Source organism: Mustelus asterias, chromosome 21 (genome assembly GCF_964213995.1).
Source record: "Mustelus asterias chromosome 21, sMusAst1.hap1.1, whole genome shotgun sequence".
NCBI lineage: Eukaryota > Metazoa > Chordata > Chondrichthyes > Carcharhiniformes > Triakidae > Mustelus > Mustelus asterias.
The window spans coordinates 16,612-160,790 of NC_135821.1; the positions used below are offsets into that span (position 1 = coordinate 16,612).

General features: G+C 48.0%; 1 protein-coding gene across 1 annotated transcript; it reads right to left on the reverse strand.

Moving 5' to 3' along the window:
* Window positions 1-1,339: 1,339 nt before the first annotated feature.
* On the reverse strand, window positions 1,340-79,037 carry LOC144509479 (uncharacterized). Its single transcript, XM_078238387.1, has 6 exons — window positions 78,955-79,037; window positions 56,907-57,001; window positions 16,922-16,999; window positions 6,309-6,405; window positions 5,068-5,244; window positions 1,340-2,592 (listed from the first exon to the last, which is right to left on the reverse strand). The coding sequence occupies exons 1-6, from the start codon at window positions 79,035-79,037 to the stop codon at window positions 2,316-2,318; spliced, it is 807 nt and encodes a 268-aa protein (XP_078094513.1). The 3' UTR covers window positions 1,340-2,315.
* Window positions 79,038-144,179: the final 65,142 nt, after the last annotated feature.

Genomic DNA, 144,179 nt, shown 5'->3' on the forward strand with positions numbered 1-144,179 from the left:
CATATATATTAATATCACATATAAATATACATACAAGCATTTTTCTGTTCCAGTAGTTTTGGATTAGTTTCCCCCACACACCTCTCTGGGAAAGAACGTTGCTGGTGTGGGTTCCACTGCTGTTGTTTGTCGCTGGCAAAAGTAAAGTCATCGTCATAGTCCCAGATGACCAGAGGCTGCTTTCCCCTTTGAGGGGGGAGGGCTGACTGGTGGTGATTTAACCCGAGGACGCCTCAGGTGAGGGGCAAGGTTGAGAAGGTGGGAGGGAGTCTTGAGGAGTAACCTCAGTCGGTACGGGAATTGAACCCACGCTGTTGGCACCGCTCTGCATCACTAACCAGTCATCCTTTTTTTAATTTGTTCCTGGGACATGGGCATCGCTGGCTGGCCAGCGTTTATTGCCCATCCCCAGTGGCTCTTGTTCATTGCCCATCCCTAGTTGCCTTTGTTCAGAGGGCAGTCGAGAGTCAACCACATTGCCGTGGTTCTGGAGTCACGTGCAGGCCAGACCGGGTAAGGACAGCAGATTTCTTTCCCGAAAGAGCATGAATGAACGAGGTGGATTTTTCCGATAATGGTCCCATGGTCATCAGTAGATTCTTAATTCCAGATTTATTTTAATTCAAATTCCACCATCTGCCGAGGCGGGATTCGAACCTGGGTCCCCCAGAACATTAGATGACTCTCTGGATTAATAATCTAGCAATAATACCACGAGGCCATCACCTCACCGAATGTAGGCCAGACCAGGTAAGGACAGCAGATTTCCTTCCCTAAAGGACGTTAGTGAACCAGATGGGTTTTTCCGACAATGGTTTCATGGTCATCAGTAGATTCTTAATTCCAGATTTTTTAAAATTGAATTCAAATTCCACCATCTGCCGTGGCGGGATTCGAACCCGGGTCCCCTTAGCTGAGCTTCTGGATTAATAGTCTAGCGATTGCCATTGCCTCCCTTAACTGACCTGGTAACAGTACACACACTAGGGCTGAATTTTACTGTCCTGTCTGCCACGGAAATCATAGGTCCTGGGAGAATGTGCAAACTCCACGCAGACAATCACCCGAGGCCGGAGTCGAACCAGGGTCCCCGGCGCAGCAAGGCAGCAGTGCTAACCACAGTGCCACCGTGGCACCCAACTTGTTGCACAGCGTCAGATGTCTTTGTCCTTGAACTGGGATGTCTTTGTCCTTGAACCCCGCCCGCCATGAGAATCGGAGCAGGTGAGGGGCGGACCATGGAAAGATCCATTAACCCCTGGGCGGGATTTTACAGTTTCGGGACAAGCGAGGGCGTAAGTTCCCGCCTGTAGAGTGGAGAATTTCCTGCACACCGTCAGTTCATTCACAAGGGACCACGACCGTGTGTTCACGAGATGGTGGGGGGGGGGGGGCGGAGGCTGACTTTACACCCAGGTGAGGCAACAGAACATTTACAGCGCCAGGGAGCCAGGTTCGATTCCCGGCTCGGGTCACTATCTATGGGGAGTCTGCACGTTCTCCCCGTGTCTGCGTGGGTTTCCTCCGGGTGCTCCGGTTTCCTCCTACACTCCAAAGATGTGAGGGTTAGGTGGATTGGCCGTGCTAAATTGCCCCCCTTAATGTCAGGGGGGACTAGCTGGGGGTAAATGCATGGGATTACGGGGATAGGGCCTGGGTGGGATTGTGGTCGGGGCAGGCCCGATGGGCCTCCTTCTGCACTGTAGGGATTCTATCTATGATTTGCGGATTGCACCCCCGCCTCAGCTTCCTGCTGCAGGTTGGGGGTCTATAAATAGGTGACCAACACCTTTTGTAGTTTTTCTTTGGAGAGCAGGGTCCTTTAATCCTTAGTAGCTCTGCTGGAAAATCTGACCCCTTTGCCAAACCAGACAACTTGCCATCAGAAAGTGAGCATGCAACAAATAAATATCTCATAAATATAAATATTAACCTATAGGTGGGTAACTTCCTTGGATACTTTTGTTTCAGAATGATCTCTTTTGTGTTTTGCAATCTGTTTAAGGGGGGGATAATCTATTCAATTATTTTGACTGCCTTGCCTTTGAAGGGAAGGTTGGGTGTTGCGGGGGGGGGGGGGGGGGGGGGGGGGGGGCGGAGTGCGTCTGAAGTGACAGTGAGGCAAACACAAGTGTTCAACAGCATGGTCTATGTGAAATCGGGTTTCTCACACCACCCCGGGGAGTTTCTGGCAAGGGGGTGCAGAGTGCGTATTGTCAGCACCTGTCCAGATTGTGTGGCACAGCTGGGTAGAAAGCAACAGGGGAGCAGCGGAGGGGGAGGGCGGGGGGAAGGCGTTTGTCCCCCACCGTCTCTCACTGTTCCTTTGCCGATCCGACCTCGTCGAGCCCGGTGGCCATGCCCAGGAGGAAGAGCAGGCTCCTGCGTCTCCTCTTGCCGAAGCTGTGGGGGTCGTCCGTGCTCTTGGGGGCCCTTGCGTCCTTCCCTTTGTTGTTGTTCAATCGATACATGGAGTGGGCCAGGCTGAGGGTCCGACAGATGCCCAGGACACAACGCGGGGGCGAGGACTGGCGGCCGAAGTGACGTCTCGCCGTGTGCTGGTACCGTTTGACTCGGCCTTTCAGCTCAGTGCTGTGGATGAAACCCAAACAAAGGGAAAAGTCCATCAGCGACAGATCACATCGAATCCCGACAGCGCAGAAGGAGGCCATTCGGCCCACCGAGTCTGCACCGACCACAATCCCTGAACAAGCCACTCAGTTCAGGGGCAATAAATTTGGCCCAACCCGTGATGCCCACATCTTGTAAATGAGTTAAAAAAGGAGGGACTGGCTCTGATTGGTTGAGGCGTTGCCATAGAGAATGTACGAGGAGCTATAGACTCCCCCAGGCCTATAGGAGCAAGGCTTCAGCAGACTCCTTATGATCCCTGTGTATGAATTCATTCACAGATAAAAATAACTAGTTCAAACATTACACCTTGTTTGAACTACCTGGGAGGTTGAGGAGCCTATAGATCCCTGTTACTTTCTCCAAGGTGACACTTTGGCCAATCAGAGTCGACTTATCAACCAAGGGGGCACATTGGCACAGTGGTTAACATGTTTCCTCAGAGCATCAGTAACCCCAGGTTCGATTCCGGCCTCGGGTCACTGTCTGTGTGGAGTCTGCACGTTCTCCCCGTGTCTGCGTGGGTTTCCTCCGGGTGCTCCGGTTTCCTCCCATGCTCCAAAGATGTGCAGGTTAGGGGGATTAGCCATGCTAAATTGCCCCTTAGTGTTCAAAGATGTGCAGGTTAGGTGGATTGGCCATAGGAGACAGAGGGTAGTGGTCGAAGGGTCTTTTTCCGGCTGGAGGTCTGTGACCAGTGGTGTTCCGCAGAGCTCTGTACTGGGACCTCTGCTATTTGTGATATATATAAATGATTTGGAAGAAGGTGTAACTGGTGTAATCAGCAAGTTTGCGGATGACACGAAGATGGCTGGACTTGCGGATAGCGAAGAGCATTGTCGGGCAATACAGCAGGATATAGATAGGCTGGAAAATTGGGCGGAGAGGTGGCAGATGGAGTTTAATCCGGATAAATGCGAAGTGATGCATTTTGGAAGAAATAATGTAGGGAGGAGTTATACAATAAATGGCAGAGTCATCAGGAGTATAGAAACACAGAGGGACCTAGGTGTGCAAGTCCACAAATCCTTGAAGGTGGCAACACAGGTGGAGAAGGTGGTGAAGAAGGCATATGGTATGCTTGCCTTTATAGGACGGGGTATAGAGTATAAAAGCTGGAGTCTGATGATGCAGCTGTATAGAACGCTGGTTAGGCCACATTTGGAGTACTGCGTCCAGTTCTGGTTGCCGCACTACCAGAAGGATGTAGAGGCATTAGACAGAGTGCAGAGAAGGTTTACCAGGATGTTGCCTGGTATGGAAGGTCTTAGCTATGAGGAGAGATTGGGTAAACTGGGGTTGTTCTCCCTGGAAAGACGGAGAATGAGGGGAGATCTAATAGAGGTGTACAAGATTATGAAGGGTATAGATAGGGTTAACAGTGGGAAGCTTTTTCCCAGGTCGGAGGTGACGATCACGAGGGGTCACGGGCTCAAGGTGAGAGGGGCGAAGTATAACTCAGACATCAGAGGGACGTTTTTTTACACAGAGGGTGGTGGGGGCCTGGAATGCGCTGCCAAGTAGGGTGGTGGAGGCAGGCACGCTGACATCGTTTAAGACTTACCTGGATAGTCACATGAGCAGCCTGGGAATGGAGGGATACAAACGATTGGTCTAGTTGGACCAAGGAGCGGCACAGGCTTGGAGGGCCGAAGGGCCTGTTTCCTGTGCTGTACTGTTCTTTGTTCTTTGATTGGCCATGCTAAATTGCCCCTTAGTGTTCAAAGATGTGCAGGTTAGGTGGATTGGCCATGCTAAATTGGCCCTAGTGTCCAAAGATGTGCAGGTTAGGTGGATTGGCCATGCTAAATTGGCCCTAGTGTCCAAAGATGTGCAGGTTAGGTGGATTAGTCATGGGGTTACAGGGATTATTTTAAAAATTCACTCGTGGGACATGTGCGTCACTGACCCTTAGAGTGGGATTTTCCGGATGGACTCACCACAATGCCAGAAATTCCCACCCATGATCAATGGACATTTGCTTGGTCTGTGTCCCGCCCACTATGATTCCCACGGCGGGTGGGATGGGAAAATTCCACCCTCAGTGTCTAAAGATGAGTTGGTTATGTAGATTGGCCATGCTAAATTGCCCCTTATTGTCCCAAGATGTCTAGGTTAGAGGCAATAGTGGCGTAAATATGTGGGATTATGGGAATAGGATTGGAGGTAGGTCTAAGTAAAATGCTCTGTCAGAGTTGGTACAGACTTGATGGGCCGTATGGCCTCCTCCTGCACCGTAGGGATTCTATGATTCAATCAACCCCCTATTCTGCTGTAGTACAAATTGTTGTGATTGTTTGAAATTTTGTATTCTTGCATTTGTCCTGATGTGTGCAAGATGAAAAACTTCGGCAACCTGTGTCTTTCCTACACCCACTGAGCCAAGAGAGGAGTTATATTGCGCAGCTTCCCTGCATATTAACACCCACTGAATACCTGTCATTGATGCTTCCCTCGGCATCCACTGCTTTAACATCCGGGGAATCTCCAGCAGAGACGGATGCGGACATGGGGGATTTTGGGACATTCTTTACCTCTCTGTCCATCGCCGCCATATTGGCACTTTTCAGCTTTTGAAGATATGACAGGAAAGCGGGAGATGGAGATGGTTTCCTGCGAAAGGGACGGAGAAACACAGAAGTGGGAAAAATTAAAACTGCCCGTCAGGCTCAACAACTATTTATACTTATATTGGCACCGTGGTTCGCACTGCTGCCTCACAGCGCCAAGGACCCAGGTTCCGGCCTCGGGTCACTGTCTGTGCGGAATCTGCATGTTCCCCCCGTGTCTGCGTGGGTTTCCTCCGGGTGCTCCGGTTTCCTCCCACAATCCAAAGATGTGCAGGTTAGAGAGATTGGCCGTGCTAAATTGCCCCTTAGTGTCCAAAGATGTGCAGGTTAGGTGGATTGGCCATGCTAAATTGCCCCTTAGTGTCTAAAGATGTGCAGGTTAGGTGGATTGGCCATGCTAAATTGTGAGGTTACCTCTCTTTTGTAAAGCCTTCCTCATTGAGCAAAGCTTTGGTCAATGGTATTAATATTTCCTTATTAGAACCAGTGCCACTTTAACATGTTAACAAGGACCATAGAAAGCATCCTTTCTGGTTGTATCACAGCTTGGTATGGCTCCTACTCTGCCCAAGACTGCAAGGAACTACAAAAGGTCATGAATGTAGCCTAATCCATCATGCAGGCCAGCCTCCCATCCATTAACTGTGTCTACACTTCCCACTGCCTCAACAAAGCAGCCAGCATAAACAAGGACCCCGGACATTCTCTCTTCCACTTTCTCCCATCGGGAAAAAGATACAAAAGTCTGAGGTCACGTACCAACCGACTCAAGAACAGCTTCTTCCCTGCTGCCATCAGACTTTTGAATGAATGTTCCTCGCATTAAGTTGATCTTTCTCTACACCCTAGGTATGACTGTAACACTACATTCTGCACTCTCTCCTTCCCTTCTCCCCTAAGTGCTCTGTGAACAGTATGCTTTTTCTGTATAGCGTGCAAGAAACAATACTTTTCGCTCTATCCCAGCGCACATGTGACAATAATAAATCAAATCAAATTATGCTGTGGTGTGCCGTGGAATGTTTTTAATGCACTGAAGGCTCTCCACATTTGCAAGTCGTTGGGTGAAAACCCTCACATAAAATATTCAGTGTAGCGATTTCTCACCTGTCCACGCTCGCCAGCTCCTGCCATTCACCAAGAACCCCCGTGTGAAAATAAAACATCACAATGAGCACTAACGTCACCGCCATGGTCTCCCGATCTGAAATTTCACACATTACAAAATTAATCAAAGTGCGCTTTGCTGCCGTTACGTATCCCCAGCAACCCATTCCATCCCTCACCCTGGCAACAGGCTAAACCAGCCTGTTCGCAACCTCGGTATCTTACTTCTTTTTAAAGTTTATTTATTAGTCAAAAGTAAGGCTTACATTAACACTGCAATGAAGTTACTGTGAAATTCCCCTAGTTGCCACACTTCAGCACCTGTTTGGATCAACACACCCTAACCAGCATGTCTTTCAGACTGAGGGAGGAAACCAGGGCACCCGGAGGAAACCCACACAGACACGGGGAGAACATACAAACTCCACACAGACAGTGACCTAAGCCGGGAGTCGAACCTGGGTCCCTGGCGCTGTGAGACAGCAGTGCTAACCACTGTGCCACCATGCCGTACATGTGACAATAATAAATCAAATCAGATCAGATCTTAAACCGAGGCCACGGATGTCTTTTTACATAAACATAAAAGATCTCTATAAAGAGTAGTGGGCATTCTCTCCTTTGTTCCGGACAATATTTATGTGGGAACTTGCCGGGTGCATATTGCAAGGTTACCATAGTGATCACGCTTCAAAAAAGTGCCTCGTTGCCTGTAAAGCGAATTGAAAAGTCCCGAAGGCTGCTATATAAACATAAGTCTTTCATTCCTCCTGTCCTCCAGTGTTGAAGGCAATGCTTCAACCTACAAGGACTGAGGCAGCTGCCACATTGTCTTTACCTCAGAGGCACTTACCAGCAGAGGACACCAGAGGGCAGACAGGAGCAAAAGAACATTGCAACTCAGAGCTTTGCCTCAAACAAGAAAGCAGACAATGAAATAGATCATGATTAGGCAGCCTGAAAGAGTTGCATTGATATAGCGCCTTTCGTGGCCACTGTTTGTCCCAAAGTGCTACACAGCCGTTGAAGTACTTTTGCAATGCAGCGGTCAGTTCGTCACACAGCAAGATCCCACAATAGCAACCAGATTACATGAAGTTGGGTGAGGTCTTGTTTTTACCAGGACACTGGGGATTAACAGATTAATTGAAAAAGACCCCTTTATCCTCACTCTCTGTCTTCTGCCACTCCACCAATCCTCTATCCATGCCAGGATCTTACCCTTAACACCATGGGCTCTTAACTTATTTAACAGTCTGCTTTGCGGGACCTTGTCAAAAGCCTTCTGGAAATCGAAATAAATCACGTCCACTGGTTCTCCTTTATCTAACTTCCTTGTTACATCCTCAAAGAAGTCTAACAGATTTGTCAGACATGACCTCCCCTTGACAAAGCCGTGCCCTACCTTATCATGCACTTCCAAGTATGGTCTAAAAGTCTTCTGGTCTTATGATTGGCCATGCTAAATTGCCCCTAAGGGCCCCAAGATGTGCAGGTTAGGTGAATTGGCCATGATAAATTGACCCTCAGTGTCCTAAGATGTGCAGGTTAGGTGGATTGGCCACGCTAAATCGCCCCTTAGTGTCCAAAGATGTGTAGTCAGGGGAATTAGCAGGGGAAATACATGGGGTTACAGGGATAGGGCCTGGGTAGCATGCTCTGCCAGAGAGTCAGAACAGACTTGATGGGTTAAAAGGCCTTCTTCTGCACTGCAGGGATTCTTTGATTCTGTAATAGGCAGACAGAAATAAGCTATGCAGTTAGATAATACGAACAAATGGCAGATAGACTTTATCCTGTCTGATTGGGGCTAAATGCCCAGAAACCTTTCTTATTCAAGGGAAATTATCCTCTGAGCCACAATGCTACTCTGTAACTGGCCATTGGAGGGCGGCGCTGAGCTGCCTAGGATGACCTTCTCTCCAGCCTGACATTAACCTTCAAAAATCCTTAATCCCCCATCAGTGACTACTGTGTGATAGCTGCTTAATGCTTGCTAAACATCAACAACATTCAACTCCAATCTCAGTAACAATTCGCTGGAAACTGTGACCGACCACAGCACAAAATCCATGACTAAATTCTCACTCATATCTGCTGAAGCCTCACGTAACCAGCACGAGAAATGGAAATGTTTAAAATGCCAAAGTAAGCAGCTCTCGGCAGAGGCTGGAGTTAACCCACATCAATGGGACACTAGAGGCAGCTTTACTCTGTATCTAACCCCGTGCTGTACCTGTCCTGGGAGTGTTTGATGGGGACAGTGTAGAGGGAGCTTTACTCTGTATCTAACCCCGTTAGATCCCCGTTGGCTATCTCTGGCTATGATAGCCAAGTTCCGCACACATGAGGACGGCCTCAACAGGGATCTTGGGTTCATGTCACACTATCTGTAACCCCCATGACTTGCCTGGGCTTGCAAAATCTCACTAACTGTCCCGGCTGGAGACAATACACATCTCTTTAACCTGTGCTTAACCCTCTCTCCACTCACATTGTCTGTACCTTTAAGACTTGATTACCTGTGAAGACTCGCATTCCAACCATTATTTTGTAAATTGAGTTTCTGTCTTTATATGCCCTGTTTGTGAACTGAAATCCCACTCACCTGATGGAGGGGCAGCGCTCCGAAAGCTAGTGGCTTGTGCTACCAAATAAACCTGTTGGACCTTAACCTGGTGTTGTGAGACCTCTTACTGTGTTTACCCCAGTCCAACGCCGTCATCTCCACATCAATTCACATTAAAACATGGGATGTATTAAACTCAACCCAAGTCATCAAAATTAATGTTGTTGTTTGTCTCTGTGGTTCAGTTGGTCAGAATCACGTATTAACTTGTATTTACATCTAATAGTCTCCTGGGGACAGTGTGCATCACTAAAGTGAAATTTGAACTTTGTCCGTTTGTTTATCCGTTTCTGCTGAATCTTGCTGTCAGCGTTCAAGTGTCAGACGTCATTTGTGAGTTTGGATCATTCCCAGCTCTCTCTTGTTTTTGTACATAGGGTCAGCCTCTGTACTCTGAGAGAACCGGTTCAATACAGAGTAAAGCTTCCTCTGCACTGTCCCCATCAAACACTCCCAGGACAGGTACAGCACGGGGTTAGATACAGAGTTAAGCTCCCTCTACACTGTTCCCCATCAAACACTCCGAGGACAGGTACAGCACGGGGTTAGATACAGAGTAAAGCTCCCTCTACACTGTTCCCCATCAAACACTCCCAGGACAAGTACAGCACAGGGTTCGATACAGAGTAAAGCTCCCTCTACACTGTTCCCCATCAAACACTCCCAGGACAGGTACAGCACGGGGTTAGATACAGAGTAAAGCTCCCTCTACACTGTCCCCATCAAACACTCCCAGGACAGGTACAGCACGGGGTTAGATACAGAGTAAAGCTCCCTCTACACTGTCCCCATTAAGCACTCCCAGGACAGGTACAGCATGGGGTTAGATACAGAGTAAAGCTCCCTCTACACTGTCCCCATCAAACACTTCCAGGACAGGTACAGCACGGGGTTAGATACAGAGTAAAGCTCTCTCTGCTCTGCCCTAACAAACACTGTTGTCACTCCCTGAGTGACCAGTCAGATTGGAATCACTGATTTGCTGATGCTAAGAGACATAACACAAATCCAGAGATTGCAAGGTGGGTGGGTGTAATTCCTCTCCTGGCTTCTCTCCCATTATCCCTTCCCCACTGGATTAAGACTGCATTAAATCCTTTCCTCACAGCATACTGGAGCATTGCAGAAAAAAGCCCTTATCCCACTTGGGCCAGATGTGCAGGTCTGCAGCACACTGGCTCTGGAGGGCCGGACAAGCAAGCTTCCAGAAAGCTGCTTTGAAAACACAGACTGATGAATATTTACTGAGACCTGTGGTATTCCTGCCACCCTGTGCTTCAGAGGAAGGGGAGGGCAGGTCAGCGTTTAACTGTCCGTCAATTGCTTCCTTTCAGCTTTGCTCTCACTCAAAACAGCCGATACCTGGATGTTTTACCCCCCGCTGGATCTCTCAATACGAAGGCTTGTTGTAATGACTCAAGTAACTATTGACCGTATGTGGCATGTGGCAGCGGGATTATTCAGCTACGGAAGGCAAGAACTTCATAGCTGCTTCCAATCCATTACCTAATTGATAAGATACACCCCAAGAGGTGGGCATCACTGGATGGTGATCAGGAACTGGAACCCCTGCCACCTCGCCCGATGAATATCCTAACCAGGCCAATGGACCCTCCAGCGGTGCCCTTGCCAACATCGGTTAGTTATCGCTGAAAAGAGACAGGTTGCCAAAGCTTTGCACCTTGCACTCATCAGGACAAATACAAGAATGCCAAATTTCAAATAATTACAATCATTTATACTACAGGAGGAAAGGGTGATGATTGGTTGGCAAGCTATCTCTAATTGGTCGAGGCATTGCTATGGACAAATAAGAGGGCACTGTAGGCTCTCCAAGCTCCCAATTCAATGACACTTGGCCAATTAGACTCGAATTGCAAGCCAATCAGCAGCCTGTAGTATAAATGGTTACGATTGTTTGAAATTTGGCATTTTTGCATTTGTCCTGATGAGTGCAAGGTGCAAAGCTTTGGCAACCTGTCTCCCTTTGCAGCAATATTTTTAAAATAATTTGTGGGACATGGGCGTCACTGGCTGGGCCAGCATTTATTGCCCATCCCTGGAGTCACATGTAGGCCAGACCGGGTAAGGACGGCAGATTTCCTTCCCTAAACAACATTAGTGAACCAGGTGGGTTTTTCTGACAATGGTTTCATGGTCATCAGTAGATTCTTAATTCCAGATTTTTATTGAATTCAAATTTCACCATCTGCCGTGGCGGGATTCGAACCTGGGTCCCAAAACATGAGCTGAGTTTCCGGATTAATAGTCCAGCGATAATACCACTAGGACTAGGGTGGCACGGTGGTTAACACTGCTGCCTCACAGCACCAGGGACCCGGGTTTGATTCCTGGCTTGGGTCACTGTCTGTGCAGAGTCTGCACGTTCTCCCCGTGTGTGCATGGGTTTCCTCCGGGTGCTCCGGTTTCCTCCCACACTTCAAAGATGTGCGGGTTAGGTGGATTGGCCATGCTAAATTGCCCCTTGGTCATGAAGATAGGGCCTGGGTGGGATTGTTGTCGGTGCAGGCTTGATGGGCCGAATAGCCTCCTTTTGCACTGTAGGATTCTATACATCACCTCCCGCTTTGTGGTTCATAGCTCAGTGACTATCCAGAAATCCGGTTGGGAAGCGATGATGTGTAGCCTATCAGTTGAAGACAGAATCAGTTGCAGTGCAGCCCCATCCAGTTAAATAGCTCCCCTGCCTTTGTTACCTCTCGGCCCAACTATTCCAATGCATTCCCACCTCATAAATCTTGGAACTTCTTCAAATCTCTGTAGCCCGATCCTAATTCGCACCATGTCTCAACCTCACATCACCTCCCGTCCGCACCGACCTCCATTAACTCCTCTTCCAATAACAACTCAATATTAAAATCCTCATCCTTGTTTTGAAATGCCTTCATGCCCTAGGGGCAGCACGGTGGCACAGTGGTTAGCACTGCTGCCTCACAGCGCAGGGACCCGGGTTCGATTCCCGGCTTGGGTCACTGTCTGTGCAGAGTTTGCACATTCTCCCCGTGTCTGCGTGGGTTTTCTCCGGGTGCTCCGGATTCCTCCCACAGTCTGAAAGACGTGCTGGTTATGTGTATTGGCTATGCTAAATTCTCCCTCAGTGTACCTGAACAGGCACCGGAGGGTGGCGACTGGGGGATTTTCACAGTAACTTCATTGCAATGTTAATGTAAGCCTATTTGTGACTAATAAATAAATTTTAACCCTCTTCTCTCTCTCTTTCTCTCTCCTCCTTTAAGATTCTCTTGAAAGATAACTGAGTCTTTGGTTCCCCATCGAGTCTGCACCGAACACAATCTCACCCAGGCCCTATCCCCATAACCCCATGCATTTAGCATAGCTAATACCCCTGACACCAAGGGGCAATTTAGCACGGCCAATCCACCTAACCAGCACATCTTTGGACTGTGGGAGGAAACCGGAGCACCCGAAGGAAACCCTCGCAGACACGGGGGACGACGTGCAAACTCCACACCGACAGTGACCCAAGCCGGGAATCGAACCCAGGTCCCTCATGCTGTGAGGCAGCTGTGATAACTGCTGTGTCATCGCGCTGCTTGCGTTCTGGGTCCTGAATTGGCCAATAACAGCTTGGGTGACTGTCTGTGCGGAGTCTGCACGTTCTCCCCGTGTCTGCGTGGGTTTCCTCCGGGTGCTCCGGTTTCCTCCCACAGTCCGAAAGACGTGCTGGTTAGGGTGCATTGGCCGTGCTAAATTCTCCCTCAGTCTACCCGAACAGGAGTGTGGCAACTGGGGGATTTTTCACAGTAACTTCATCGCAGTGTGAATGCAAACCTACTTGTGACACCAATAAATAAGCTTTAAACTGTCAGAGAGTTGACGCAGACTCGATGGGCCGAATAGTCTCTTCTGCACTGTAGGGATTGCATGATGATTCTATGATTCATAGCTCTAGACAACAACATACATGTAAAAGTGCATGTTACCACAACACGTGCACTCTGAGTGAAGTGTAACATGCCACCACGTTGGGTTGGTAGGATATGATTTGTGGCACCTTGCAGGTGCCCGAACGGGCGCCGGAGTGTGGCGACTAGGAGGATTTTCACAGTACTTCATTGCAGGGTTAATGTAAGCCTACTTGGCCTTGGAGGGAGTGCAGAGAAGGTTCACCAGGTTGATACCAGAGATGAGGGGTGTTGATTATGAGGAGAGACTGAGCAGATTGGGTTTGTATTCGTTGGAATTTAGAAGGCTGAGGGGGGATCTTATGGAGACCTATAAGATAATGAAGGGGCTGGATAGGGTAGAGATGGAGAGACTCTTTCCACTTAGAAAGGAAACTAGAACGAGAGGGCACAGCCTCAAAATAAAGGGGGGTTGGTTAAGGACAGAGTTGAGGTGGAACTTCTTCTCTCAGAGGGTGGTGAATCTCTGGAATTCTCTGCCCACTGAAGTGGTGGAGGCTACCTCGTTGAATATGTTTAAATCACGGATAGATGGATTCCTGATCGGTAAGTGAATTAGGGGTTATAGGGATCAGGCGGGTAAGTGGAACTGATCCACTTCAGATCAGCCATGATCTTATTGAATGGCGGGGCAGGCTCGAGGGGCTAGATGGCCTACTCCTGCTCCTATTTCTTATGTTCTTATGACACTAATAAATAAACTTTAACTGATTTATTTCTATATTTCATTCATTACGTGACACCGCATCAATTGAATACACCAAATAAAGACAGAACAGTTTGAATACACACTGGCTCATTATTGATGACTCATTAAGCTGCAAATGCCCCAGTTTGCACGTCGCAAGATATTCTGAGTTTCAGGCACCTGGGCTATGTTGACTCTCTTGCTGAGACAGTGCACAGTTCCGTGCTGCCACTGTGCTCAATGCCCCTGAGCTAGGGATGGGTTAACAAACTCAGCGTGGTGGCTTCAGATTGCAAAGCTGTGACTCACTCCCGCGTGCATGTCTGCTCAGGCCGGGCCTCAGCTGCGAGGCCCTCCCCTCGGTTCAATAGCTCGTCTGGAAAATCACAGCTCGACTCCATCACACCGGCACTGACACCCATCACGTTTCAGTTCGAGCGACTGGAAAAAGAGATCTGGGGACATAACCCTGGCGACTGCCCACCCTGGCCACGTCCACCAGCCCCTTGCAGGCTGGCACAGGGGCAAATTCTACCCTCAACCCAACTCCAGTTCAAACCGGGCGAGGCGGGAGGTGAGGGGGGATGGGGAAGCTTCGTGGTAATGTCATTGGACCAGTTGTAATCCAGACCCAAGCAAACTGTCCAGAGAACATGAGTTCAAATCCCACCAAGGCAGTTAATTGAATTCAAATTCAGTGAATGTAGCCCAAATAGAAAGATCGTCATGGTTATGGACTCCATGACAACCACTGATTGTTGATAAACATCCACCTGGTTCACTAATGTCCCTTTAGAGAAGGAAATCTGCCGTCCTTACCCGGTCTGGCTTACATGTGACTCCAGAGCCATAGCAATGTGGTTGACTCTTAACAAGGCTGGATCATAGAATCCCTACAATGCAGAAGGAGGCCATTCGGCCCATTGAGTCTGCACCAGCCACAATCCCACCCAGGCCCTATCCCCATAACCCCACCTCTTTACCCTAGCTAGTCCCCCTGACACAAAGTGGCAATTTAGCACGGCCAATCCACCTAACCCACGCATCTTTGGACTGCGGGAGGAAACCGGAGCACCCAGAGGAAACCCATGCAGACACGAGGAGAACGTACAAACACAGATAGGTTGAATCTTTGTTCCCTGGTGCAAGGAAAATGAGAGAGTGACCTTATGGAGGTTTATGAAATCATGGGGGGGCATAGATAAGGTGAATAGCAAAAGGTCTTTTCCTCAGGGTAGGCGAGTCTTAAACTAGAGGGCACAGGTTTAAGGTGAGAGAGGAAAGATTTAAAAGGGACCTGAGGGGGGGGTGACTTTTTCACACAGAGGGTGGTGCGTGTATGGAATGAGCTGCCAGAGGAGGTGGTAGAGGCGGGTATAATTACAACATTTGAAATACATTTGGACAGGTACATGGATGGGAAAGGTTTAGAGGGATATGGGCCAAATGGGGACCAGTTCAGATTAGGAAACCAGCATGGACGAGTTGGGCCGAAGGGCCTGTTTCTGTGCTGTACATCTCCATGACTCCGTATGGTTTAGAAAGCCACTCAAGTTCAAGGACAATTAGGCACGGGTAACAAATGCCAGCCTTGCCCTTGCCCCAGGAACGAATAAATTTTAAAAAGGTAACTCAGCCTGGATTGGAGATTAAATCTGGGACACTCAATGCTGAGTAATCGCCCTTCAGCTGTCCGTCAATAGCTGAATCCATCTTGTTAACTGACAGTCACATTGAGAAGCATCTTACTAAGGATCGCCCCATGCGTGCAGTAACGCCTGATAAATATTTGTCATCAATTTGTTTTCAGATTGCATCACCTTTACGGTTGTAGGTAATACATCCCCATCAAACGAGAAGCAAAGCCATCTCGATCCTGAGGGACTGCCTGACAAGAATACTTGAGTGCTGGGAATGACAGGTGGGAATTCTGTCAGGCAAAATTGTGGAGATTTTCCCCTAGTATCTCTGTCCCCTTAAAGTTTTAAACACTGATTGGAATCGCTGCTGTGCTGGGACAACTGACCTCTGACAGAAAAGTTTCAACTTCATTTAGTAGTGTCACAAGTAGGCTTACATTAACACTACAATGAAGTTACACAATGGTTAGCACTGCTGCCTCACATCGCCAGGGATCCGGGTTCGATTCCCGGCTTGGATCACTGTCTGTGTGGAGTCTGCACGTTCTCCCCGTGTCTGCGTGGGTTTCCTCCAGATGCTCTGGTTTCCTCCCACGCTCCAAAGATGTGCAGGTTCGGGGCATTGGCCATGCTAAATTCTCCCTCAGTGTACCCGAACAGGCGCTGGAGTGTGGCGACTAGGGGATTTTCACAGTAACTTCATTGCAGTGTTAATGTAAGCCTACTTGTGACTAATAAACTTTACTATTTTTTAACTGTGAAAATCCCCGAGTCGCCACACTCTGCCGCCTGTTCAGGTACACTGAGGGAGAATTTATCCAATGCACCTAACCAGCACGTCTTTCAGACTGTGGGAGGAAACTGGAGCACCCAGAGGAAACCCACGCAGACACTGGGGGAACTCCGCACAGACAGTGACCCAAGCTGGGAATCGAGCCTGGGTCCCTGGCGCTGTGAGGCAGCAGTGCTAACCACTGTCCCACTGTGCCATCCCCTTTGATTTTAGCACACAGATCATGGAGTGGGAATTGAACCAAGAACCTTGCGTCTCTGAGGTGAGGGAGCTACCAACTGAACCATAGCTGAGACATACTGGGTAATGCACTGATAATTGACTGATGTAGCCCAGTTACAATTGTCACCCTCAGAAGAATCAGAAGTTACAATGTCAACGTTATTCTTTTAAGTCCTTTAAAGGTGGCACGGTGGCACAGTGGTTAGCACTGCTGCCTCACAGCGCTAGGAACCCAGGTTCGATTCCTGCCTCGGGTCGCTGTCTGTGCAGAGTTTGCACATTCTCCCCGTGTCTGCGTGGGTTTCCTCCGGGTGCTCCAGTTTCCTCCCACATTCCAACAATGCGCAGGTTAGGTGGATTGGCCATGCATAATTGCCCCTGAGAGTCACGGGTATTAGCAGGGTAAATACGTGGGGTTACAGGGATAAGGCTTGGGTGGGATTGTTGTCAGTCCAGGCTCGATGGGCCAAATGGCCCTCTTCCTGCACTGTAGGGACTCTATGGTTCTATGAATTTCCCTGACTGATGCAATCACTTGTCAAGGCAATCCATTCAAGCATTTCAGTAAACACAGATGTTAACTGTGAAATAAAAAGTTATATCCTAACAGTTCTAACCCTGTTTAAAATTAAATTAAAAGTAAAGCAGGGACTTCAGACTCTGAACTATCTGGCTGTGTAATAATAGCACTTACTTCTCAATCGCCAATCCTGGTACTTGTCCAGCTGCTGAGTGTTGCTCAGTCTCCTGCTCTGCTGACTTGTGCTGTGGTCTGAGAGTTTTTTATATCTTTGAAAGAGGGCGGGGCCTGAGAATCGCACACACACACACACACACACACACAGAGAAACACAGATGGACGTTTTTCATCAGTTCTTCCTTTTCAAGGAATTTCAATGTATCCTGTTCCCTTTGGTAAGGGGGGGGGAAAGATTATTTGAAGACGCACTGACTTGTGGCATGAGACTGCTCCTCGTAACATTTCTGTCCTCCAGACCTCCTCACGAGTTACTTTAGGAGGACGTGACCGGTTCGTTCAGTATTAGAATGGAATAGAACAGAACAGCATAGAATCCCTGCGGTGCAGAAGCAGGCCATTTGGCCCATCGGGTCTGCACTGACTCTCCGACAGAGTATCCAACCTAGACCCCATCCTCACACATTTACCCTGCTAATTCCCCGCCCTAAACAACTTGGGACATTAACAGGCAATTTAGCATGGCTAATCCTCTCAACCTACACATCTTTATACACCATGGGGCAATTCAGCATGTCTAATCCCCCTAATCTATACATCTTTGGACACCAAGGGACAATTTAGCATGGCTAATCCCCCTAACCCACACATCTTTGGATACTAAGGGGCAATTTAGCATGGCTAATCCCCTACCCTACACATCTTTGGACACTAAGGAGCAATTTAGCATGGCTAATCTCCTACCCCACACACCTTCCCCTAACCTACACATCTTTGGACACTAAGGGGCAATTTAGCATGGCCAATCCTGTGTCGGGGGACTAGCTAGGGTAAATGTATGGGGTTATGGGAATAGGGCCAAGGTGGGATTGTGGTCAGTGCAGACTCGATGGGCCGAATGGCCTCCTTTTGCAGTGTAGGGTTTCTATGATTCTATGATTCTATGAATAAGGGGCAATTTTAGCATGGCCAATCCACCTAAACGACACATCTTTGGATTGTGGGAGGAAACCGGAGCACCCGGGGGAAACCCACACAGACACGGGGGGAATGTGCAAACTCAGCACAGACAGTGTCCCAAGCTGGGAATCGAACCCAGATCGCTGACGCTGTGAGGCAGCAGTGCTAACCACTGTGCCACCATGCCGCCCTGTGTTTGACCGAGTCATGAAAGAATTTGTATTTATACAGCGCCGTTTGCCAAATCTCAAAACGTTTCACTACCGATGAACCACGTTTCAAGCATAGTCCCTGACGCAGGAAATTCAGAGCCAATTTGTGCATAGAAATCTCCCACAAACAGCAATGTGATCATCACCAGCTCAGTGCATTTTTGGCCACTTTGGCTGAGGGAGAAAAGTTGCTCAGAACTCCCTTCCCCTGCTCTTCTTTGAGTAAGTACCTTTCCCGTGTGAGAGTTCAGAAAGTTTCTCAGCTTAACGTCTCACTGAAAGAAGGCACCACCGGCAGTGCAGCACTCCCTCAGTGCTGCACTGGGAGTGCTCAGGCAGCTGGAGCAGGGCTTGGAATTACCCAGTTTCTGACTCAGAGTGAGATGTGGTCTCCGGGTTCTGGCTGTGTGGTATTGAGCCATGAGGAATTGTAAATGGCAAGCGTAGGGGAGATCATGGTCTCATGGTATTATGGTGAGACTATTAATCCAGAAACTCAGCTAATGTTCTGGGGACCCGGGTTCGAATCCCACCACGGCAGATGGTGGAATTTGAATTCAATAAAAAATATCTGGAATTAAGAATCTGATAACCATGAAACCATTGTCGGAAAAACCCGTCTGGTTCACTAATGTCCCTTTAGGGAAGGAAATCTGCCGTCCTTACCCGGTCTGGCCTACATGTGACTCTAGAGCCACAGCAATGTGGTTGACTCTCAACTGCTCTCCAAGGGCAACTAGGGATGGGCAATAAATGCTGGCCCAGCCAGCGACGCCCATGTCCCACAAATGAATAAAAATAAATTTCCCGCTCTGTGTTCAGATAGCTGTTCCTAACATCCAGGGTGGTTTTGGGATATTTCACAGGATCTCAATGTCTCTGAGCTCGGGAGAAGGGTTTCTGCTCAGAATTGATGAATGAATTTAACTACAACAGTTGAATGGCTTGTGGATATGTCCAGGCCTGCACACATCCATCTGGGTGAGACAGCGGGGTTTGACAGGCAAAACACTACCTCACCCAACAGGCACCTTCACACTGAGAAAACACACATGCCCCTTTAATATGTGCTGTGCCAAATATGGCCAACAGAGGTCAGCACTTATCATAGAATCCCTACAGTGCAGAATGAGGCCATTCAGCCCATCGAGCCTGCAACAAGAACTATACCCTCCAGGCCCTATTCCCGTAACCCCATGTATTTTTTGATTTGATTTGATTTATTGTTGTCACATGTATTTGTACACAGTGAAAAATATTGTTTCTTGTGCGCTACACAGACAAAGCATACTGTTCATAGAGAAGGAAAGGAGAGAGTGCAGAATGAAGTGTTACAGTCACAGCTAGGGTGTAGAGAAAATCAACATCGTGCGAGGTAGGTCCATTCAAAAATCTGATGGCAACAGGGAAGAAGCTGTTCTTGAGTCAGTTAGTACGTGACCTCAGACATTTTGTATCTTTTTCCCCATGGAAAAAGGTAGAAGAGAGAATGTCCGGGGTGCGTGGGGTCCTTTATTATGCTGGCTGCTTTGCCGAGGCAGCGGGAAGTGTAGACAGAGTCAATGGATGGGAGGCTGGTTTGCGTGATGGATTGGGCTTCGTTCACGACCCTTTGTAGTTTCTTGCGGTCTTGGGCAGAGCAGGAGCCATACCAAGCTGTGATACAACCAGAAAGAATGCTTTCTATGGTGCAGCTGTAAAAATTGGTGAGAGTCGTAGCTGACATGCCGAATTTCCTTAGTCTTCTGAGATAGTAGAGGCGTTGGTGGGGCTTTCTTAACTATAGTGTCGGCATGGGGGAACCAGGACAGGCTATTGGTGATCTGGACCCCTAAGAACTTGTAGCCTATTATTTACCCTGCTAACCCCCCGACACTGAGGGATAATTTGCCATGGCCAATACACCCAACCTGCACATCCATTCATAGAATACCCACTGTGCAGAAGGAAACCATTCGGCCCATTGAGTCCGCACCGACTTTCGTACCCAATATCCCACCCAGGCCCTATCCCTGATACCTACGTATTTGCCCCATTAATCCCCCTAACCTACACATTTTGGGACACTAAGGGGCAATTTAGCCATGGCCAATCCACCCTAATCGTCACATGTTTGGAATGGGGGAGGAAACCGGAGCACCCAGAGAAAACCCATGCTGACACGGGGAGAACGTGCAAACTCCATGCAGTCACCCGAGGCCGGACCTGAACCCGGGTCCCTGGCACTGGGAGGCAGCAGTGCTAACCATTGTGCCACCATGCCACACTTGGATTAGGTGGGGATTCACTATGAAACTCTTCTTTCCATATAGCAGTAATATCAAGTGTGATAATGTTGGTTCACCAATGTCCTTTAGGGAAGGAAATCTGCCGTCCTTACCCGGTCTGGCCTACATGTGACTCCAGAGCCACAGCAATGTGGTTGACTCTCAACTGTCCTCGGGCAACTAGGGATGGGCAATAAATGCTGATGTGGAGATGCCGGCGTTGGATTGGGGTAAACACAGTAAGAGTTTTAACAACACCAGGTTAAAGTCCAACAGGTTTATTTGGTAGCTAATGGCATTTGCTACCAAATAAACCTGCTGGACTTTAACCTGGTGTTGTTAAAACTCTTACAATAAATGCTGGCTAGCCAGCGACACCCATGTCCCATGAATGAATAAAAAGGATACCTAATCTCCAAGGGTTAAGTTACAAGGAAAAGTTCATGCATTCGAATCCCTAAAACTCTGATAGTTGAAGAGTAATTAAGCCGATGTTTTCTGGATATGAAAAGAAACACATGGGATGGATTGGGTGAAAATATTCCCACGAGTTTAGATGTCTCAAACAAGAGGGAACAGTTAAAAATTTACAGCCAGATCTTTCAAGAATGAAATTAGAACATACTTCTTTGAATCAATCGCAGAATGGTTATAGCACGGAAGGAGGCCATTCGACCCGTCATTCTGTGCTGTCTCTCCAATAGAGTTTTTTTTCCCTGTGCCTCTGCTGTCCTTCATCCCATAACCCAACACATTCGCTTTTCAGATATTAGTCCAATTCCCTTGTGAACATCTTGACTGATCCTGCCTCCAGCACACTCAGGCAGCACAGTCCAGATTACTGTCTGAGGAAAAGTTAAAGTTAAAGTTTATTTATTAGTCACAAGTAAGCTTACATTAACACTGCAATGAAGTTACTGTGAAAATCCCCAAGCCGCTGCCCTCTGGCGCCTGTTTGGGTACACTGAGGGAGAATTTAGCCTGGCCAATGCACCCTAACCAGCACGTATTTTGGACTGTGGGAGGAAACCGAGGCACCTGGAGGAAACCCACGCAGACACGGGGAGAACATGAAAGAACGAGAAATAGGGTATTCCAGAGCTTTAGCACCTATCCGGCTGCCGATGGTGGACTGGTCGAAATTGGGAATGTTGAAAGTTGGGAACGCCAATGAAAATGAGGCCAGAATTAAAGGAACACAGAGATCTCCAACAGTTGTGGGGTACACTGAGGGAGAATTCGGGAATGTTCGAAGTCGGGAATACTGGATGTCGGGAATGCTGGAAGTCGGGAATGCCAATGCAAAGGAGGCCAGAATTAAAGGAAGGCAGGGATCTCCGAGAGTTGTCAGGGCTGAAGGAGATTACAGGGAAAGAGGGAAAGGGTGAGGCCATGCAGGAATCTGAAAACAAGGATGAGAATTTTAATCTTCTGGCCTTTCCAGGAAGAGCCAACATGGGCTGCTGGCAAGAGGGACTTGCTGCAAGACAGGATACAGGCGGCAGAGTTTGGGACAAGCTGAGGAAATTGCAAACCAGTTATGCTGAAGGGAAAGTGAAATAATTTTGAGGGATCCAGTGGGTGGAGAGTCACAACTTGCTAACTAATAATTGGGATGCATTCAGGAAAAGGACTTCACGCCTAATTTAACAGGCTGGGGATTTTCCCACTGATGTTACTGGAATGATAACTGATGTAATGCTGATGGAATGTACCTGGCTTATCAGAAATTCTCTGACACTTCTACTCAATGACAAAGGGATTTGATTTGATTTATTGTTGTCACATGTATTAGCATACAGTGAAAAGTATTGTTTCTTGCGCGCTATACAGACAAAGCATACTGTTCATAGAGAAGGAAAGGAGAGAATGCAGAATGTAGTGTTACAGTCATAGCTAGGATGTAGAGAAAGATCAACTTAATGCAAGGTAGGTCCATTCAAAAGTCTGATGGCAGCAGGGAAGAAGCTGTTCTTGAGTCGGTTGGTACGTGACCTCAGACTTTTGTATCACTGTCCCAGCGGAAGAAGGTGGAAGAGAGAATATCACAACACCGCAATGAGGTTACTGTGAAAATCCCCCAGTCGCCACACTCCGGTGCCTGTTCGGGTACACTGAGGGAGAATTTAGCATGGTCAATGCACCCTAACCAGCACGTCTTTCGGACTGTGGGAGGAAACCGGAGCACCCGGAGGAAACCCACGCAGACATGGGAAGAACGTGCAGACTCTGCACAGACAGTGACCCAAGCCGGGAATCGAACCCGAGTCCCTGGCGCTGTGAGGCAGCAGCGCTAACCACTGTGCCACCATTCTGCCCTCTGTGCCACTCAAAGTTAGCATCCGGGAGTTTCCTGTGGTGAGCCCCACCTTTGGCGGCACCAGTAAATCCCACAGGCAGGCGGGAATGGAAAATCCCACTGATCGCCTCCAGACTGACTTGATTCTTCAACGTGACTGAGATTTTCCAGCAATTTCTGCATTTATTTCAGAATTCCAGCATCCGCTAATCACTGTGCCACCCAGAAAGAGGGTATTCCAGAGCTTTAACACCTAGCCAGGTGATGGAGCGGCTGCCGATGGTGGACTGGTTGAAACTGGGAATGCTAAAAGTTGGGAATGCCAATGAAAATGAGGCCAGAATTAGAGGAACAGAGATCTCCAACAATTGTGGGGTACACTGAGGGAGAATTCAGGAATGCAGGAAGTCGGGAGTACTGGACGTCGGGAATGCTGGAAGTCAGGAATGCCAATGAAAATGAGGCCAGAATTAGAGGAACACAGAGATCTCCAACAGTTGTGGGGTACACTGAGGGAGAATTCGGGAATGCTCGAAGTTGGGAATACTGGTTGTCGGGAAAGCTGGAAGTCAGGAATGCCAATGCAAAGGAGGCCAAAATTAAAGGAAGGCAGGGATCTCCGAGAGTTGTCGGGGCTGAAGGAGATTACAGGGAAAGAGGGAAAGGGCGAGGCCACGCCAGAATCTGAAAACAAGGATGAGAATTTTAACCTTCTGGTCTTTCCAGGAAGAACCAACATGGGCTGCTGGCAAGAGGGACTTGCTGCAAGACAGGATACAGGCGGCAGAGTTTGGGACAAGCTGAGGAAATTGCAAACCAGTTATGCTGCAGGGAAAGTGAAAAGGTTTTGAGGGATCCAGTGGGTGGAGAGTCACAACTTGCTAACTAATGATCGGAATGCATTCAGGAAAAGGACTTCGCGCCTAATTAACAGGCTGGGGATTTTCCCACTGATGTTACTGGAATGATAACTGATGTAATGCTGATGGAATATACCGTAATAAGTAGCCAACACCAGGTTAAAGTCCAACAGGTTTAGTTGGTACCTGGTTTATCAGAAATGTACCTGGTTTATCCTCTGACACCTCTGCTCAATGGCAAAGGGATTTGATTTGATTTGATTTATTATTATCACATGTATTGGTATACAGTGAAAAGTATTGTTTCTTGCACGCTGTACAGACACAGCATACCGTGCGTAGAGAAAGAAAGGAGAGAGTGCAGAATGTAGTGTTACAGTCATAGCTAGGGTGTAGAGAAAGATCAACTTAATGCACGGTTGGTCCATTCAAATGTCTGACAGCAGCAGAGAATTTGGCCCATGGAGTCTGCACCGACCACAATCCCACCCAGGGCCCTATCCCCATAACCCCATGCATTTACCCTAGTTAGTCCACCTGACACTAAGGGGCAATTTAGCTTGGCCAATCCACCTAACCCGCATATCTTTGGAATGTGGGAGGAAACCGGAGCACCCGGAGGAAACCCATGCAGACACGGGGAGAACGTGCAAACTCCACACAGACAGTGACCCAAGCCGGGAATCAAACCCGGGTCCCTGGCGCTGTGAGGCAGCTGTGCTAACCACTGTGCCAACCACTGTGCCACCGTGCCACCCCATGTGCCACCATAGCGCCCTTGTGAGGTAGGTCCATTTAAAAGTCTGATGGCAGCAGGGAAGAAGCTGTTCTTGAGTCGGTTGGTACGTGACCTCAGACTTTTGTATCTTTTTCCCGACAGAAGAAGGTGGAAGAGAGAATGTTCGGGGTGTGTGGGATCCTTGATTATGCTGGCTGCTTTGCCGAGACAGTGGAAGTGTAGACGGAGTCAATGGATGGGAGGCTGGTTTGTGTGGTGGACTGGGCTTCAATAACAAAGCACAGGAACAGGCCCTTCGGCCCACCAAGCCTGCGCCGATCACATCGTTCTATCTAGACCAACTGCCTATATCCCTCTCTACCCCACCTGTTCATGTGTCCATCCAGATAAATCTTAAATGTGGCTCATGTATCTGCCTCAACCATCTCGCTTGGCAGTGCATTCCAGACCCCCACCCTCTGTGTAAATGGCTTCCCCTTTCACTACCCTTTGTAGTTTCTTGCGGTCTTGGACAGAGCAGGAGCCATACCAAGCTGTGATACATCTGGAAAGGATGTTTCTTTCTATGGTGCATCTTTAAAAGTTGGTGAGAGTTGTAGCGGACATGTTGAATTTCCTTAGCCTCCTGAGAAAGTAGAGGCGTTGGTGGGCTTTCTTAACTATAGCGTCAGTGTGGAGGGACCATGACAGGTTGTTGGCGATCTGGCCCTAAAAACATGAGTTAAGAAATAATCTATCCCAGCACTGTAGCGTTGGTCTACTTGAAAACAGGAGGGAGAAAGTAGGCCGGATTCTCCCTTCCTGTTGGGAGCAGTGGCGGACATGTTCAGCCAGAGAATTCCAGACAGTATCATTGAAAAGAGACAGGTTGCCAAAACTTTTCATCTTGCACTCATCAGGACAAATCCAAAAACGCCAAATTTCAATTGTTATGCGACACTCCTTTTAAAATAATCAGTTGAGGTCATAACATGGCTCAATTCCAATAGCTTGAAGCGATAAATATTTAATCCTCGGGACCCATTCCCTGCAAACAAAAGGAATATGATCAAGCCATGCACTTTGTGGGTGGCGCAGTGGTTAGTGCTGCTGCCTCACAGCGCCAGGGACCCGGGTTCGATTCCCGGCTTGGGTGATTGTCTGTGTGGAGTCTGCATGTTCTCCCCGTGTCTGCGTGGGTTTCCTCCGGGTGCTCCGGTTTCCTCCCACAGTCCGAAAGACGTGCTGGTTAGGTGCATTGGCCATGCTAAATTCTCCCTCAGTGTACCCGAACAGGCGCCGGAGTGTGGCGACAAGGGGATTTCCACAGTAACTTCATTGCAGTGTTAATGTAAGCCTACTTGTGACACTAATAAATAAACTTTTAACCTTTTTGAATTACCCAAAAGTTTGATGAGCAAGATGGCACAGTGGTTGGAACCGCTGTCTCCCAGAACCAGGGACCCGGGTTCAATTCCTGACTTGGGTCACTGTCTGTGCACGTTCTCCCCATGTCTGCATGGGTTTCCTCCAAAGATGTGCAGGTTAGATGGATTGACCATGCTAAGTTGCCCCTTCGTGTGTAAAGATGTGCAGGTTATGTTGATTGGCCATGCTAAATTGCCCCTTAGTGTCAGGGGGATTAGGAGGGTAAATATGTGGGGTTATGGGCGATTGTTGTCGGGGAGGGCTTGATGGGCCAAATGGCCTCTTTCTGCACTGTAGGGATTCCATGATTCTACACCATTGCTATCTCCATTGCAAAGCCTCTGTCAGTTTTCTCTCCTGTAGTATAAATAGTTGTGAATTTGATGTTCTTGCGTTTGTCCTGATGAGTGCAAAATGAAAAGCTTCAGCAATATGTCTCCTTTCAATGATATTCAAGTCCTGTACCAACAAGCAGCTGAAAAAGAGTATTTAATTGAAATATTTTGGATTATGAGTGACATAACCTGGAGGGTCGATCCTTAAAGATATGAATTAAGTATTACGGAAAAATCTCTAAATCTGTCTGGCCCCTAAGATCTCTAATTTCCTCCCGAAACCCTTTCTCTCCCCTCTCTCACTTGTTATTTAAGACATTCCTTAATATCTCCTTATGACCAAGGGCATCTGTCCTAATGTCTCCATCTTTGTTTCAATGTCAAATTTTGTCCAATAATCTTCCCCCATGAAGCAGCATGTCATTGACTTCAGGAGGCATAGAGAAGAACATGCCCCTGTCTACATCAACAGGGATGAAGTAGAATGGGTCGAGAGCTGGCAAAGCAGCCAGTGTAATTAAGGACCCCACGCATCCCGGATATTTTCTCTTCTACCTTCTTCCGTCGGGAAAAAGGTACAAAAGTCTGAGGTCACGTACCAACGGACTCAAGAACAGTTTCTTCCCTGCTGCCATCAGACATTTGAATCGACCTACCTTGCATTAAGTTGATCTTTCTCTACACCCTAGCTATGACTGTAACACTACATTCTGCATTCTCTCCTTTCCTTCTCTATGAACGGTATGCTTTGTCTGTATAGTGCGCAAGAAACAATACTTTTCACTGTATTCTAATACATGTGACAATAATAAATCAAATCAAAACAAATCAGCTTTTAATTTGATTTGATTTGATTTTTTATTCTCTCATGTATTGAGATCCACTGAGAAGTATTGTTTCTTGCACACTGTACAGACAAAGCATACCGTTGCTCCTTAGTGTCCAAAAATGTGCAATTTAGGTGGATTGGCCTTAGTAAATTGTCCCTTAGTATCCCAAGCTGTGCAGGTTAGGGGATTGGCCATGCTAAATTGTCCCTTAGTGTCCAAAGATGTGCAACTTAGGGTAGGTTGGCCATGCTAAACTGCCCCTTAGTGTCCAGAGGTGTGCAGCGTAGGTGGATTGGCCATGCTAAATTGCCCCTTGATGGCCAAAGATGTGCAGGTTAGGGCGGATTGGCCATGCTAAACTGTCCCTTACTGTCCAAAGATGTGCAGGTTGGGTGGATTGGCCATGCTAAACAGTCCCTTACTGTCCAAAGATGTGAAGGTTGGGTGGATTGGTCATGCTAAATTGCCCCTTAATGTCCAAAGATGTGCAGGTTGGGTGGATTGGTCATGCTAAATTGCCCCTTAGTGTCCAAAGATGTATAGGTTAGGTGGATTGGCCATGCTAAATTGTCCCTTAGTGTCCAAAGATGTACAGGTTGGGTGGATTGGCCATGCTAAATTGCGCCTTAGTGTCCAAAGATGTATAGGTTAGGTGGATTGGCAGGGTAAATACATGGGGTTATGTGGATAGGGCCTGGATAAGTTGCTCTGTTGGAGAGTCGGTGCAGACCCGATGGGCCAAATGGCCTCCTTCTGCACTGTAGGGATCCTCTGATTCTATGAAAACTGATTATCTGGTCATCATCACATTGCTGTTTGTGGGAGTTTGCTGTGTGCAAATGCCCTGCAGTGTCTCCTACATTAGAACGATGACTGTATTTTAAAAGTATTTAGTTGTTCTGTGAAGCACTTTGAGATGGAACAGTACAGCACAGGAACGGGCCCTTCGGCCCACGATGTTGTGGTCACGAGAAGCTTTATGAATGCAAGTTCTTGTTGTCCAACCAGCAATGGATAAATCATAGAAACCCTACAGTGCGGAAGGAGGCCATTCGGCCCATCGAGTCTGCACCAACCACAATCCCACCCAGGCCCTACCCCCACATATTTACTTGCTAATCCCTCTAACCTACGCATCTCGGTACTCTAAGGGGCAATTTTTAACCTGGCCAATCAACCTAACCCGCACATCTTTGGACTGTGGGAGGAAACCGGAGCACCCGGAGGAAACCCACGCAGACACGAGGAGAATGTGCAAACTCCACACAGACAGTGACCCGAGCCGGGAATCGAACCTGGGACCCTGGAGCTGTGAAGCAGCAGTGCTAACCACTGTGCTACCGTGCCGCCCTATTATTACAGATTCTTCAGTCTCACCTCATAACTGACGTCCCGATGTCCGTCTGGCCCATGCTGAATTTCTCCTTAGTGTCCAAAGATGTGCAGGCTAGGGCGGCACGGTAGGACAGTGGTTAGCACTGCTGCTTCACAGCTCCAGGGACCTGGGTTTGATTCCCGGCTTGGGTCACTGCCTGTGTGGAGTTTGCACATTCTCCTCGTGTCTGCGTGGGTTTTCTCCGGGGGCTCCGGTTTCCTCCCACAGTCCAAAGATGTGCAGGTTAGGTTGATTGGCCGTGCTAAAATTGCCCCTTAGTTTCCTGAGATGCGTAGGTTAGAGGAATTAGTTGGTAAATATGTAGGGATATGGAGGTAGGGCTGGGTGGGATTGTGGTCGGTGCAGACTCGATGACCTCTTTCTGCACTGTAGGGTTTCTATGATTCTATGATTGGCCATGCTAAATTGCCCCTTAGTGTCTGGGGGGCTTAGCACGATAAATATATGGTGTTACGGGGATAGAGCCTGGTTATCGGTGCAGACCCGATGGGCTAAATGGGGTGTTGGGGCGGAACTAGGATCAGGCAGAGGTAACGAGGGCGAGTCCGTTGAACTGGGTGTGTGCTGGTGCCTGCGATGGTGGTTTGCCTAATCTAGGGTGGAGTTAAAGATCAGGATAGCCAATGAGTTTAAACCGAGGCTTTACGTGATGCAATTTTTCATAGTCACCTCGGACTGTTGGCTCAGATAAAGCGTTGGATCAAACCGGGAGCGGGTGCGATGCCTCATCCTGTCAGGTTGGACCTTGCTTGGTTGAGGCCAAGATGGGATGCAATGATATCTCGTCTTGTCAGCCTGGGTCTGGTTTGTCACTCATGTGGGGACCATGATTGGCCTTAACTTGAATTGGCTTTTTTGATTAGAAATAAAGTACCGAAAGATACCAAAAAAAATCAACCAATAGGAAATAGAACATAGAACATAGAACATTACAGCGCAGTACAGGCCCTTCGGCCCTCGATGTTGCGCCGACCAGTGGAACCAATCTAAAGCCCCTCTAACCTACACTATTCCAATATCATCCATATGTTTATCCAATAACCATTTGAATGCTCTTAATGTTGACGAGTCCACTACTGCTGCAGGCAGGGCATTCCACGCCCTTACTACTCTCTGAGTAAAGAACCTACCTCTAACATCTGTCCTATATCTCTCACCCCTCAATTTAAAGCTATGTCCCCTCGTGCTAGCCAACACCATGGTTGGCTCTCTTTACCTTTTGGATGCAATTTTCAGAATTAGGGAGCCATTTTGGATGCAGGAACATTTCACTTATATTCTCTGTATTCACTTATATTTTCTGTAGCTCTGGGGGCTAAAGGGATCAAGGGGATATGGAGGGATCAGGATATAGAATTTGATGATTAGCTACGATCGTGATGAATGGTGGAGCAGGCTCCAAGGGCCGAATGGCCTCCTCTCCCTTCTGTTTTCTATGTTTTTACATTCCTTGTGTTATAAAGCAGAGCCCCGCTGAGAACAAACACCGAAACACCCAAAGAGGAGTACCTCGCCTTATAATCTGTAAGAAGTGTGTGTGAAGTGGTGTGACCCGCCCTTCAGCAACCCCGAGTGGTTAAATACAAAATAAATCCCTGACGCTCTCTCTAAAATCAACAGGTAACAATTTATCTAACTAATAGTGAATAAATTAACTGAACTAATAACAAACCGAATAATCCCCTTCTAACTATTAACTATTCCCAAATAAATCAAGATTCTAATGAAATGCTGTCCCAATAAATACAATTCCCACTCATTAACAAAAATAGAATTTAGTCACTCTCTAAATTACAACCAGGTTTTGTGTCCTCCGGAATACTCTGGACCTCCTCCACTGATTCTTCTGTCTGGAACTTCTTTCTTCTTTGGTACCTTTGCCATCTAGATGGTGCCCTCTCTAAGACATAGCTGAAGCTATGAGAGCCAGCGATTCTCTCTCTCTTGAGAGCTGTTACCTCTGGCAGGTGGCAGTTGCTCTGTTTGTCCCACTGCCCCCCTCTTTTATACCTGTGACGACATATCAATATTTCCCACAATAGGACTGGTCCTAGGTTGTCAAAAGCATCAGACTTAAATTTAATAGGTTCTTGGTATCTAAGGGCCTGATTCAAATTGATTGGTTAAATTCAAACGCTTGTTGTCTTGGTAAAACTGCTGCTTGGCCTCTCGATACAAATGTTTCAGTTTGGGCTCTCTGTGGACTTGCGTTTTTTTAAATCTCTGTGCACGGAAAAAGCACCACCTTTTAAAGGAACTATGCAAATGCTTTCCTGCTTAGAATTTACAATTTTACCATTCTTACAAACACCAAATTCTAATTTCCTGCCTCCCAATCTTCAATTACTCTATCCAACTTTGCAACACTTGCCTATAGAAAGGTAATCTAATTGAGGTGTTTCAGATGATTATAGTCTTTCATTGGGATGTTAGAGTGCAACTATTCCCTCTGGTGGGCTTGTATGCAGGGACCGACTCCCTCCATATTGGCGGCACGGTGGCACAGTGGTTATCTCTGCTGCCTCACAACGTCAGAGACCCAGGTTCAATTCTGGCCTCGGGTCACTGTCTGTGTGGAGTCTGCACGTTCTCCCCGTGTCTGCGTGGGTTTCCTCCGGATGCTCCGGTTTCCTCCCACACTCTAAAGATGTGCGGGTTAGGTTGATTGACCATGCTAAATTAACCCTTAGTGTCAGGGGATTAGTAAGGTAAGTACATGGGGTCGTTTCTCCCCCAGTGGCTCTGTCTTCCTTCATTATATATGTTCAAGAGGGAACTGGACGTGACCCTTGTGGCTAATGGGATCAACAGGTATGGAGAGAAAGTGGGAGCGGGATACTGAAAGTGCATGATCGGCCATGCTCATATGGAATGGGGGAGCAGGCTTGAAGGGCCGAATGGCCTACCCCTGCACCTACTTTCCATGTTTCTGTGTACTCCTGTCTGGTCTGGTCAGGGTCTCCTCAAACTGGACCGCCAGTTGTTCATCCACTTCGAGTCTTCCCTCCCTGTCCCTCATCCCTTTACATCTCAGCCCTGTCCCCTCACCACCCCTCTTCCCTCCTCGGACTGCCTCACACATTGGAAGACTTTAGAACCATAGAATCCTACAGCGCAGGAAAGAGGCCATTCGGCCCATCAAGCCTGCACCGACCACAATCCCACCCAGGCCCTACCCCCATATCCCTACATATTTACCCTCTAATCTCTCTAACTCACGCATCTCAGGACACTAAGGGGCAACTTTAGCATGGCCAATCAACCTAACCCGCACATCTTTGGTCTGTGGGAGGAAACCGGAGCACCCGGAGGAAACCCACGCAGACACGAGGAGAATGTGCAAACTCCACACAGACAGTGACCCAAGCCGGGAATCGAACCCAGGTCCCTGGAGCTGTGAAGCAGCAGTGCTAACCACTGTGCTACCTTATTAGGCACAGTGCCGCCCCTAATAATACATGTAATAGTATACAGTGAAAAGTGTTATTTCTTGTGTGCTATACAAACAAGGCATACCGTTCATAGAGAAGAAAAGGAGAAGGTGCAGAATGTAGTGTTACAATCATAGCTAGGGTGTAGAGAAAGATCAGCTTAGTGCGAGGTAGGTGCATTCAAAAGTCTGATGGCAGCAGGGAAGAAGCTGTTCTTGAGTCGGTTGGTACGTGACCTCTAACTTTTGTATCTTTTTCCCGATGTAAGAAGGTGGAAGAGAGAATGTCCGGGGTGCGTGGGGTACTTAATTATGCTGGCTGCTTTCCCGAGGCAGCGGGAAGTGTAGACAGAGCCAATGGATGGGGGGGCTGGTTTGAGGATGGACTGGGCTTTGTTCAACTACAAATCACCAAAAATTAGCATGCAAGTATTGAATACAATCCCTACGTGCAGATAGAGGCCATTCGGCCTATCAAGCCTGCGTAATGGACTGGGCTTCATTCATGAAGCCATAATATTTTCTTAGCTCCCAATTAAAACCCACAAGAGCCAAAGTGATGACACATAAAATAAGCAAAGAAGGGAAACTTAAATACCTATATATGGATTTTAAAGACAGAACTTGGAGATTAATGTATTTGTATTAAATCCTTCTCTACATCTCAGCTGTTCATCTATTTCTGGTTACCAAATACATTAAACTAGCATCGTCATGAAGTTTAAATCCCCTGGAGCCCCGGTGTGGAAATTTTCAGACGAAATCTGGTAAAAAAAAGCCTAGACTTTTCACTTCTAAATCAGACAGATGGTTCGAAAATAAAGACCCGATTGGTGGGTTTGGAAATTGGAGTTCGCTATCTTGGCCCTGCTGCTGAGTTAGAGGTTTTCACTCTCCCCATGGTCAATGAGGTAGAGCTCCCCCTACAGTCGGGGAGCTGGCTTCTTCGTACAGTCGGGGAGGTGGAGATCAGAATTTTCTGACCCTCCTCGCCAGCGGGATCTGCCAGTCCCACCAGGGGTGAACCCCGCCACGGCTTTCCTGGCCACGGGGTGTGCATAGAACCCACCGCTGGCCAATGGCGAACACCCTCCGCCGCCGCGGAATATGCCACGGAGGGCATGCGGAAAATCCCACCCTATAATTTCTCCGTACATCCGGGGAGATCGAGAGGGTGATTTTCCAACCTTGCCAACCTCCCAGCGCCAGAGACCCGTTTCGAATTACGGTTTGGGTCACTGTCTGTGCGGAGTCTGCACGTTCTCCCTGTGTCTGCGTGGGTTTCCTCCGGGTGCTCCGGTTTCCTCCGAAAGACGTGCTGGTTAGGGTGCAATGGCCGTGCTAAATTCTCCCTCAGCGTACCCGAACAGGTGCCGGAGTGTGGCAACTAGGGGATTTTCACAGTAACTTCATTGCAGTGTTAATGTAAGCTACTTGTCACACTAATAAATAAACTTTAAAACTAATAAAAACTTGCAGGCAACAGCCAATAAATGAAACTCTGAAATGACTTTTCTACAATTCCTGTGACGGGAGGGATGGGAAAACCACATCCCACCACCCCGCCGCCACCCCCCCCCCCCCCCCCCCACCCCCCCCACCCCCCCCCTCCATTGTTATTCAGACCTAAGTGTTGAAATGATAACAGCACTTTGGAATGTTTTATACTTTTAAAGACGCTATATAGTTTCAAGCTATTTTGATGGCAGCATGGTGGCACAGTGGTTAGCACAGCTGCCTCACAGCACCAGGGACCCGGGTTCGATTCCTGGCTTGGGTCACTGTCTGTGCGGAGTCTGCACGTTCTCCCCGTGTCTGTGTGGGTTTCCTCCGGGTGCTCCGGTTTCCTCCCACAGTCTGAAAGACGTGCTGGTGAGGGTGCATTGGCCGTGCTAAATTCTCCCTCAGTGTACCCGAACAGGCAACTAGGGGAGTGTGGCGACTAGGGGATTTTTACAGTAACTTCATTGCAGTGTTAATGTAAGCCTGTTTGTGACGCTAATAAATAAACTTTATGTCCTGTGCCAACTGCTTGCAATGGTCCCGGTCAGTTCCTAATGGTGCAAACCGGATTGTGCCCAGATTCTCCCAGCTCCCGGAATCTTCCGACCTTCGGGCACAGCAACAGGCCAGCGATGATCACTACTGATCTCCACGCGCAGAGACTGGGCGTGATGGCCGCACCCCAGGGTGTTCAGAGGCCATTGAAGCCCTCGGGTGATCAAGGACAAGTCTGGGCAGTGCCCATCTGGCACACCGGCAGTGTCCACCTGGGAGTGCCAACTGGGTACTGCCAGTGTGCCAGGTGGGCACAGTGCCAGGGTGGGGCCTGAGCAGGACTATGTTGGGGGGGTGGTCTATGACGGAGGGGGGGGCCGCTATGCAGGGCAGAGTCGTGGATGAGTGGAGCATGATGTGGGGGCATGTCGTGGGTCATGAAGGAGGTTCCACTGGACAGGCCCCCAGTGCTCCGATACCGGCGATCTGTGTCAGGAAGGGTTTGGGGAAACATGCGAGGACGGTGGGGTGTCCCTATGTCCGTGGGGGAAGAAGGGGGTCTCCCAGTGCGCTATGAGATCGGAGCACCTCTCCAACACGGCGCCCAATCGCTTTGCAGGCCCACTGGCATGTTTAGGTCCTACCAGAACTGGCGCGCACCTCACCGCTCTCCCAAAACATGACGATGGGCAGGGTGTTACAGCCCCACTCGTCCCAAAATCGTAAAATCCCGCCTGAGGTCAACAGACCTTTCCACAGTCCGCCCCTCGCCCCAGCTCCGATTCCCGTGGCAGGCGGGGCGGTAAAATTATGGCCTAAGACGTGGGACGACTGCCATCTGGACCGCACCTGATAGACCGGCGCGGATCGCTCGGGTTTTCTCGCCATTTGGCCGGAATTTTCCGGCCGTTCACACCCCTCTGCTGCTGCAATTTGGCGCTCAGCTCTGTCCACTGCAGCGGGACTGGAGAATCTCGCTAGCATGAAGGCCCGGAAAATTCCGGCCTTAGTTCTTTTTTAGGAAACTCGTGGCCGGAGTTCCCCTCTACAGTTGGGGAGGTAGAGCTCCCCCTGCAGTCAGGGAGGTCGAGTGTCTCCTCTCATGAAGGGGTTCGAAGTCCCCTCTATAGATGGGGAGGTCGCACTCCCATGCAGATGGATAGTTGGGAGGCTCCTTTGTGACTCAGCCATAAGTATCTTGCAGTCACGGAATTGAAGAGTTAACTCGGGTCAAATCAAGCCTTGGATGGCTGAGTCATCGAAACCAAATGTCAAATATCTGAAAGAATGATTGCAGCAGAGTGTTGAAGCTGAGGGAGTGTGACAGACATCAGGTCAAGTGAATTCCAATCCCCCCCACACACACACAGAATTGTGTATCAGAACCTTCTTCATCTGCTAACTGGGAGGGGATAGACTGGGGAGGGAGTGCCACACAAAGGCATGTCGCAAATAAAGGATATTACAGTCAGACGGGACACTGACTTGGCAGTTTGATCGAGGCCGAGCACTGAGAAAGGAGAGCTACTGAGCACATTATTGAGCAAAGGGCGGCACGGTGGCACACTGCTGCCTCACAGCGCCAGGGGCCCGGGTTCAATTCTGGCCTCAGGTCACTGTCTGTGTGGAATTTGCACGTTCTCCCCGTGTCTGCGTAGGTTTCCTCCGGGTGCTCAGGTTTCCTCCCACAGTCCTGAGATGTGCAGGTTAGGTGGATTGGCCATGCTAAATTGCCCCTTAGTGTCCAAAGATGTGCAGGTTAGGTGGATTGGCCATGTTAAATTGTCCCTTAATGTCCAAAGATGTGCAGGTTAGGAGGATTGGCCATGCTAAATTGCCCCTTAGTGTCTAAAGATGTACAGGCTAGGTGGATTGGCCATGCTAAATTGCCCCTTAGTGTCCAAAGATGTGCAGGTTAGGTGGATTGGCCATGCTAAATTGCCCCTTAGTGTCCAAAGATGTGCAGGTTAGGTGGATTCGCAATGCTAAATTTCCCCTTAGTGTCCAAAGATGTAGAGGTTAGGGTGGATTAGCCACGCTAAATTGCCCCTTAGTGTCATGGGGATTAGCAGGGTAATACATGGGGTTACGGGAATAGGGCCTGGGTGGGATTGTGCTCAGTACAGACTTGATGGGCCAAATTGCCTGCTCCTGTACTGTAGGGAATCTATGATTATTTGACCATTAACAAAATACCAATGCAAATACAAATGGAGTGTTGAAGCTGAGGGAGTGTGACAGACATCAGGTCAAGTGAATTCCAATCCCCCCCCACACACACACAGAATTGTGTATCAGAACCTTCTTCATCTGCTAACTGGGAGGGGATAGACTGGGGAGGGAGTGCCACACAAAGGCATGTCGTTTTCGGGTGCGAAATCTCAGTAAAGTTGGGCGTCAGGCCTTTAACGCGATCTGCACCCGAATCCAAGCAGATCGCGGCTTTACCGACACCCGATTCGGGCGCGGGTCTGGTCCGCACCCGAATCGGGCGGCCCGACGATTTAAATGCATTAGCATGCATTCAAATCGACTTAATGAACCGCGCGCCCAACTCTGCCGCCAAATCCCACTTTACCGTCTTCTGGTCTGTTCCGGATCCGCGCTTTTAGTGACCTGCTAAATAGAAATCCGAAGTGGATTTCTATTCTGCAGGGGAACCTCCGAAGCCTTCTCTGCCCTTGTGAAGTCACCATCCTCCTCGACCATCCTTCGAAGACCCCCCCGCTAACCACCCCGGCAGACCCCCCCCTTCCCCAGGATCAGACCCCCCTGGGAGGCAGGCCCCCCTCGGCAGAGCACACCCTCAACCTACCTCGATCGCTGGTCTCCCTCCACCATCCTTCCGACCTACAGTCCTTCGAGAGCCTGCAGCACCTTCCAGGCCTTCCGCTGGCGTCTGCCGGAGGAGGGGGGCGGGCTCAGATGGATCTCTGGTTGTGGGGGGGAGGATGGACTTGGGAGAATCTTGCAAACTGAAAATAATGTAGCATCTTCTTTGTGCTGCCTAATCATCTATGGGAAAGGTAATTAAACAACAGTGGCCTAGTGAGCAATTAGTGACCTGTATAATACATTAGTGATCTGTAGCTGGATTGCTGATGTCCCTGTAGCCATGAGCCAGGTGCTCAAATGTTCAGAGTCATGTGGTGAACTTGGAAGAATTGTCCCTGTGGTGGAACGTGGTTGGAAATAAGATTCAAGGAGATTACTAAATCTGGGAAATCAACCATGGTGAAAAGAAGTTTGTATTGGCAACTCTTCTCTCACATTCCATGGCAGATGTGCCCCTACTTATGAATGTGATTTGCATGGGCAACATTGGGTGCAGCTAATCTGCCTCTGGAGCAGCCTTGGGTCCTTTCTTTCATCTTGTTTTCATCTGAACATTGCACAGAATTAGAGGAATTCCCTTTGGAAGATAATGTCAAAATTATAATCGCAGGAACTAAAAACCTGAGTCAAATATTTGGGAAAATATTTCAAAATATGGATGGGGGGGATATATATTTTGAAATATTTTCCCAAATTTGTCGTGGGTTTAGAAGGTGCTGTCTAAGGATCTTTGGTGAATTGCTGCAGTGCATCTTGTAGATGGTACACACTGCTGCTACTGAGCGTCGGTGGTGGAGGGAGTGGATGTTTGTGGATGTGGTGCCAATCAAGCGGGGCTGCTTTGTCCTGGATGGTGTCAAGTTTCCAGAGTGTTGTTGGAGCTGCACCCATCCAGGCACTCAATGTCAACAAAATTAAGGAGATTGTCCTCGACTTCAGGAAGTGTAATGGAGAACATGCCCCTGTCTACATCAAAGGGAACAAAGTAGAAATGGTCGCGAGCTTCTTGTTTTTAGGTGTCCAGATCACCAACAACCTGTCCTGGTCCCTCCACATCGATGCTATAGCTAAGAAAACCCACCAACGCCTCTACTTTCTCTGGAGGTTAAGGGAATTCGGCATGTCTGCTATGACTCTCACCAACTTTTACAGATGCACCTTAGAAAGCATTCTTTCTGGTTGTATCACAGCTCGGTATGGCTCCTGCTCTGCCCAAGACCGAAAGAAACTACAAAAGGTCGTGAATGTAGCCCAATCCATTACGCAAACCAACCTCCCATCCATTGACTCTATCTACACTTCCCTCTGCCTTGGAAAAGCAGCCAGCATAATCAAGGATCCCACATACCCCGGACATTCTCTCTCACACTTTCTTCCATTGGGAAAAAGATACAAAAGTCTGAGGTCACGTACCAACCGACTCAAGAACAACTTCTTCTCTGCTGCTGTCAAACCTTTGAATGGACCTACCTCGCATTAAGTTGATCTTGCTCTATACCCTAGCTATGACTGTAACACTACATTCTGCACTCTCTCCTTTCCTTCTCTATGAACGGTATGCTTTGTCTGTGCAAGGAACAATGCTTATCACTATATACTAATACATCTGACAATAATAAATCAAATCAGATCAAATCAAATCAAATCAAATCATCCAGGTAAATGGGGAATATTCCATCACACACCAACATTTTCGACATTATCTCATTTACTGTGGAGGGATTAGGAATGTTATGAGATCATAAAAGGTGCTATATCAATGCAAATGTTTCCTTTTTCTATTTAGCTTCCAGTAACCAACAGCACACGGGGCTAACAATCCCTGAGTAGATGCTTGAGTAGACGGCAAATTTTAAGTAATGATATTGAATCTTTTCAGGGCCTAGTTCAGGCCAAACTTGGGGTAGATGGTATAGTTCACTTTACCATACTGCTGTAGAAAGAGACATCTAGGCATCGGAAATGGCGCAGAAAAGGACAACTAAATTTGAGGGCATAGGACCCCACACCCAAGCCATCCAATCAAACATAGTGAACGTGAATCAGTTACCAGACTCACGAAACCAAACATGGAACAAGTGAACACAGCAGGGCAGAGGTTGAAGAGCCTGCTTATTCTGGGAAAGAGAAGCCTCAGGGGAGACATTACTCACAGATTTTTTTGATGTGTTATTCACTCATGAGATTTGAGCATTGAGGGCAAGGTCAGCATTCATTGCCCATCCCAAATTTCTCTTGAGAAAGTAGGGATGAGCCGTCTTCTTGAACTGCAATCCATGTGGTGTAGGTAGACCCAAATTCCAGGCTTTTCCCGAGTAAAGGAATGGCAATACTGTTTGAAGTTCAGGGTGATATGTGATTTGGAGAGGAACTTGAAGATAGTTATATTTGGATGCACACTCTAAGAAAAGGAATAGAATAAATTGAAAGCAAGGAATAATATTTAGACCCCTATAAGGACCTGTAACCAGTTAAAGTTTATTTATTAGTGTCACAACTAGGCTTACATTAACATTGCAATGAAGTTGCTGTGAAAATCTCCTAGTCGCCACACTCCGGGGCCTGTTCGGGTACACTGAGGGAGAATTTAGCATGGCCAATGCACCTAACCAGCACATCTTTCGGGCTGTGGGAGGAAACCGGGGCATGCGGAGGAAACCCATGCAGACACGGGGAGAATGTGCAAACTCCGCACAGACAGTCACCCAAGCCAGGAATCGAACTCAGGTCCCTGACGCTGTGAGGCAGCAGTGCTAACCACTGTGCCACCGTGCCACCCAGAAAGAGGGTATTCCAGGGCTTTGGGACCTACCCAGTTGATGGTGCAGCTGCCGCTGGTGGACTGCTGGAAATCGGGAATGCTGGAAGTTGGGAATGCCAATGCAAATCAGACCAGAATTAGAGGAACACAGAGATGTCTGAGAGTTGTAGGGTACACTGAGGGAGAATTTAGTGAGGATGGCATGACAGCACAGTGGTTAGCACAGTGGGGGGGGGGGATGGGGGGGAATAGGGGGGATGGGGGGTGGGGGGGGGTGGGGGGATTGGGGGGTGGGGGGGATGGGGGTGGGTGGGGGGGATGGGGGGAATGGGGGGATGGAGGGGTGAACAAGGAATTTGGGCTAGCACAGAGACAGGAATGGCATTCCAGGTACATACAGAACTGGGCGGGAAAGCTACCTCAAGAACAGGAGCCTCTTAAGCCACTTTGTCACGGTGGATGTGTTATGTGGTTTCCCAAGGTTTTGTGGTAACCAAGGCAACCCTGAAGGGTGTTAATGAGGTTTGAGTAAGTAAGAGCGATCACACCCTGCTGTTCCTTTCAAGAACTGAAACAAGAAGGTTTAGAGGGGCCAGTCTGTAATCTGCTTAAAACCGTACTTCGGAATTTTGTGCTTGGTCGGACAAAGGGAGATTTATTTTCTAAGCGGCGCACTCCAGCATTTTTCCCCCCCCCCGAACAGTTTTATTTTTGTTCAGAGCTCCAGGTTGAAAGAGGCAGCCATTAACGATGGCATTCAGCACACTGTGCATTCATCTGTGTGAAGGTTCGATGATGAGGTTTCTCCATAAAATCCCTACAGAATCCCGACAGTGCAGGAGGAGACCATTCGGCCCATCGAGCCTGCACCAACATCAATCCTTTCCCCATAACCTCATGTATTTAAGCAAATTACTATAGGTGCTGGAATCTGAAACCAAAAGAGAAAATGCTGGAAAGATCTCAGCAAGTCTGGCATTTCCGCCTCATGTATTTACCCTGATAATCCACACAAAGAACAAAGAGCAAAGAAATTACAGCACAGGAACAGGCCCTTCGGCCCTCCAAGCCTGCACCAACCATGCTATCCGACTTAACTAAAAACCCCAACACTTCCAGGGACCATATCCCTCTATTCCCATACTATTCATGTATTTGTCAAGACGCCCCTTGTCACTACCATATCCGCTTCCACTACCTCCCCCGGCAACGGGTTCCAGGCACCCACCACCCTCTGTGTAAGATGTCTGCCTTGTAAATCTCCTTTAAACCTTGCCCCTCGCACCTAGGATGTCCCCTAGTAATTGACTCTTCCACCCTGGGAAAAAGCTTCTGACTATCCAAAGATGTGCGGGTTAGGTTGATTGGCCAAGCTAAAATTGCCCTTAGTGTCCTGGGATGCGTAGGTTAGAGGGATTAGTGGGTAAATATGTGGGGATGTGGGGGTAAGGCCTGGGTGGGATTGTGGTCGGTGCAGACTCGATGGGCCGAATGGCCTCTTTCTGTGCTGTAGGGATTCTAAGATTCTAAGATTCTAAGATCCACTCTGTCCATACCCCTCATAATCTTGTAGACTTCCATCAGGTCGCCCTTCAACCTCCGTCGTTCTAGTGAGAACAAACCAAGTTTCTCCAACCTCTGCTCACAGCTAATGCCCTCCATACCAGGCAAAATTCTGGTAAATATTTTCTGTACCCTCTCCAAAGCCTCCACATCATTCTGGCAGTGTGGCGACCAGAATTGAACACTATATTCCAAGTGCGGCCTAACTAAGGTTCTATAAAACAACAACATGACTTGCCAATTTTTAAACTCAATGCCCCGGCCGATGAAGGCAAGCATGCCATATGCCTTCTTGACTACATTCTCCACCTGCATTGCCACTTTCAGTAACCTCTGTACCTGCATTTACCTTAATAATCCCCCTGACACTGAGGGTCAATTTAGCATGGTCAATCCACCTAAGCCGCACGTTTTTGGAGTGTTGGAGGAAACCGGAGCACCTGGAGGAAACCCACGCAGACACGGGGAGAATGTGCAAACTCCACACAGTGACCCAAGCCGGGAATCGAACTCGGGTCCCTGGCACTGTGAGGCAGCAGTGCTAACCACTGTGCCACCGTGCCGCCCACTGCGACCCATTAGTAATAGGAAGGATGTTGTTAGAACATAGAACATAGAACATAGAAAGCCAGTTGTTAAACTGGAATGGGTGCAATAAAGATTTACAAGGATGTTACCGGAACTGGAAGGTTAGAATTATAAGGAAAAGGCTGGATAGGCTGGGGCATTTTTCCCTGGAGCATAGGAGGATGAGGGGTAAGCTTATTTTTGATTTATTATTGTCACATGTATTAGTATACAGTGGAAAGTATTGTTTCTTGCGCGCTATACAAAGCATACCGTTCATAGAGAAGGAAACAAGAGAGTGCAGAATGTAATGTTACAGTCATAACTAGGGTGCAGAGAAAGATCAGCTATTTGATTCGATTTGATTTATTATTATCACATGTATTAGTATACAGTGAAAAGTATTGTTTCTTGCGCGCTATACAGACAAAGCATACCGTTCATAGAGAAGGAAAGGAGAGGGTGCAGAATGTAGTGTTACAGTCATAGCTAGGGTGTCGAGAAAGATCAACTTAATGCGAGGTAGGTCCATTCAAAAGTCTGATGGCAGCAGGGAAGAAGCTGTTCTTGAGTCGGTTGGTACGTGACCTCAGACTTTTGTATCTTTTTCCCAACGGAAGAAGGTGGAAGAGAGAATGTCCGGGGTGCGTTGGGTCCTTAATTATGCTGGCTGCTTTGTTTAGGCAGCGGGAAGTGTAGGCAGAATCAATGGATGGGAGGCTGGTTTGCGTGATGGATTGGGCTACATTCACAACCCTTTGTAGTTTCTTGCTGTCTTGGGCAGAGCAGGAGCCATACCAAGCTGTGATACAACCAGAAAGAATCATAGAATCATAGAAACCCTACAGTACAGAAAGAGGCCATTTGGCCCATCGAGTCTGCACCGACCACAATCCCACCCAGGCCCTACCCCCATATGCCTACATATTTTACCCGCTAATCCACGCATCCCAGGACACTAAGGGGCAATTTTAGCATGGCCAATCAACCTAACCCGCACATCCTTGGACGAATGCTTTCTGTGGTGCATCTGTAAAAATTGGTGAGAGGTTTATAAAATCATGAGGGGCATATATAAGTTGAATAGCCAAGGTCTTTTCGCCCCGGAATAGAGGAGACCAAAACCAGAGGGCATTCATTTATTCATTCATGGGCCATGGGCATTGCCGGCTGGCTGGCATTATTGCCCGTCCCTAGTTGCCCTTGGTGGCCAGTTGAGAGTCAACCACATGTAGGCCAGACCGGGTAAGGATGGCAGATTTCCCTTCCTAAAGAGACATTAGTGAACCAGATGGGTTTTTCTGACAATCGACAATGGTTTCATGGTCATCAGTAGGTTCTTAATTACAGTTTTTAAAATTGAATTCAAATTCCACCATCTGCCGTGGTGGGATTCAAACCCAGGTCTGCAGGACATTAACTGAGTTTCTGGATTAATAGTCTAGCAATAACACCACTAGGCCATTGACCCCCCCCCCCCCTTCCCCCCCGCCCCCCGAGGGGAAAGATTTAAAAGGGGCCCGAGGGGCAACTTTTTCACACAGAGAGTGGCGCGTGTATGGAATGAGTTGCCCGAGGAGGTGGTAGAGGCGGGTACAATTACAACGTTTGGACAGGTACATGGATGTTTTAATGTTTATTTATCAATGTCACAAGTAGGCTTACATTAACACTGCAATGAAGTTACTGTGAAAATCCCCTAGTCGTCACACTCCGCCCTGTTCGGATACATTGAGGGAGAATTTAGCACGGTCAATGCACCCCAACCAGCACATCTTTCGGACTGTGGGAGGAAACTGGAGCACCCGGAGGAAACCCACGCAGACACGGGGGAGAACGTCAGACTCTGCGCAGACAGTGACCCAAGCCGGGAATCGAACCTAGGTCTGTGAGACAGCAGCGCTAACCGCTGTGCCACCGGGAAAGGTTTGCAGGGATGTGGGCCAAATGCAGGTAAATGGGATTAGTTCAGTTTGGGTCGGTAAAACCTAGTCAGCATGGACGAGTTGGGCCGAAGGGCCTGTTTCGCTGTTGTATATCTCTATGACTCTATGGCTTTAATGAATAGGCACCCTCTCTCCCTCAGCCAACGGGACAGGTCAGAGTGTTGGAGAGACTGTGTATTCTCTGTGAGGGAAGCCATCACGTCTGCTTAAAAGCCAAAACTATTATTTTTTTTGGCCAGCAAGAATTTATCAACGTTGAAGGAAAGTTTGAAATTAAATCCACAAATATATTTGTTCCCAGCCATGTTTCCCGCCCCAGTTGCCATGGGAAACTGGCGGTGGGCCTCCTTCTTGGATCAGGCCAGCCTCCTCCCATCATATCCCCCTCCACAAGCTCATCGAAAATTCGCCTGTCACACCTTAACTCACACCAGATTCCACCCACCTAACACCCCATTCTCACTGATCTATATTGTCCCTCTGTATACAAATGCTTCATATTTAAAAATCTAATTCCTCGGTCCAAATTGCTCATTAACCTTTACAGGATTATGCAGGATGTAGGGGAGGTGATGGCCTAGTGGTATTATCGCTGGACTATTAATCCGGAAACTCTGCTAATGTTCTGGGGACCCGGTTTTGAATCCCGCCACGGCAGATGGTGGAACTTGAATTCAATAATAAAATATCTGGGTAGGATTTTCCGGTTAAAATCGGAAAATCCCACCCGAGGTCAACAGACCTTTGTATGGTGCGTCCCCTGCCCGCTACAATTCCAGTGGCAGACAAGATGGGAAAACTCCCCCCCCCCCCGCCCCCAGAATTAAGAATCTACTGATGACCATGAAGCAATTGTCAATTGTTGGAAAAATCTATCTGGTTCACTAATATCCCTTAGGGAAGGAAATCTGCCGTCCTTACTCGGTCTGGCCTACATGTGACTCCAGAGCCACAGCAATGTGATTGACCCTCAACTGCCCTCCAAGGACAACTGGCGATGGGCAATAAATGCTGACTAGCCAGCGACGCCCGTGTCCCACGAATGAATAAAAAATGAGAGATGGGTAATTGCCTCGCCAGCGATGCCCACATCCCATGAGCAAGTAGGGAAGGAATTGTTATTGAAAGAATTGTGTTTGTTGTAGAAAGTGAGGAGAATGATGATTATCGTTAATCCTGTTAATTTCCCGGTCGAGGGCGGGTTATTGCTGGTGGAGGACTCAGTGACAATGGTAGCATTGAAGGTTAGGCCTTGTCATCCGGTTTGATGTGTTCTTGGCCACTTGGAACATTTGGGAGAGTTTTTTTTTAAAGATTTTAATCTGTTCCCCTGAGGTCCCAGTTGTTTATGGGAACTTGTGGCCTGTCTCAACCACTCCGTGCACAGAGAGAAATGCCAAGGAGTGTCAGCAAGGGTCAACAAGAGAAGTTGGGGGTGGGGAATTGTTGACGTCTCCAGAGACCTCAAGCGCTCACGTTCACTGAAGCAGATCTTCAGGACTACTTCACAAGGGAACATTAGGAACAGAAGTCAGTTATTTGGCCCCTCGGGCCTGTTCCGTAATAGGAGTGTGTGTGCGCGCATGTGTGTGCGTACATGTGTGTGCATGTGAGTGTGTGCGTGTGTGTACATGTGTGTGTGCGTGTGTATGTGTGTGTGCTTGTGTGTGTATGTGTGTGCATGTGTGTGTGTGCGCGTATGTGTGTGTATGTGTGTGTGTGTGTGCGTGTGTGTGTGTATGTGTGTGTGTGCATGTGCGTGAGTGTGTGTGCATGTGTGCATGCGCATGTGTGTGTGTGTACATGCGTGTGTGTGTGTCTGCATGTGTGTGTGCGTACATGTGTGTTTGTGTGTGCATGTGCATGCATGTGTGTGTGAGTGTGTGTGCGTATGTGTGTGTGTGTGTGTGTGTGAATGAGTGTGTGCGGGTGTGTGCACATGTGTGCATGTGCGTGTGTGCATGTACGTGTGTAAATGTGTGCATGTGTGTGCATGTGAGAGTGTGTGTGAGTGTGTGTGTATATGTACATCTGGTCACTGAAACCACCCTGGGTCATACTCCAATGGAGTACTGAAGGAGTGCTGCACTGTCAGAGGTACCGTTTTTCAGGGGAGGTGCTAAATCAGGCACTGCCCCATGATCCCATGGCATTGTTTTGAAGAACGTTCTGAAGAGTTCTCCCTGGCGGCCTGGCTGCACCAGTATTGCAAAAGCAGATTCTCTGTACAAACATTTCTGATTATGAATTGAATGGTAACCGAGGGGCTTGCTGGGCCATTTCAGACTGCGGTAAGCATCAACCATGTTACTGGAGCTAACATGGGGCCTGAGGCCCCATCTATTTATAATCTATATTAATGATTTAGATTCAGGGATAGTAGGCTTCAAAGCCAAATTTGTAGATGACACAAAAGTAGGCGGGACAGTAAGCAAGGAAATAAGAACCTTACAAATGGATATAGATAGCTTAGGAGAGTGGGCCAAAATGTGGCAGATGGAGTTTAACGTGGATAAGCGTGAGGTCAAAATGGGTCGCAAAAATGGGAAGGCAACTTATTATCTAAATGGGGGGAGACTTCAGAGTACTCCGGTGCAGAGGGATCTGGGTGTCCTTGTTCATGAGTCACAGAAAACTAGCACGCAGGTACAGAAGATAATAAAGAAAGGGAATGGAATGTTGGCATTTACAGCTAAAGGAATCGAATATAAAGATAAGGAGGCAGTGTTGCAACTATACAAGGCATTGGTGAGGCCGCACCTGGAGTATTGTGCAGAGTTTTGGTCCCCTTATTTGAGGAAGATGCAGTGACATTGGAGGCAGTTCAGAGGAGGTTCACTAGATTGATTCCAGAGATGAGGGGTTTTTCGTATGAAGAGAGATTGAACAGTTTAGGCCGATACTCTCTGGGATTGAGAAGAATGAGGGGAGACCAAAGTGAGGTCTACAAGATGATAAAAGGTATGGATAAAGTAGACGTGGAGCGGATGCTTCCTCTTGTGGGACATTCTAGGACGAGAGGTCATAGTCTTAGGATAAGGGGGAGCAAATTTAAAACAGAGTTGAGGAGAAACTACTTCTCCCAAAGTGTTGTGAATCTGTGGAATTCGCTACCCCAAAGTGCGGTGGATGCTGGGACAGTGAGTAAATTTAAGGAGGAGTTAGACTGATTTTTAATTGGGAATGGGTTGAAGAGTTACGGGGAGAAGGCAGGAAAATGGGGATGAGGGGCATATCAGCCATGATCGAATGGCGGAGCGGATGGTCCGAATGGCCTAATTCTGCTCCTATATCTTATGAACTTATGGAGGTGTGGGTAGGTGGACTGGAGTCACATGGACTGGGAACGAGTTTCAAATTTCCTTCCCCGAAGGACATTCACCAACCCGTTAAGTTATTTTTTCCCACAATCCAGAAGCTCCCCTGGCTGTTTTTTTTCCTCTATCCAATTCAAACTACTGTTCTAACCAAGTAATTACCATTCAATTCTGTCACTTGGCCAGGGAGGGGTAGTCTTGAACCAATGACCTCTGGCTCAGGCCCATAACCACGAAGTTAATGCGCACGTTCAGGGGGAAATTGTAGGTTGGAATCAACCAAAACGGGGGGGTCAGGCTAACTCTGAAACATGTCTTTGTTCTCGATATGATGTTTTAAAGAGCGTTTGCAATGATTAAGGCAAGCTCCCTCACAATCTTACCAGCTGTTCACGCCATGTTCCGACCGGCGGAGAGTTTGGCATCCAGGCAAATCTCCGTTCACCGCAGCGGGATGGGGAAAATCCCACCGGGAGAGGGTGAGATTGAGGAGTGGGCCAAAATCTATTATCAATGAATATTCGCAATTGAGAGGACGATGCCGTTCGGTTCGTTTGCATGGTCCGGTACAAAAGGGAAACAAAAGGCAAACTCACTGTTATGAAGACTTTGTGCTGAAAAGACCATTGGTCAAATTATTCTTGATCCGTTTCATAAGAATATAAGAAATAGGAGCAGGAGTAGGCCATCTAGCCCCTCGAGCCTGCCCCGCCATTCAACAAGATCATGGCTGATCTGAAGTGGATCAGTTCCACTTACCCGCCTGATCCCCATAACCCCTAATTCCCTTACCGATCAGGAATCCATCTATCCGTGATTTAAACATATTCAACGAGGTAGCCTCCACCACTTCAGTGGGCAGAGAATTCCAGAGATTCACCACCCTCTGAGAGAAAAAGTTCCTCCTCAACTCTGTCCTAAACTGACCCCCCCTTTATTTTGAGGCTGTGCCCTCTAGTTCTAGCTTCCTTTCTAAGTGGAAAGAATCTCTCCACCTCTACCCTATCCAGCCCCTTCATTATCTTATAGGTCTCTATAAGATCCCCCCTCAGCCTTCTAAATTTCAACGAGTACAAACACAATCTGCTCAGTCTCTCCTCATAATCAACACCCCTCATCTCCGGTATCAACCTGGTGAACCTTCTCTGCACTCCCTCCAAGGCCAATATATCCTTCCGCAAATAAGGGGACCAATACTGCACACAGTATTCCAGCTGCGGCCTCACCAATGCCCTGTACAGATGCAGCAAGACATCTCTGCTTTTATATTCTATCCCCCTTGCGATATAGGCCAACATCCCATTTGCCTTCTTGATCACCTGTTGCACCTGCAGACTGGGTTTTTGCGTCTCATGCACAAGGACCCCCAGGTCCCTTTGCACAGTAGCATGTTGCAATTTTTTTCCATTTAGATAATAATCCAATTTGCTATTATTTCCTCCAAAGTGAATAACCTCAAGAGATGCTGGATAAATCCGGGAGGGAAAAGTAGTAGAAAGGTGAACTGATAGAGTGAAACAAAGGGGTGTGGGAGAAGACATGTGGAGACCATCCAAGCGCAAACACCAGCACAGGCCAGATGGGCAGAATGGCCTGTTTCTCTGCCCCATAGATTCTGTGCCCTTTCTCACTTTTTAGATTGATATCTCTGCCCTTAAGTAAAGTTCCCGGTATATTGAAGTGTGCTGTGAGCAGATTCCACATTTCCAATGTTCAAAGTACGATTGGACAAGTACTTACAATTAGCACTGCTGCCTCACAGCACCGGGGACCCGAGTTTGATTCCCGGCTTGGGTCACAGTCTGTGCGGAGTCTGCTCGTTCGCCCCGTGTCTGCGTGGGTTTCCTCCGGGTGCTCCGGTTTCCTCCCACAGTCCAAAAGACTTGCTGGTTAAGATGCATTGGCCGTGCTGAATTCTCCCTCAGTGTACCCAAACAGGCACCAGAGTGTGGCAACTAGGGGATTTTCACAGTAACTTCATTGCAGTGTTAATGTAAGCCGACTTGTGACGCCAATAAATAAACTTTAACCTGCAGGGTTATGGGGAAAGCGCAATGGTATCTAGAATCATAGAATCATAGAATCCGTACAGTACAGAAGGAGGCCATTTGGCCCATCAAGTCTGTACCGATCACAATCCCATCTCGGCCCTATTCCCGTAACCCATATTTAACCTGCTAATCCCCCTGACACAAGGGTCAATTTAGTATCGCCAATTCACCTAACCTGCACATCTTTGGACACCTATCTAAATGAGAACAAGAGCCAGTAGAGACACAGTGGACCAAATGGCCTCTTTCCATGCTGTAAGACCGTGCTTGGTGCAATGCCAGGTATGTCGGCTATATTCCTCAGCAATTGGCTGATTGAATCTTACAGCATGTTTCTTTAGTTGGTACTAAATAGCACATCGACCGTACTCAACCAGCCTGCAAAACTCCAAGCAAAATACTTACTGTTAGATGTGATTCCGTGATTGGGCAGCATTTGATGAACAATCCTGATTGTGCTACTAGCTACAGTGATAACCAGTTTAAGATAATCAGTCAAACTAGTAGCGTGGCTCATTTACGCTCGCTCGAAATGCCATACATTCATCCATATTCATTAAAGTCTGAGGTCATGTACCAACCGACTCAAGAACAGCTTCTTCCCTGCTGCCATCGGACTTTTGAATGGACCTACCTCGCATTAAGTTGATCTTTCTCTACACCCTAGCTATGCCTGTAACATTACATTCTGCACTCTCTCCTTTCCTTCTCTATGAATGGTATGCTTTGTCTGTATAGCGCGCAAGAAACAATACTTTTCACTGTATACTAATACATGTGACAAAAAAATTAAACCAAATCAAATGTGGGAGAGGCCAGAATTTGAGTGGCCCAGATATCGCAGAGGATTGTGGGGCTGGAGGAAATTATGGAGATAGGGAGGGGTGAGGCTGCGGAGAGATTTGGAAACAAATAATGTGGTATTCCTGGAGAAAGAGAGAGCAACGTCCACCAAGATCACACTGCCGGTAGTCACATAATGTCCTAAAGCAGTTAGCAATCACAGCAATCAACCTCGATTAATGAGTCTTCAATTAACATAGACATGAGATAAGGAAAATCTCCATTGGTGGACAGCTCTGGGAACCTTCACCTGTTCTTCCCAAACATGGCCAATCCACCTAACCTACACATCCTGGGACACTTAGGGGCAATTTAGCATGGCCGGTCCCCCTAACCTGCACACCTTGGGACACTAAGGGGCAATTTAACATGGCCAATCTGCCTAACTACACACCCTGGGACACTAAGGGGCAATTTAGCATGGCCAATCCACCGAACTTGCACATCTTGGGACACTAAGCGGCAACTTAGCATGGCCAATTTACCTAACCTTCACATCTTGGGACACTAATGGACAATTTAGCATGGTGAATCCATCCTAACCTGCACATCTTAGGACACTAAGGGGCAATTTAGCATGGCCAATCCACCTAACCTGCACATCTTTGGACACTAAGGGGCAATTTAGCATGGCCAATTCTCCTAACCTGCACATCTTTGGACACTAAGGGGCAATTTAGCATGGTGAATCCATCCTAACCTGCACATCTTAGAACACTAAGGGACAATTTAGCATGGTCAATTAACCTAATCTGCACATCTTTGGACACTAAGGGACAATTTAGCATGGCCAATCCACCAAACGTGCACCTCTTTGGACACTAAGGAGCAATTTAGCATGGCCAATCAGGATAGCAGGCAGAGGTTCCCAGCCCCTCTTCAATATAGTCCCATGGGATCTTTCATGTCCACCAGTGATTGCAGACAAGGCCTCAAGTTTTACATTTCATCAACAGGGGGCATGCCTGACATTGCAGCACTCCCACAGGACTGCGCTGAAGTGTGAATATAGATTCCTCTTGAAGTGTCTGCATGAAGGCAGGTCCAAACCTCAGCCCCACAACCACCCCCTCTGGGCAGGGCAAGGAGGCATGGCACAGAGCCACCCCAGCCGGAATGGGGATGGAGCGCCATGATGTTGGCACCAATTTGACCACTGGCTTTTCAGCTAACTGCGGCACCCCACCCCCTCAGCGTCCATTCCTGTTGCAGTCCGGAGCTCTAAATAGTGATGGCCGAGAGTCCAGTTTCCTTTCCATCACATGACTGCCCAGAAATTTCTCCCTATCTTACCACCCGCCATTGGCGTGTTTTGGAAGAATTTCCAGATTGATACATTACAGAAACGTGGCTGAAAGGTGACCAGGACTGGGAGATGAATATCCAGGGGTATCAGGCGTTTAGGAAGAATAGACAGGAAGGAAAAGGTGGTGGGGTCGCGCTATTAATAAGAGATAATATCAGGGTAGTACTGAGGGATGACATAGGCTCTGAGGAACAAAACGTGGAATCATTATGGGTAGAGATGAGGAGTAGTAGAGGGAGAAAGACACTAGTAGGTGTGGTATATAGGCCCCCAAATAATAATGTTGAGGTAGGGAGGGCTATAAACAAGCAGATAAGGGATGCGTGTAAAAACGGAACGGCAATAATCATGGGGGACTTCAACATGCACATTGACTGGCAGACTCAAGTCGGTAAGGGTGGAATGGAGGAAGAGTTCTTAGAATGCTGTCGGGATAGTTTCCTTGAACAGCATGTTACGGAACCGACGAGGGAACGAGCTATTTTGGATCTGGTATTGTGTAACGAGGTAGGTAGAATTAAGGATCTTATTGTGAAGGACCCTCTTGGGTCTAGTGACCACAATATGGTCGAATTTCTGATTCAGATGGAAGAGGAGAAAGTTTGGTCCCAAACCAGTGTCCTCTGTTTGAACAGAGGGAAATATGATAGGATGAGGGATGAATTGGCTAAGGTAGACTGGGAGAGCAGGCTGGCAGGTAGGATAGCTGAGGAACAGTGGAGGATTTTTAAGGAGATCCTTTTCAGTTCGCAGCAAAAATATATTCCAGCAAAAAACAAGGATTGTAAGAAAAGGGAGAACCAGCCGTGGATAACGAAGGAAATAAAGGAGAGTATTAAAATAAAAACAGCTGCGTACAGAGTGGCCAAAAATAGTGGAGAAACAAGTGATTGGGAAAAATTTAAGAAACAACAAAGAGAGACTAAGAAAGCGATAAAGAAAGGAAGGATAGACTATGAAGCTAGGCTAGCAATTAATATAAAAAATGATAGTAAAAGTTTTTATAAATATATAAAAAGGAATAGAGTGGCTAGAGTGAATGTTGGACCCTTGGAGGACGAGAGGGGGGAGTTAATAGTGGGAAATGAGGATATGGCTGAGTCTTTAAATAAGTTTTTTGTGTCGGTCTTCACGGTGGAGGACACAAATAGTTTGCCAAATATTAACGATAGAGGGTTGGCAGCAGGAGAAATACTTAATACGATTAATGTTACCAGAGAGGCAGTGCTGGGTAGACTAATGGGACTGAAGGTGGACAAGTCCCCGGGTCCGGATGGAATGCACCGCAGGGTATTGAAAGAAATGTCAGAGGTAATAGTGGATGCGTTAGTGATTATTTATCAAAACTCGTTGCATTCTGGGGTAGTGCCGGTTGATTGGAAAACGGCTAATGTTACGCCGCTGTTTAAAAAAGGAAAGAGACAAAAGGCGGGTAACTATAGGCCGGTCAGCTTAACGTCTGTAGTAGGGAAAATGCTGGAATCCATTATTAAAGAGGAGATAGCAGGGCATCTGGATAGAAATGGTTCGATCAATCAGACGCAGCATGGATTCATGAGGGGAAAGTCGTGCTTGACGAACATGTTGGATTTTTATGAGGATGTGACGAGGGCGGTTGATGGAGGAGAACCGGTGGATGCGGTGTTTTTGGATTTCCAAAAGGCGTTTGATAAGGTGCCCCATAAAAGGCTGCTGAAGAAGATTAGGGCACACGGAGTTGGGGGTAGTGTGTTAAAGTGGATTGGGGACTGGCTATCTGACAGGAAGCAAAGAGTCGGAATAAATGGGTGTTTTTCCGGTTGGAGGAAGGTAACTAGTGGCGTGCCGCAGGGATCGGTACTCGGGCCGCAACTGTTTACCATTTATATAGATGATCTGGAGGAGGGGACGGAGTGTAGGGTAACGAAGTTTGCAGACGACACAAAGATAAGTGGAAAAGTGAATCGTGTGGAGGACGGAGAAGATCTGCAGAGAGATTTGGACAGGCTGAGTGAGTGGGCGAGGATATGGCAAATGGAGTATAACGTTGAGAAATGCGAGGTTATACACTTTGGAGGAAATAATAACAAATGGGATTACGATCTCAATGGAAACAAATTAAAACATGCTACCGTGCAAAGGGACCTGGGGGTCCTTGTGCATGAGACGCAAAAGCCCAGTCTGCAGGTACAACAGGTGATCAAGAAGGCAAATGGGATGTTGGCCTATATTGCGAGGGGGATAGAATATAAAAGCAGGGATGTCTTGATGCACCTGCACAAGGCATTGGTGAGGCCGCAGCTGGAATACTGTGTGCAGTATTGGTCCCCTTATATGAGGAAGGATATATTGGCATTGGAGAGAGTGCAGAGAAGGTTCACCAGGTTGATACCGGAGATGAGGGGTTTGGATTATGAGGAGAGGCTGAGGAGATTGGGTTTGTACTCGTTGGAGTTTAGAAGGATGAGGGGGGATCTTATGGAGACTTATAAGATAATGCGGGGGCTGGATAGGGTGGAGGCGGAGAGATTCTTTCCACTTATAGAACATAGAACATAGAAAGCCACAGCACAAACAGGCCCTTTGGCTAGATGGCCTACTCCTGCTCCTATGCGCTGATCATATCCCTACCTCTAGGCCTATCTATAGCCCTCAATCCCATTAAATCCCATGTACTCATCCAGAAGTCTCTTAAAAGACCCCAACGAGTTTGCCTCCACCACCACCGACGTCAGCCGATTCCACTCACCCACCACCCTCTGAGTGAAAAACTTACCCCTGACATCTCCTCTGTACCTACCCCCCAGCACCTTAAACCTGTGTCCTCTCGTAGCAACCATTTCAGCCCTTGGAAATAGCCTCTGAGAGTCTACCCTATCCAGACCTCTCAACATCTTGTAAACCTCTATCAGGTCACCTCTCATCCTTCGTCTCTCCAGGGAGAAGAGACCAAGCTCCCTCAACCTATCCTCATAAGGCATGCCCCCCAATCCAGGCAACATCCTTGTAAATCTCCTCTGCACCCTTTCAATGGCTTCAACATCTTTCCTCTTACTTAGTAAGGAAGTTAAAACTAGAGGACACAGCCTCAAAATAAAGGGGGGTCGGTTTAAGACAGAGTTGAGGAGGAACTTCTTCTCCCAGAGGGTGGTGAATCTCTGGAATTCTCTGCCCACTGAGGTGGTGGAGGCTACCTCGCTGAATATGTTTAAAGCGCGGATGGATGGATTCCTGATCGGTAAGGGAATTAAGGGTTATGGGGATCAGGCGGGTAAGTGGTACTGATCCACGTCAGATCAGCCATGATCTTATTGAATGGCGGGGCAGGCTCGAGGGGCTAGATGGCCTACTCCTGCTCCTATTTCTTATGTTCTTATGTTCTTATGATACACAAACCATTTGGCCACGTTATTGGTAAGAATCTTAGTGCTCCTTAGTACGGGGCGGCACTGACGCCTTACAGTGCCAGGGACCCGGGTTTGATTCCTGGCTTGGGTCACTGTCTGTGTGGAGTTTGCACATTCTCCCCGTGTCTGCATGGGTTTCCTCCGGGTGCTCCGGTTTCCTCCCACAGTCTGCGTTGTGAGGTGCATTGGCCGTGCTAAATTCTTCCTCAGTGTACCCAAACAGGCGCCGAAGTGTGTCGACTGGGGGATTTTTCACAGTAACTTCATTGCAGTGTTAATGTAACTAATAACTAATAAATAAATAAGTATACTTAACGACCCAGGCCAGGAACTCCAATGTGTTTTGTGGAGTTAGCCTCGAACCTAATTTTTTACATTTGATATTGGCACGGGTGTGCATAAGGGAAGGATTTTCCAGCCACACTCACCCCAAGACCGGAAAGTCCTGCCCCAAATCAGCGGTATCCCGCCCGCTTTGATTCCCGTGTTGGGCGGGATGGGGAAATTCTGACCAAGGTGTTTTACTTTCGGTATGATTCAAGTGAGCCACTAGGAAGCTTTTATCAAACGTCGTTTATTCAAGAACACAGTTCAAGTGTAACAAAAAGAATAAGCATTGCTTTTACCAAAGACAAGATTCAAACTTGACAGAGTCTAACTTGACAGAGTATAACTCCTCACAGCTAGCTATCTCTGCTGTTCCAGTAAAACACCATCCTACAGACATACCCTTCTCCAGACTTAGCACAGAAAGCAAGTATGCCCACGTGATGCTGGGTCTTCAGTTTTTCAACACCTGCTACCAGGATGATAGGGAGTGGGATAGCTTGATCTTGGTTTCAGATAAAGCTCGGCACAACATCGTGGGCCGAAGGGCCTGTTCTGTGCTGTACTGTTCTATGTTCTATGTTCTATGCTATGAATTGGTCCTTTGAATGTTAGAACAATTCCCTGAGGTTCCGCAGTCCTGGAACTTTCAAACGTCTCTGGAGAGAGAGAGAGGGACAGAAAAACACCAACTTTTCAAACCAGCTTCTGGCAGGAACTGGAAAACGAAACTAAAATCTCGGAAAGCTCTAGCCAAAAAAATATAGCTGCCATCTGGCATATCACCCAACCTGTCAATCATCCCCAAATCACAAGTAGGCTTACATTAACATTGCAATTAATCCCCTAGTCACCACCGGCGCCTGTTTGGGTACACTGAGGGAGAATTCAGCACGGCCAATGCACCCTAACCAGCACATCATTGGACTGTGGGAGAAAACTGGAGGAAACCCACGCAGACACAGGGAGAATGTGCAAACTCCACACAGGCAGTGACCCAAGCCGGGAATTGAACCCGGGTCCCTAGCGCTGTGAGGCAGCAGTGCTGACCACTATGCCACCGTGCCATCCCCCATTGTTGGTGATCTGGACACCTAGACACTTGAAGCTCTCGACCATTTCCACTTCATCCCCGCTGATGTAGGCAGGGGCATGTTCTCCACTACGCTTCCTGAATCTGAAGGTGCCTGAGGGGGTGTCCTGCCCACCTTGGCAGTGCCACACTGCTCCTGGTGGCAATGTTTGGATTTCAGAGCCCTCTGGTTGTTCTGGCTGCATCAGCAGTCCAGCCACTATCTGTAATGGCATAACGAGCTCCCGCTTAGTGGGGGGCCACGTGGGAAATCCACTGTGGACGACACAAAGGTTGGTGGATTTGTGGAATAGCGATAAGGACTGTCAGAGGATACAGCAGGATATAGATCGGTTGGAGACTTGGGCGGAGAGATGGCAGATGGAGTTTAATCAGGACAAATGTGAGGTAATGCATTTTGGAAGGTCTAATAAAGATAGGAAATATACAGTAAATGGCAGAACCCTTAAGAGTATTGATAGGCAGAGGGACCTGGGTGTACAGGTACACAAGTCACTGAAAGTGGCAACGCAGATGGAGAAGGTAGTCAAGAAGGCATACGGCATGCTTGCCTTCATCGGCCGGGGCATTGAGTTTAAAAATTGGCAAGTCATGTTGCAGCTTTATAGAACCTTAGTTAGGCCACACTTGGAATATAGTGTTCAATTCTGGTTGCCACACTACCAGAAGGATGTGGAGGCTTTGGAGAGGGTACAGAAAAGATTTACCAGGATGTTACCTGGTATGGAGGTCATTAGCTATGAGGAGAGGTTGGAGAAACATGGTTTGTTCTCACTGGAACGCCAGAGGTTGAGGGGCGACCTGATGGAAGTCTACAAGATTATGAGGGGCATGGACAGAGTGGATAGTCAGAAGCTTTTTCCCAGGGTGGAAGAGTCAATTACTAGGGGGACATAGGTTTAAGATGCGAGGGGCAAAGTTGAAAGGAGATGTACGAGGCAGGTTTTTTTACACAGAGGGTGGTGGGTGCCTGGAACTCGCTGCCGGGGGAGGTAGTGGAAGCGGATACGGTAGTGAGTTTTAAGGAGCATGTAGACAATTACATGAATAGGATGGGAATAGAGGGATATGGTCCCCAGAAGGGTCGGGGGTTTTAGTTCAGATGATCGGTGCAGGCTTGGATGGCCGAAGGGCCTGTTCCTGTGCTGTAATTTTCTTTGTTCTTTGTTCTTTGAGCTGGCCCCACCGTCAGCAGACGTAGGCCGGGACCCCCACTTTTCAGCCAGGTATCTGGAACCCGAAACCCACTCTTACAATGCAGCCCGGTGTTGGGGATGGTGAAAGTCAGCCCATGGAACACAGCACTCAGAGTCTGGTGCAGAGTCAAGCCACTCTTAGGAGGGTTAAGCCTGTGTGAGACGCATAAAGATCTAAGAGATTTATCTATCGGACTCCCAAGATTCTGTGGAATGTTCCCTCAGGCAAATTTCTGACCCGCTCCAGTTTAATGATGTTGACATAACCAGGGGACACGAGGTCCCAAACAAAGAGACGTCACTCAAAATCCAATATATTTTTTAAAAACAGGCAATAAGAAGAAACGAGATCTGTGTCTATCCGTAGGGTTACTTTGCTGGTAATCTTTCTGATATATGTGAAGCAGAGTAATCACGCACTCACTAATGTGATGGAATCCCTGGTGTATACACAGCCCCCGAGTTTAACTTGGAGCAGGAAGTTTCTTCATGTCAGCTTTAGCTCCTATTTATTTAATTCCCTCTCTCGGCACGGTATGTTTTGTCTGTATAGCGCGCAAGAAAGAATACTTTTCACTGTATCTCAATACATGTGACAATATTGAATCAAATCAAATCAAAAGGTTGCCTAGAGCCAGATATGTGTCAGGTAGATGATCGAATGCACAAATTTCAAACTTCCCCAGCCCTTCTGCCTTGAAAGCCGTTGTAAAGATTCTGCCCATAGTGCACAGGTGCCAATAATCTGTTAGGATCTTGGCCAAGTGCCTACTTGGATGGCTTCGATAGTGAGGAGGATGGCAAGTCCTCATTTCTCTCTTTCCAAGTCTTCCTCTCCTCACTGAACTCCCTTGGATAGTGAGGAGGAGTGTTTCCCTCGGTCGAGTTGTCTTCTCCTGAACCTAGGGGTAACTGCAGCCCTCCAAACACTCCCTTCCCCCTGCCCCCAACTAGGTGAAAACAGTTCCCTTAGCCCCATTGGAGTAATGGATCTGAGGATTCCAAAGATGTGCAAGTTAGGTTGACAGGGCATGATAAATTGACCCTAGTGTCAGGGGGGTTAGCAGGGTAAATGTGCAGGGTTACGGGTATAAGGCCTGGGTGTGATTGTGGTCGGTGTTGATTCGATAGGTTGAATGCCCTTCTTCTGCACTGTAGGGATTCTCTGATTCTATGACTTCCTTGGCTGCACTGGTAAGTATTATATGCACTTGTTGGGTGTCCAAGGCAATAGCAGTGGAAACATGGGAGAAAAGTCAGAACTCCCTGAATACAGCCTCACCAGAGTAATCCATCTCAGCTTCATGGTGTGTGTTGTGAAAGTTAAGTCTCTGTTTAGTTCCTTGGGAGAGCTGGCTTTAAAAGTGAGAGGTGCCTCCTACAACTGTTAATCCTTGGCTGAACAGTAAGGAATTGTGAAATAGGCTACTCACGCGGGAGATTTTCTCAGTACAGAAGTATTTGCCTTGACTTTGACTCAGCAGGTCCCTTAATTCTTGGATGGGAAATGAAGAATGGCACAGCACAAGAGAAAAAGATGAAGCCAGGAGTTTTTTAAAAATTCATTCATGGGACATGGGCGTCGCTGGCTGAGCCAGCATTTATTGCCCATCCCTAGTTGCCCCGAGGGCATTTGAGAGTCAACCACATTGCTGTGGCTCTGGAGTCACATGCAGGCCAGACCGGGTAAGGACAGCAGATTTCCTTCCCTAATGGACACTACGGCTTTTCTGAAAATTGACGATGGTTCCATGGTCATCAGTAGATTCTTAATTCCAGAGTTGGCACCTGTGCTCACAATCTGTGGACATTCCAAAGTGTTCATAGTGTTAACAAAGTGTAAGTCACTGTTGTAATGTGGACAATTTGCACTTAGCAGGCTTCTACAAATAGTTTAGTTTATTTGTTAGTGTCACAAGTCGGCTTACATTAACACTGCAATGAAGTGACTGTGAAAATCCTCTAGTCGCCACACTCCGGTGCCTGTTCGGGCACATTGAGGGAGAATTTAGCATGGCCAATGCACCCTAACCAGCACGTCTTTCGGAGGAAACTGGAGCATCCGGAGGAAACCCACGCAGACACGAGGAGAATGTGCAGACTCCACAGAGGCAGTGACCGAAGCCGGGGATCGAACCCAGGTCCCTGGCGCTGTGAGGCAGCAGTGCTAACCACTGTGCCACCGTGCTGCTGTTTACGTGTTATCATAAAATCCCTACAGTGCAGATGGAGGCCATTCGTCCCATCGTGCCTGCACTGACAACAGTTCCACCCAGGCCCTATCCCCATCACCCCATGAATTGACATTGCTGATCCCCCCTAAGGGGCAACTTGGCATGGCCAATCAACCTAACCCGCACACCTTTGGACTGTGGGAGGAAACTGGAGCACCCAGAGGAAACCCATGCAGACATGGGGAGAATGTGCAAACTCCACACAGACAGTCACACTGCGGCCTCACAGTCCCTGGAGCTGTGAGGCCGCAGTGTTAACCACTGTGCCACTGTGCCACCCCGACTGAAGGATAAATATTGGCTGGGGAGAGCTCCCTTTGCACTTCTTCAAAGTAGTGCCCTGAGATCGCTTACATCCTTGAGATGGGCGCAGTAAGAAGTCTCACATCACCAAGTTAAAGTCCAACAAGTTTATTTGGAACCATGAGCTTTCGGAGCGCTGTTCCTTCCTCAGGTGAGTGGAGCAGTGCTCCGAAAGCTCATGATTCCAAATAAACCTGTGGACTTTAACCTGATGTTGTGAGACTTCTTATTGTGCCCACCCCAGTCCAATGCCGGCAACTCCACATCATCCTTGAGATGGCAACTGGGACCTTGGTTTAGCCATGATTCGACTGTGCAGCACTCCCTCAGTACAGCAATGCCAGGGTTGCTCACACAGCAGTGCCAGACAGGGATGGTCGCTGTCAGGTCTGGAAAACTTGAAGAGTGGCCAAAATTCCTTTGACTAAATCCTGCCCCTGGTGATTGACCTTTCAATTCCGACAAGCGCCAGGCTGGTCCTGGAGGGTTGGCAACCTTAGTCATGAGCCTTCACTGTACCACCTCCAATGCAAGTATATCCTTTCTTTAATATCACCAACTTTTACAAATGCACCATAGAAAGCACCCTTTCTGGTTGTATCACAGCTTGATATCACTCCTGCTCTGTCCAAGACCGCAAGAAACTACAAAAGGTCATGAATGTAGCCCAATCCATTACACAAACCAGCCTCCAATCCATTGACTCTGTCTACACTTCCCGCTGCCTTGGCAAAAGAGCCAGCATTATCAAGAACCCCACGCACCCCGGACATTCTCTCTTCCACCTTCTTCCATCGGAAAAAAGATACAAAAGTCTGAGGTCACGCACCAACCAACTCAAGAACAGTTTCTTCCCTGCTGCCATCAGACCTTTGAATTGACCTACCTCACACTAAGTTGATCATGGGTGGCACGGTGGCACACTAGTTAGCACTGCTGCCTCACAGCACCAGGGACCCATGTTCGATTCCTGGCTTGGGTCACTATCTGTGTGGAGTTTGCACATTCCCACCATGTCTGCGTGGGTTTCCTCCGGGTGCTCCGGTTTCTTCCCACAGTCCAAAGATTTGCGGGTTAGGTGGATTGGCCATGCTAAATTGCCACTTAATGTCAGGGGGACTAGCTGGGGTAAATGCATGGGCTTATGGGGATAGGGCCTGGGTGGGATTGTGGTCGGTGCAGACTCGAATGGCCTCCTTCAGCATTGTAGGATTCTATGATCTTTCTCTATGCCCTAGCTATGACTGTAACACCACATTCTGCACCCTCTCCTTTCCTTCTCTTTGAATGGTTTGTTTTGTATAGCGCACAAGAAACAATACTTTTCACTGTATACTAATACATGTGGCAATAATAAATCAAATCAAATTAATATGGAGAGAAGTTCAGTTTGAAGATACAATGAGTACTTGGGCAGAAGAAGGCAGCAACCACCTAACAATGAGCGACAGACTGATCTGTGACTCAGCCGCTCATTGAGTGAAGTTACAACGTTCTGGAGAATTATTTTTCCATTGGGACCATTAATGCTGAGGGATTAACGCTAATTTCCTCCAATAGCAAGATCTGATTCTGCCCCCCCCCCCCCCACTACGCACGAGTATTACTGTATGTAAATATGTAAAAACAGAGGGCATGACGGAGCAAAACTTTTCCACCACAGCAGCTGTGCTTGTACAAGAGTCTCCACGGTTACCATAACAGAAAAACTTCCCCTGAGATTGCAGCTCAAATCGCCAGAAACACGCCAATCAAAGGACCTGAACTCTAGTTGGGGCTCGAGGTAGGATTTGGTATCGATCTTATTTTAATTAGTGCGTGAGGCCGTTTACCGTCCGCAAGCAACAACAACTTATACCAATATAGCACCTTTCATGTAATACATGGTCCTCGTGCATGTGCCAGGAACAGCAGCAACAGCAACTTGCATTTGGGGGTGGCACGGTAGCACAGTGGTCAGCACTGCTGCCTCACAGCGTCAGCGATCTGGATACAATTCCAATCTTGGGTGACTGTGGAGTTTGTATGTTTTCCCCGTGACTGCCCTGGTTTCCGGGTGCCCTACACAAAGATGTGCAGGTTAGGTGGATTGGCCATGCTAAATTGCCCTTAATGCCTAAAGATGAGCAGGTTAGGTGGATTGGCCCAGTTAAACTGCACGTTAGGGGCCCAAGATGTGTACATTAGGTTGATTGGCTGTTCTAAATTGCCCCTTAAGGTCCAAAGATGTGCGGGTTAGATGGATTGGCCATGCTAAATTTCCCCTTAGTGTTTAAAGATGTTCAGGTTAGGTGGATTGGCCAGGTTAAACTGTACCTTAGAGTCCCAAGATCTGTACAGTACAAAGAACAAAGAACAATACAGCACAGGAACAGGCCCTTCGGCCCTCCAAGCCCGCACCGATCATGTGTTCCTAACTACACCATCCGTTTGTATCCCTCTATTCCCAGTCTGTTCATGTGGCTATCTAAAGAAATGATTGATTGGCTGTTCTAAATTGCCCCTTAAGGTCCAAAGATGTGCGAGTGAGGTGGATTGGCCATGCTAAATTGTCCCTTAGTGTCTAAAGATGTTCCGGTTAGGTGGATTGGCCATTCTAAATGTGTGGGATTATGGGGACAGGGCAAGGGGAGAGGCTTCGTCAAGACATTCTGTCAGGGAGTCGGTGCAGACTTGATTAGTCAAATGGCCTCCTTCTGCACTAGGGGGACTCCAGTCCATATGGTGCTTTTCACATCCCAAGGCATTTCCCAGGAGTGTTATTGGAAAAAGACTTGAAATGTGCATGTCTGGAGATATTAGAACCAAAGAATTTCTACAGTGCAGAAGGAAGCCATTTGTTCCATGGAGTCTGCACCGACTCTCTTTGACAGAGCATCTTACCTAGTCCCTTTCCCACACCCTATCTCACATTTACCATGGGCAATCCATCTAACCTACAAATCTTGGGACACTAAGGGACAATTTAGCATGGCCAATCCCTCTAGCCTCTGACTATCCATCCTGTCTGTGCCTCTGATAATTTTGTATCAGGTCTCCCCTCAGCCTCCGTCTTTCCAGTGAAAACAATCCTAGTTTATTCAACCTCTCCTCACAGCCAACACCCTCGAAACCGGGCAACATTCTGGTCAACAGGTTAAAGACCAACCCATAGATTGCTGCTGTTAGCAACTCCTGAAGTGAAAGGGCCTGGGCTTTATTTTCTCTTTTCTTTGATAGATATGAGGAGTGTTGAATAATTGGGAGTGTCTTGTTGTTAGCAACAAGCTGAACTTGTACACCTCCCACTCGCAAAGTTCATTTCGCACCAGTAATTGTATGGCCAGTGAGAATCCGGCAGATAAATAGACGCAACGTACAAGATAACAAGCCATCAACAGGAGTTTCAAACTGTAGCCCTGTGGGACGTCCTTCCCTCGACTTCAGTTTTGATGTTATGAACATAGAACATAGAACAGTACAGCACAGAACAGGCCCTTCGGCCCACGATGTTGTGCCGACCTTCATCTGAAACCAAGATCAAGCTATCCCACTCCCTACCATCCTGGTGTGCTCCATGTGCCTATCCAATAACCGCTTAAATGTTCCTAAAGTGTCTGACTCCACTATCACTGCAGGCAGTCCATTCCACACCCCAACCACTCTCTGCGTGAAGAACCTACCTCTGATATCCTTCCTATATCTCCCACCATGAACCCTATAGTTATGCCCCCTTGTAATAGCTCCATCCACTCGAGGAAATAGTCTTTGAACGTTCACTCGATCTATCCCCTTCATCATTTTATAAACCTCTATTAAGTCTCCTCTCAATCTCCTCCGCTCCAGAGAGAACAGCCCCAGCTCCCTCAACCTTTCCTCATAAGACCGACACTCCAAACCAGGCAGCATCCTGGTAAATCTCCTCTGCACTCTTTCCAGCGCTTCCACATCCTTCTTATAGTGAGGTGACCAGACCTGCACGCAATATTCCAAATGCGGTCTCACCAAGGTCCTGTACAGTTGCAGCATAACCCCACGGCTCTTAAACTCCAACCCCCTGTTAATAAAAGCTAACACACTATATGCCTTCTTCACAGCTCTATCCACTTGAGTGGCAACCTTTAGAGATCTGTGGATATGGACCCCAAGATCTCTCTGTTCCTCCACAGTCTTCAGAACCCTACCTTTGACCCTGTAATCCACATTTAAATTTGTCCTACCAAAATGAATCACCTCACATTTATCAGGGTTAAACTCCATTTGCCATTTTTCAGCCCAGCTTTGCATCCTATCTATGTCTCTTTGCAGCCTACAACACCCCTTCACCTCATCCACTACTCCACCAATCTTGGTGTCATCAGCAAATTTACTGATCCACCCTTCAGCCCCCTCCTCTAAGTCATTAATAAAAATCACAAAGAGCAGAGGACCAAGCACCGATCCCTGCGGCACTCCACTAGCAACCTGCCTCCAGTCCGAAAATTTTCCATCCACCACCACCCTCTGTCTTCGATCAGATAGCCAGTTACCTATCCAATCGGCCAACTTTCCCTCTATCCCACACCTCCTTACTTTCATCATAAGCCGACCATGGGGGACCTTATCAAACGCCTTACTAAAATCCATGTATATGACATCAACCGCCCTACCTTCATCAACACACCTAGTTACCTCCTCAAAAAATTCTATCAAATTTGTGAGGCACGATTTGCCCTTCACAAATCCGTGCTGACTATCCCGGATTAATCCGCATCTTTCTAAATGGTCGTAAATCCCATCCCTAAGGACCTTTTCCATCAATTTACCAACCACCGAAGTCAGACTAACCGGTCTATAATTACCAGGGTCATTTCTATTCCCTTTCTTAAACAGAGGAACAACATTTGCCACTCTCCAGTCCTCTGGCACCATCCCCGTGGACAGTGAGGACCCAAAGATCAAAGCCAAAGGCTCTGCAATCTCATCCCTCGCCTCCCAAAGAATCCTAGGATACATTTCATCAGGCCCAGGTGACTTATCGACCTTCAGTTTATTCAAAACTGCCAGTACATCCTCCCTCCGAACATCTATTTCCTCCAGCCTATTAGCCTGTAACACCTTCTCTTCCTGAAAAACATGGCCCCTCTCCTTGGTGAACACTGAAGAAAAGTATTCATTCATCACCTCGCCTATCTCTACTGATTCCATACACAAGTTCCCACCACTGTCCTTGACCGGCCCTAACCTCACCCTGGTCATTCTTTTATTCCTCACATAAGAGTAAAAAGCCTTGGGGTTTTCCTTGATCCGACCCGCCAAGGACTTCTCATGTGCCCTCCTAGCTCTCCTCAGCCCCTTTTTCAGCTCATTCCTTGCTAACTTGTAACCCTCAATCGAGCCATCTGAACCTTGTTTCCTCATCCCTACATAAGCTTCCCTCTTCCTTTTCACAAGACATTCCACCTCTTTTGTGAACCACGGTTCCCTCACTCGGCCATTTCCTCCCTGCCTGACAGGGACGTACCTATCAAGGACACCCAGTATTTGTTCCTTGAAAAAGTTCCACTTTTCATCAGTGCCTTTCCCTGACAGTTTCTGTTCCCATCTTATGCCCCCTAATTCTTGCCTAATCGCATCATAATTACCTCTCCCCCAATTGTAAGCCTTGCCCTGCCGTCCGGCCCTATCCCTCTCCATTGCAATAACAAAAGACACCGAATTGTGGTCACTATCTCCAAAGTTCTCTCCCACAACCAAATCTAACACTTGGCCCGGTTCATTTCCCAGTACCAAATCCAATGTGGCCTCACCTCTTGTCGGCCTATCCACATATTGTGTCAGGAAACCCTCCTGCACACACTGCACAAAAAGTGCCCCATCCAAACTATTCGACCTACAAAGGTTCCAATCAATATTTGGAAAGTTAAAGTCCCCCATGACAACTACCCTGTGACCCCCACACGTATCCATAATCTGCTGAGCAATTTCTTCCTCCACATCTCTATTACTATTTGGGGGCCTATAGTAAACTCCTAACAACGTGACCGCTCCTTTCCTGTTTCTAACTGCAGCCCATATTACCTCAGTGTGCATATCCCCCTCAAAGTGCCTTTCCGCAGCCGTTAAACTATCCTTGATTAACAATGCTACTCCTCCACCTCTTTTACCAGCTTCCCTACACTTACTGAAACATCTATACCCCGGAACGTCCAACAACCATTCCTGTCCTTGTTCTACCCACGTCTCCGTAATGGCCACAACATCGTAGTCCCAAGTAGCAATCCACGCCCCAAGTTCATCCACCTTGTTCCGGATGCTCCTTGCATTGAAGTAGACACACTTCAACCCACCTTCCTGTCTACCGGTACCCACCCTTGACCTTGATACCTTCCCCAATACCTCACCACCCTCAACACTGACTTCCGGACTACAACTCCTTTTCCCACTCCCCTGACAAATTAGTTTAAATCCCCCTGAAGAGCCATAGCAAATTTCCCTCCCAGGATATTGGTGCCCCTCTGGTTCAGGTGCACCCCGTCCTGTTTGTAGAGGTCCCACCTTCCCCAGAACGTGTTCCAATTATCCACGTATCTGAAACCCTCCCTCCTGCACCATCCCTGCAACCACATGTTTAAGTGCACTCTCTCCCTGTTCCTCAACTCGCTATCACGTGGCACCGGTAGCGTACCAGAGATGACCACATGTTTTGTCTTTGCTCTCAGCTTCCAGCCCAGCTCCCGAAATTCCTGTTTTAAATCCCTGTCCCTTCTCTTATGCTTGGCTTTAATCTGAATCCTTCGGTTGCGTCACAGGCCATAATTCACCCGTCAATGTTAGTGATCCACCGTCGCTTCACTGCTTAAAAAATCACGGCATCTTGGAGATTTTCCAAGTCAGGACAGTAGCTGGTGTCAAAGCCCAGTCTGCTGTTCAGGGGAGGCGATGACCTACTGGTATTATCGCTAGACTATCAATCCAGAAACTCAGCTCATGTTCTGGGGACCCAGATTCGAATCCCGCCACGGCAGATGGTGGAATTTGAATTCACTAAAAAAAATCTGGAATTAAGAATCTACTGATGACCATGGAACCATTATCCGGGAAAAACCCATCCAGTACACTGATGTCCTTTAGGGAAGGAAATCTGCTGTCCTTACCTGGTCTGGCCTACATGTGACTCCAGACATCTTTCTTGAAAAGCACTGTTACAGGTGATGGTCTAGTGGCATTATCGCTAGACTATTAACCCAGCAACTCAGCTAATGTTCTGGGGACTCAGGTTCGAATCCCGCCACAGCAGATGGTGAAATTTGAATTCAATAAAAAGAAACTGGAATTAAGAATCGACTGATGACCATTGTTGGAAAAACCCATCCGGTTCACTGTTATCCTTTAGGGAAGGAAATCTGCCGTCCTTACCTGGTCTGGCCTACATGTGACTCCAGAGCCACAGCACTGTGGTTGACATTCAGCTGCCCTCGGGCAACTAAGGATGGCAATAAATGCTGGGCAGCCAGCGACACTCATGTCCCATGAAAAAAATATGGTCAGCAACTGTGAGTGGAAGGAGACATGTACTGATATTGGAAGCAAAGAAGATTGAGGGAGACTTGACAGAGATGTACAAGTTAATGACAATTTAGATAAGGCATCAAAGAAAATCTGTTCCTATTCATTGGCAGTTCAAGGACTAGAAGGCACAGATTTAAGGTTTTCCCCCCAGGAGGAATATGAGGAAGACTCAAGTGGTAATGATCTGGAACTTGCTGCCAACAATTTAATTTGATTTATTGTGATCGCATCTATTGGGATACAGTGAAAAGTGTTGTCTCTTGCGCCCTATAGAGACAAAGTTTATAGAGTATATGGGGAGATAGAAAGGAGAGGGTGCAGAATGTAGTGTTACAGTCATGACTAGGGTGTGGAGAAAGATCAACTTAATATTTGGCACAACAATGGAGGAAACAGAGGCAATCACTGATTTCAAATGGGAATTGGAAGGGCACTTTGGGAGAATAAACATGCAGGGTTACAGATAGAGCAGGGGCAGTGGGAGTGATTAGATTGCTCGACCGAGAGCTGGCATGGAATAGATGGGCGGAATGACCTCGTGTGTCGGAATGACTTGAGGTAACGGGACACAGTTGACATTCACTGTCCAAACTTGTTCACAGAGAGAGTAACTTGAGTGATGACAATCTGTGGCAGAGGTGGTATACAGATCAGCCTTGGCTCAGTCTGTCAATCTCTGGCTCAGTGGTCAGCACTGCTGCCTCACAGTGCCAGGGACCCGGTTCGATTCCTGGCTTAGGTGACTGTCTGTGTGGAGTTTGCACATTCTCCCCATGTCTGCTTGGGTTTCCTCCGGGTGCTCTAGCTTCCTCCCACAGTCTGAAGATGTGCAGGTTGTGTGGATTGACCACGCTAAATTGCCCCTTAGTGTTCCAAGATGTGCAGGTTAGGTGGATTGACCATGCTAAATTGAGCCTTAGTGTCCCAAGATGTGCAGGTTAGGCGGATTGGCCATGCTAAATTGACCCTTAGTGTCAAGGGGATTAGTACGGTAAATAGGTAGGGTTATGGGAACAGGGCCAGGATGGGATTGTCATCAGTACAGGTTCGATGGCCCAAATGGCCTCCTTCTGCACTGTAGGGATGTTATGATATTTCTGCTATTTCGCTTTCATTCCCCCTCCACCCTTGCTTTTCCCACTCATGGTGATTTGATTTGATTTAATTTATTATTGTCACACATATTAGTATAAAGTGAAAAGTATTGTTTCTTGCGTGCTATACAGACAAAGCATACCATCCACAGAGAAGGAAAGGATGTAGAATGTAGTGTGACAGTCATAGCTAGGGTGTAGAGAAAGATCAACTTAATGTGAGGTAGGGTCCATTCAAAAGTCTGATGGCAGCAGGGAAGAAGCTGTTCTTGAGTCGATTGGTACGTGACCTCAGACTTCTATATCTTTTTCCCGTCGGAAGAAGGTGGAAGAGAGAATGTCCGGGGTGCGTGGGGTCCTTAATTATGCTGGCTGCTTTGCCGAGGCAGCGGGAAGTGTAGACAGAGTCAATGGATGGGAGGCTGGTTTGTGTGATGGATTGGGCTACATTCACGACCTTTTGTAGTTTCTTGCAGTCTTGGGCAGAGCAGGAGACACACCAAGCTGTGATACATCCGGAAAGGATGCTAGTGGTATACAGGAGCAGATTTTCATCTCCTTCCATCTTTTCTGTCATCAGAGGCTTATAGGTTGAGGGGTGGCCCTCTGCATCAAGCATGGCTGACCAGTAGTAACTCGCACTATTACCACCTGTCATTGCTAATGAGTTGACCATGTTAGGGCTGCATCTTTTCACTCTCATTACCTGCGAGTTTATCATGCATATCCCTCAGTGGCACTTTCCTGATTGTCCTTCAGTTATTCGTGTGCCTGTCGAATACTACTTCATCTGTTTCTTCATCATAAGGCTCCATAGTGGATGAACAAGTGGGTGCCCTTGTTCAGGAGCTACTAAAAGCAAGAATGAAGCTACAGTACAGCAAGCTATTCAGAAGGCAAATGATGCACTAGCCCTCTGTTGCAGCAGGGTTGCAGCAACGCACTACAAACTGCAATCCAGGTGATGCTCAAGGTGGTCGCAGAAGGTTCAGAACGGGTCCATAACACCTCATCCTCTGCCATAACATCTCATCCTCTGCCAAACTATCATCAGATGCCAATATTGGATGGCCCACAAGCTCATTGTTTAAAGTTTATTTATTATTGTCACAAGTAGGCTTACATTAACACTGCAATGAAGTTACTGTGAAAATCCCCTAGTTACCACACTCCGGCGCCTGTTTGGGTACATTGAGGGAGAATTTAGCATGGCCAATGCACCTAACCAGCATGTCTTTCGGACTGTGGGAGGAAACCAGAGCACCCAGAGGAAACCCACGCAGACACGGGGAGAACGTCCAAACTCCACACAGACAGTGACCCAAGGCCGGGAAGTGAACCCAGGTCCCCGGTGCTGTGAGGCAGCAGTGCTAACCACTGTGCCACCGTGCCACCCAGGCCCTATCCCCATAACCCTATGCATTTACTCTAGCTAATCCCCCTGACACAAAGGGACAATTTAGCATGGCCAATGCACCTAACCCGCTCGTCTTTCGGACTGTGGGAGGAAACCGGAGCACCCGGAGGAAACCCACGCAGACACGGGGAGAACGTTCAGAGTTCACACAGACAGTGACCCAAGCTGGGAATTGAACCCGGGTCCCTGGCGCTGTGAGGCAGCAGTGCTAACCACTGCGCCACCATGCCACCCTAATAGCAAGAGTGTTTATTGTTTATTGTTAAACATAAAGTAAAGCCACCACTCCAGGGCGTACATACGTAATTCCCAACTTTCTTTTTATTTAAACAATTCATCCAAATACATTACAATCCAAATACATTATAATTTCTCAATGATAAATTATTAAAGCAACAAGCTGATTACAACAGCAAATTTACCTTCCTTAATACAACAGTCACCGCCAACTTGTCTGCCCTTATTTCTCAGTGAGTTATATTTTTCCTGGACTCAATTTATCATTGTTTGAATTGCTTCCAACTGTTATTCTGTGGCTTTGTCTGTCCGCAATCCTTTATCTAGTCATCATCTTGGTTTCCCAATACAACAAGCATTACTATGATTCTGACATATCCTTATGTTTCTTCAAGTAACTATACACTTGAATCATCTAATTACCAGTCTTCATCCCAGCCCTCGGGTTACATCACATCAACGTACGGTTTAACAAAAGGAATATTGAGTACTGCTGCAAAAAAAGGCACATGTTGGCGAAGTTTTTTGAGTTGCACTCATCAGAACAATTCGCCAGAACACCAAATACAAAGGCAACAACAATTTATACTTCATGAGAAGAGAATGCATGTGTGGAGTCTGCACGTTCTCCCCGTGTCTGCGTGGGGTTCCTCCGGGTGCTCCGGTTTCCTCCCACAGTCCAAAGGTGTGCAGGTTGTGTGGATTGGCCATGCTAAATTGACCTTTAGTGTCAGGGGGATGAGTTGGGTAAATACGTGGGGTTATGGGAGGGTGTCAGGGGGATTGGTAAGGTAAGTACGTGGGGCCAGGCTGGGATTATTATCTGTACAGGTTTGATGGGCCAAATGGCCTCCTTCTGCACCGTAGGGATTTTATGCTTTTTCTGCTATTTCGCTCTCATTCTCCCTCCTTCCTTTCTCTGCTTGGTTGGCAAGTTTGAAGTTTGTTTTTTAGTGTCACAGGTAGGCTTGCATTAACACCGCGATGAAGTTCCTGTGAAAATCCCCTAGTCGCCACACTCCGGCGCCTGAGGGAGAATTTAGCACGGCCAATGCACCGAATTAGCATGTCTGTGGGAGGAAAGCGGAGCACCCGGAGGACACCCACGCAGACATGGGGAGAACGTGCAGACTCCGCACAGACAGTCACCCAAGGCTGGAAATGAACCCGGGTCCCTGGAGCTGTGAGGCAGCAGTGCTAACCACTGTGCCACCATGCAGCCCACTTTTCACTGTATATTAATACATGTGACAATAATAAATCAAATCAAATCAACCTGAAGGGCGATCTTTAAGGTTTTCAGTAACTCACAGACTCCATCCCTATCTTGTCACTCTGTCAGTTGTCCCCCATCTCATGCCCATACAAATCCCCTCCCCCCCCCCCCCCCCCCCCGCCATTTTCCAAGATGTTTTGGCACAAAGAACGGACTGAAGGGTTAGTGATAGTCTCCAGAAGCTGTTCCTCCAAGCCATTTGGGAAGGATGGGAGGTAGTTTGCCACTAAGTGGACTGATGGCAAGACAATTCCACCAAATGCAAAGGCAACAACAATTTATATGTCATGAGAAGAGAGTGCAGCTTGGTTGGCAAAGTTTGGAGAAAGTACAAATTAACCAGTCAAAGGGAAGATACTGTTCCTCGGTCAGGGGTAGATGTGATGGTTCTGCCACACCTTATATATTTAATTCTGATTTCTAGTGGTTTACTCCACTTTAAAGTTTATTTATCAGTGTTCCCATAACCCAATACATTAGCTTTTCAGATACTAGTCCAATGCCCTTGTGAATGCCTTGATTAATTCTGCCTCCAGCACACTCAGGCCAAATCGCCGTCTGTGGAAAAGTTAAAGTTAAAGTTCATTTATTAGTCACAAGTAGGCTTACATTCACACTGCAGTGAAGTTACTCTGAAAATGAATCAGAGAATCATAGAAACCCCACAGTGCAGAAAGAGGCCATTTGGCCCATCGAGTCTGCAATCCCGACCACAATCCCACCCAGGCCCTACCCCGATATTCCTACATATTTACCCGCTAATCCCTCTAACCTACGCATCTCAGGGCACTAAGGGGCAATTTTTTAGCATGGCCAATCAACCTAACCCGCACATCTTTGGACTGTGGGAGGAAACCGGAGCACCCGGAGGAAACCCACGCAGACACGGGGAGAACGTGCATACTCCACACAGACAATGACCCCAAACCGGGAATCGAACCCAGGTCCCTGGAGCTGTGAAGCAGCAGTGCTAACCACTGTGCTACCGTGCCGCCCACAGTGGTCACAGCTTACAGCTTCTCTGCCGTTTGGCCATTCACACCCTTTATCTCTCTGTGGACTGCCATTAGCAGCCTTTTCCCCTGGTTTCTATGGCTATGAATCATCTTTCATTCCCTCCCCTTGCCGTATAAATTTCTCCCACTTTCTAGGCCATTTAGCTTTCACAAAGGGTCGGCTGGACTCCAAACGTCTTTTCTCTCCTCACAGATGCTGCCAGACCTGCTGAGATTTTCCAGCGTTTTCTCTTTTGGTATCTGAAAATCCCGTAGCCTCCACACTCCGGCGCCTGTTCGGGTAACACTGAGGGAGAATTTGGCACGGCCAACGCACCCTAACCAGCACGTCTTTCGGATTGTGGGAGGAAACCGGAGCACCCGGAGGAAACCCACGCAGACACGGGGAGAATGTGCAGACTCCACAAAGACCCGAGCTGGGAATTGAACCCGGGACCCTGGCGCTGTGAGGCAGCAGTGCTAACCACTGTGCCACAGTTTGTGGCAGAAGATAGAAGGAGCAGCAACCAATTGGATGTCGCAATAAGTGATTTTCTCCAAACTGCCCTTCTTTTCTCCACGTCTGTATTTTGCAAGCATTTCCGAACTCAGTGTCAAGTACAAACAGTTTCTGACCAGGAATAAATTAGATGTAATCTGGTCAGATCAGAGGTTACTGACCAGAAATAAGAGCTCTGTTTTTCTCTTTCTCTCAGCAGATGCCGCCTACTCTCACCGAGTGATTTCCTGCCTTTTCTGTTTGATTTTAAGTTGGATGTCACGCTGACCTCAACCTAAGCAGACATGATCTCTCGGGTCTCATTGATTGCAGGAGATTTACCCCTGCTAGCCCAGGGTTCTTCTGCAAGTTTCCTCAGAAAGCAATGAGACAGAAACCGTTTAAAGTATTCAGGCGGGATTTTCCATCCGTGCTGGCCCCAAATTGCTCCACCGTCAGTGGCTGTGCCTCCAGTTGTCCAGGTACCAAGTTCTGGAATTCTCTCCTGAAAGCCACCGCCTCTCCATCTCACTATTGTCCATTAAGATGCTCCATAAAATCTACCAGTTGGTAATCTCACCAAATGTCCTGAATTCTCCGGCTATTCACGCCTCTCTGCCGCTGCTAGTGTAAACGCAGAATTTGGCACTCAGCCAAATCTCCAATCACTGCACCGGGACTGGAAAATCCCAGTTGAAGGCAATTGGAATTGATTTGATTTGATTTGATTTGATTTGGTTTGATTGATTTGATTTGATTTGATTTGATTTGATTTGACATGATTTGGTTTGATTTGATTTGATTTGATTGATTTGATTTGATTTGACATGATTTGGTTTGATTTGATTTGATTTGATTGATTTGATTTGATTTGACATCATTTGGTTTGATTTGATTTGATTTGATTTGATTTGATTTGATTGATTTGATTTGATGATATAATTTATTACTGTCACATGTATTGGGAAACAGTGAAAAGTATTGTTTCTTGCATGCTATACAGACAAAACATACCGTTTATAGAGTAAATAGGGGAGAAGGAAAGGAGAGAGTACAGAATGTAGTGTTACAGTCATAGCTAGGGTGGAGAGAAAGATCAACTTAATGTAAGGTAGGTCCATTCAAAAATCTGACAGCAGCAGGGAAGAAGCTGTTCTTGAGTCAGTTGGTACGTGACCTCAGACTTTTGTATCTTTTTCCTGACGGAAGAAGGTGAAAGAGAGAATGTTCAGGGTGCATGGGGTCTTTGATTATGTTGGCTGCTTTTCCGAGGCAGCGAGAGGTGTCAGCGAAGATGGAGTCAATGGATGGTACGTTGGTTTGCGTGATGGACTGGGCTAAATTCACAACCCTTTGTAGTTTTTTGTGGGCTTGATCAGAGCAGGGGCCATACCAAGCTGTGATATATCCAGAAAAGATGCTTTCTATGGTGTCTGTCAAAATTGATGAGTGTTATGCCAAATTTCCTTAGCATCCTGAGAAAGTGAGGTCAGAGAATTTTTATTCGTTCGTGGAACATGGGCTGGCTGGGCCAACATTTATTGCCCATCCCTAGTTGCCCGAGGGCAGTTGAGGGTCAACCACATTGCTGTGGCTCTAGAGTCACATGTAGGTCAGACCGGGTAAGGACAGCAGATTCCCTTCCCTAAAGGGCATTAGTGAACCAGGTGGATTTTTCCAACAATCGACAATGGTTTCATGGTCATCAGTAGATTCTTAATTCCAGATTTTTAAAATTGAATTCAAATTCTGCCGTGGCGGGATTCGAACCCGGGTCCCCAGAACATTAGCTGAGTTCCTGGATCCAGCGATAATACCACTCGGCCATCGCCTCTTGGGCCCAATGTGGTTCAGTGACATACTTCGTTTTATGTTCCTGTGAAGTGCCATGTTTTAAGATGTTAAATATAAATATAAGTTCTTGTTTTTTTGTATTCTGCCCAGGTTCATGCTTGAAGAGTCTGTTGATAGAAACAGGTGGCTTCCACCAAGCGAAAGATCAAGACCGCAAGAAACTACAAAGGGTCGTGAATGTAGCCCAATCCATCACGCAAACCAGCCTCCCATCCATTGACTCTGTCTACACTTCCCACTGCCTCGGCAAAGCAGCCAGCATAATTAAGGACACCACACACCCCGGACATTCTCTCTTCCACCTTCTCCCGTCGGGAGAAAGATACAAAAGTCTGAGGTCACATACCAACCGACTCAAGAACAGCTTCTTCTCTGCTGCTGTCAGACTTTTGAATGGACCTACCTCGCATGAAGTTGACCTTTCTCTACACCCTGGCTATGACTGTAACACTGCATTCTGCACCCTCTCCTTTCCTTCTCTATGAACGGTATGCTTTGTCTGTATAGCACGCAAGAAACAATACGTTTCACTGTATCCCAATACATGGGACAATAATAAATCAAATCAAAATCAAAGACCTCGCCTACAGGAAAGAGAGAAAATAATCATGTTGGGTAAAGGTTTCTAAAAGCGTTGACCGGATTAGCACACTGTCTCGCTGACAAGGTACTCGGGGGAAGCGCAAAGCTTGGCATCGTTTGACCCACTTCAGTGAGGCTGCGGCAATTTTAAAAATAAACACTTTGTTTCGCCTGGGCTGGGAAACAGCAAGTTCTCACAGAGTCAAGAGGTTACCTTGAATGTGTCCAAAACCTTTGTGGATGTTGACTTCACTCAGGGTTGCTATATATCCATCAGTTAAAGCCCAATTGGGACCCATTAACTGCCAGAGTCTTTCGCTAGCCTTCAGACGGACAATGAAGGTTCATTGTTTGCAGCAGAAAGCTATAATAAGAATTATTGGACATCGAGATTAAAGAATGCAAAACAAACAAAAAAAAATGATGCAATTAACTGTGCCACAACGGAATCTGAACCTCGCCACCAGAGCTCGCAGGAACTTGTTGAGTATCTCAAATTGCAAGGTCTGGAAATGTGACACAGGGAACCTTGTGTTGGGGATAGCTCAAGTGGCTCAGTGGCTGTTCTCACCCCTGAGACTAGATAGTTGTGGGTTCGAAACCCCCCCCCCGGCCCCGGCTGGTGACTGGAGTTGGGTTTTTCTGACACTGGTTGGCATTGTTGTGAATGGGAAAGTTATGAATTGGAGAGTTGTTAACAGCCAAGAGCTCTCCAAGCGTGGCACAGTGGTTAACACTGCTGCCTCACAGCGCCAGGGATCCGGGTTCGATTCCTGACTTGGGTCACTGTCTGTACGGAGTCTGCACGTTCTCCCCGTGTCTGTGAGGGTTTCCTCCGGGTACACCGGTTTCCTCCCATGGTCTGAAAGACATGCTGGTTAGGTGCGTTGGCCGTGCTAAGTTCTCCCTCAGTGTACCGGAGTGTGGTGACTCGGGGATTTTCACAGTAACTTCATTGCAGTGATGTAAGCCTTACTTGTGACACTAATAAATAAACTTTTAAAATTTTCCCATCCCGATAGATAGAGTGAACGTTCAAAGACTATTTCCTCGTGTGGATGGAGCTATTACAAGGGGGCATAACTATAGGGGTCATGGTGGGAGATACAGGAAGGATATCAGAGGTAGGTTCTTTACGCAGAGAGTGGTTGGGGTGTGGAATGGACTGCCTGCAGTGATAGTGGAGTCAGATACTTTAGGAACATTTAAGCGGTTATTGGATAGGCACATGGAGCACACCAGGATGATAGGGAGTGGGATAGCTTGATCTTGATTTCAGATAAAGCTCGGCACAACATCGTGGGCCGAAGGGCCTGTTCTGTGCTGTACTGTTCTATGTTCTATGTTCTACCCAGAATGATGCCCACTCGTGTCAAAGCTGGAAAATACCAGCCTGGGGTGCATCCTAAATTGTACACCTACCCCTCCCCCTGCCCCCTCCAGTGTTGTGGTGAGGAAGTGCTGCACTGTCAGATGGGATGTTGAACTAAGAGGACCCATCTAAAAATTTATTTTTTAGAACTCCACTATTCTTCATAATAGTGCCACGGATTATTTTAACATCCACCTGGGAGGGCAGAGTGGCACAACAGTCATCACTGCTGCCAGGGACCCGGGTTCGATTCCCGGCTTGGGTCACTGTCTGTACAGAGTCTGCACGCTCTCCTCTTGTCTGCGTGAGTTTCCTCCGGGTGCTCCGGTTTCCTCCCACAGTCCAGAAGATGTCCTGGTTAGGGTGCGTTGGCCGTGCTAAATTCTCCCTCGGTGCACCCAAACAGGGGCTGAGTGTGGCCAAAAGAGAAAACACTGGAAAATCTCAGCAGGTCCAGCAGCATCTGTAAGGAGAGAAAAGAGTTGACGTTCTGAGTCCAGATGACCCTTTGTCAAAGGCCGGAGTGTGGCGACTAGTGGATTTTCAGATTAACTTCATTGCAGTGTTAATGTAAGCCGACTTTGTGACACTAATAAATAAACTTTAAAAACAGATTTTATGAATTGGGGCAGTATTTTTGTAATTCTCCCAAAAAGATTCTAAGTGTCGAATTTGTGTGAAAACTGGAGCAATTCACGCTAGTTTTTTCAGTGGGAGTTCAGAGAAGAATCTCCCACACTCTGTGCACTGCAGAGGCCACCAGTGCGAATATCATTAAAACCCAGGGTCGGGGCCTATTCCCACTGGAGAGGCCGGCAGCATAGCGCTGAGTGCGCCACAGCGCATGCGCCGATCTGCCTGTGCTGGGATTGACGCATACTCAGAGGCTCCACACTGCTGGCCTTCCGATTGGTGGCCAGCTCGATCGCTGGCCAACCCCCACATCGTTGGCCCTTCCACTCCCCCCACTGCCCAATCGTGGCCCTCCCCGACCGTTCCCGGGCCCAAACCCCACCTCCCCACCTCCCGGCCCATCCCAATATCCAGTCCACTCCCCGATCACCCCCTGACAGTAAACCCCCCCTCCCTGCAGTGCTGACTCCCTCCCAGCAGGCCAACTGCCCCCCCCCCCCACCTTGGCTGACCAACCCCCCAGCCCGCCCCCATTGCTGCCCTCCCTCCTTCCCCCACTGATCCCTATGTAGAGTGGCAGCGGGACCCCCCCACCCCTGCCGATTGCCCCCTATGCCCTGTCCCCATCAGGCCCTGCCCCATAGGTCATGCCCCCATATGCCATGCCCCCTTGGCACTGCCCCATGCCTGGTGGGCAGTGCCAAGGTGCCCCCTGGGCATTGGCATTTTGCCTCTTGGGCAGTGCCAGGGGCACAGGCTGGCACTGCCAGGGTGTTTGTGCCAAGGGGGCACCCCCCCCCCCACACTGCCCAACACTCTGAGGGGCCCCAATTGCCCTCCTTTACTCCAGCGGGGTCAGGCTGCCAGCTCTCTGAAAATGGGGAGCTTCTGTAAACCCCGCTGGAGTGACTCTCTCTGGGGAGGGTGAGGGAGATGTTAGCGGGCCGGAGACTTCAGTCCCCAGCCCATAATAGCATTTATGGCTTGGCCATAGGAGACAGAAGGCGGTGGTCGAAGGGTCTTTTTCCGGCTGGAGGTCTGTGACCAGTGGTGTTCCGCAGGGCTCTGTACTGGGACCTCTGCTATTTGTGATATATATAAATGATTTGGAAGAAGGTGTAACTGGTGTAATCAGCAAGTTTGCGGATGACACGAAGATGGCTGGAATTGCGGATAGCGAAGAGCATTGTCGGGCAATACAGCAGGATATAGATAGGCTGGAAAATTGGGCGGAGAGGTGGCAGATGGAGTTTAATCCGGATAAATGCGAAGTGATGCATTTTGGAAGAAATAATGTAGGGAGGAGTTATACAATAAATGGCAGAGTCATCAGGAGTATAGAAACACAGAGGGACCTAGGTGTGCAAGTCCACAAATCCTTGAAGGTGGCAACACAGGTGGAGAAGGTGGTGAAGAAGGCATATGGTATGCTTGCCTTTATAGGACGGGGTATAGAGTATAAAAGCTGGAGTCTGATGATGCAGCTGTATAGAACGCTGGTTAGGCCACATTTGGAGTACTGCGTCCAGTTCTGGTTGCCGCACTACCAGAAGGACGTGGAGGCGTTAGAGAGAGCGCAGAGAAGGTTTACCAGGATGTTGCCTGGTATGGAGGGTCTTAGCTATGAGGAGAGATTAGGTAAACTGGGGTTGTTCTCCCTGGAAAGATGGAGAATGAGGGGAGATCTAATAGAGGTGTACAAGATTATGAAGGAGATAGATAGGGTGAACGGTGGGAAGCTTTTTCCCAGATCAGAAGTGACGTTCACGAGGGGTCACGGGCTCAAGGTGAGAGGGGCGAAGTATAACTCAGATATTAGAGGGATGTTTTTTACACAGAGGGTGGTGGGGGCCTGGAATGCGCTGCCAGGTAGGGTGGTGGAGGCAGGCACGCTGACATCGTTTAAGACTTACCTGGATAGTCACATGAGCAGCCTGGGAATGGAGGAATACAAACGATTGGTCTAGTTGGACCAAGGAGCGGCACAGGCTTGGAGGGCCAAAGGGCCTGTTTCCTGTGCTGTACTGTTCTTTGTTCTTTGTTCTTTAAATTAGATTAAAGTAAGTATTTAATTATTTACACCGCCTCCTTGCCGATTTCCGGCACAGAGCAGATGCCATCGGAAATCCGTCGCTTGGAGATGCTATCACGGCGGGAACGCATGCACGAATCCCACGCATCGCCTGCCATGAGATTCTCCCGGCTCACTGCACTAAAAAATTAGCACAGAGGGATGGGAGGATCGCCCCCTGAATTTTAAATCCCACCAGCATTTGTGGAGAGAGAATAGAGCCAACGTTTCGAGCCTGGATGACCCTTCATCAGTCTATGTTGGTGTTTATGTTCCACAAGATCCTAATCCCACCCTCTTTCATCTAAGACTGTCAGCGTATCCTTGCATTCTTTCTCCTTCGTGAATTTATTTACCTTCCCTGGAAATGCATTTAGGGGGGGCGATGGCCTAGTGGTATCTCGCTAGACTATTAATCCAGGAAACTCAATTAACATTCTGGGGTCCCCGGCGCTGTGAGGCAGCGGTGCTAACCACTGTGAGAGTGCAGAATGTAGTGTTACAGTAATAGCTAGGGTGTAGAGAAAAATCAACTTAATATATGAAAGGTCCATTCGAAAGTCTGACAGCAGCAGGGAAGAAGCTGTTCTTGAGTCGGTTGGTACGCAACCTCAGACTTTTGTATCTTTTTCCCGATGGAAGAAGGTGGAAGAGAGAATGTCCGGGGTGCATGGGGGTCCTTGATTATGCTGGCTGGTTTTCCGAGGCAGCGGGCAGTGTAGACGGAGTCAATGGATGGGAGGCTGGTTTGCGTAAAGGACTGGGCTACGTTCAAAACCCTTGCAGTGTTGGTCAGAGCAGGAGCCATACCAAGCTGTGATACATCCGAAAAGGGTGCTTTCTATGGTGCATCTGCAAAAATTGGTGAGATTCGTAGTCGTATCTTTTTCTCTGCGGAAGAAGGTGGAAGAGAGTATGTCTGGGGTGCGTGGGGAATGGTATCCTATACTGTCCTAAACTATGCGCGCTGGGAATGATGTCCTCCACTCTGAGCTCTGGGGACCATTCCACCACTTTTGGGTACTGGGATGGTGCCAGTACTATGAGTCTTGGCTGACAATCGAGGTCACTCATTCAAAAAAGTCATGAACAGAAGGATGAATTCCTTGCGTATCTGTGTACAGATTGGCAATAGCTCCCTTCATTCCAGGAAAAGCACAATTCTTGCTGCTTCCTGGGCTTGTTGCATCCTCTTGGAGCTAAAGCACTTCTATTAAACGTCGGTTGACCAATGGCTAACATTGCATTGTGCCTACGGTGACTGGGGTAAAGGATGAATGAGTTAACCTTTGGAAGTTGAGGAAAAATTCTTGCTGAAGGTATTTATAACTACACATCACAACTAGCTGGCTACAAGGTCGACACACTGTTGACGGAAACGCAAGTCTATTCTTTCAGGTGGGGGAAACAATGTCAAATGGAGAAATACTATTCTTAGTCTTCGCTGTTTGTTTTGCAAGCTGAAGGGAAAACAGCCAGCAATTCATTCCATTTCATTTCCAGGATTTGCCCTGTGTAAAAATGATAAGCAAAGACTCGACATTAAGATGTAAGGGTGGAAATGAGCGCTGGTGGTGTTAGCAAGCACTTACAATGTGTCTATGAAATTCATCTGCTTGGCTGCTTTAGTGAGAACCCTTATCGGCCGGCTCTCAGGCTCAGAGAGCAGGCAAGAGGATGTATGACGTTCATTCTAAGTATCTGGTCATTGACTGTGTGCAGATCCAGGCTAAGAGTCATTATTTATGTTCAATTTGATTTGATTTTGATTTGATTTATTATTGTCACATGTATTGGGATACAGTGAAAAGTATTGTTTCTTGTGTGCTATACAAAGCATACCATTCATAGAGTACATAGGGGTGAAGGAAAGGAGAGAGTGTAGAATTCACATCTATAAACATTCAATCCCTCCACCACCGACGCTCAGTAGCAGCAGTGTGTACTATCTACAAGACGCACGGCAGCAATTCACTAAAGATCCTTAGGCAGCACCTTGCAAACCCATGACAACTTCCACCTCTAAGGACAAGGGCAGCAGATACATGGGAACACCATCACCTGCAAAGTCACCTCCAAGCCACTCACCATCCTGACTTGGAAATATATCGGCCGTTCCGTCGCAGTCGCTGGGTCAAAATCCTGGAATTCCCTCCCTAACAGCATTGTGGGTCAACCCACAGAACATGGGCTGCAGCGATTCAAGAAGGCAGCTCACCACCACCTTCTCAAGGGGCAATTAGGGATGGGCAATGAATGCTGATGATGTGGAGATGCCGGCGTTGGACTGGGGTAAACACAGTAACAAATCTAGCAACACCAGGTTAAAGTCGAACAGGTTTATTTGGTAGCAAACACCACTAGCAAACATACTAGCTAGTGGCGTCTGCTACCAAATAAACCTGTTGGACTTTAACCTGGTGTTGTTAGACTCCTTACAATAAATGCTGGCCAGCCAGCAACGTCCATGTCCCACGAATGAATAAAAAAAATGTAGTGTCACAGTCACAGCTCGAGTGGAGGAAAAAATCAACTTAATGCGAGGGAGATCCATTCAAAAGTCTGATGGCAGCAGGGAAGAAGCTGTTCTTGATTTGATTTGATTTGATTTATTATTTATTGTCAAATCAATTGGTATACAGTGAAAAGTATTGTTTCTTGCGTGCTATACAAAGTATGCTGTTCATAGAGAAGGAAAGGAGAGGGTGCAGAATGTAGTGTCACAGTCATAGCTAGGGTGTAGAGAAAGATCAACTTGATATAAGGTCGGCCCATTCAAAAGTCTGATGGCAGCAGGGAAGAAGTTGTTCTTGAGTCGGTTGATACGTGACCTCAGACTTTAGTATCTTTTTCTCGACTGAAGAAGGTGGAAGACAGTATGTCCAAGGAGCATGTGATCCTTGATTATGCTGGCTGCTTTTCTGAGGCAGCGGGAAATGTAGACGGAGTCAATGGATGGGAAGCTGGTTTGCGTGACGGATTGGGCTACATTCACAACCCTTCGAAGTTTATTGTGGTCTTGGTCAGAGCGGGAGCGATACCAAGCTGTGATACATCGGTGTGATGTTTCCTACATCACAACAGTGACTACACTTTAAAAGTTATTCATTGACTCTAAAATACTCTGGGATGAACGGGACCCAGGCTCAGAGGCCTCCACTCACTTGGAGGCAATTGAGAGAGGCAGCAGCAGGGAGCTGGATCTGCAAGGAACCTGTGCAGGAGCAAATACATCAAGATGCAGTCTAAAGTAATTGGCAAAGGAAGCCAAAATGACCTGAGGAAAATCATTCACGCAGGTTCAATTGAGGCAATCAAAAGAGAATTAGAGAATTACTTGACAAGGAAGAATGAGAAAGGTTACAGGGAGAAGGCGGGGGCAACAGAACTGGAGGAATTGCCCAATTGGAGAGCTAGCACAGAAACAATAGGCTGAATGGTCACCTTTGCGATGTAACTACTGTTGCAGTCTGTCGTATGAGGAGAGATTACGTTGGTTAGGATTGTATTCATTGGAGTTTAAAAGAGCGAGAGGGGATCTCATAGAAACTTATAAAATTCTAACAGGGTTAGACGGTAGATTCAGAAAGAATGTTCCCAATGGTGGGGGAGTCCAGAACTAGGGGTCATAGTTTGAGGATAAGGGATAAACCTTTTAGGGACTGAGGTGAGGAGAAATTTCTTCACCCAGAGAGCGGTGAATGTGTGGAATTCGCTACCACAGAAAGCAGTTGAGACCAAAACGTGTGATTTCAAAAGGAAATTCAAGAAGAAATAGGGTGGCACAGTGGTTAGCGCTGCTGTCTCACAGCGCCAGGGACCCGGGTTCAATTCTGGCCTCAGGTCACTGTCTGTATGGATTTTGCCCATTCTCCTTGTGTCTGCGTGGGTTTCCTCCGCGTGCTCCGGTTTCCTCCCACACTCCAAAGATGTGCGGGTTAAGTTGATTGGCCATGCTAAATTGACTTGGGGAATTTCACAGACACTTCATTGCAGTGTTAATGAAAGCCTTACTTCTGACTAATAAATAAACTTTAACCTTAATTTTAGAGTTAGGGAGAACTAGCAGGGTAAATACATAGGGTGTTGGGGATAGGGCCTGGGTGGGATTGTGCAGAGTTGATGGGCCGAGTGGTCTCCTTCTGCACTGTCGGGATTCTATGATTCTATTCAGCTCTTGGGGCTAAAGGGATCAAGGGAAATGGGGGGAAGGGGGGGGTCAGGATATTGAATTTGATGATCAGCCATGATCAAAATGAATGGCGGAGCAGGCGCGAAGGGCCAAATGGCCTCCTGCTTCTAGTTTGGATGTTTCTATGCGACATTTTAATGATTCTGATCACAGAACTGCCCCATTATTTGGCTGGTTGTGTTTGAGCCGTCATTCAGAGGATTGAAACCCTTAACCACCTGCAGCTTCAGATCACAGCTGTCCCAACTTCCGCCTCTTTTATGCTTGCATTGTTCTCACCCACAATGTGCACTTTACCTTCAAGTCCATTTCCCCAAGCGCCTCGCTCATTATTTTTTCCTGCTGTCGGCACCGAGCTCCCCCATCTGCCACATGCTTTCTCAAGGCTCACTGGCCGTTTAGTCGCAATCAGAGTCTCTGCAACATCCCTTGGTATCTCTCTCGTTGCAACCTGCATTCGGATGGGTGACATTTGCAGAGTTTATCATCCGCTGGTCCAATCTCAGTTGCAGCACTGCGGACAATTCTAGGTCTGGCACACAGCGCCAGGGAGCCGGGTTTGATCCCCGGCTTGGGTCACAGTCTGTGGCTGGTTAGGGTGCGTTGACCCGAACAGGTGGCAGGACTGTGGCGACTAGGGGAATTCCGCAGTCTGCGTGGGTTTCATCCGGGTGCTCCGGTTTCCTCCCACAGTCCGAAAGACGTGCTGGTTAGGGTGCATTGGCTGTGCTAAATTCTCCCTCAGTGTACCCGAACAGGCGTCGGAGTGTGGCGACTAGGGGAATTTCACAGTAACCTCATTGCAGTGTTAATGTAAGCCTACTTGTGACACTAATAAATAAACGTTTTCTTTTCTCATTTTCTGTGTGGAGTTTGCACGTTCTCCCCGTGTCCACGTGAGTTTCCTCCGGGTGCTCCGGTTTCCTCCCACAGTCCAAAGACGGGCAGGTTAGGTTGATTGGCCATGCTAAATTGCCATTAGTGTCAGGGGGTCTAGCTAGGATAAATATGTGGGTCATATGGGGATAAGGCATGGGAGGGATTGTTGTTGGGGCAGACTCGATGGGCAGAATGGCCTCCTTCTGCACTGTAGGGATTCTAGGATTCCCCAAGGGGCACACACATCTCAGTGAGGATGCAGGGAACATTGACAAGGATGAAATCGAAGTATAAAGAGGAGAGGTTCGGAGGGAAGATTCGAGATGCTGATTTTTTTCCCCCCTTGAGGAGATTATTAGCTGACTGCGGCATTTTCAGGGTCGCTCTCATTCCTTTTAGTTCAGCTGTTATTTTCAAAGCAAACCTGAGCTTCTTACGTTCTCGATTTCTCAAGGTAAGGTTTATTTGTGAGATAAAATAGGGTTTGTGTCATTGAATAGAAGCAGGAGGAGGCCATTCAGCCCTTCAATCCTGCTCCACCATTCATTGCCATCATGGCTGGTCATCAAATTCAATATCCTGATCCCAACCCCCCATATCCTTTCACCCCTTTAGCTTCAAGAGTTATATTGGCACGAGGGGGTGCCCCATGGTGGCACAGTGGTTAGCACTGCTGCCTCACAGCGCCAGGGACCCATGTGCTAGCATTGATGTGGGCTGCTCGGGTCTGAACCTGTCCTGTTGAAGTTAACATTATTAAAATTACTGAACTATGTACATATTTACAGTAGATGAAGGGGAGGCGGTGGCTGTGGTAAACCACTGTTAGCTTATTGCCTGTGTGTGTGACATGCCTGGACATGCCCCTGCCGGCCCTGCCCGGGACTCCTCCCCCACTGGTCCAGGTATAAAGGTGACTGCTCCCCACCCCCTGCCTCAGTCTCTGGACCAGTTCATCGGCATGGGTGTGCTCCAAGTCTTTTCCTAATAAAAGCCTATTTGTTAGAACATAGAACATAGAAAGCCACAGCACAAACAGGCCCTTCGGCCCACAAGTTGCGCCGATCACATCCCCACCTCTAGGCCTATCTATAGCCCTCAATCCCATTAAATCCCATGTACTCATCCAGAAGTCTCTTAAAAGACCCCAACGAGTTTGCCTCCACCACCACCGACGTCAGCCGATTCCACTCACCCACCACCCTCTGAGTGAAAAACTTACCCCTGACATCTCCTCTGTACCTACCCCCCAGCACCTTAAACCTGTGTCCTCTCGTAGCAACCATTTCAGCCCTTGGAAATAGCCTCTGAGAGTCTACCCTATCCAGACCTCTCAACATCTTGTAAACCTCTATCAGGTCACCTCTCATCCTTCGTCTCTCCAGGGAGAAGAGACCAAGCTCCCTCAACCTATCCTCATAAGGCATGCCCCCCAATCCAGGCAACATCCTTGTAAATCTCCTCTGCACCCTTTCAATGGCTTCAACATCTTTCCTGTAATGAGGTGACCAGAACTGCGCGCAGTACTCCAAGTGGGGTCTAACCAGGGTCCTATAAAGCTGCAGCATTATCTCCCGACTCCTAAACTCAATCCCTCGATTAATGAAGGCTAGTACGCCGTACGCCTTCTTGACCGCATCCTCCACCTGCGAGGCCGATTTAAGAGTCCTATGGACCCGGACCCCAAGGTCCTTCTGATCCTCTACACTGCTAAGACTGGTACCCTTCATATTATACTGCTGCTTCATCCCATTGGATCTGCCAAAATGGATCACTACACACTTATCCGGGTTGAAGTCCATCTGCCACTTCTCCGCCCAGTCTTGCATTCTATCTATGTCTCGCTGCAACTTCTGACATCCCTCCAAACTATCCACAACACCACCTACCTTGGTGTCGTCAGCAAACTTACCAACCCATCCCTCCACTTCCTCATCCAGGTCATTTATGAAAATGACAAACAGCAAGGGTCCCAGAACAGATCCCTGGGGCACTCCACTGGTCACTGACCTCCATGCAGAGAAAGACCCCTCCACAGCCACTCTCTGCCTTCTGCAGGCAAGCCAGTTCTGGATCCACAAGGCAACAGCCCCTTGGATCCCATGCCCTCTCACTTTCTCAAGAAGTCTTGCATGGGGGACCTTATCGAACGCCTTGCTGAAGTCCATATAGACCACATCCACCGCTCTTCCTTCGTCAATGTGTTTGGTCACATTTTCAAAGAACTCAACCAGGCTCGTAAGGCATGACCTGCCCTTGACAAAGCCGTGCTGACTACTTTTGATCATACTAAACTTCTCTAGATGATCATAAATCCTGTCTCTCAGGATCCTCTCCATCAACTTACCAACCACTGAGGTTAGACTCACCGGTCGGTAATTTCCCGGGCTGTCCCTGTTCCCTTTCTTGAATATAGGGACCACATCGGCAATCCTCCAATCCTCCGGAACCTCTCCCGTCTCCATCGACGATGCAAAGATCATCGCCAAAGGCTCCGCAATCTCCTCCCTCGCCTCCCACAGTAACCTGGGGTACATCCCATCCGGTCCCGGCGACTTACCAACCTTGATGCCATTCAATAGTTCCAACACATCCTCTTTCTTTATGTCCACATGCTCGATCCTTTCTGTCCACCGCAAACCAGCAGTACAACCACCCAGATCCCTTTCCACCATGAATACCGAGGTAAAGTATTCATTAAGCAGCTCCGCCATTTCTAACGGTTCCGCACAAACTTTTCCCCCTTCACCTTTTAAGGGTCCTATGCCTTCACATCTCATCCTTTTACTCTTGACATATTTGTAGAAAGCCTTGGGATTCTCCTTAATCTTACCCGCCAAGGCCTTCTCATGACCCCTTCTCGCTCTCCTAATTTCCTTCTTAAGCTCCTTCCTACATCCCGTATACTCCTCTAAATCCTTAACACCTCCTAGCTCTCTGAACCTTCTGTACGCCTCTCTTTTCTTATTCACCAGGTTCATCACAACCTTCGTGCACCATGGTTCCCGTACCCTACCAACACCCCCCTGTCTCATCGGAACGTTGTCATGCAGAGCTCCAGACAAACATTCCTTGAAAATCCTCCACTTTCCTTCGGTACTTTTCCCCAAGAATGCCTCCTTCCAATTTACCCGTCTAATTTCCTCCCTGATGACACTGTATTTCCCTTTACTCCAGAGAAACACTTTCCTAGCCTGCCTGATCCTATCTCTTTCCAATGCTATCGTGAAGGAGATAGAATTATGATCGCTATCCCCAAGATGCTCACCCACCGAGAGATCCTCCACCTGTCCAGGTTCATTAGCCAGCACCAGATCAAGTACAGCCTCTCCTCTAGTAGGCTTATCCACATACTGTGTCAGGAAACTCTCCTGGACACACCTAACAAACTCCTCTCCATCCAAACCCCTAGCCCTAGGGATATTCCAATCTATGTTTGGGAAATTAAAATCTCCCATCACGACAACTCTGTTATTCCTACATCTCTCCAGGATCTGTTTCCCCATCTGCTCCTCAACATCTCTGTTACTATTGGGCGGCCTATAGAAAACACCCAGCAACGTTACCGACCCCTTCCTGTTCCTAACCTCCACCCACAGAGACTCCGTAGTCAATCCCTCCACGGCGTCCACCTTCTCTACAGCCGTGACACTATCCCTGATCAACAGTGCCACTCCCCCCCCTCTCTTGCCTCCCTCCCTGTCCTTCCTGAAACATCTAAAACCCGGCACCTGAAGCACCCAGTCCTGTCCCTGAGACATCCAAGTCTCCGTAATGGCCACCACATCACAATTCGAAGCAGCAATCCACGCTCTAAGCTCATCCACTTTATTCACTACACTCCTGGCATTAAAATAGACACATCTCAGACCTTCAGCCTGAGCACTTCCCTTCTCCATCACTCGTCTAACCTCCCTCTTACCCTGTTTACATTCCTTATCTATTTGCGAGCTAACCTCCTCGCTCTCAGTCCCCTCATTTTGATTCCCTCCCCCCAACCTTTCTAGTTTAAAGTCTCTCCAGTAGCCTTAGCCAACCTTCCCGCCAGGATATTGGTCCCCCTGGGATTCAAGTGCCACCCGTCTTTTTTAAACAGGTCACACCTGCCCCTAAAGAGGTCCCAATGATCCAAGTACCCAAATCCTTGTCCCTTGCTCCAGTCCCTCAGCCACGCATTCATTCTCCACCGATTCATGTTCTCACTCTCCCGCGGCACAGGCAGCAATCCCGAGATTACTACCTTTGCATTCCTCTTTCTCAGCTGTCTACCTAACTCCCTATATTCTCTTTTCATGACCCCTTCCCTCTTCCTACCTATGTCAGCAGTACCTATATGCATCACGACCTTCGGCTCCTCTCCCTCCCCCTTCAGGATTTCTGGGACTCGACCAGAGACATCCTGGACCCCTGCACCAGGGAGGCAAACCACCATCCGAGAGTCCCGTCTGTGTCCGCAAAAACGCCTATCTGACCCCCTCACCGTCGAGTCCCCAATTAGCACTACCCTCCTTTCCTTACCCTTTTGCACTACTGGGCCAGGCTCAGCTCCAGAGACACTGCCACCGCTGCTTCCCCCAGGTGGGCTGTCCACCCCAGTAGCATACAAACTAGTCTTTGCTTGATTGATAGTGCATCAGTGGCCTAGTGTTTTTAATCGCTCGACTATTAATCCAGAAACTCAGCTAATGCTCTGGGGACCCGGGTTCGAATCCCGCCGCGGCAGATGGTAGAATTTAAATCCAATTAAAAATGTCTGGAATTAAGAATCTACTGATGACCATAAAGCCATTGTCAAGAAAACCCATCTGGTTCACTGATGCCCTTTAGGGTAGGAAATCTGCCATCCTTAACCTCAGCAAGACAGGTTCATGCCCCAGCAGCGCACACCAATGTTAACACAACAGATCAAATTCCACCCTTGTACAGCAAACAGTACTCATCTCCAGATTATAAAAAAATGTTCGTGCAGAAAATATTTACAAGGATGATCCCAGGAATGTGTGGGTATACATTTCAGGAAAGGATTGACTTTAAGGAGAGACAGGCTACTTCTCTCTTTCCCTTGAGAAATGAAGGCTGAGGGATGACCTGATCTAGGTCATTAGTGTAAGATAGTCACCAAGAAATCCTAGAGGGAATTGGGAGGAAGCTTCCCTACGCAAAGAGTGGTGAGAAAGAGGAACTCGCTACCACAGGATGTGGTTGAAGCAAATGTTAAAGATGCACTTAAGGGGAAGCTGGACAAACTTAGAAAATAAAAGCAGGAGGAGGCCATTCGGCCCTTCGAGCCTGCTCCGCCATTCATTATGATCATGGCTGATCATCCAACTCAATATGCTGCAACTGTACAGGACCTTGGTGAGACCGCATTTGGAATATTGCGTGCAGTTCTGGTCACCTCAATATAAGAAGGATGTGGAAGCGCTGGAAAGAGTGCAGAGGAGATTTACCAGGATGCTGCCTGGTTTGGAGTGTCGGTCTTATGAGGAAAGGTTGAGGGAGCTGGGGCTGTTCTCTCTGGAGCGGAGGAGATTGAGGGGAGACTTAATAGAGGTTTATAAAATGATGAAGGGGATAGATCGAGTGAACGTTCAAAGACTATTTCCTCGGGTGGATGGAGCTATTACGAGGGGGCATAACTATAGGGTTCATGGTGGGAGATATAGGAAGGATATCAGAGGTAGGTTCTTCACGCAGAGAGTGGTTGGGGTGTGGAATGGACTGCCTGCAGTGATAGTGGAGTCAGACACTTTAGGAACATTTAAGCGGTTATTGGATAGGCACATGGAGCACACCAGGATGGTAGGGAGTGGGATAGCTTGATCTTGGTTTCAGATGAAGGTCGGCACAACATCGTGGGCCGAAGGGCCTGTTCTGTGCTGTACTGTTCTATGTTCTATGTTCTAATAGCCTGACCTGCCTTTCCCCCATATCATTGAAATCATAGAATCCCTACAGTGCAGAAGGAGGCCATTTGGCCCATCGAGCCTGCACCGGCAACAATCCCACCCAGGCCCTAACCCCGTAACCCCACATATTTACCCCGTTAATCCCTCTAACCTATACATCCCGGGATACTAAGGGGCAATTTAGCATGCCAATGCACCAAACCGGCACATCTTTGGACTGTGGGAGGAAACCGGAACACCCGAAGAAAAAAAAAGTAAAGTTTATTTATTAGTCACAACTAGGCTAACATTCACACTGCAATGAAGTTACTGTGAAAATCCCCTAGTTGCCACACTCCGGTGCCTGTTCGGATCACACTGAGGGAAAATTTAGCACGGCCAACGCACCTAACCAGCACATCTTTGAACTGTGGGAGGAAACCGGAGCACCCGGGAGAAACCCACACAGACACGGGGAGAATGTGCAAACTCCACACAGAGAGTCACCCAAACCGGGAATTGAACCCAGGTCCCTGGTGCTGTGAGGCAGCAGTGCTGACCACTCTGGCACCGTGCTGCCCCATCCTTTGATCCCTTTAGCCCAAGAGCTATATCTAACTCCTTATTGAAAACAATGTTTTGGCCTCAACTACTTTCTGTGGTAGTGAATTCCACACATTCACCACTCTCTGGGTGAAGAAATTTCTCCTCAACTCACTCCGAAATGGCTTACCACATGTAGTTAGACCGTGACCTTTTGTTCTGGACCCTCCATTGTCCTTGATGCATCCACCCTGTCTGGTCCTGTTACTATTTTATAGGTTTCTATGAGATCCCCCCTCATTCTTCTAAAAACCAGTGAATACAATCCCAACTGACTCAATCTCTCTCCATACTAGGAATCAGAGTGGTAAACCTTCTCTGCACCCCCTCTAAAGCAAGAACATCCTTCCTCCGATAAGGAGACCAAAGCTGCACACAATATTCCAGGTGTGGTCTCACCAAGGCCCTGTATAATTGCAGCAAGACATCCCTGCTCCTGTACTCGAATCCTCTCTCTATGAAGGTCAACATACCATTTGCCTTCTTTACCACCTGCTGCACCTGCGCGCTTACCTTCAGTGACTGGTGCACAAGGGCACCCAGCTCTCATTGCACATTCCCCTCTCTCAATCTATAGCCATTCAGATAATAATCTGCCCTCCTGTTTTTGCTACCAAAGTGGATATCCTCACATTTATCCACCTTATACTGCACCTGCCATACATCTGCTCGTTCAACCTGTCCAAATAATAGAATCCCTACAGTAGGCCATTCAGCCCATCGGGCCTGCACTGACAACAATCACACCCTGTCCCTATCCCCCCTAATCCCATGTATTTACCCTGATAATCCCCCTGACACTAAGGGGCAATTTAGCATGGCCAATCCACTAAACCTGCAAATCTTTGGACACTAAGGGGCAACTTAGCATGGCCAATCCACCTAACCTATCTTTGGACACTCAGGGGCAATTTACCATGGCCAATCCACCTAACCTGCACATCTTTGGACACAAAGGGGCAATTTAGCATGGCCAATCCACCTAACCTGCACATCTTGGGACATTAAGGGACAATTTAGCATGACCAATCCACCTAACCTGCACATCTTGGGACACTAAGGGGCAATTTAGCATGGCCAATCCACCTAACCCTGCACATCTTGGGACACTAAGGGGCAATTTAGCATGGTCAATTCACCTAACCGCCTAACATCTTTGGAGTGTGGGAGGAAACCCTCGTAGACTCGGGGAGAACGTGCAAACTCTGCGCAGACAGTGACCCGAGGCCGGAATTGAACCCGGGTCCCTGGGGCTGTGAGGGAGCAGTGCTAACCCACTGTGCCACCGTGCATCCCAGTATCACACACAAATCACACCGAAGCATCCCTGCATCGTCCTCACAAGTCACCCTTCTTTGTGCCGTCTGCAGGAGGGAGATGCGAATATAGCGGGTTCCTACACCACACGGACCGCAGTGGTGCAAGGCTCACCACCACCTTCTCAAGGGCAATTAGAGATGGGAAATAAATGTTGGCTCTGCCAGCGATGCCCACATGCCAAGAACATTGTAAAAAAAAAGAATCAGGGGCAGACAGTATGCTTATATTCAATGTCCCATTATAGTGGATAACAGAAAAATCCACCCTGTCGCAACAGCTGCATTCAGGACAAGGAGAGGAGGAAATACTTAACATCAACTTAAAACGTGCTGTGCAACATGTATCTGAGAAACTCAGAGGCTATTACAGGGAAGAGTTCCAGCTAGGTTCCTGAGCACGGGGAAAGACAGACACTTCCATTCTTTCCCTGTGACTTTAGAATCAGTCCCTAGAGGATTTCAGTTTTGAAAAAAGAGAGATGTGCATATTGCTTTCGGGGCAAAGCCCCGACCTTGGGAAATATATTCTTGGACACTTGGAATGACTTGGCTAAAGTTAACAGGAAATGCCTGCGGCTATTCAGGCTGAGTGAGCCACTGAAGTAAATATTTCCAATAATGTAAAGCGTATGTACACTATCAGTCAGTGCTACTGTGCTGCCTGACCCTATTGAAGGGGTAACGTTCGACCAGCAGATATCCGACTGGGTCTGCACAGGCAAAGGCTTTGATTTTTTCCATCATTTTGGGCTGTAATTGGAATTAGGAGCAGAAGTAGGCAAATCCCGGCTTGGGTCACTGTCTGTGTGGAGTCTGCACGTTCTCCCCCGTGTCTGCATGGGTTTCCTCCGGGTGCTCCGGTTTCCTCCCACACTAGGGGAATTTCACAGTAACTTCATTGCAGTAAGTCTTACTTGTGATAAATAAATTTTAAAAAATACTCCGAAAGACGTGCTGGTTAGGTGCATTGGCCGTGCTAAATTCTCCCTTAGTGTACCCAAACAGGTGCTGGAGTGTGGCGACTAGGGGATTTTCACAGTAACTTCATTGCAGTGTTAATGTAAGCCTACTCGTGACACTAATAATAAATATAATATCAATTCAGCCCTTCGAGCCTCCTCCGCCATTCAATCAGATTATGGCTGATCTCTCCCTGGTCTCCAATCCACCTCCCCAACTGTTCCCCATACTTTATCCTATTTTTAAAATCAGAAATATAACTATTTCCTTCTTGAAACAACTTAGGGCAGCACGGTGGCACAGTGGTTAGCACTGCTGCCTCACATGGCCAGGGACCCGGATTCGATTCCCGGCCTCGGGTCACTGTCTGTGCGGAGTTTTCACATTCTCCCCATGTCTGCGTGGGTTTCCTCCGGGTGCTCCGGTTTCCTCCCACAGTCCGAAAGACGTCCTAGTTAGGTGCATTGGCCATGCTAAATTCTCCCTCAGTGTACCCGAACAAGTGCCGGAGTGTGGCGACTAGGGGATTTTCACAGTAACTTCATTGCAGTGTTAATGTAAGCCTACTCGTGACACTAATAAATAAACTTAAACTTATTCTCCCATCCATTGACGCTCTCTACACTTCCCACTGCCTCGGAAAAGCAGCCAGCATAATTAAGGACCTCACACACCCCGGACATTCTCTCTTCCACCTTCTTCCGTCGGGAAAAAGATACAAAAGTCTGAGGTCACGTACCAACCGACTCAAGAACAGCTTCTTCCCTGCTGCCATCAGACTTTAGAATGGACGTACCTTATATTAAACTGATCTTTTTCTGCACCCTAGCTATGACTGTAACACTACATTCTGCACCCTCTCCTTTCCTTCTCCCCTATGTACTCTATGAATGGTATGCTTTGTCTGTATAGTGCGTGAGAAACAAGACATTTCACTGTGTCCCATTACATGTGACAATAATAAATCAAATCAAACATAACTAATTCACGAAGTGCCACCCCATCTTGCCTCTAGCCCATCTCTCAACTCGCAAGCCCCATATTAAACCACTGATTTCAACAGAGGGCGAAATACTGCATAGTATAAATCGAAGTTAAAATCCGGCCTTTAACCCACAGAAAAAACCCACTATAAATGTCATCGCAGACAATTTAAGCCCAAGGAATACAAATGGCCTTGCCAGTGACACCCACATCCTAATGTAATAAGACACATTACAATTTGCACATCTGAAATGGAAACGAAGGTTATTTCACCACGTTCTATCGCAGTGGGGAATTGGAAACATTTGATTCAGTGATTTAGATAAGGTCCTTTCACTTCTCTATTCTCATTCGTTCATAGGGTGTGGGCGTCGCTGGCATGGCCAGCATTTAATACTCACCTCCAGCTGCCCTTGAGGGAGTAATGGTGAGGTCACATTCTTGAACCTTCAGTCTGACAATTTGTGTGGTCTAGGTATACCCATGGAGCTATCAGATAAGGAGTTCCAGGATTTTGACCCAGAGAAAGCAAAGGAATGGCTATATCATCCCAAAATCAGATGTTGTATGGGTTTGGAAGGGAACTTTCAGGAGGTCATGTTCCCATATATCTGCTACCCTTGTTTTTCTAGGTGATAGAAGTTGTAATCTTTGAACAATATGGTGGATGTGGCACAGTCGTTAGCACTGCTGTTTCACAGCGCCAGGGACCCGGGTTCAATTCTGGCCTCGGGTGGCTGTCTGTGTGGACACAGTAAGAACTCTCACAACACCAGGTTAAAGTCCAAAAGGTCTATTTGGAATCACAAGCTTTTGGAGTGTTGCCCCTTCATCAGGTGAATGGACGAAGGAGAAGCGCTCCAAAAGCTTGTGATTCCAAATAAACCTGTTGGACTTTAATCTGGTATTGTGAGACTTCTTACTGTGCCCACCCAGTCCAATGCCAGGATCTCCACATCATGTCTGTGTGGAGTTTGCACGTTCTCCCCGTGTCTGCGTGGGTTTCCTCCGGGTGCTCCGGCCACAGTCCAAAGGTGTGCAGGTTAGGTGGATTGGCCATGCTAAATGGGCAGCCCGGTGGCACAGTTGTTAGCGCTGCTGCCTCACAGCGCCAGGGACCTGGGTTCAATTCCCGGCTTGGGTCACTGTCTGTGCGGAGTTTGCACTTTCTCCCCATGTCTGCATGGGTTTTCTCCGGGTGCTCCGGTTTCCTCCCACAGTCCAAAGGCATGCCGGGTAGGTGCATTGACCTGAATAGGTGCCAGAGTGTGGCCACTAGGGGAATTTCACAGTAACTTCACTGCAGTGTTAATGTAAGCCTACTTGTGACTATTAAATAAACTTTATTTTCAATTGCCCCTTAGTATCCAAAGGTGAGCAGTTTAGGTGGATTGACCATGCTAAATTGCTCCTTAGTGATCCAAGATGGGTAGGTTAGGAGGATTAGCGGGGTAAATACTTGGAGTTACTGGGAACAGGTCTGGGTGGGATTGCCCCTGAGTGTCAGGGGGATTATGTGGGATTACAAGGAAAGGGCCTGGGTGGGATTGTTGTCGGTGCAGGCTCGATGGGCCAAATGGCCTCCTTCTGTACTGAAGGGATTGTATGATTCTATGATAAGAAATACGAATAGGCCTTTCAGCCTCTCAAGCCTCAGACCATGGTTGATCCACTTAACTCCACTTTCCCCTTTGACCCCCATAACTATTGACTGCCTTGTCAGTCAAAACTCTGCCTAAATCAGGCCTGAGTATATTCAATGATCCATCTTCCACTGCTCCCTGGGGAGGAGAATCCCAAAGACAATCCACCCTCTGAGAGAAGACATTCCTCCTCATCTCCATCTTAAATGGAAGACTCCATATTTGAAACTATGATTCTAGATTCCCCCATAAAAGGAAACATGCTCTGATCATCTACACTGTAAAGTCCTCTCAGAATTTTTTTTAAAATTCATTCGTGGGACATGGGCATCGCTGGCTGGGCCAGCATTTATTGCCCATCCCTAGTTGCCCCTTGAGAAGGTGGTGGTGAGCTGCCTTCTTGAATCGCTGCAGTCCACATGCTGTGGGTTGACCCACAATGCCGTTAGGGAGGGAATTCCAGGATTTTAACCCAGCGACTGCGAAGGGACAGCCGATATATTTCCAAGTCAGGATGATGAGTGACTTGGAGGGTAACTTGCAGGTGGTGGTGTTCCCATGTATCTGCTGCCCTTGTCCTTCCAGACGGAAGTGGTCGTGGGTTTGGAAGGTGCTGTCTTAGGATCTTTGGTGAGTTGCTGCAATGCATTGTGTAGATAGTACACACTGCTGCTACTGAGCGTCGGTGATGGAGGGAGTGAATGTTTGTGGATGTGGTGCCAATCAAGCGGGGCTGCTTTGTCCTGGATGGTGTTGAGCTTCTTGAGTGTGGTTGGAGCTGCGCCCATCCAGGCAAGTGGGGAGTATTCCATCACACTCCTGACTTGTGCCTTGTAGATGATGGACAGGCTTTGGGGAGTCAGGAGGTGAGTTACTCGCTGCAGAATTCCGAGCCATTCAATAAATTCACCTCTTATTCTTCCAAATTCCAATGAGTATCAGCACACTCTACTTAATCTTTTCCCCGAAGACAACCTCTTTATCCCAATAATTAGCCAAGTGAACTTTCTCTAAGCCACTCCCAATGCAAGTATATCCTTCCTGAAAGTAAGGAGAACAAAACTGTACATAGTACCCCCGATGTAGTCTCACCAATAGCCTGCAAAGTTGCAGTAAGGCCTCCCTACTTTTATATTCCACGCCCTGGCAATAAAGGCTAACATTCAGTTATCACATAAACCAGCCTCCCATCCACTGACTCCGTCTACACTTCCCACTTGTGAGAATGTAGCCAGGGGAGTGGGGAGGGGGGAAAAGGGGGGCAAGAGGGGAAGGGGAGGGGGAGGGCAGGAGGGAGGGGGAGGTGGGAAGGGAGGAGGGGGTGGGGGGGAGAGGGGGGGAGAAAGGGACAGGAGGGGAAGGGGGAGGGGGAGGGGAAAAGGAGGGGAGGAAGGAGGGGGAGGTGGGGAGGGGGGGAGGGTGAGGGGAAGGGAAAAGGGGGAGGGGAGGGGAGAGGGGGAGGGTAAGGGAGGAGGGAGGGGGAAGCGAGGAGGGGGAGGGTGCTTGGGGGGTGGGGGCAAGGGGGGGGGGCAGAGGTCTTTCGAATGAGGGTCGGAATTCTCCGGCCGTTCATGCCAGCAGGATCCTTCAGCTCTACCGACAGCCCGCGAGTTTCCCGCCTGCGTGAGGTTGACGTCAATGGGAATTCTCATTGGCAGCGGCTGGGAGCTGAGAATCCCACCGCTGGCAAACTACACGCCACCTCCCGCCGATGGTAAACACACGGCTGGGAGGCTGGAGAACCTCGGCCGAGAAGTTAAACCAAGTCTACAGTCTCAGGTAAACAGAACCAATACAAAGGAAAGCAGCAGGCACTGACTTCACCAAGCATAGGCTATTTGGTCATTCTCTCAGTTATCTGTGAGAACGTGTTATGTGGCAATTGGCTGCCATAGTTCCTACATCAGCGGTAATAAGACTACTCTTTAAAAAGTGTTTCATTAGCTATAAAGCGCTTGTAGACGTCCTGAAATCGTGAAAAGGGGCTATAAAAATGCAATCATTTTGTCTTCTGACGTACGTGATTTGGAGACATTCCTGTATCTATCAGTGTGAGGCAAGGTTGCATGCAAACAAACCATGCCAAGACGTAAGGGAGATATGCAGTTTAATGACAGTTGCGGTATGCAATGTTGGTTTGACCCTAAATGAAGTTATTGCTTTTATCATGCGGTCTTGGATTACAAACCGCGTCTCCTCAATTAAGAACTTTACTAATCCCACTCCGCAGATACAGAGCAGCCTTGTCAAGGGAAACATTCTGTCCCACTTAAACAAGAAAACCGCAGTCAAAACAAAAGTTGTCTCAAGTTGTACTTATCCCAGAGATAGTTCGCCAAATTGTTAGTATTCTTACCTACGAGTTGGAAAGTCATGGGTTTGCTACAAGCCGTGATACAACCAGAAAGGATGCTTTCTATGGTGAATCTGTAAAGGTTGGTGAGGGTCGTAGCGGACGTGCCAAATTTCCTTAGCCTCCTGGGAAAGTGGAGGCATTGGTGGGCTTTCTTAACCATAGCGTCAGGGTGGTGCTGCATTGTCAAATGAAGATTTGAAAGAATGAATTTCTCTCTTCCACCTTCTTCCTTCGGGAAAAAGATACAAAAGTCTGAGGTCACGTACCAACCGACTCAAGAATAGCTTCTTCCCTGCTGCCGTCAGACTTTTGAATGGACTTAGTTGATCTTTCTCTACACCCTAGCTATGACTGTAACACTGCATTCTGCACTCTCTTCTTTCCTTCTCTATGAACGGTATGCTCCGTCTGTATAGCGCGCAAGAAACAATACTTTTCACTGTATCCCAATACATGTGACAATAATAAATCAAATCAATTGCAACATTTGAATGATATTTGGACACATGGATGGGAAAGGTTTAGAGGGGTATGGGCCAAACGCAGGCAAATGGAACTCGTCCAGTTTAGGAATCCTGGTCGGCATGGACGGGTTGGGCCGAAGGGCCTCTTTCCGTGCAGCCTGGTCCCCTGGCATTACCAAAGGGGCAAAGTGCCAATGCCCAGGGGGCACCTTAGCGCTGCCCATCGGGCATGGGGCAGTGCCAAGGGGGCAGGGCCTAATGGGGGGGACAGGACTTGATGGAGGTGTGGCCTCAGAGGGGAGATCGGTGGGGGTGGGGGGGTCCCGCTGCCAATCTGCAGTCGGGCTGAGTGACAGAGTGAGGGAGGCCAGTGATTGGGGCGGGGGGGAGGTCCGGACTGCCGGTGTTGGTAGGGGGTGAGATCGGATGGCCAGAACTCTACCACCTTGGTCGCCATGGAATCAGGGCGGGCGAGGGTCTGACAGCAGAAATCTCCGGTGGCCTCGGGCAGGAATTTCCGGTCTTGCCCGAGCGAGGCCATCCAATCCCACCCTATAGCTGGAACTCTACCACCTTGCCCACCCAGAATTGGGGCAGAATGGCATTCTCCATTGGCCTCAGGTGGGATCTTACGAGCCTCGGTTGGGCAAGGTGGTAAAACATTGGCAAATTTCTCAAGACTCTATGGGCGGAGTTTTATGGCTTCGCTTGTCCCGAAACCGTAAAATCCTGCCCGAGGTCAATAGGCTTTCCCATTGTCGTCCCCTCGCCCGCTCTGATTCCCACGCTGGGTGGGAGGGTTAAATTCCAGTTGATGACACTACCCCACTGCAGCATTGCAAACTTCAGCTGACACTCCCAGTGCAGTACTGAGGGAGTGCTGCACAGCCAGAGGTACCGTCTTTCTGTCAAGACATTAAACCGAGGACCCTGTTCAGACCGGTGTAGAGAATTCTCTGGCATTATTTTAGGAAGGACAAGGGGAGTTCTCCCTGGTCAACATTTATCCCTCAACCACAACAGATTCATTAGTCAGGACTTTTTTCCCTTGTTGCTGTTTGTGGGATCTTGCTTTGTATATACTCACAGCTGCGCTTGGCTACTGAACGCCAAGCGATCACATGTCTGTTTGACAGTGATACATTCTGAGATGTCCATCATTACTATTGAAGGAGGGCAGTACCGAACAGACGCTCTTCAGCGAATGAAGTGCTTTAGACATGCAGGAATTGTTCTGATGTCAGAAACACAGCAACCAATCTGTACACAGTAAGATCCCATACTACATAGTGCAGATCTTGTGTGGACAAAACATAGAAACATAGAAACTAGAATCAGGAGGAGGCCATTCGGCCCTTCGAGCCTGCTCCACCATTCATTTTGATCATGGCTGATCATCAAATTCAACATCCTGATTTCCCCCCTTTCCCCCCATATCCCTTGATCCCTTTAGCCCCGAGAGCGATATCTAATTTCTTCTTGAAATCACACAATGTTTTGGCCTCAACTACTTTCTGTGGCAGTGAATTCCACACATTCACCACCCTCTGGGTGAAGAAATTTCTCCTCACCTCAGTCCTAAAAGGTTTACCCCTTATCCTCAAACTATGACCCCTAGTTCTGGACTATCCCACCATCAGGAACATTCTTTCTGAATCTACTCTGTCTAACCCTGTTAGAATTTTATAAGTTTCTGAGATCCCCTCTCACTCTTCTAAACTCCAGTGAATATAATCCTAACCGACTCAGTCTCTCCTCATACGACAGACCTGCCATCCCAGGAATCAGCCTGGTAAACTTTCACTGTACTCAATTTGATTTGATTTGATTTATTATTGTCACATGTATTAACACACAGTGAAAAGTATTGTTTCTTGCACACTATACAGAGCATACTGTTCAGAGAGAAGGAAAGGAGAGAGTGCAGAATGTAGTGTTACGGTCACAGCTAGGGTGTAGAGAAAGGTCAACTTAACGCAAGGTAGGTCCATTCAAAAGTCTGATGGCAGCAGGGAAGAAGCTGTTCTTGAGTTGGTTGGTACGTGACCTCAGACTTTTTTATCTTTTTCCCGACGGAAGTAGGTGGAAGAGAGAATGTCCGGGATGCGTGGGGTCCGTAATTATGCTGGCTGCTTTGCCGAGGCAGCGGGAAGTGTAGACAGAGTCAATGGTGGGAGGCTGGATTGCGTGATGGACTGGGCTATTCCCCCTATAGCAAGGACATCCTTCATCAGATAAGGACACCAAAACTGCACACAATACTCCAGGTGTGGCCTCACCAACAGTAAAACATCCCCATTCCTGTACTCAAATCCTCTTGCTATGAAGGCTAACATACCATTCTCCTTCTTTACTGCCTGCCGTACCTGCGCGCTTACTTTGAGATAGGGTCTTCCTCTAACTCACAGGGAGTGAGAGCTCATTACAAGACTGGTCTTTAGCCCAGAGACTGAGAAAAAATGTCTCACAAGAACAGAAGCAGATTCTAAAATGTTCTGCCCTTCTAAAAATAGACTAAAACAGAATGGAACAGAAGAGGACATTTAACATTTGCCAGACTCCCTGCAGGACCCTCAGTGAAGGCCTTTCCTTTCTTAGTTACTCATTTTATTCTTTTTTACCCTCTTTAGGTCTCACTCCTTCTGCACTGTAGGATTCTAAGATTCTATTCTAACAAGAAGAACATCCAGCGTTGGGACACTTCGATTGCCTGTGGCAGCTCTGATCAGAGTGTCTGGGATGTAACTCTGCATCGACACCTATAATGAGATAGAGAATCTGGTGAACTGGTGCGGCGACTATAATCTCTCCCTCAATGTCAACAAAATGAAGGAGATTGTCATCGACTTCAAAGAATCCCTGCAGTGCAGAAGGAAGCCATTCGGCCCATCAAGTCTGTACCAACCACAATCCCACCCAGGCCTTATTCCTGTAATCTCACACATTTACCCTACAAATCCCCCTGACACTAGGGTCAATTTTAGCATGGCCAATCAACCTAACTCACTCATCTTTGGACTGCGGGAGGAAACCGGAGCACCCAGAGGAAACACACGCAGACACGGGGAGAATGTAGAAACTCCACACAGACCGAGGCCGGAATTAAAACTGGGCGTTGTGAGGCAGCAGTGCTAACCACTGTGCCACCGTGCAGCCTCTAAAACTGAAGGAGATTGTCATCGACTTCATCGAAGCATAGTGGAGAACAGGACACTGTCTACATCAACAGGGGCGAAGTAGAAATGGTCGAAAGCTTCGGGTGTCCAGATCACCAACAGCCTGTCTGGCCCCCCCCCATGCCGACACTATAGTTAAGAAAGCCCACCAATGCCTCTACTTTCTCAGAAGACTAAGGAAATTTGGCGTGTCAGCTACGACTCTCACCAACTTTTACAGATGCCCCATAGAAAGCATTCTTTCTGGTTGTATCACAGCTTGGCATGGCCAATCCACCTAACCCGCACATCTTTCGGACTGTGGGTGGAAACCGGAGGAAACCACGCAGACACGGGGAGAACGTGCAGACTCCGCACAGACAGCGACCCGAGCCGGGAATCGAACCCGGGTCCCTGGCGCTGTGAGGCCAGGAGTGCTAACCCACTGTGCCGCCGCGCCGCTCCTCTGCACAGTGGGGATTCTGCGATTCTACGAAATTGGCAGGACGTTTGTACAATCCACCGGTCTGTGCCTGTGAGAACAGAAACCCCCAAGAACAGCAATCTTCCAAACAGGATACTGAGAGGTTTAGAACGTGAGAAACATCAGCAATGTGCGAGAGAAGGAGATCGGAAGAGGCATGTGAGAAAGATGCCAAACTGCCACTTTTAAAAGCATTCTTCCACGTCCCCCACGCGCCCCCCCAGCTCCATCCCCAAACATCCACCCTCTCCCTCAGACCTTAGAATAAACAGAAGGAGCTGACTCAAGCTGTGTTCGGCAGTGCTGAGGAGTTCCTGTTTTTTGGTGACAAGGTCTGCTTCATTGTTCTATGTGCACCTGGGAACACCAGCAAGGAGTGAAAAACACATTCGCAAAGAAACCACAACCAGCTTCAAACTGGCTTTTAATTTGATTTGATTTGTTATTGCCACATGTTTTGGGATACAGTGAAAAGTATTGTTTCTTGCGCGCTATGCAGACAAAACATACCGTTCATAGAGAAAGAAAGGAGAGGGTGCAGAATGTAGTGTTACAGTCATGGCTAGGGTGTAGAGAAAGATCAACTTAATGCAAAGTAGGTCCATTCAAAAGTTTGATGGCACCAAGGAAGAAGCTGTTCTTGAGTCGGTTGGTACGTGACCTCAGACTTTTGTATCTTTTTCCCAACAAACGAAGGTGGAAGAGAGAATGTCCGGGGTGCGTGGGGTCCTTAATTATGCCGGCTGCTTTGCCGAGGCGGCGGGAACTGTAAATAGAGTTAATGGATGGGAGGCTGGTTTGCGTGACAGATTGGGTTTTATTCACAACCGGTACACAACCTGTTCACAAGGCTGTAAGCTTTGATAAACTCCAAGTACAACTGCCCACTGATAATCACCCCGCCCACACCACCCTGATTCTCAACACTCTCCCATTCATTGGTTTATCATAAGAGGAGATAATGCCCTGCTTAGAATTTCTGATGATCAATTGAAGTCGATCATTGGTAAAAACCGGTATAAAATGAACTGTGTCAGGATTTCCCCAAATCGCCATGGTTGGGACCTAGCGCGGGAGAGTCAGCAGCCCAGCCAAAAGCTTAGAACGCGGCATGGTAGCACTGCTGCCTCAGGAACCCAGGTTCGATTCCCGGCTTGGGTCAGCACGTTCTCCCCGTCTCTGTTTGGGTTTCCTCCGGGTGCTCCGGTTTCCTCCCACAGTCCAAAGATGTGCAGGTTAGGAGGTTTGGCCATGCTAAATTGCCTCTTAGTGTCCAAAGATTTGCAGGTTAGGGGGATTGGCCATGCTAAATTGCCTCTTAGTGTCCAAAGATGTGTAGGTTAGGTGGATTGGCCGTGTTAAATTGCCTCTTAGTGTCCAAAGATTTGCAGGTTAGGTGGATTGACCATGCTAAATTGCCCCTTGGCATCTAAAGATGTGCTGGTTAATCTAAAATGCTTTAGTGTAGGTTAGGGGGATGGGTTGGGTAAACACATGGGTTTATGGGGATAGGGCCTGGCTGAGATGCTCCATTGGAGTGTCGGTGCGGACTCGATGGGCCAAATGGCCTACCTCCGCACTGTAGGGATTCTATGTTCTATGATTATTGTTTCAGTAGATTGCCCTTTGGAAGTGTGCCTGCTCCAGAAGTTTTTCTGACTTTCAACAGGACCAATGATCCAAGCGTGGTGTAGTGGGAGTGGAAAATACCACCCTTAGACTTTCCCTTCTCAACAAACACAATTTGATTTGATTTATTATTGTCACATGTATTGCGATACAGTGGACTGGGCTACATTCATGACCTTTTGTAATTCCTTGCGGTCTTGGGCAGAGCAGGAGCCATCCCAAGCTGTGATACAACCAGAAAGGATGCTTTCTATGGTGAGAGTCGTAGTAGACATGCCAAATTTCTGAGTCTTCTGAGAAAGTAGAGGCATTGGTGGCCTTTCTTAACTATAGTGTTGGTGTGGGGGGGACCAGGACAGGTTGTTGGTGATCTGGACACCTAAAAATGTGAAGCTCTCGACCATTCCTACTTCATCTCCATTGATGTAGACAGAAATTTGTATTCCTATAGTGCCTTTCATGTAAATAAGACAGTGTATTTTAATATCTATCTAACGTGCAAATAGGTGTTGACTTTAAAAGTTTAAGTTTATTTATTAGTCACAAGTAAGGTTTATATTAACACTGCAATGAAGTTACTGCGAAATTCCCCTAGTCGCCACACTCTGGCCTGTTCGGGTCAATGCACCCTAACCAGCACATCTTTCAGTCTGTGGGAGGAAACCAGAGCACTCGGAGGAAACCCACACAGACACGGGGAGAATGTGCAAACTCCACACAGACAGTGACCCAAGCCAGAGACCCTGGTTCGATTCTTGGCTTGGGTCACTGTCTGTGCAGAGTCTGCACGTTCTCCCCATGGGTGCCTGGGTTTCCTCCGGGTGCTCCGGTTTCCGTCCACAGTCCAAAAGATGCGCTGGTTAAGTTCATTGGCCGTGCTAAATTCTCCCTCAGTGTCCCTGAACAAGCTCCAGAGTGTGGCGACTGGGGGATTTTCACAGTAACTTCATTGCAGTGTTAATGTAAGCCTACTTGTGATACTAATAAATAAACAAACTTTAAACTTTGCCAACCAAGCAGCACTCTATTCTCATGAAGTATAAATTGTTGCCTTTACATTTGGTATTCTTGCAAACTCATTAAATCCCTACAGTCCAGAAGGAGGCCATTTGGCCCATCGAGCCTGTACCGACAACAATCCCATCCAGGTCCTATCCCCATACCTCACATATTTACCCTCCTAGGGTACTAAGGGGAAATTTAGCACGACCTATCAACCTAACCAGCACATCTTTCGGACTGTGGGAGAGACGGAGCACCCAGAGGAAACCCATGCAGACACGGAGAGAACATGCAAACTCCACACAGACAGTGACCCAAGCCGGGAATCAAACCCAGGTCCCTGGTGCTGTGAGGCAGCAGTGCTAACCACTGTGCCATCGTGCCGCCCGAATTGTCCTGATGAGTGCAAGACAAAAAGCTTCGCCAACATGTACCTTTTGTCCAGCAGTACTCAATATTCCTTGTGACACTAATAAATTAACTTTAACCTTGAAGATATTCAAAGATTCTGCTTCCACCGCTTTTGGGGGGTAGGCTTGATGGGCTGACTGGCCTACTCCTGTTTCTAATTCGTACGTTCGTATGGGACTGCCCCATCTGTTCTCCCTCCACAATTCAGTTAAACAATTAATTATGGTTCATGTTCCAAGTACCAAAGCAGTTTTCCTGTGTTTATTTAAACTTCCACTTGTGAATCTGTCAACTTTGTACTCGATCTAATGAAACCAAATAAAATAGTAAATCAACTTTTGATTGGATCTTTTTCAAAACAAGAAGAAGGGAGTTTCTCCCTGCTGTCCTGGTTATTAGTTACCCAAACATCAGTAAAAACAATGATCTGCTCGTTATTGCGGTTTGTGGGATTTACTGAATGCAAGCGAATGTCTTGGACATATCACTTTTCACGACCTCAGGGGACCCAGCATGCTCTGTAACTAATGAGGTCGCAGTGCAATCTCAGTTGTAATGTGGGAAATGCAGCAGCAAGATCCCACAAAGAATCATCTAAGAATGGCCAAATCCTCTATTCCTCAAGGGAGGAATTTTCCCGTCTCGCCTGCCACGGGAATCATAGCAGAAAGAGCACGGGCCATGCAGAGGACTGTTGATCTCAGGTGGGATTTTCCAGTCTTGGGCCAGTGTGGTCAGGAAGTCCCATCCTAAGAGTGATCGGGGATCTCATAGAAACTTATAAAATTCTAACAGGATCAGACACGGTAGATTCAGAATGGGCGGCACGGTGGCACAGTGGTTAGCACTGCTGCTTCTCAGCGCCAGGGACCTGGGTTCGATTCCCGGCTTGGGTCACTGTCTGTGTGGAGTTTGCACGTTCTCCCTGTGTCTGCGTGGGTTTCCTCCGGGTGCTCCGGTTTCCTCCCACAGTCTGAAAGACATGCTGGTTAGGGTGCATTGACCTGAACAGGCGCCGGAGTGTGGCGACTAGGGGAATTTCACAGTAACTTAATTACAGTGTTAATGTAAGCCTTACTTGTGACTAATAAATAAACTTTAAATAATAAAACTTTAAACAGAATATTTCCGATGATGGGGCGAGCCCAGAACTAAAGTTAAACTTTATTTATTAGTCACAAGTAAGGCTTACATTAACACTGCAATGAAGTTACTGTGAAATTCCCCTGGTCGCCACACTCCACCGCCTGTTCAGGCCAATGCACCCTAACCAGCACGTTTTTCAGGCTGTGGGAGGAAACCGGAGCACCCGGAGGAAACCCACGCAGACACGGGGAGAACGTGCAGACTCCGCACAGACAGTGACCCAAGCCAGGAATCAAACACGGGTCCCTGGCTCTGTGAGGCAGCCGTGCTAACCACTGTGCCACCGTGCTGCCCCACTAGGGGGCCATAGTATGAGGATAAGGGGTAAAACGTTTAGGGACTGAGTGAAGATAAATTTCTTCACCCAGAGGGTGGTGAATGTGTGGAATTCACTGCGACAGAAAGTAGTTGAGGCCAAAACATTGGCTGATTTCAACAAGAAATTAGATGTAGCTCTTTGGGGCTAAAGGGATCAAGGGATATGGAGGGAAGGGGGATCAGGATATTGAATTTGATGATCAGTCATGATCATAATGAATGGCGGAGCAGGCTCGAAGGGCCGAATGGCCTCCTCCTGCTTCTAGTTTCTAGGTTTCTATGTGAAGTGATGTTAATCAAGGGATAAACAAGAAAAATAAGATTAACAAGATAAATAAGAATCGACAAAAGGTCGTGAGTGTAGCCCAGTTCATCACACAAACCAGCCTCCCATCCATTGACTCTGTCTACACTTCCCGCTGCCTCGGCAAAGCAGCCAGCATAATTAAGAACCCCACGCATCCCGGACATTCTCTCTTCCACCTTCTTCTGTCGGGAGAAAGATACAAAAGTCTGAAGTCATGTACCAACCGACTCAAGAATAGCTTCTTCCCTGCTGCTGTCAGACTTTTGAATGGACCGACCTTGTATTAAGTTGATCTTTCTCTACACCCTAGCTATGGCTATAACACTACATTCTGCACCCTCTCCTTTCCTTCTCAATGAACGGTATGCTTTGTCTGTATAGCGCCCAAGAAACAATACTTTTCACTGTGACAATAATAAATCAAATCAAATCAAATAAACATTAACCAGCGAGAACTCTCACTGCTCTTAGTGTTATGTGTGGGATCTTTCCATTCTCCTCACCTCTTCCAATGGCTTTCCAAAGGGGGATGTGAAAGAGGCACCATTGGAATGGGAGAGAGCTGAACTGCTTTGTAATGTGACGTCATCTCTCCCACACTTCAAACTCCAATCACCCTTTATCAAAAGCAGCCATGCTTGCATTTTTGTTTTGAGCTGAAGCTTGCCTTGAGAGATAGATTTGATTTATTATTGTCACATGCATTAGTATACAGTGAAAAGTATTGTTTCTTGCGCACTATACAGACCAAGCATACCGTTCATAGAGAAGGAAAGGAGAGAGTACAGAATGTAGTGTTACAGTCGTAGCTAGGGTGTAGAGAAAGATCAACTTAGTGCGAGGTAGGTCCGTTCAAATGTCTGATGGCAGCAGGGAAGGAGTTGTTCTTGAGTCAGTTGGTACGTGACCTCAGACTTTTGTACCTTTTTCCCGATGGAAGAAGGTGGAAGAGAGAATGTTCAGGGCACGTGGGGTCCTTAATTATGCTGGCTGCTTTGCTGAGGCAGCGGGAAGTGTAAACAGAGTCAATGGATGGGAGGCTGGTTTGAGCGATGGACTGGGCTACATTCATGACCCTTTGTAGTTCCTTGCGGTCTTGGGCAGAGCAGGAGCCATACCAAGCTGTGATACAACCAGAAAGAATGCTTTCTGTGGTGCATCTGTAAAAGTTGGTGTATCTACAACTATCTTGTGACATTGCTCAGTGTCCATTGGACTTCAGAGAGTTTTACAGCACGGAAACAGGCCCTTCGGCCCATCGTGTCTGAGTTGACCATCAAGCACCTACCTATTCTACTCCCATTTTCCAGCACTTGGTCCATAGCCTTGTACACTGCAGCATTTCAAGTGTTCATCTTAAATGTCGTGAGGCTTCCCACCTCTATCACCCTTTCAGGCAGTGAGTTCCACCACGGTGGCACAGTGGTTAGCACCGCTACCTCACAGCGCCAGGGACCCAAGTTCAATTCCCGGCTTGGGTCACTGTCTGTGTGGAGTCTGCATGTTCTCCCCGTGTCTGTGTGGGTTTCCTCCAGGTGCTCCGGTTTCCTCCCACAGTCCAAAGATGTGCTGGTTCGGTGCACTGGCCGTGCTAAATTCTCCCTCAGTGTACCCGAACAGGCGCCGGAGTGTGGTGACTGGGGGATTTTCACAGTAACTTCATTGTAGTGTTAATGTAAGCCTACTTGTGACAATAATAAATAAACATTAAACTTTTATACTTTAAACCTCCCTGGTGAAAAGGCTTTTCCTTAAATCCCCTCTAAATCTCTTGCATCGTACCTTAAATCTATGCCCCCCTGGTTATTGACCCTTTTACTAAGGAGAAAAAGGTTTTTCCATTTGCCAATCTTCTGCCCATCTGACCATCCCAGTCTATATCATCCTGTAACCTAAGGCTTTCCTCCTCACGATCTACAACATCAGTCTTTTTGTGTCATCCGCGAACTTACTTATCATGCATCCCATATTCGCGCCCAGGTCATTAATGTACATTACAAACAGCAAAGAATCCAGCACCAATCCCTGTGGAACATCACAGCAAATGCCGCAGCCTGGAAACCAAGATCGAATCCATATTCTCAACTTGCACTCAGGACGCAGACCAGCTGCGAAACTCTGCCAAGCAGATGAGACAAAGGAACTACACCATCTACATGCCCACAAAGAACAGGAAACCTGAGAAACTCGGCATCACCACCAGCAGCAACCAAGCTTCCCCTGGTACCACAGTAGAAAACAGTACCACTGCAGGAAAGTCCATTGTCAACTTATCGGACTACACACTTCAGCCAGATAAAATCGAAGTTCTCAGCCGAGGGCTCAACTTTTGCCCCACTACCAAAATAGACCCCATCAGTCTCGCAGCGGACACAGAGGAGTTCATCAGGCGAACTGTGTCTATGTGCACTGTTTGAGAGTACATTTCCACTCCATCTGACGAAGGAGCAGCGCTCTGAAAGCTTATGGTATTTGCTACCAAATAAACCTGTTGGACTTTAACCTGGTGTTGTGAGACTTCTTACTGTGTTCACCCCAGTCCAACGCCGGCATCTCCACATCATGAACATCACTGGACACAGGCTTCCAGTCATAAAGCAACCTTTGACCTACACCCTCTGCCTCCTGCCACTGAGCCAAGTTTGCCAAATTGCCCTGAATCCCGTTGGCTCTTACCTTCTTCTTCAGTCTCCCCTGTAATAGAAACCATAGAATCCCCACAGTGCAGAAGGAAGCCATTCGGCCCATCGAGCCTGCACCGACCACAATCCCACCCGGGCCCTATCCCCGTAACCCCACATGTTTACCCCGCTAATCCCTCTGACCTACGCATCGCAGGACACTAAGGGGCAATTTAACATGGCCAATCCAGCCCAACCCGCACGTCTTTGGACTGTAGGAGGAATCCGGAGCATCCAGAGGAAACCCACACGGACACGGGGAGAATGTGCAGATTCCGCACAGACAGTGACCCAAGCCGGGAATCAAACCCGGGTCCCTGGAGATGTGAGGCAGCAGCGCTAACCACTGGGCCACCGTGCTGGCCAAATTTCATGACATCAGCCTCTTTCCCTGATCATTCTCCCACCCTTAATATACTTAAGAAACACCTTTGGATTTTAGAATCACAGAATCCCCACAGTGCAGAAGGAGGCCATTCAGCCCATCGAGTTCGCACCGACTACAATCCCACCCAGGCCCCCTCCCCGCAAATTTCCTTAGTCTCCTGAGAAAGTAGAGGCGTTGGTGGACTTTCTTAACTATAGCAGAGGGACCAGGACAGGTTGTTGGTGATCTTGACACCTAGAAACTTGAAGCTCTCAAAGGTTCTATTACCGGCCCCGACACTGGCAGGCCTTGGCGTAGCCATGACAGTAAGATTGGCAGAGCTGTTAAAACTCGAGCACAGACCTGTGACTCTTGCAAACCCAACTTGCGCTTATGTTGCAAGACTGGATTCCCAGTTCAGTTAAAGTTCAGCAATCTCGCTTCTCTTTCTCAACAACACAGTCAATTCCTGATTCCCGCTTCACTCTGTTCTGGTAAATGTACAATTAATCAGGGATAGAGTGATGAATATTGGCCTAACCCGGAAAGCCCCCATCCCATGAACAAATTTTTAAAAAATTGGCCAAGCAAAGTTCTGCTTTTCTCTTTAGAAGCAAAACTCCCTCCGGTTCCTTTCCTCCCGCACTCCAGGCATCAGCCCTCACTCTACAGTTGCAAAGTTAACAGCAACAACCTGGCCCTGTCACCTATTCCTTTCTTCTTACTCATTCGTCACTGGCTGGCCAGCATTTAATGGTGTGGAGATGCCGGCCTTGGACTGGGGTAAACACAGTAAGAAGTTTAACAACACCAGGTTAAAGTCCAACAGGTTTATTTGGTAGCAAAAGCCACACTAGCTTTCGGAGCCACAAGCCCCTTCTTCAGGTGAGTGGGAATTCTGTCCACAAACAGGGCATATAAAGACACAAACTCAATTTACATGAATAATGGTTGGAATGCGAATACTTACAGCTAATCAAGTCTTTAAGATACAAACAATGTGAGTGGAGAGGGCATCAAGACAGGCTAAAGAGATGTGTATTGTCTCCTGGCTGTCTTGTCTGGGATGTTTTTTACACAGAGGGTGGTGGGGGCCTGGAATGCGCTGCCAAGTAGGGTGGTGGAGGCAGGCACGCTGACATCGTTTAAGACTTACCTGGATAGTCACATGAGCAGCCTGGGAATGGAGGGATACAAACGATTGGTCTAGTTGGACCAAGGAGCGGCACAGGCTTGGAGGGCCGAAGGGCCTGTTTCCTGTGCTGTACTGTTCTTTGTTCTTTGTTCTTTGTTTGTATCTTAAAGACTTGATTAGCTGTAAGTATTCGCATTCCAACCATTATTCATGTAAATTGAGTTTGTGTCTTTATATGCCCTGTTTGTGAACAGAATTCCCACTCACCTGAAGAAGGGGCTTGTGGCTCCGAAAGCTTGTGTGGCTTTTGCTACCAAATAAACCTGTTGGACTTTAACCTGGTGTTGTTAAACTTCTTACAGCATTTAATGGCGCAGTGGTTAACACTGCGGCCTCACAGCGCCAGGGACCCGAGTTCGATTCCCAGCTTGGGTCACTGTCTGTGCGGAGTCTGCATGTTCTCACCGTGTCTGCGTGGGTTTCTGGCTTCCTCCCACAGACTCCGAAAGCTCGTGCTACCAAATAAACCTGTTGGACTTTAACCTGGTGTTGTGAGACTACTCACTGTGCCTCCCACAGTCCGAAAGACATGCTGGTTAGATGTATCGGCCACGCTAAATTCTCCCTCAGTGTACCCGAACAGGAGTGTGGCGACTGGGGGACTTTCACAGTAACTTCATTGCAGTGTTAATGTGAGCCTACTTGTGACACTAATAAAATAAACTTTAAAAGACAAACTTTGAACTTTATTTTGGGGTTTCATTTGAGTTAATGAGGGCAGCACACTACTACATGCTGGAAATGATGTGGTGACTAACCTCTATTGTACTTGCTTCATTGACTTGGATCTCAGAAATTGAGTTCCCTAATGACTGTCTCCAACAAAAGTCCCGCTGAACTTTCCAGCTTTATATTCCAGGTCGAGAGCAGAATTCCCCTTGCTTTGAAAATTCCCACAGATTAGCTCTTGATAGTAAAGTGATTGTCACTTCTCCAAGTGCTATTTTTAGAACGGAACAGGTTTTGCAACCACAGGGCAACTAAGGATATCTTTAGTTAGACTTTCTCATCAGCCTTTCATTACATGAGCCTGTTCGGGTAACACTGAGGGAGAATTTAGCACGGCCAATGCACCCTAACCGGCACGTCTTCCGGACTGTGGGAGGAAACCGGAGCACCCGAAGGAAACCCACGCAGACACGGGGAGAACATGTAAAGTCCACACTCCAGACGGAGCTCATCTCCAAACTCCGTGGCCTGGGCCTCGGCTCCTCCCTCTGCGACTGGATCCTGAACTTCCTAACTCACAGACTGTAATCAAGTAAGGATAATACTGCTCAATTTTTAAAATATTCTTTCATGGGATGGGGTGTGGTGCCAATTCATGGGGCATCTCTGGTTAGGCCAGCATTTATTACCCATCCCTAATTGCCCCTTGAGAAGGTGGCAGTGAGTTGCTGCCTTGAACTGCTGCAGTCCATGTGGTGTAGGTGCACCCAGAGGGATCTTACACGTTACCAGCACAAGAGACCTCACCAGGGACTCTTTATTATAGAATAGCATCCTATACTGCAGAAGGAGGCCATTCAGCCCATTGAGTCTGCACCGATCATAATCCCACCCAGGCATTATCCCCATAACCCCATGCATTTACCCGAGTTGGTCCCCCGGACACTAAGGGGCAATTTAGCATGGCCAAGCCACCCAACCTGCACATCTCTAGACTGTTTGACATCATCATAGTTGGGGGTTGGTTTAGCTCAGTTGGCTGGACGGCTGGTTCGCGATGCAGAGAGATGCCAAATTCCCGCTCCGGCTGAGGTTATTCATGAAGGCTCCGCCTTCTCAACCTTACCATTTGTCTGAGGTGTGGCAACCCTCAGGTTAAATCACCACCAGTAAGCTCTCCCCCTCAAAGGGTCATCTGGGTCGATGGCGACTTTACCTCACAGCGCCGGGGAGCCAGGTTCGATTCCTGGCTCAGGTCACTGCCTGTGTGGAGTCTGCACATTCTCTCCGTGTCTGCGTGGGTTTCCTCCGGGTGCTCCGGTTTCCTCCCACACTCCAAAGATGTGCAGGTTAGGTGGATTGGCCATGCTAACGTGCCCCCTAGTGTCCAAAGATTTGCAGGTTAGGTGGATTGGCCATGTGAAATTGCCCCTTAGTGTCAGGGGGACTAGCTAGGGGAAATGCATGGGGTTATGGGGATAGGTGCCTGGGTGGGATTGTTGTTGATGCAGACTCGATGGGCTGAATGGCCTCCTTCTGCACTGTAGGGATTCTATAAGGATTGACCATCGACATGGTGCCATGAATGAGGATTATTGTGGCCTGAATGGAGAACTGAACACTTTTGATAAACAGATAAACAGGAAAATCTTCAGGAGCAATGAGTTTGTCAAATATTTCTTTGTTGACAATTTCAGAAAAAACCCAAATTCCTTGGATGCGAATGCAGGGCACAGCTCACAACTGGGCGTCAGAGATTCTGTGGCAGGATTTCTGTGGCGATAAAATATTAAGGATTAACACAAGTCATTGGGACGCAGACTAAAACACACACTGAGTAAAATATAATGATTCACCCCGTCTCTTGCATTTTTCTTTGAGTTGGCTACTGTATATTTACTGGGTAAATGGAACTGTTCACTCCTAATGCTGTACAGCTTGAATGCGTGCGTGTGCGATGTGCAAATGTGTGTGTGAGAGAGAGACATGTCAGTGTGTGTGTGTGTTTGAGTGTGTGTGTGAGTGTGTGTGTGTGAGATATTTGTGAGTGTGTGTGAGTGTGTGTGAAAGAGGATGTGTGTTTGTGTGTGAGAGACAGATGTGTGTGTGTGTTTGAGTGTGTGTGTATGTGTGTGAGATGTGTGTGTGTGAGTGTGTGAGATGTGTGTGTGTGAGTGTGTGAGTGTGTGTGTGAGAAAGATGTGTCAGTGTGTGTGAGAGAGATATGTGTGAGTGTGTGTGAAAGAGGATGTGTGTATGTGTGTGAGATGTGTGTGTGTGAGTGTTGGAGTGTGTGTGAGTGTGTATGTGTGTGTGAGATGTTGTGCGTGTGTGTGTGTTTGAGTGTGTGTGTATATGTGTGAGATGTGTGTGTGAGATGTTGTGCGTGTGTGTGTGTTTGAGTGTGTGTGTATGTGTGTGAGAGATGTGTGTGTGTGCGTCTGTGTACGTGGTTTTTTTAAAGTTTATTTATTAACTTCACGGGTTGGCTTACATTCACACTGCAATGAAGTTACTGTGAAAATCCCCTAGTCGCCACACTCCGACGCCTGTTCGGGTACACTGAGGGAGAATTTAGCATGGCCAATGCACCTAACCAGCACGTAGAGTATGTCTACGAGTGTGAGAGTGTCTGCCTGAGCATGTGTGTGTGTGAGTGTGTGTGTGAGTGCGTGCATGTGAGTGTGTGTGCGTGTGAGTGTGTGTGTGTGTGTCTGAGTGTGTGTGTGAGTGCGTGTGTGTGTGTGAGTGTGTGTGTCAATGTCCACTCCCCGTACATCCACCATACAATCTGGGTAAAAGGGGAATGTTTCACTTCTGTGTGGTACTGTATGACTGTGTCACATCTCCTTTGGACGTTCACCCAGTTTTCTGCTATCTCAGGAATTCCTGTTTACCTCAGAAAACATTCCTTTAATGCTGTCTTCACAGTGAAGTATCTGGGATACGTCAATCCCATCTCCTGATACCAGTCTACTTGGGGTTAGTGGGTGCATGAGCTTAGGAATGTCAGCCATTTTGAATGTAGACTTAGCGAATAATAATTACCCAGGAAACAATATTTATATTGGAAATAAAAGGACAGAAATTGCTTTAAAACAGAGCAGTTCTCTTATTATCTGAAATAAACATCCTTTATCAGAGTCAGCAGTTATTGCGGACCAAACAGACGTTTCTATGATTTCTATGATATCAATTATTCACAGATAAGAGCCCACAGGAAACAGTAAAAATGGCCTGTTATTCCTTCTCCAATTCTCTCATGTTACATCGCATTATTTGAGGGAGAAACATTAACCAAGGAAGCAGGTGAATTCCCCTCTCTCTTGAGTCTGCACATTCTCTTAAATAAACAGATAAGGCCAACCTTTACAGATGCACCATAGAAAGCATCCTTTCTGGTTGTATCACAGCTTGGTCTGGCTCCTGCTCTGCCCAAGACCGCAAGAAACTACAGAGAGTCATGAACGTAGTCCAATCCATCACGCAAACCAGCCTTCCATCCATTGACTCTGTCTACACTTCCCGCTGCCTCGGCAAAGCAGCCAGCATAATTAAGGACCCCACACACCCCGGACATTCTCTCTTCCACCTTCTTCCATCAGGAAAAAGATACAAAAGTCTGAGGTCACGTACCATCCGACTCAAGAACAACTTCTTCCCTGCTGCTGTCAGACTTTTGAATGGACCTACCTTATATTAAGTTGATCTTTCTCTGCACCCTAGCTATGACTGTAAACTACGTTCTGCACCCTCTCCTTTCTTTCTCCTCTATGTACTCTATGAATGGTATGCTTTGTCTATATAGCGTGCAAGAAACAATACTCTTTACTGTATCCCATTAAAAGTTTTAAAGTGTAAATGTTTATTTATTAGTCACAAGTAGGCTAACATTAACGCTGCAATGAAGGTACTGTGAAAATCCCCTAGTCGCCACTCTCTGGCGCTTGTTCGAGTACACTGAGGGAGAATTTAGCATGGCCAAAGTTAACCAGCATTTCTTTCAGACTGTGGGAGGAAACCAGAGCACCCAGAGGAAACCGACGCAGACTCGAGGAGATGTCTTGAGTCTGATGACGCTACATCAATCAACGGACTCTCTGACGAAAGGTCACCCAGACTCAAAACTTTGTCTCCATTCTCTCTCCACAGATGCTGTCAGACCTGCCCAGACATTCTCTCTTCCACTTTCTCCCGTCGGGAAAAAGATACAAAAGTCTGATGTCACGTACCAACCGAATCAAGAACAGCTTCTTCCCTGCTGCCGTCAGACTTTTAAATGGATCCACTTTATATTAAGTTGATCTTTCTCTACACCCTAGCTATGACTGTGACACTACATTCGGCACTCTCTCCTTTCCTTCTCCCCTATGTACTCTATGAACGGTACGCTTCGTCTATATAGCGCGTAAGAAACAATACTTTTCACTGCATCCCAATACGTGTGACAATAATAAATCAAATCAAATCAAAATCGTTTTCTGTTTTTGTTTCAGATTCCAGCGTCCACAGTATTTTATTTTTATCTCAAAGATTCCTACAGACCCGACTCAGGATGCCAGTCTCTGTAATTCACAGGATTACAGAATTATAGAATACTACAGTGCAGAAGGGGCACTTCTGCCCATTGAGTCTACACCAACCTGCCCACCCAATCCCACTTGTCAGCACTTGGCCCATTGCCTTGTATGGCGTGCCAAGTGCTCATCCGGGTACTTTTCAAAGGATGTGAGGCATCCCGTCTCCACCACCCTCCCAGGCAGCGCATTCCAGACCCTCTGAGTAAAAAAGCTTTTCCTCAAATCCCCCCCTAAACCTCCCACCCCTCACTTTTAACTTGTGTCCCCTCGTAACCGACCCTTCAACTAAAGGGAACAGCTGCCCCTGTCATTCAGTTAACACACTTGGAAGAAAAGAGTTAACATCAAGTTTAAAACTAGAAGCAGAGAAACGTCACAGGAACATAGTCATTTCTGATCTTCAACGCCTTTTTTTCCTTGTGTTGTGAAAAGGTGGTTAGCACTGCTGCCTCATAACGCCGGGGACCCGGGTTCGATTCCCGGCTTGGGTCACTGTCTGTGTGGAGTTTGCACGTTCTCCCCGTGTCTGCGTGGGTTTTCACCGGGTGCTCCGGTTTCTTCCCACAGTCCCAAAGACTGTGTTAGGTGCGTCGGCCGTGCTAAATTCTCCCTCAGTGTACCCAGACAGGCGCCGGAGTGTGGCAACTGGGGGATTTTCACAGTAACTTCATTGCGGTGTTAATGAAAGCATATTTTGACACTAATAAATAAACTTCAAATGGTTTAGTTTGCTGCCCAGAGTTGAAGGATTATGCACAAGAGTTTTAATTATGTAGCTTTAATCAAGGTTATTTATTTATTAGTCACAAGTAGGCTTACATTAACACTGCAATATAATTACTGTGAAAATCCCCAGGGGCCACAGTCTAAGTAGGCCACAACAGGAGTATTGTATGCAGTTCTGGTATCCTTATCTGAGGAAGGATTTCCTTGCTATAGAGGGAGTACAGCGAAGGTTTACCAGGCTGATTCCTGGGATGGCGGGTCTGTCATATAAGGAGAGACTAAATCGATTAGGATTATATTCACTGGAGTTTAGAAGAGTGAGAGGGGATCTCATAGAAACTTATAAAATTCTAACAGGATTTCTATGATTCTATGATTCTATGATTGGACAGGGCAGATGCAGAAAGAATGTTCCCGATGGTGGGGGAGTCCAGAACTAGGGGGTCATAGTTTGAGGATAAGGGATAAGGATAAGTTTTAGAACTGAGATGAGAAATAAGTTTTAGAACTGAGATGAGAAATTTCTTCACCCAGAGTTTAAGTTTATTCATGAGTGTCATAAGTACGCTTACATCAACACTGCAATGAAGTTACTGTGAAAATCCTCTAGTCGCCACACCCCAGTGCCTGTTCGGAGGGAGGGAGAATTTAGCATGGCCAATGCACCTAACCAGCACATCTTTCAGACTGTGGGAGGAAAGTGGAGCACCTGGAGGAAACCCGCGCAGATACGGGGAGAACACGCAGACACCGAAAGGACAGCAACCCAAGCCGGGAATCGAACCCCGGTCCCTGGTGCTGTGAGGCAGCAGTGCTAACCATCGTGCCACCACGCCGTCCCAGTCATATCACAACTGCAATGTTTCTGCTTTTCTCCCCAATCAAATTGCTCTTTAACGTAACACAGGCAGATTTTAGGAAGACTGTAGCTCGCCAGGGTTGCTGACTGCACAACCAAACCAGACAATCTGTCATTTGTCCAGACAAAAGCAATTTGACACTGTCAGATGCACAGCGTTGCATGTTTTGTGCAGGATAACAAGAAGGTAATTAATGGAATGGGATTAGCACAGGAGGGCGTGAGGACCCAGGAACAATAGTAAACTTTCAATGTGGAGAAGTTATGGTCAAAGAATTATAACCTCAATTTTTGATTTGATTTGATATTGTCACATGTATTGGGATACAGTGAAAAGTATTGTTTCTTGCACGCGATACAGACAAAGCATCCCATTCATAGAGTACAAAGGGGAAAAGGAAAGGAGAGGGTGCAGAATACATGCCTAAATTTTACTAACCCGCCCGTCACGGGAATCGGAGCGGGCGAGGAGCGGACAATGGGAAGGTCCATTAATTTTGGGTGGGATTTTCTGGTTTCGGGACAAGTGAGGCCATAAAATCCCACTCATTGTGTTACAGTCATAGCTAGGGTGTAGAGAAAGATCAACTTAATATAAGGTAGGTCCAGTCAAAAGTCTGATAGCAGCAGGTAGAAACTGTTCTTGAGTCGGTTGTTACGTGATCTCAGGCTTTTGTATCTTTTTCCCGACGGAAGAAGGTAGAAGAGAGAATGTCCGGGGGGTGCGTGGGGTCCTTGATTATGCTGGCTGCTTTGCCGAAGCAGCGGAAATGTAGACAGAGTCAGTGGGTGGAAGGTTGGTTTGCGTGTTGGACTGGGCAACATTCACGAGCTTTTGTAGTTGATGCGCGATATAACACACGAGAGGCTGGATGTACTCGGGAAATAAAGGCTTTTATTGCCAACAATAACAGAGCTACCATATACAGTATACGATCCCAGACTAAAGGGTCACCAGGCAGAGCAGTGACCTTTATACCTCTCCCAGGAGGCGGAGCCGACTGGGGTGTACCATAAGGACTCTATTAACAGGTAGAACAGCCCAACCCTAACCCCAACAGTAACATATATACAGACTCATAGTACTGGCCAGACCATGGCTCAGCACTACCTGGTGGGAACCAACAATGGTTCACCACATTCACCCCTCCTTTGAAAACAAAGGCCGGCGGGGTACAAAACACAGAACAATTGTTCATTTGTCTATAAGTTCAAGCGGTCTGGGGGACCGCACCGTCGCTGTGACCTCCTCAACACCGGCGATGACACCGGTTCAGGCAATCGCGGTGATGTTCTCTCCAAGGCGGTGTCCAGCGACTCCTCCAGTGCCTCACGGGCCGGTAGACCCCGAGGTGGTGACAATCCGCTGAACTCGGGCACGTCTTGAAGTGGCGACAATCTCCTGGACTCAGGCAAGCTGTACACGGGAGTAAGAGGGTTAAGTGGTGGTCCCGATACTGCCCGCGCCGTGTCAGGAGGGGAAATAATGGTTGGGGGGTCCCTAACAGTAGGTGTGGGAGTGACAGGGGTTTCCAAGCCCCCTGCTGGCGCCAGATCTCGAATCGAGACCGTGTCCTCTCGCCCGTCAGGATATGCCACGTCGACATACTGAGGGTTGGCGTGGAGGAGATGGACCTGTTCAACCAAAGGATCGGACTTGCGGGTCCTAACATGTCGCCGCAGGAGGACAGGTCCTGAGTACGTCAACCAAGACGGTAATGAGGTCCCAGAGGAAGACTTCCTAGGGAATGAAAACATTCTCTCATGAGGAGTAGCGTTGGTTGCCGTACACAAGAGTGAGCGTATGGAGTGGAGCGCATCAGGGAGTACCTCTTGCCAACGGGAGACTGGAAGACCTTTAGACCTCAACGCCAGTAAGACAGCCTTCCAGACTGTAGCATTCTCTCGTTCGACCTGTCCGTTACCCCTTGGGTTGTAGCTCGTGGTTCTACTAGAGGCAATCCCATGTGAGAGCAGGTATTGCCTCAAGTCATCGCTCATGAACGACGAGCCCCTATCGCTGTGGATGTAACAGGGGTAACCGAACAGGGTGAAAAGATCACGAAATGCCTTGATAACCGTGGCAGCGGTCATATCAGAACAGGGAATGACAAAAGGGAATCGTGAGTACTCATCAACCACATTGAGGAAGTACACGTTCCGATCTGTCGAGGGAAGGGGGCCCTTAAAGTCCACACTCAGTCTTTCGAAGGGACGAATGGCCTGAACGAGTTGTGCCCTGTCAGGTCGGTAGAAGTGCGGTTTGCATTCCGCGCATACCCGGCAGCTTCTGGTTATGGACCTGACATCCTCCACCGAGTAGGGTAGATTCCGGGCTTTTATGAAGTGGAAGAGCCGAGTGACCCCCGGATGGCAGAGGTCATTGTGGAGAGCCTGCAATCGATTCTCCTGCATACTAGCGCATGTTCCACGCGACAGGGCATCCAAGGGCTCGTTGAGCTTCCCTGGACGATACATGATATCATAATTGTAGGTGGAGAGTTCGATTCTCCACCTCAAGATCTTATAATTCTTGATCTTTCCCCGTAACGTGTTGTTGAACATGAACGCCACGGACCGCTGGTCCGTGAGCAGAGTGAACCGATTTCCCGCCAAGTAATGGCGCCAATGCCGAACGGCCTCCACAATGGCCTGGGCCTCCTTTTCCACCGCCGAATGTCGAATTTCAGGGCCTTGGAGGGTGCGAGAGAAAAAGGCGACGGGCCTGCCCGCCTGGTTAAGTGTGGCGGCCAAGGCGAAATCAGATGCATCACTCTCCACCTGGAAGGGGATGGACTCATCGATAGCGTGCATCGTGGCTTTCGCGATGTCGGCTTTTATTCTTGCAAAGGCTAAGCGAGCCTCTGTTGCTAGGGGAAAGGAGGTAGACTTGATGAGCGGACGGGCTTTGTCCGCGTAATTGGGAACCCACTGTGCGTAGTATGAGAAGAAGCCTAAACATCTTCTCAGTGCTTTGACGCTAGTGGGCAGGGGAAGTTCGAGGAGAGGACGCATACGGTCTGGATCAGGGCCAAGGACCCCGTTTTCCACCACGTATCCGAGGATAGCTAGGCGGCGCGTACGAAATACACACTTCTCCCTGTTGTAGGTCAGATTCAGGCGAGATGCAGTGCGTAAGAATCTAAGAAGGTTGGCATCGTGGTGCTGCTGGTCATGGCCGCAGATGGTGACGTTATCCAGGTACGGGAAGGTAGCCCGCAGTCCATTCTGGTCCACCATTCGGTCCATAGCACGCTGGAAGACCGAGACCCCATTCGTGACACCAAAAGGAACCCTTAAAAAATGGTACAGTCGACCATCCGCCTCAAAGGCCGTGTATTGTCGGTCCTCTGGGCGAATGGGGAGCTGGTGGTAAGCAGATTTTAAGTCGATGGTGGAGAACACCCGGTACTGCGCAATCTGATTGACCATGTCAGATATGCGCGGGAGGGGATACGCATCCAGCTGCATGTATCTATTAATGGTCTGACTATAGTCTATGACCATCCGGGGTTTGTTCCCATTCTTAACCACCACGACTTGCGCTCTCCAAGGACTAGCGCTAGGTTGGATGATCCCTTCCTTGAGGAGCCGCTGAACTTCAGATCGAACGAAGATTCGATCCTCAGCGCTGTAACGCCTGCTCTTTGTTGCGATGGGCTTGCAGCCTGGCACGAGATTCTGGAATAGGGAGGGTGTGGTAATCCTAAGCGTTGAGAGACTACATGTGGAGCGCGGTGGGCAATTTAGAGGCTGCGGATCTCCCACTGAAAGCGGAGGGAGTGGCCCATCGTACTGCAGGGTTACACTCTTCAAGTGGACCATAAAATCTAGTCCTAGGAGTATTGGCGCGCAAAGGTGCGGTAACACAAGGAGCCTGAAGTTCTCGTAAACCGTGCCCTGCACCGTCAGATTGACCACGCAACTCCCTAGCACGGTGACAGACCGGGACCTTGACGCCATCGAAATTGTCTGCTTGACAGTCCGAATCTGGAGACCACACCACTTCACGGTGTCTGGGTGAATGAAGCTCTCCGTGCTCCCGCTGTCAAACAAACAGTAAATCGGGCATTTGTTTACCTGTATGTCCATCATGGACTTAGAAATCATAGAAATCATAGAAACCCTACAGTGTAGAAACAGGCCATTCGGCCCACCGGGTCTGCACCGACCACGATCCCACCCACGCCCTACCCCCATATCCCTACACATTTACCCACTAATCCCTCTAACCTACACATCTCAGGACACTAAGGGGCAATTTTAGCATGGCCAATCAACTTAACCCGCACATCTTTGGACTGTGGGAAGAAACCGGAGCACCCGGAGGAAACCCACGCAGACACGAGGAGAATGTGCAAACTCCACACAGACAGTGACCCAAGCCGGGAATCGAACCCAGGTCCCTGGAGCTGTGAAGCAGCAGTGCTAACCACTGTGCTACCGTGCCGCCCCTTGTCGAGTCTGTGAGGCTTGGCCTGGTCCAGGATGATCGACGCCACCGTTGGTTCATGGGCGCAACTGCAGGCAGCTGAAATGGTTGATGACGACCCCTGCTGGTCATTCGCGGTCCGTGCCGACCAAAATGGCTGCCCCCATAGGTCGCACGTGGACGATGGCACCAAAACCTGCGGCCCCTGCAGGTCGCACGTGTCTTGCGACTCCGTCGTTCGGAATGGTGACGTCCTGGAATCGCAGGTAGTAGAAGACCTTGAAGATGCAGAAGACAAGGAGGCCGGCTCCGGGGAGTCACACGCCACACTGCTGTTCTTGGATGGAAGTTAGGACCGGCATACCTTGGAATTGTGCCCCTTCTTGCCGCAGGCGGAGCACAACACCGCTTTAGCTGGACAGCGCTGCCGAGGGTGTTTCACCCCCCCACAGAAGTAACACCGCGGGCCACCTGGAGCTGCTGCCGTCGTCAGGTCCGAGGCTGGGAACGCAATCGTGCAGTTTTTCGGTCCCGCTGAATGAAGTGGGGTCTGTGACTGCCCCTGCCACGCTGTCTCCACGTGGTCGTCGGGGTACATCGCCAGACTTTTGGAGGCCGTTTCTAGAGCGTCAGCTAACTCTATGGATTTAATGAGATTGAGGTTACCTTGCTCCAACAGCCGAAGGCGGATGTACGACGAGCCGATTCCCGCCACGAACGCATCTCGAGCTAGGTCGCTCATGTACTGGTCTGCCAACACTGCCTTGCAGTTGCAGGCTCTGGCTAGCTGCTGAAGCTCGCACGCGTACTGTTCCGTCGTTTCGCCGGGCTGCCGCCGTTGAGTGGCTAGAAGGTATCGAGCATGCATCTCATTCGGCGGTTTGTTGTATCATTTCTTGAGAAGCTCGAGGGCCCCTTTGTAGTCGGTGGCCCCACGGATCGCTAGGTATACAGCGTCGCTTACCCTCGCGTGGAGGACCCGGAGTCTGTCGGCGTCGTCGGTGACCGCTGTGGAGGCGTCGAGGTAATCTTGGAAACACTTCAACCAGTGGTCGAAAGTGTTCGATGCTCCCGCCGCACGTGGGTCCAACGTAAGCCGTTCGGGTTTAAGCATTTGCTCCATGTTTTCTTTGTCGTTTTTTTTTCTCAAAAAAAAATAGAATTTACTTGTTGGCAATAAAATTGATGCGCGATATAACACACGAGAGGTTGGATGTACTCGGGAAATAAAGGCTTTTATTGCCAACAATAACAGAGCTACCATATACAGTATACGATCCCAGACTAAAGGGTCACCAGGCAGAGCAGTGACCTTTATACCTCTCCCAGGAGGCGGAGCCGACTGGGGTGTACCATAAGGACTATATTAACAGGTAGAACAGCCCAACCCTAACCCCAACAGTAACATATATACAGACTCATAGTACTGGCCAGACCATGGCTCAGCACTACCTGGTGGGAACCAACAATGGTTCACCACAGTAGTTTCTTGCGGTCTTGGTATCTCATCCAAATTATGGCACCTCCAACAGTGCAGCACTCCATTAGTACCTCTCTGCAGTTGTAAGCCTGGATTAAGTGCTCAAGTCCCTGTAGTTAAACAGAAGTTACAACTAACAAGTAGATTATTCGGCCCAACCAGTCCATGTTCGCCCTCCTTCATGTAGCCTAACAGACCACATGAAGGTTATAAAAGGAGGTTCATTTATTCCACTGGCATCAAAGCAGCATCAACCCTCAAGGGAAAGTGTAACTCAAAGAAACAAACAATTTGTCAAGCGTATTCACGACTGATGCTCCAGATTTCTGCCCTATTCAGGACCTTGGCTCTTCAATACAGTCACTCACCAGGTTTGTTCAGGCCAGTTCTGCAGCCCAGATCCTAGCTGTTGTTTTAGAATGTTTTTAATTTAAGGTGAAACAGAATTTTCTGGATAGCGGGGTGATTATTATGCTTATTCTGTGCCGGAGACAGACCCAGGTGATCTGGTTGTCATGGGGCTACAAACCCAAAGCGGTTTGAACATCACGTGACAGTTTTCATACCTTGGCATTAAATGAGTGACAGCTGTTTGTTTGTTTTCTCGGACAAAGAGACAGAGAGAGAAAGCAAGACAGAGGAATTACACTTGGAATACTGTGTGCAATTCTGGTCACCCTATTATAGCAAGGATATTATTAAACTAGAAAGAATGCAGAAGAGATTTACTAGGATGCTACCGGGATTTGATGGTTTGAGTTATAAGGAGAGGCTGAATAGACTGGGACTTTTTTCTCTGGAGCGTAGGAGGCTGAGGGGTGATCTTATAGAGGTCTATAAAATAATGAGGGGCACAGATCAGCTAGATAGTCAATATCTTTTCCCAAAGGTAAGGGAGTCTAAAACTAGAGGGCATATGTTTAAGGTGAGAGGGGAGAGATACAAAAGTGTTCAGAGGGGCAATTTTTTCACACAGGGGGTGGTGAGTGTCTGGAACAAGCTGCCAGAGGTAGTAATAGAGGCGGGTACAATTTTGTCTTTTAAAAAGCATTTAGATAGTTACATGGGTACAATGGGTATAGAGGGATATGGGCCAAATGCGGGCAATTGGGATTAGCTTAGGGGTTTTAAAAAAAAGGGGCGGCATGGACAAGTTGGGCCGAAGGGCCTGTTTCCATGCTGTAAATCTCTATGACTCTATGACTCCTGGGTGGAGAAGCAACGACCACTGTCATGACGAGCAGGGCGAATGAACAAAGAACAAAGAACAAAGAACAGTACAGCACAGGAAACAGGCCCTTCGGCCCTCCAAGCCTGTGCCGCTCCTTGGTCCAACTAGACCAATCGTTTGTATCCCTCCATTCCCAGGCTGCTCATGTGACTATCCAGGTAAGTCTTAAACGATGTCAGCGTGCCTGCCTCCACCACCCTACTTGGCAGCGCATTCCAGGCCCCCACCACCCTCTGTGTAAAAAACGTCCCTCTGATGTCTGAGTTATACTTCGCCCCTCTCAGCTTGAGCCCGTGACCCCTCGTGATCGTACCATTCGCAAGAAAAATGTTTGTAGAAGTTGCTCTTTTGTTTGAAAGGAAGGGAGCAGGACTAATGGGGCTTTTTGAGATTTAAGAGACAAGGAGGTGGTAAGGTGGGATGGCAGATGGGAGTTGGAACAAGGATATTCCAGCTGAGTGGAACAATTTCCAAAGTCAGTGGAAGAATTGGCTTGGCTTGGCTTGGAGAAATGCCTCTACTGGTAGCCACGATTACCTGGGTTCTTATCTTGTCTCTTTTTATTCCTTTGTGGGATGTGGGCTTTGTTAGCCGAGTGAACATTTATTTCCCATCCCTAATTGCCCTTGAACTGAGTAGCATTTCAGAGGGCATTTTAAGATTGCATTGCTACCCATCTGTCAGAACTGCAGTGCACAACGCAAGGGGTGGGATTTTCCAGCCGCGCTCACCCCAAGACTGGAAGGTCCTGCTCAGCCAAGATCGACGGACCTTTGCCTGGTCCTGTCCGTTGGAATTCTCTATCACAGAAAGCTCTTGGGGCCAGTTTGTCAGATATGATTAAGAGGGAGCTGGACGTGGCCCATGTGACTAAAGGGATCAAATGGTATGGAGAGAAAGTGGGAGTGGGATACTGAAAGTGTATAATCAACCATGATCATATTGAATGGTGGTAGGAATCGTGGTGGGTGAGACAGGAAAATTCCGCCCAAGGAGCTGAAAGAGGGGATCTCATAGAAACACCCCTCTGTATCTCTCCCCTCTCACCTTGTGATTGAATTAATTCATATGGAAGTATCTTTTCTTCAACTTGATGTATTGGTTGCCTGTTAAATAAACGGTGGGCACAGTGGTTAGCACTGCTGCCTCACAGCGCCAGGGACCCGGGTTCGATTCCCAGCTCGGATCACTGTCTGTGTGGAATTTGCACATTCTCCCCGTGTCTGTGTGGGTTCCTCCGGGTGCTCCGGTTTTCTCCCACAGTCCGAAAGGCGTGCTGGTTAGGGTGCATTGGCCGTGTTAAATTCTCACTCAGTGTACCCGAACAGGCGCCAGAGTGTGGCGACTCGGGGATTTTCACAGAAACTTTGTTGCAGTGTTAGAGTCATAGAGTCATTGAGGTTTACAGCATGGAAACAGGCCCTTCGGCCCAACTTGTCCATGCCACCCTTTTTTTTAAAAACCCCTAAGCTAATCCCAATTGCCCGCATTTGGCCCATATCCCTCTATACCCATCGTACCCATGTAACTATCTAATTGCTTTTTAAAAGATAAAATTGTACCCGCCTCTACTACTACCTCTGGCAGCTTGTTCCAGACATTCACCACCCTCTGTGCGAAACAATTGCCCCTCTGGACACCCCTCTGTATCTCTCCCCTCTCACCTTAAACATATGCCCTCTAGTTTTAGACTCCCCTACCTTTGTAAGCCTACATCCAACTAATAAATAAACTTAAGCACTGGGTGAAGAAATTTCTCCTCACCTCAGTCCTAAAAGGTTTGCCCCTTATCCGCAAACTATGACCCCTAGTTCTGGACTCCCCCACCATCAGGAACATTCTTTCTGAATCTACCCTGTCTAATCCTGTTGGAATTTTATAAGTTTCCATGAGATCCCCTCTCACTCTTCTAAACTCCAATGAATACAATCCTAACCGACTTAATCTCTCCTCATATGACAGACCCGCCATCCCAGGAATCAGCCTGGTAAACCTTCGCTGCGCTCCCTCTATAGCAAGGACATCCTTCCTCAGAAAAGGACACCAAAACCGCACACAATATTCCAGGTGTGGCCTCACCAATGTCCTATACAATGGCAATAAAACATCCCTATCCCTATACTCAAATCCTCTAACCAGCACATCTTTTGGACTGTGGGAGGAAACCGGAGCACCCGGAGGAAACCCACGCAGACACGGGGAGAATGTGCAGACTCCGCACAGGCAGTGACCCGTACCATTGGCCTTCTTTACCTCCTGCCCTGCTGCATCTGCACATTTTTGAACTTTAAACTGGGCGGCACGGTGGCACAGTGGTTAGCACTGCTGCCTCACAGCGCCAGGGTCCTGAGTTCGATTCCCAGCTTGGGTCACTGTCTGTGTGGAGTTTGCACATTCTCCCCGTGTCTGCGTGGGTTTCCCCTGGGTGCTCCAGTTTCCTCCCACAGTCCAAAGATCTGTGGGTTAGGTGGATTGGCCATGCTAAATTGCCCCTTAGTGTCAGGGGGACTAGCTAGGGTAAATGCCTGGGGTTATGGGGATGGGGCCTGGGTGGAATTGTGATCGGTGCAGACTCGATGGGCCAAATGGCCTCTTCCTGCACTGTACGGATTCAATGATTCTATGAAAAGGACATCCGGGAAAAGAGGCAGCTAAGAGTTGCTCTCAATCACAGGTACTTTATGTGTGGGAACAGTGTGGAACAGGTTAAATAAGAATGCCCAATGTCATGGCTCAGTTGGTAGCACTCGTGCCTCTGAGACCGGGGCTGTGGGTTCAAGCCCCACTTCAGACACTTAAGCACAAAACTCTAGGCCAACAGTCCCGGTGCAGCACTGAGAGGATGCTGCCGTCAGTGGTGCTGTCTTTCAGAATCAAGAACAAACAAAGTCTGTCTTCTGAGGTGGATGTAAAAGATCCCATGGCTTTATTCCCTTCTATGGCAGCCTCCCATCCATTGACTCTGTCTACACTTCCCGCTGCCTCGGCAAAGCAGCCAGCATAATCAAGGACCCCACCCACCCCGGACATTCTCTCTTCCACCTTCTTCCGTCGGGAAAAAGATACATAAGTCAGGTCCCAACCGAATCAAGAACAGTTTCTTCCCTGCTGCTGTCAAATTTTTGAATGGACCGACCTCGCATTAAGTTGATCTTTCTCTACACCCTAGCTATGACTGTAACACTACATTCTGCACTCTCTCATTTCTTTCTCTATGAACAGTATGTTTTGTCTGTATAGCGCGCAAGAAACAATACTTTTCACTGTATGTTAATACATGTGACAATAATAAATCAAATCACATCAAACCTTAAAGAGCAGGGGCGTTCGCCACAGTCTCCTGGCCAATATTTACCCCTCACTGTCTGTGTGGAGTTTGCACGTTCTCCCCGTGTCTGCATGGGTTTTCTCCACGTGCTCCGGTTTCCTCCCACAGTCCAAAGATGTGCGGGTTAGGTGCATTGGCCATGCTAAAGTGCCCCTTAGTGTCAGGGAGACTAGTAGGGTAAATATGTGGGGTTATGAGGATTGGGCCTTGGTAAGATGCTCTGTTGGAGAGTCAGTGCAGACTAGACGGGCCACAATCTGAGGATTTGGGGTAGACCATTTAGGACGGAGTTGAGGAGACATTTCTTCACCCAAAGAGTGGTGAGCCTGTGGAATTCGTGACCACAGGAAGTAGTTGATGCCAAAACATTGAATGTATTCAAGAGGCGGCTGGATATAGCACTTGGGGCGAATGGGATCAAAGTTTATGGGGGGAAAGCAGGATTAGGCGATTGAGTTGGACGATCAGCCATGATCGTGATGAATGGCGGAGCAGGCTCGAAGGGCCGAATGGCCTCCTTCTGCACTGTAGGGATGCTGTGTGATTGATTGTCTGAAGGCTGTGGAAAGTACGATAGAAACATAAGTCTATCGTTCTTACATATCCGTACCAAGGCTTTGACAACCTCATTTCTGAGCTGTGTTACACAGCACACCGGGAGGAGGGTGAAGAGGGATTAGGTCACTGCTATACGGCATCTCACTGGTTGTTAGTGAGTCACCATCAGCTGCCTAAAGACATCCAGCTCCCTCCGAGCAATCCCACCGTTTAATCTCCAAACCTGTCAATGCATGTCCTGTGGGACGTGTTATTTTGAACGTATCTCAAGTCAGAATCAAACACAGATGGGTTTCAGAAGAGGAGGAGTTGCTCGGCAGAACATGTTGCTCAGACATTTTCCTGCGGTCCATTAACCACAATTGAATCACCCACTGCAGATGGGATTAATGATGGGATGAGCAGGACTCTATTTCCATCTACTCAGTCCCGGAACCTATGCCTTACTCCCTATAGATATTCCGTATACTTTCTCAGGAGGATAAGGAAATTCGGCATGTCAGCTACGACTCTCACCAATGTGTACGGATGCACCACAGAAAGCATCCTTTCTGGTTGTATCACAGCTTGGTATGGCTCCTGCTCTGTCCAAGACTGCAAGGAACTACAAAGGGTTGCGAACGAAGCCCAGTCCATCACGCAAACCAGCCTCCCATCCATTGACTCCATCTACACTTCCCACTGCCTCGGAAAAGCAGCCAGCACAATCAAGGACCCCCACGCACCCTGGACATACTCTCTTCCGTCGGGAAAAAGATACAAAAGTCTGAGGTCACGTACCAACTGACTCGAGAACAGCTTCTTCCCTGCTGCCATCAGACTTTTAAATGGATATTAAGTTGATCTATCTCTACACCCTAGCTATGACTGTGACATTACATTCTGCACTCTTGCTTTTCCTTCTCTGCTATGTACTCTATGAATGGCATGCTTTGTCCGTATAGCACGCAAGAAACAATATTTTTCGCTGTATGCTAATATAATTAAGTGCAGCACAGTGGCACAGCGGTTAGCACTGCTGCCTCACAGTGCCAGGGACCAGGGTTCAATTCCCGACTTGGGTCACTGTCTGTGTGGAGTTTACACGTTCTCCCCGTGTCTGCGTGGGTTTCCTCCAGATGCTCCGACATCCTCCCACACCCAAAGATATGCAGGTTAGGTTGACTGGCCGTGCTAAATTGCTCCTTAGTGTCAAGGGGGGCACTAATAAGTGTGCGGATAGGGCCTCAGTGGGATTGTGGACGGTGCAGACTCGATGAGCCGAATGGCCTCCTTCTGCACTGTAGGGATTCTATGATTCTAAAATGATGGTGCCAGAGTGAGGCGGCTTCTTGCAAGCGAGACAGGAAAATTCTGCCCCTGAACTTACCCCCCTTTCTACTTCCCAGCCGATCAACTTCTGGCTCTCATCATCGACCTATAGCATTTGGAAAGATTTGCAGGGCTTCCCGTTCACTCAACATGAGGAGAAGTGTTAGGAGGGAGGTTCAGTAGAGAAAGCTAAGGGGAGCCCTCCATTTCGATCACACAAATATGTGTTTTGTTGCTAAGATACTTCAAAAGAGGTCGCACTACTTTGACTTGGTCCATGGAACATGGACGCCGTTGGCTGGGCCAGCATTTATTGCCCGTCCCTAACAGCCCTTGAGAAGGTGGTGGTGAGCCGCCTTCTTGAAACTCTTCCATTTGGTATGGTGTAGGTACACCCACAGTGCTGTTAGGGAGGGAGTTCCAGCAATTTCACCCAGCGACAGTGAAGGAACGGCAATAGAGGGGAAACGATGGCCAAGTGGTATTATTGCTAGATTATTAATCCAGAAACTCAGAGAATGTTCTGGGGACCCGGGTTCGAATCCCTCCACGGCAGATGGTGGAATTTAAATTCAATAAATAATATCTGGAATGAAGAATCTATTCACGACCATGAAACCATTGTCGGAAAAACCCATCTGGTTCCTTTAGGGAAGGAAATCTGCCATCCTTACCAGGTCTGGCCTTAGGGCGGCATGGTAGCACAGTGGTTAGCACTGCTGCTTCACAGCTCCAGGGTCCCAGGTTCGATTCCCGGCTCGGGTCACTGTCTGTGTGGAGTTTGCACATTCTCCTCGTGTCTGCGTGGGTTTCCTCCGGGTGCTCCGGTTTCCTCCCACAGTCCAAAGATGTGCGGGTTAGGTTGATTGGCCAGGTTAAAAATTGCCCCTTAGAGTCCTGGGATGCGTACGTTAGAGGGATTAGCAGGTAAATATGTGGGGGTAGGGCGTGGGTGGGATTGTGCTCGGTGCAGACTCGATGGGCCGAATGGCCTCCTTCTGCACTGTAGGATTTCTATGATTTCTATGACATGTGACTCCAGAGCCACAGCAATGTGGTTGACTCTCAACCCTGGCAACTAGGGGTGGGCAATAAATGCTGGCCCAGCCAGCGACGCCCATGTCCTACGAATGAATAAAAATATAGTTGCAGGACAGGATGGTGTGTGGTTTGGAGAGGCAATTGCTGGTGGGGTGGTCTCAGGTTATTTGCTGCCCTTGTCCTTCTAGGTAGTAGAGGTCGCAGTTTTGGTAAGTGCTGTGGAAGGAGCCTTGGTGAGTTGATGCAGTGCAAATTGCAGATTGTACCCCTTTTTTATTCTTTATTCATGGGCTAACTGGGCCAGCACTTATTGCCCATCCCTCGTCGCCCTTGAACTGAGTGTCATGCTAGACCATTTCAGAGGGCATTTGAGAGTCAACCACATTGCTGTGGCTCTGAAGTCACATGTAGGCCAGACCGGGTAAGGACGGCAGATTTCCTTCCCTAAAGGGACAAAGAACAAAGAACAGTACAGCACAGGAAACAGGCCCTTCGGCCCTCCAAGCCTGTGCCGCTCCTTGGTCCAACTAGACCAATCGTTTGTATCCCTCCATTCCCAGGCTGCTCATGTGACTATCCAGGTAAGTCTTAAACGATGTCAGCGTGCCTGCCTCCACCACCCTACTTGGCAGCGCATTCCAGGCCCCCAACGCCTCTGTGTAAAAAACATCCCTCTAATATCTGAGTTATACTTCGCCCCTCTCACCTTGAGCCCGTGACCCCTCGTGAACGTCACTTCTGATCTGGGAAAAAGCTTCCCACCGTTCACCCTATCTATCCCCTTCATAATCTTGTACACCTCTATTAGATCTCCCCTCATTCTCCGTCTTTCCAGGGAGAACAACCCCAGTTTACCCAATCTCTCCTCATAGCTAAGACCCTCCATACCAGGCAACATCCTGGTAAACCTTCTCTGCACTCTCTCTAACGCCTCCACGTCCTTCTGGTAGTGCGGCGACCAGAACTGGACGCAGTACTCCAAATGTGGCCTAACCAGCGTTCTATACAGCTGCATCATCAGACTCCAGCTTTTATACTCTATACCCCGTCCTATAAAGGCAAGCATACCATATGCCTTCTTCACCACCTTCTCCACCTGTGTTGCCACCTTCAAGGATTTGTGGACTTGCACACCTAGGTCCCTCTGTGTTTCTATACTCATGATGACTCTGCCATTTATTGTATAACTCCTCCCTACATTATTTCTTCCAAAATGCATCACTTCGCCTTTATCCAGATTAAACTCCATCTGCCACCTCTCCGCCCAATTTTCCAGCCTATCTATATCATAGAACATAGAACATAGAAAGCCACAGCACAAACAGGCCCTTCGGCCCACAAGTTGCGCCGATCACATCCCCACCTCTAGGCCTATCTATAGCCCTCAATCCCATTAAATCCCATGTACTCATCCAGAAGTCTCTTAAAAGACCCCAACGAGTTTGCCTCCACCACCACCGACGTCAGCCGATTCCACTCACCCACCACCCTCTGAGTGAAAAACTTACCCCTGACATCCCCCCTGTACCTACCCCCCAGCACCTTAAACCTGTGTCCTCTCGTAGCAACCATTTCAGCCCTTGGAAATAGCCTCTGAGAGTCCACCCTATCCAGACCCCTCAACATCTTGTAAACCTCTATCAGGTCACCTCTCAGCCTTCGTCTCTCCAGGGAGAAGAGACCAAGCTCCCTCAACCTATCCTCATAAGGCATGCCCCCCAATCCAGGCAACATCCTTGTAAATCTCCTCTGCACCCTTTCAATGGCTTCAACATCTTTCCTGTAATGAGGTGACCAGAACTGCGCGCAGTACTCCAAGTGGGGTCTAACCAGGGTCCTATAAAGCTGCAGCATTATCTCCCGACTCCTAAACTCAATCCCTCGATTAATGAAGGCTAGTACGCCATACGCCTTCTTGACCGCATCCTCCACCTGCGAGGCCGATTTAAGAGTCCTATGGACCCGGACCCCAAGGTCCTTCTGATCCTCTACACTGCTAAGAATGGTACCCTTCATTTTATACTGCTGCTCCATCCCATTGGATCTGCCAAAATGGATCACTACACACTTATCCGGGTTGAAGTCCATCTGCCACTTCTCCGCCCAGTCTTGCATTCTATCTATGTCTCGCTGCAACTTCTGACATCCCTCCAAACTATCCACAACACCACCTACCTTGGTGTCGTCAGCAAACTTACCAACCCATCCCTCCACTTCCTCATCCAGGTCATTTATGAAAATGACAAACAGCAAGGGTCCCAGAACAGATCCCTGGGGCACTCCACTGGTCACTGACCTCCATGCAGAGAAAGACCCCTCCACAGCCACTCTCTGCCTTCTGCAGGCAAGCCAGTTCTGGATCCACAAGGCAACAGCCCCTTGGATCCCATGCCCTCTCACTTTCTCAAGAAGTCTTGCATGGGGGACCTTATCGAACGCTTTGCTGAAGTCCATATAGACCACATCCACCGCTCTTCCTTCGTCAATGTGCTTGGTCACATTTTCAAAGAACTCAACCAGGCTCGTAAGGCACGACCTGCTGTATTGCCCGACAATGCTCTTCGCTATCCGCAAGTCCAGCCATCTTCGTGTCATCCGCAAACTTGCTGATTACACCAGTTACACCTTCTTCCAAATCATTTATATATATCACAAATAGCAGAGGTCCCAGTACAGAGCCCTGCGGAACACCACTGGTCACAGACCTCCAGCCGGAAAAAGACCCTTCGACCACTACCCTCTGTCTCCTATGGCCAAGCCAGTTCTCCACCCATCTAGCCACTTCTCCTTGTATCCCATGAGCCTTAACCTTCTTAACCAACCTGCCATATGAGACTTTGTCAAATGGCTTACTGAAATCCATATAGACGACATCCACGGCCCTTCCTTCATCAACCATTTTTGTCACTTCCTCAAAAAACTCCACCAAATTTGTAAGGCACGACCTCCCTCTTACAAAACCATGCTGTCTGTCACTAATGAGATTGTTCCGTTCTAAATGCACATACATCTTGTCTCTAAGAATCCTCTCCAACAACTTCCCTACCACGGACGTCAAGCTCACCGGCCTATAATTTCCTGGGTTATCCCTGCTACCCTTCTTAAACAACGGGACCACATTCGCTATCCTCCAATCCTCAGGGACCTCACCCGTGTCCAAAGAAGCGACAAAGATTTCCGTCAGAGGCCCAGCAATTTCATCTCTCGTCTCCCTGAGCAGTCGAGGATAGATGCCATCAGACCCTGGGGCTTTGTCAGTTTTAATGTTCCCTAAAAAACCTAACATTTCCTCTCTTGTAATGGAGATTTTCTCTAACGGGTCAACAGTGAACCAGATGGGTTTTTCCGACAATCGACAATGGTTTCATGGTCATCAGTAGATCCTTAATTCCAGATATTTTTTATTGAATTCAAATCCCACCAACTGGTGTGCCGGGATTCGAACCCGGGTCCCCAGAACGTTAGCTGAGTTTCTGGATTAATCGTCGAGCAATAATACCACTGGACCATCGCCTTCCTTGCTGGCACTGTGTGTCAGTACTAGAAGGATAGTAGACCATAGATAGATCATAGAATCCAACAGTGCAGAAGGAGGCCATTCGGGCCATCGAGTCTGCACCGACCACAATCCCACCCAGGCCTTATCCCCATAACCCCATGCATTTATTCTACCTAGTTCCCCCTGACACTAAGGGACAATTTAGCGTGGCCAATCCACCTAACCCGCACATCTTTGGACTGTAGGAGGAAACCGGAGTACCCGGAGGAAACCCATGCAGACACAGGGAGAATGTACAAACTCCACACAGACAGTGATCCAAGATGGGAATCGAACACAGGCCCCTGGCGCTGTGAGGCAGCAGTGCTAACCACTGTGCCAATGTGCCACCCAACATGGCGGGTGATTGTTTCAGGTTGTGTCAATTAAATGGCTGTTTTGTCCTGGATGGCATCGAGCTTCTTGAGTGCGGTTGGAGCTACATTCCTCTAGACAAGTGGGGAGTATTCCATCACTCTCCTGACTTGTGCCATGTGGACGGGCTTTGGGGAGTCAGGATGTGTGTTACTCTTCGCAGAATTCCCTTTTCTCTTTCGCTCGGCCAATCTTTCTCTCTTCCACTTTCTTTTTCTCTCTCTCTTTGTCTTTCCATCTTTCACCCATTCACCTTTGACCCATATTAGCTGAAACACAAAACAGTATTATTGACAATAAAATCGTCAATAAAAGGCTCAGAGATGATCCAAAGTTCACTGGCAGGAATTCAAGGTAATGAAAGCTCTTTAATTTACTTATTGAACATTTATGATGTCAGTCATTCTCAAGTAGCATTGCTTAAAGGCGAAATATTGAACATAATTTTAAAATATTAAACAGGATATTAAAAGTTGTCTCCAAAGGATTTATACGGTGAACCCTCTCAAAACAATTTTTTTTAATACAATATTTGACTTGCAATCTTCAATTACCTTCACGGTCAACTTAATTTTCACATTTTTTCAATTTCCCGATGAGTTTTAGATCTTCTTTGTATTTCCTTTTGACCCGGTAGCCTCTACACATGATTCTAAGTTTAAGTTAAAGTCTATTTATTAGGGTCACAAGTAGGCTTACATTAACACTGCAATGAAGTTACTGTGAAAATCTCCTAGTCGCCACACGCCGGCGCCTGTTCGGGTACACTGAGGGAGAATTTAGCACGGCCAACGCACCCTAACCAGCACGTCTTTTGGACTGTGGGAGGAAACCGGAGCACCCGGAGGAAACCCATGCATGCACGGGGAGAACGTGCAGACTCCACACAGACAGTGACCCAAGCCGGGAATCGAACCCAGGTCCCAGGCGCTGTGAGGCAGCAGTGCTAACCACTGTGCCGCCGTGCCGCCCTACATACATCATACGTTTGTCCTTTAACTGCATTGTATGTGATTAAATCCCTAGTTTAGCCAAAAGATGAATCAGTTGAAAAGAATAAGAGAAGAGATTGTGGGCGGCATTCTCTGCCCTTCTCGCTTGCGTCGTAGTGGAGGACACGGCCCTGTTTACATCAACGGGGATGAAATGGAAATGGTCAAGAGCTTCAAATTTCTAAGTGCCCAGATCACCTGTCTTGATCCCTCTACGCTATAGTTAAGAAAGCCCACCAATGCCTCTACTTTTTCAGGAAGTGAAGGAAATTTGGCATGTTCGCTACGACTCTCACCAATTTTTACAGATGCACCATAGAAAGCACCCTTTCCAGATGTATCACAGGTGGCTCCTGCTCTGTCAAAGACCACAAAAAATTACAAAGGGCTTTGACAAAGGGTCACCTGGACTCGAAACGTCAGCTCTTTTCTCTCCTTACAGATGCTGCCAGATAGAACAACAACAAAGAACAAAGAACAATACAGCACAGGAACAGGCCCTTCAGCCCTCCAAGCCCGCGCGGCTCCCTGGTCCAAACTAGACCATTCTTTTGTATCCCTCCATTCCCACTCCGTTCATATGGCTATCTAGATAAGTCTTAAACGTTCCCAGTGTGTCCGCCTCCACCACCTTGCCTGGCAGTGCATTCCAGACCCCCACCACCCTCTGTGTAAAATATGTCCTTCTGATATCTGTGTTAAACCTCCCCCCCTTCACCTTGAACCTATGATCCCTCGTGAACGTCACCACCGACCTGGGGGAAAGCTTCCCACCGTTCACCCTATCTATGCCTTTCATAATTTTATACACCTCTATTAAGTCTCCCCTCATCCTCCGTCTTTCCAGGGAGAACAACCCCAGTTTACCCAATCTCTCCTCATAACTAAGCCCCTCCATACCAGGCAACATCCTGGTAAACCTCCTCTGTATTCTCTCCAAAGCCTCCACGTCCTTCTGGTAGTATGGCGACCAGAACTGGATGCAGTATTCCAAATGTGGCCGAACCAACGTTCTATACATCTGCAACATCAGACCCCAACTTTTATACTCTATGCCCCGTCCTATAAAGGCAAGCATGCCATATGCCTTCTTCACCACCTTCTCCACCTGTGACGTCACCTTCAAGGATCTGTGGACTTGCACACCCAGGTCCCTCTGCGTATCTACACCCTTTATGGTTCTGCCATTTATCGTATAGCTCCTCCCTACATTATTTCTACCAAAATGCATCACTTCGCATTTATCAGGATTGAACTCCATCTGCCATTTCTTTGCCCAAATTTCCAGCCTATCTATATCCTTCTGTAGCTTCTGACAATGCTCCTCACTATCTGCAAGTCCTGCCAATTTTGTGTCGTCCGCAAACTTACTGATCACCCCAGTTACACCTTCTTCCCGATCATTTATATAAATCACAAACAGCAGAGGTCCCAATACAGAGCCCTGCGGAACACCACTAGTCACAGGCCTCCAGCCGGAAAAAGACCCTTCCACTACCACCCTCTATCTTCTGTGACCAAGCCAGTTCTCCACCCATCTAGCCACCTCCCCCTTTATCCCATGAGATCCAACCTTTTTCACCAGCCTACCATGAGGGACTTTGTCAAACGCTTTACTAAAGTCCATATAGACGACATCCACGGCCCTTCCCTCGTCAACCATTCTGGTCACTTCTTCAAAAAACTCCACCAGGTTAGTGAGGCATGACCTCCCTCTCACAAAACCATGCTGACTACCGTTAATGAGTTTATTCCTTTCTAAATGCGCATACATCTGCTGAGATTTTCCAGCATTTCATCTTTGGGTTTCAGATTCCAGCATCCGCAGTAATTTGCTTTTAAAAATTACAAAGGGTTGTGAAAGCAGCCCTGTCCATCACACAAACCAGCCTCCCATCCATTGGGGGGATTTTCCTGTCCCACACGCCACAGGAATTGTAGCAGGGGAGGGCAGAGTATGCAAAGGTCTGTGTGGTGACCCCCTGTAACTACGTATTATATGCCTGGACACACCTCTGCTGCGCCTGACCCGAGACTCCTCCCTTTCCACCTGATCGAGGTATAAAGGTAACGGTTCCTCCCCTCTGCCTCAGTCTGGACCAGGCTCGCTACAAGGGTGTGTTCCAGTTCTTTTTGATTGAAAGCCTGTTTTATTTCACACTCGCTATAGTCCTCGTGAATTGATGGTGCATCAGTCTGTTGACCTCAGGCAGGATTTTCTGGTTTTAATTCGAAGCTGCCCATTGAAACTGAATACAGTTCCTGCTGGAAACCCACGCAGACACAGGGAGAATGTGCAGACTCCATACAGACTGTGACCCAAGCCAGGAATCGAACCCAGGTTCCTGGCGGTGTGAGGCAGCAGCGCTAACCATTGCGCCGCCGTGAATTTGATTTATGGAGCAGGCAAGGATTGGATTTGGGTTTGCCAGGTCCATTCTGAGCATTGCCTTTGTAAACTTTAAGAATCGAGTAAAAAATGTTTTAAAAAGACGTAAATTTGTGAAAGGTTAGACAACATTCTTTACACAAAGGCCTGCTAAATACTTTGAATGTTCTGCCAAGCAAGGTATTAAGATTGGAAAACATTAGGTACTGAAAATGCAGTCGGAGTTGGGCTGGATTCACATTCCTGCGATTCTGGGCCCTCGTACATTCCTAACATCCTAACTGGTAGCTTTCAGCTATCTATCTCTATAAACTCTGGAATTCTCTCCTGAAACTTCTCCACCTCTAAGACACTCCTTAAAAGCCCTTCCGTTGCTTTGGCGTTAGGTACTTTCCCCCGGCTCCCACGAAGCCTCCAGGGGCTCTTTATAAATGCAATTGTTGGTTTATTAGGCGATGTGTTTCCACGGGGGCCAGTGATCTCTTCTCGGTCCCTGGTTATTTGCTTCTGTTTTCCTTCCTCTGAACATTTTGTCCCTGTGCGGATTATACCTTGTTGACGCTGAGGTTAAGGGACACAGCAGAATGTTGGATTGACAGGAGAGCGAGGACACCATAATAAAAGCAAATTACTTGCGGATGCTGGAATCTGAAACTAAAAGAGAAAACGCTGGAAAATCTCAGCGGGTCTGGCGGCATCTGTAAGGAGAGAAAAGAGCTGACGTTTCGAGTCCCGATGACCCTTTGTCAAAGCTAATGATTGGCTGAGCTGATTTAAGGCTGAAAAGTCCAAATGTGCCACTAGCCCCATTCCAGGAGGCCAAGTGGTATCCCAAGGCCCTGCTTCTGATCTCGAACCAACAATGGCTGCAGGGCGTGCATTGGCCACATTGAGTCATGAGATGGGTGAATGCAGTTGGAGTGCATATCACCATGAGTTTTGAGGGGCCAAATAGCCTTCATAAGATACTATTCAAAGATGAATAGCTCACCAATAGCTACGGTCTAGTCCATCCTATAGGCCCATAGAATTGTACCCTTTAAACAAGTCAGTGATTTCAAAGGCAGGGAGGGTGAGGATGACCCCAATGCGGAGGCGATGGCCTAGTGGTATTATCACTAGACTAGTAATCCAGAAACTCAGCTAATGTTCTGGGGACCTGGGTTTGAATCCCACCACAACAGATATATAGGAGCAGGAGAAGGCCATTTGGCCCTTCGAGCCTGCTCCGCCATTCATTATGATCATGGCTGATCATCCAACTCAATAGCTTAATCCTGCTTTTTTCCCCATAACCCATTCGCTCCAAGTGCTATATCCAGCCGCCTCTTGAATAAATTCAAAGTTTTGGCATCAACTACTTCCTGTGGTAATGAATTCCACAGGCTCACCACTCTTTGGGTGAAGAAATGTCTCCTCACCTCCGTCCTAAATGATCTACCCTGAATCCTCAGACTGTGACCCCTGGTTCTGGACTCCCCCACCATCGGGAACATCCTCCCTGTATCTACCCTGTCTAGTCCTGTTAGAATTTTATAAGTCTCTATGAGATCCCCCCTCATTCGTCTGAACTCCAGCGAAAACAATCCTAACCTGGTCAATCTCTCCTCATACATCAGTCCCGCCATCCCCGGAATCAGCCTGGTAAACCTTCGCTGCATTCCCTCAAGAGTAAGAACATCCTTCGTCAGAAAAGGAGACCAAAACTGCACACAATACTCTAGATGTGGCCTCACCAAGACCCTGTATAATTGCAACAACACATCCCTGCTCCTGTACCCGAAACCTCTCGCAATGAAGGCCGACATACCATTTGCCTTCTTTACCGCCTGCTGCACCTGCATGCTTACCTTCAGCGACTGGTGCACAAGGACACCCAGGTCCCGCTGCACACTCCCCTCTCCCAATTTACAGCCATTCAGGTAGTAATCTGCCACCTTGTTTTTGCTTCCAAAGTGAATAACCTCACATTTATCCAAATTATACTGCATCTGCCATTGATTTGCCCACTCACCCAACCTGTCCAGATCATGCTGAAGGATCTCTGTATCCTCGTCACAGTTCACCCTCCCACCCAACTTTGTATCATCTGCAAACTTTGGGGTGTTATATTTTGTTCCCTCATCCAAATCATTAATATATATTGTGAATAACTGGGGTCCCAGCACCGATCCCTGTGGCACCCCACTAGTTACTGCCTGCCGATTTGAAAAGCACCCATTAATTCCTACTCTTTGTTTCCTCTCTGCCAACCAGTTTTCTATCCATTTCAATACACTTCCCTCAATCCCATAAACTTTAATCTTGCATGATAATCTCTTGTGTGGGATTTTGTCAAACGCTTTCTGAAAGTCCAAATATACCACATTGACTAGTTCCCCCTTGTCAACTCTACTAGTTACATCTTCAAGTAACTCCAACAGATTTGTCAAGCATGATTTCCCCTTCACAAATCGATGCTGACTCTGTCTGATCCTGCCACCGCTTTCTAAATGCTCCGCTATAAAGTCCTTGATTATGGATTCGAGAATTTTCCCCACTACCAATATTAAACTTACTGGTCTATAATTCCCTGTTTTCTCTCTACCTCCCTTTTTGAATATTGGAGTTACATTCGCTACCCTCCAATCTGCAGGGACTGTTCCAGCGACTACAGAATCCTGGAATATGACCACCAATGCATCCACTATTTCTAGAGCCACTTCCTTAAGTACTCTGGGGTGTAGATTAGGCCCTGGGGATTTATCGGTCTTTAATCCCATCAATTAAGAATCTACTGATGACCGTGAAACCATTGTCAATTGTCGGAAAAACTCATCTGGTTCACTAATGTCCTTTAGGGAAGGAAATCTGCCGTCCTTACCTGGTCTGGCCTACATGTGACTCCAGAGCCACAGCAATGTGGTTGACTCTCAGCTGCTCTCAAGGGCAACGAGGGATGGGCAATAAATGCTGGCCCAGCCACTGACGCCCATGTCCCATGAATGAATAAAGAAGAACAAAGAATAATACAGCACAGGAACAGGCCCTTCGCAGTTTCTATCCCTCTGTTCACCTCCTGTTCATGTGTCAATTAAGATACACCTTGAACATTGCTAACATGCCTGCTTCACCACCTCCATTGGCAGTGCGTTCCAGGCACCCGCCACCCTCTGCATGTCTCCCCTAAACTTACCACCTCTCATCTTAAATCTGTGCCCTCTTGTAGCTGACCCTTCCCCCCCGAATAAAAGCCTCAGACTATCCACCCCACCTATGCCTCTCATAATTTTGTAGACTTCTATCAGGTCGCCCCTCAGCCTCCATCTTTCCAGTGAAAACAATCTGAATTTATCCAACCTCTCCTCATACCTAAAACCCTCTAGACCAGGCAACATAGAAATCATCGAATCCCTACAGTGCAGAAGGAGGCCATTCAGCCCATTGAGTCTGCACTGACAACAATCCCACCCATGCCCTATCCCCGTAATCCCACATATTTACCCCGCTAATCCCTCTAACCTAAGAACATAAGAACATAAGAAATAGGAGCAGGAGTAGGCCATCTAGCCCCTCGAGCCTGCCCCGCCATTCAATAAGATCATGGCTGATCTGACGTGGATCAGTACCACTTACCCGCCTGATCCCCATAACCCTTAATTCCCTTACCGATCAGGAATCCATCCATCCGCGCTTTAAACATCTTCAGCGAGGTAGCCTCCACCACCTCAGTGGGCAGAGAATTCCAGAGATTCACCACCCTCTGGGAGAAGAAGTTCCTCCTCAACTCTGTCTTAAACCGACCCCCCCTTTATTTTGAGGCTGTGTCCTCTAGTTTTAACTTCCTTACTAAGTGGAAAGAATCTCTCCGCCTCCACCCTATCCAGCCCCCGCATTATCTTATAAGTCTCCATAAGATCCCCCCTCATCCTTCTAAACTCCAACGAGTACAAACCCAATCTCCTCAGCCTCTCCTCATAATCCAAACCCCTCATCTCTGGTATCAACCTGGTGAACCTTCTCTGCACTCCTTCCAATGCCAATATATCCTTCCTCATATAAGGGGACCAATACTGCACACAGTATTCCAGCTGCGGCCTCACCAATGCCCTGTACAGGTGCATCAAGACATCTCTGCTTTTATATTCTATCCCCTTCGCAATATAGGCCAACATCCCATTTGCCTTCTTGATCACCTGTTGTACCTGCAGACTGGGCTTTTGCGTCTCATGCACAAGGACCCCCAGGTCCCTTTGCACGGTAGCATGTTTTAATTTGTTTCCATTGAGATCGTAATCCCATTTGTTATTATTTCCTCCAAAGTGTATAACCTCGCATTTCTCAACGTTATACTCCATTTGCCATATCCTCGCCCACTCACTCAGCCTGTCCAAATCTCTCTGCAGATCTTCTCCGTCCTCCACACGATTCACTTTTCCACTTATCTTTGTGTCGTCTGCAAACTTCGTTACCCTACACTCCGTCCCCTCCTCCAGATCATCTATATAAATGGTAAACAGTTGCGGCCCGAGTACCGATCCCTGCGGCACGCCACTAGTTACCTTCCTCCAACTGGAAAAACACCCATTTATTCCGACTCTTTGCTTCCTGTCGGATAGCCAGTCCCCAATCCACTTTAACACACTACCCCCAACTCCGTGTGCCCTAATCTTCTTCAGCAGCCTTTTATGGGGCACCTTATCAAACGCCTTTTGGAAATCCAAAAACACCGCATCCACCGGTTCTCCTCCATCAACCGCCCTAGTCACATCTTCATAAAAATCCAACATGTTCGTCAAGCACGACTTTCCCCTCATGAATCCATGCTGCGTCTGATTGATCGAACCATTTCTATCCAGATGCCCTGCTATCTCCTCTTTAATAATGGATTCCAGCATTTTCCCTACTACAGACGTTAAGCTGACCGGCCTATAGTTACCCGCCTTTTGTCTCCTTCCTTTTTTAAACAGCGGCGTAACATTAGCCGTTTTCCAATCAACCGGCACTACCCCAGAATGCAACGAGTTTTGATAAATAATCACTAACGCATCCACTATTACCTCTGACATTTCTTTCAATACCCTGCGATGCATTCCATCCGGACCCGGGGACTTGTCCACCTTCAGTCCCATTAGTCTACCCAGCACTGCCTCTCTGGTAACATTAATTGTATTAAGTATTTCTCCTGCTGCCAACCCTCTATCGTTAATATTTGGCAAACTATTTGTGTCCTCCACCGTAAGCCTTGGAAGGATCTCAAAATAGCACTGAGAATTTGAAAACGTGCGCTGGACACTGAGCCAATATAGGCAGAAAAATACAAGGTTGATAGGTAAATAGAAATTGGAGACAGTTACGGGGAAGCAGAGAAGAAATGGGGAGGGGGGAGGGGGGGGGAGGTGGGGGGGTGGGGAAGGATTGGAAATGTGCCCAGAATAGAATGCAATAAGTCTCAGGGGGAAGTGACTCATCGAAATGGCCACTTGCCTGTCTCGGAAGAACAGCTTGTGTCTCCTGAATGTTTGTACGATTTGACAAGGCCAAATGGAATTAATACTCGGAAATCTGCCAAGAGTCTCCCGACAAAACCACAAATGAAGGGGCCACTCATCCTAGGCAGAAGGAAATAAATAAGACTTTTATTTGCTTGAAATATTAATATTGGTCTCTCGAAAGAAAAATACTGTCAAGTTTAAAATATTTTCTTGTCATAATAATTTGAGCACTTAGAAAACACTCAGTGATAGAATCGGAGGTGAAAGG

What these genes read in the sequence shown, in the direction of transcription:
- LOC144509479 (XM_078238387.1), bottom strand. Translation starts at nt 79,037, where the DNA reads ATGCGTTCCCGCCGTGATAGCATCTCCAAGCGACGGATTTCCGATGGC. An exon ending in GAAATCGGCAAGGAGGCGGT is followed by an intron (nt 57,002 to 78,954) that starts GTAAATAATTAA and finishes CGTCTCACACAG; the next exon opens with GCTTAACCCTCCTAAGAGTG. An exon ending in GAGGGAAGCATCAATGACAG is followed by an intron (nt 2,593 to 5,067) that starts GTATTCAGTGGG and finishes TTTCATCCACAG; the next exon opens with CACTGAGCTGAAAGGCCGAG.